The 144,179-nt window shown below is 46.8% G+C and overlaps 1 long non-coding RNA gene across 1 annotated transcript; it reads right to left on the minus strand.

The window, feature by feature from the left end:
* Window positions 1-8,217: 8,217 nt before the first annotated feature.
* Window positions 8,218-55,231, minus strand: LOC147103212 (uncharacterized). The gene is made up of 2 exons (XR_015072992.1): window positions 55,139-55,231; window positions 8,218-8,572 (listed from the first exon to the last, which is right to left on the minus strand). It is a non-coding gene; the product is annotated as an uncharacterized LOC147103212 (long non-coding RNA).
* Window positions 55,232-144,179: the final 88,948 nt, after the last annotated feature.

Consider the following 144,179-nt stretch of genomic DNA (forward strand, 5'->3'; position numbering starts at 1 on the left):
AACAATTCTGCACAAATGTTGACACAACATTCTATAATCTTTCTCTTCCACTACTACAACTCTTTTGAAAGCAACATTATGGTAGCTCAGGTGTCCCATTAATTGTCAAGCAAAACTGGAGCCAAGCAAGATTGGTTATAAGATGTTACACAACTGAGTGGGACTCAGACTGTAATGGACACTAAAGAATTTCATAATTCAGAAGCGTGTCATCTTAAAAAATTAAGATTACTGCAAAAAATGTGTACTTGCTGTATGCATTGCTTATGCAAACATATTATTAAAGTGAGCTCTAGTAGGTATGTAGACAAGCGGTCATATTTTCCAGGCACAACGTCTACCTGATGATTATATTGCTCATGCTTCATGTGATGCATTATGGGATTAAACCAGAGGTAATTATGATGCAAACTGATAGAGGTTGCAACATGACTCAAAAGTGCTCAATACAGGAAACTCTTTCTTATCCGGCACCGACAGGGCCGGCGTGGTGCCGGTTGATCAAAAAGTCCGGATTACAGAGAGGTATACTTACCAAGGTACGAGAGCCCCAGATCCAGGCGTCCCTGTTGCACGGCCACAGGTCCAGGAACCCTGGTTACACGGCCACAGATCCAGGAACCCCGGTTACACGGCCACAGATCCAGGAACCCCGGTTACACGGCCACAGGTGCAGGAACCCCAGTTACACGGCCACAGGTCCAGGAACCCCGGTTACACAGCCACAGATCCAGGAACCCCGGTTACACGGCCACAGGTCCAGGAACCCCGGTTACACGGCCACAGGTGCAGGAACCCCGGTTACACGGCCACAGATCCAGGAACCCCGGTTACACGGCCACAGGTCCAGGAACCCTGATTACACGGCCACTAATATATAGTAAAACTTACCTGAACCTACTCCTGAATTTTGCCAGTTAAGAGAGATTTCCGGATATTTAGGCGCCGGTTAAAAGAGAATTTCCTGTACTAGAAAGCAGAGGCTAACTGGCCGAAGTTCGGTACTTGTGATAAGAAAGGAAGAACTTGCATTTATATAGCACCTTTCACGATCTCAAGATGTCCCAAAACTCTATTTACAGCCAATGAAGTACTTTTTGAAGTGTAGTCACTGTTGCAATGTAGGAAACGCAGCAGCCAATTTGTATATAGCAAGCTCCCACAAACAGCAATGTGATAATGACCAGATAATCTGCTTTCAGTGATGTTGATTGAGGGATAAATAGTGGCCAGGACACCGGGGAGAACTCCCTTGCTCTTCTTCGAAATAGTGCCATGGGATCTTTTACATCTTTCTGAGAGGGCAGAATGAGCCTTGGTTTAATGCCTCATCTGAAAAACAGCACCTCCAACTGGAGTGCTAGCCTAGATGTTTAATGCTCAAGTCTCTGGTGTGGGACAGTGAACCCACAACCTTCTGACTCAGAGGCAAGAGTGCTACCCACTGAGCCACATCTTCCTAGGACAAATTGGGTCAGAAGACGTAAATACTAATTTTCATAAATACAATACACTCCTCATACCAATTCTGCAATGCCCATAACCCTGGAATTATTACTTTAACTTTGATCTTTGTAAGGATCTTCCTGTGAATATTAAACTACATGAACAACTGAAGTTGAATTTAAATTTATTTTTTATTGCTATCGGGGACCTACAGGTTCTCTCAACTCACATGCTTTCTACTATCTCAGACAGATATTGGAATTTATCTTAATCTATTATCTCCCACGTTCTAAACATTCCCTCGGTATGTGATGTATAATAGTTACAGATCAAGAACAACATTGCAGCCTTCTTAAGCAACAATTAGTAGATTGTTTCTAATCAATAAAACATCAAGCATTCACTTGGATATCATTGTAACTGGAGGTAGTGTTGTCGACAGGGCTTGATGCAAAGTCTGGCCAGATTATTCTGGCATCAGGAGACTTGACGATATTAGGACTCAGTGAGGATTCTGGATCTGGACTATCCTTTTGGTAGGCTGCAGCTTAACCTCTCAGTAACTCCGACTGGTTGGGTGGATTTTCCATCAGGCGGGAAACACACAGAGAGATGGGGATCCTTTATGTTCATCCAATTCACACAGTGGCCAGTCTTCCAGCTGGCCTTAGAGGTCAGCATAAAATATTCTCACACAGAATATGCAAGAGCTTAATTTAAATAAGTTTGAAGAATGTAAATATGGTACAGTATGTCTTCCAGAGCATTTAAGGTTGGATAGTGCTGTGTGCTCTGGAGTGGGTGTAAAGGAAGCTACATGTGTGACAGAACTCTTAAAAGGACAGACACTTTTGGACTTCTTTTTTAATTGTCAGTTTTAGTACCTTTTCAGTACTTTTTTTAGTTCCTGTCCCATCTCTGCCACCCCAATTTTTTCTTCCTCAATTGTGCACTGTGACTCACCAGATACCATCTCCTCAAGCTCATTTACTGCTTTCTGCAGAAATAAAGGTAACTGTGCTGGTGCTTGCAACCACTTGAGGAGAGATTCAGGGTGCTTTGTGTTGTTTAGGGCCACTGGCAGTGCTGGCAGAGTGTCCGAAAAAAAGTAAATGTTAGAATAGTAGCTTCAAGGTACATGCTTAAATAGAACTAAAAACAGAAAACGCTGAAAATACTCAGCAGGTCAGGCAGCATCTGTAGAGAGAGAAAGGAAGTTAATGTTTCCAGTCGATGACCCCTTCGTCAGAACTGGAAAAAGTTAGAGATGTAACTGTAGGGGCAAGGAAAGGGGGGGAGGGGAGGAAAGAACAAAAGGGAAGGTCTCTGATAGGATGGAAGGCAGGAGAAATTTAGAGACAAAAGGGATGATGGTGCAAGGCAAAAGGAGATGGTAATGGGACAAGTTAAGAAACAAAAGATGACTCTAGATGAAGTGTAAATGGCAATGGCAGAATGATCGACAGCTGCCATGTGAGAGAAAAAAAAAATGATAGAGGCAGAAGTTATGGTCTGAAATTGTTGAACTCGATGTTGAGTCCAGAAGGCTGTAAAGTGCCTAATCGAAAGATGAGGTGCTGTTCCTCGAGCTTACGTTGAGCTTCACTGGAACAGTGTAAGAGGCCGAGGATGGAGAGGTCAGAGTGGGAGTGGAGCGGAGAATTAAAGTGACAGGCGACCGGAAGCTCGGGGTCACCCTTGCAGACTGAACGGAGGTGTTCCGCAAAGCAATCACCCAATCGGCGTTTGATCTCCCCAATGTAGAGGAGACCGCATCATGAGCAGCGAATACAGTATAGTAAATTGCAAGAAGTACAAGTAAATCGCTGTTTCACCTGGAAAGAGTGTTTGGGGCCCTGGACAGTGTGAAGGGAGGAGGTAAAAGGGAAGGTGTTGCATCTCCTGCGCTTGCATGGGAGGGTGCCGGGTGAAGGGGAAGGGGTGTTGGGGGTGATATAGGAGTGGACCAGGGTGTCGCGGAGGGAGCGGTCCCTTCGGAATGCTGAAAGGGGAGGTATGGGGAAGGTGTGTTTGGTGGTGGGATCACGCTGGAGGTGGCGGACATGGCAGAGGATGATCCGTTGAATGTGGAGGCTGGTGGGGTGAAAGGTGAGGACAAGGGGAACCCTATCGTGGTTCTGGGAGGGAGGGGAAGGGGCGAGAGCAGAAGTGCGGGAGATAGAACGGACATGGTCATGGGCCGTGTCAACCACGGTAGAGGGGAATCCTTGGTTGAGGAAAAAGGAAGACATGTCGGAAGCATTAGTATGAAAGATGGCATCGTCAGAGCAGCTGCGATGGAGACGGAGAAACTGGGAGAATGGAATAAAGTATTTACAGGAAGCGGGGTGGGAGTAAGTGTAGTCAAGGTAGCTGTGGGAATCAGTGGGCTTATAGTGAATGTTTGTCAATATCCTATCCCTAGAGATGGAGACAGAGAAGTTGAGGAAGGGAAGGGAAGAGTCAGAGATGGATCATGTGAAAGTCAGGGAAGGGTGGAAATTGGAAGCAAAGTTAATGAATGTTATAAATCTCATCATCAAGAAACTACTCATGAAATAACGTTGGACGGCCAGCTGGTGGCGCCGTCCAAGGAGTATAAATACTCAGGCGTGGGCCCAGCTTTCCAGGGACATTTTGTAAGACAAGGAGCTAGTGAAGTACAACTAGACTTCCATGTTCTGAAACAAGTTGATTAAAGCCTCGCTTTATGCTCAAACCAAGTGCGTAGTGAGTTTTATTACATCAATGAAATTTTCTAGTTCAGGGCGAGAGCAGGAAACGGCACTGATACAGTCATCAATGTACTGGAAAAAGAGGTGAGGCAGGGGACCCAAGTAGGACTGGATGTTCCCGATGGTCGGGAGTCCAGAACCAGGGGTCACAGTCTAAGGATAAGGGGTAAGCCATTTAGGACTGAGATGAGAAGGAATTTCTTCACCCAGAGAGTGGTGAACCTGTGGAATTCTCTACCACAGAAGGCAGTAGAGGCCAATTCATTAAATATATTCAAGGAGTTGGATATATTTCTTAAGGCTAAAGGGATCAAGGGATATGGGGAGAAAGCAGGGACAGGGTACTGAATTTGGATGATCAGCCATGATCGCATTGAATGGCGGAGCAGGCTCGAAGGGCCGAATGGCCTACTCCTGCTCCTATCTTCTATGTTTCTATGGAACAAAGACTATTCCACATATCCCACAAAAAGGCAGGCATTGCTAGGACCCATGTGGGTTCCCATAGCAACAACTTTAATTTGGAGGGAGTGAGTGGAGTCAAAGGAGAAGTTGTTCAATGTGAGAACATGTTCAGCCAGGCGGAGGAGGGTGATGGTGGATGGAGACTGGTTGGGCCTCTGTTCAAGGAAGAAGCGGAGTGCTCTCAGGCCATCCTGGTGGGGGATGGAGGTTGTTGTGTCCGTGTGTTAATAGAGACACTGAAGGCAGGAGTTGGTTTCATAGGTGTTTACTGAACAAAGTCTGGAGGTGAACTGATACAACACAATATACAGACTTATATAGCCCCAGTGGCCATTACCGGCATTATAGTACACAAGGGGCTCTTAAAGGCACATACACTACAGAGGGATTGTACGTCTATAGTGAAAAGGAGATGGTTGGGGCCAGGAAACTGGAATGTTAAAGTGGCGGAGGGCGTCAGAAGAGTTGCGGATGTAGGTGGGAAGAGACTGGACAAGGGGAGAAAAATTAGAGTCGAGATAGGAAGAGATAAGTTCCGTTGGGCAAGAACAGGCTGAAACGATGGGTCTACCAGGGCAGTCCTGTTTGTGGATCTTGGGAAGGAGGTAGAAGCGGGCTGTGCGGGGTTGGGGGGACTATGAGGTTGACTGCCGTGGAGGGCAGATCTCCAGAGGAGATGAGGTCAGTGACAGTCTTGGAAATGGTGACCCCTGATTTTGGGATTTTAACCCCCCACACGCCTCCAGTCCCGACTCCACGGCCCAATGAAAATCCTGCCCTATGTGTGAAGTTTCTGTAGTTGTGCAAAATCTCGTGAGTGATGAGGGGGACTGACTTAAGAGCAGGTGCTACCGGAGTTTGAGGGAGGACTGCAGCTTCACACTCCCTTATTCTCTCCATGTTTTTATATGCAAGAATACCCAAGGGAGTCAAGGGCTTGACGTTTTATCTTGCAAGCAGAGACATAGCGTTGACATGCTGAAGTGATACATGTACAGCCCATCCTCTGTGACAGCAAGTAACCATACGGCTATGATTTTATATGTGAAGCCCTTTGAAGATGTCTGTGTGCCAAGATTTTTCATTGAACATTGTAGCTGGAATGTGTGCCTTGCTAGTTTATTGGTAGGCATGGTAAGCAACAAAAGAGCTGTAGTTATGAATGAATGCGCAGCATAGGCGGGCAGTAGATGCGGAACAGGTTGACAGGCAACACCTTTTGCCGTGCGTATTTCGCTATCTACCTATCCACATCTGCTCCTTGGTCCTATACAGCACTGTCACATGCTGCCACCTCCTGTCAGACATGCTGCACTGCTGCCCTCTGGGAAAAGTACCCTGGGGTGCCAAACAAGGCAACTCATCCTCACACCCATCTCATACAGCAGCGCCTCCTCATTGCCAGCATCAAGCAGGGCATTTGGGCATTTGGGCTCTGTCACCATCCCGTAGCCTCCATTTCCTGCCTCCTAAACTGTTTTGCCATCGATTGGTTTTTGCCAGCCACTTTTTTTTTGCTCATTAAAGCCTTTGGAAAGGCTGAAATGCATTGAAGCCTTTAGTAAGGCTGAAAAATAATTTTGCCCCCCCAACATGTTGCCATTTGCCCTCAAGTGGGCACACATAGAAACATAGAAGATAGGAGCAGGAGTAGGCCATTCGGCCCTTCGAGCCTGCTCCACCATTCAATGAGATCATGGCTGATCATCCAAATTCAGTACCCTGTCCCTGCCTTCTCCCCATATCCCTTGATCCCTTTAGCCTTAAGAAGTATATCCAACTCCTTCTTGAATATATTTAATGAACTCGCCTCCACCGCCCTCTGTGGCAGAGAATTCCACAGGTTCACCACTCTCTGGGTGAAGAAATTCCTCCTCATTTCAGTCCTAAATGGCTTACCCCTTATCCTTAGACTATGACCCCTGGTTCTGGACTCCCCGGCCATCAGAAACATCCTTCCTGCATCTAGTCTGTCCAGGCCTGACAGAATTTTATAGGTTTCGATGAGATCCCCTCTCAATCTTCTAAACTCCAGTGAGTACAAGCCCAATCAACACAATATCTCCTCATACGTCATTCCTGCCATCCCCGGTATCAGCCTGATGAATCTTCGCTGCACTCCTTCCATGGCAAGAACGTCCTTCCTCAGGTAAGGCGACCAAAACTGCACACAATACTCAAGGTGCGGTCTCACCAAGGCCCTGTACAACTGCAGCAAGACATCCTTGTTCCTGTACTCAAACCCTCTTGCTACGAAGGCCAACATACCATTTGCCTTCTTAACCGCCTGCTGCACCTGCATGCTTACCTTCAGCGACTGGTGCACAAGAACACCCAGGTCTCTTTGCACTTCCCCTTCTCCCAATCTATTGCCAGTCAAAATATAATCTGCCTTCCTGTTTTTGCCACCAAAGTGGATAACCTCACATTTATCCACATTATAGTGCATTTGCCATGTTTCTGCCCAATCACCCAACCTGTCCAAATCGTACTGGAGTTTCACGACATCCTCCTCACAGCATACCCTCCCACCCAGCTTTATGTCGTCTGCAAATTTGGAGATATTACATCCAATTCCCTCGTCCAGATCATTAATATATATTGTGAACAGCTGAGGTCCTAGGACCGATCCTTGCGGTACCCCACTAGTCACTGCCTGCCACTCGGAAAACGACCCGTTTATTCCAACTCTTTGCTTTCTGTCCGCCAACCAGTTCTCTATCCAAGTCAATACCTTGCCCCCAATCCCATGTGCCTTAATTTTGCACGCTAATCTCTTATGTGGGACCTTATCGAAAGCCTTCTGAAAGTCCCCATAGCCCCTAATTGTGTTCTTCTTGCTTTCCTTCACTTTGTAATTCTCAGTTTTCCATTTGATTTTTCTGATTCTGTCTATTTCTTTCCACAGTGCGGAAGTTGTTGTTGGTGCGTTACTCCAAGGTGTGGCTTACTCAAAGTTTCTGGGAGATGTTATTCCTGCTGGTTTACTCCCGATTTTGCTATTTTTACGCTGCGGGTTATATCTTCCATACGGTAGACCACCCAATTGGAAAGGAGAAGCACTAATCACCTTAATCAGCGATAAACTGTAATTGGGAGGTAGTCAAGCACCTCAAGTAGCACTGGAAAAGGAAAGCCAGGTTTTTGTTTCATAAAATTGTTGAAGAATTGGGGGTTAGCGGGCAGGAAGCTAGTTTTACAGGCCAGACACTGCAACCCCTACTGCAAGTGCTCAGGGAGACGGGGCAATCAATTATGGAACTGATGCCACCCCTATTTGATGCACCAGCCATGCGAAGACATGATTGAAAATAGACAGCATCAGTCAGCCACCACGGTCCGCGACTTTGCTGACTCGTCTGTAGCGCCACACAATGCACGGTCCACGGATGTCCAGCGCCACCAGAGTCTCATCAGGCAGTCGGTGAAACCTTGTAGCGATCCGACACACTGACTCCTTCCCTAAGGGAATTCGTAAGTTTGGTCCCACGCACCTGAAACAAACTGAAAGCATCAAGGGGCAGCACTCTGCCAACTCAAAGCTGCCAACATTCACACACTACAAAATAGAAGAAATTAATACCCTGCGTTTAATTTGAACACTGTGCTAAGTTTGTTATTGATTACAAATATCGTGGGATACCAGCGTGAAATGGTATTTGAAGATCAAGACATGAAAGTGAAGGACAAGGTGGTTAGGATCTGATCACTTGGCAAATGTGGTTTGCCCTGCATGCTGTGGCTCCTTTTCAGGATGAGGTTATGCCGGATGCAGCAGATGGCAATTCTTCAGGAAGCTCTGGGGGTGAAGTACTGCGTGGCTGCCTCGGATTAGTCCAGGCATGTGAAGTACTGCTTCGAGATAACAATGATACTTTGACATATAAACAGAAAATGCTGGAAATGCTCAGCAGGTCAGGCAGCACCTGTGGAGAGAGAAACAGAGTTAGTGTTTCAGGTCGATGGCCTTTCCAGTTAGAGATGTAACAGGTTTTAAGCAAGTACCGAGGCAGTGAAAGGGGGGAGGGGAGGAAAGAACAAAAAGGAAGGTCTGTGATAGGGTGGAAGGCAGGAGAGATTAAGTGACAAAAGGGATGATGGTGCGAGGCAAAAGGGGATGGCAAGTAAAGAAACAAAAGATGGGTCTAGAGGAGCTGTAAATGGCAACAGCAGAATCATTACCTGCATCTACTGTCTGAACAAATGGGAGCAGTGGTTATAATCACTTCTTGCTAAACCTCTGCCTCCTTAGGCACACCTCTACTGTTATGGTATTAAATAATAATAATTCTGTTTTAGCACCTGTGTTCTCTTTTTGTCTGTGCTTGGTACATAGCACACCCATACTGAGAATTTTTAAATCCCTTTTGGTCGATAAAGGGCACACCCGTAATACAGTGCAATAATGGCAACATGGGCCCACTGAATGGCCCTCTAGGCTCTGGCTAAACCAGCAGCAGTTGTGTAGAATTGTGTTGCCCTTCCACATTGCAGCTCAGTCAGTAGCAAAAGTGATGAAGTAATTGGCCTTGCTAGTAATGCATTTCTGGCCTCTTTCATGCATCTGTGGGCTGAAACTGCCAACGTCCCTAATACTAGCCTGGAATAAGCCTAATACATAAAAATTGAGGACCATGCAATTGAGTTTAATGATCACTGGCAGTGCTGTATGGATGTTACCTTATTGTAGAGAGTTCTTCCTGAAGGAGATGGTACAGGTCTATCAATGCCTTCTTGCTAAACCTCTGCCTCCTTAGGCAAACCTCCACTGTTATTGGCAGGTGCCTGGTACAGGAGATACTGTGTAGCACAGCAGCAGGAATCGACAATATACCATGCATGCCACCTGAGGTCACAGTCAGGCATTTATTGCTCATGCTGTTTGTCCAGTGCAAGTCTAGCACCAAATGCAGTTCCTTCAGTGGACAAAAGCCGAGACCTTCAAATGAAGACACTAGCTACCTCTACGCAGTCTGTCCATTAACGCCTGTTCCATTTGGGCAAGATTAATTACGTCACACCAGTGATGCATAACTGCAGCAATAAGGGGCAAGTCCCCCTTAAGTACCCAATCTGCCGCGTTTATTTCTATTCCACATAATATAAGGGTATTAGAGCTCACACATCATTTTCTCCCTACAGCAAATATTCTCAACACTGCTGATCCCATTGCTGCTGGTGTAAACCCCTCCGTCAACAGCAACATCTACACTCTAGTCCATTAGTTGCCTCTCTTGCCTTATGTTCTTGCGTCCTGCTTTTATTATTGCTGCTTTCCCCTTCCCGCAGTCAACTCCTCTCTGTCTGTCTCTCTCACTTTCTTCCCCCTCAACTTTTCCTTTTTGTTTCTATGCACCAGGTTTCAGTCCCTTCTTCCTCTTGCCATACCTGCTCTGAGTTCCTACATTGAGTGCTTACGCTTTTTGTTATCAATGTGGAATGCGCTTAATCTTTCCAGCTCTTCGGGGGTCTGCTACAGCCTGGCAGCCATTTACTGAACCCCGCGTGTTGCCTGAAGAAGCTCCCTTTACCCTGACACATTGGTGAGTGCACCCTGTTGATTATTACTTTTATTTTAGCAGGTGAGGCGTTCTCACAAACGATTCATGGCGTAATTACATCTTACCTTGTTTGCACACCTCAGCAAGTCTAACCCAGCTGGGTGTTAGTGTGACTCTGTGCAGTTATATATACATGAGACAATAGAAAACAACATGACAAAATATGCATAAATATCAATTATATTTTCCCATTTTATGGATACTGTCTACTGCACTTAAACATACAGATTGTTTTAGTGCCAAACTACTCTCCATAAATTTCTATGAAAGGCTGTTCTATTAAGTGTGTTGTTTTGTAGTCTGCATGCACAATGCACCTTTATTCTGCAGATTAATGATTAATTCTCACCTTTTCAAATGCTAATCCTTTCATTGATCCTCTAAATTCATTAATTTAACACTTCACAGTTCATTAAGCATAGGTCTAGCCACTAGTGTACATATCAAGCTTTGTACCATTTACTTATGCTGCCCTGAACTATCTCACTGTAAATAAAATGGTTTATCTCCAACTGATTTTACGAGTGTTGATTAAACAAATAAGGAATCATATTGTAATTGGATTGTGTGACAGGGGTGTAAAATGTAACTGCTCACCCCAAAAAATTGCTACGAAATGATCTAATGAGGAGGAGGAAAGGGGAGTCGCAGTGGAGTGACGGTAATCACAACTCAGGAGGGAATTTACCTGCAGTCAAACTTGTACTTCACATTTTTATGGAAATATCATGCAAAGGTAAAAGTGAAATGTCAGACTACAGTGCAGGTTATGTTTGTCAGTGGAATATAGCGATGATCATAGAAGTGCTCAATAATGAATTGAATTATCTTCTGCAATTTACAACCACCATATTTGATCAGAAGCCGTGTGGTGACGCTGGTGGTTTGGGTAGCCACTTCTTGCCAAACCCAAAACTGAACAAGGACAGGATACAAGTGAAACCAAAGTTTTGAGATGTGAATCTAGAAATTGGTGTTTCTGAACACGGTTTTTATGTTATTCCTGTCTCAGCAGTCATACATCAATATTGCAAACAGTAACTTCTAGGCACTGGCGTTTTCCTCAATGATGCAGATTCAATGAAAAGTTCAGTGTAATCTTATTAACTAATGTCTTGGCATCATAAATCACACAGAGGTAAGTGGGAAACATTGATTTACTATTTCAAACCACACTTTAGAACCTAGATCTTCCACTCAGCCGTAGTCAACAGAAGTGCATTGACTGTGGCGAGGTTGCGCCCCTGACTGCAGCCGATTTTCCGGGGCCGGGGTTATTTCGGTTATCTTGGCTGGCTTTCTGGCATCCACCCATGGGCCCACTGGAGAGCCATTGGGGAACAGCTGCGGCAGGCCTCAAAGCCCTGTCACAGTGTAGTATGGCTGATGGCCTCAGTGCTGTGGGTTGAATGACTAAACAGTTGCACGTTTTCCAGAATGGTGCCCTAAACCTTTTGGCCATTTAAGTTTTAACGGATCCCTTCACTGCACATAGCAACCCTGGGCACCAGAGACAAACGAGCCATCTTTGCGCCCAGCATTGCTAAGGCGCAAATGACATCCAATGTCACTTTTGGCGGGATGTGTCAGAGGACATGGCAGGGGACAAGGTGGGAAATTCCCGGGAGCTGGGGGCTCTTTTCAAAATTTCCTGTCTGTTCAGAAGGATAGCTGTGCTACAAAACTGTACTTTGTTTAATGTCTAATTCAGGAAAATCTCCAGCTCTGTCATCACCCTATCTCAGATATAGATATACCGTACTACGACAGTAACTGCAAGAGAAAACTGGCATTGGACATACTTACACATAACCTGTGCCAGCACGACAAAACAAAAAAAGTAGTTTGTTTGAAGTTGTCATTGGCAACACTCCTAACAGAAGCACCCGTGAGTGCCCACAAACAATTAATACTGTCACTCACCTGGCGGGAATTGCCAATTAGGTTGTCTGTGCTGGTGAGAAATGTCTGAAATGTAAGTGTGAATGAGCCAAGCCTGTGGTGCTACATGTCTCGTCTATCTACAACAGAGTTGCAAAGATATCCTTTAAAGTGCAGAGAGACCTGGTGTAATAACCTGGTGTAATACACACACATAGAAGGATGAAAACAAAATGTATTTTGTTTTTACTTAAAGCTATATTGTCCCTATTTAGTATTTTTAATTGTTTTCTTTCAAGTAGTTTTGATGGAGTTTAATGAGTTATTTGCAAAATGTTGGGGCCAGCAGGTTCCAAGGAACCTGTCTTTTGATTGCCCAAGTGGGTGGGGTGCCCAGAAATAAAGATGGTTACAACTCTGTACCATGGTGGAAATGTTAGCAAATTGCTTTCTTTAAATGAGCATTGCATTACTTTGCTTAAAATTCTCCATAGGGGCTCATCACAGGTAAAGTGGCCATTGAGTAAATAATACATTTCATTAAATGGTGCTGGAGTTTGACTACTAGTACAAATCACAAAGAAAATCTCTGAAAACCAATTGTGTTTAAGAACATAAGAAATAGGAGCAGCAGTAGGCCATATGGCCTCTCTAGCTTGCTCTGTCATTCCATGAAATCATGGCTGAACTTTTACATCAACTCCATTTTCCCACCATATCCCTTGATTCTTAGTGCCCAAACAAACTATCGCTCTCAGTCTTGAAACAGGATTTTGACAAGTGCCATATTTTACTAACAATGATCTTTAAGAATATAGGGGGCGAAATTCCCATTGTTAGTGTTGTGTATGTCCCTTTAAGGGAATAACTGGTCTCAGACTGCAGTACCGGCAGTGACCACCCCTGTATAAAAGGCCCTAGCAGGCTTCTGTAGTTTCAGTTTCCAGATTGTCTCCATTCAGTAAAGACTTGTTAAACCAACTCCTGCATTCCGTGTCTCCATTAACACACGGATTTAATACTGGCGACAAGTAAGAAACGAACTTACCTGCAACTCGGCAGCACCTCAGACGACGTTATTGAAGGTCGAAGCCAGAAGAAAGAAAAAAAATATAATCCAAAGAAACTCGAGAAACGGGCGTCGACCGTGGGCAACCGCCCTCCAAATCATCGGATTGAAAACTTGCAGGAGAGACTGTCAAGAGCCAGGCTTGGTTCCCCAGTCTGTGGTTTCCCAGCGAATCGGCCTGGTGGCAGGGAGTGCACTGGTCCTTCCTGGGCTGCGGCGGACTAGAGCTCGATTGGGTGGCTCTGCAACGGGGCTGGGCAGCGAGTCGGGAAGCAAAGAGAGAGAGAAAGGGTGGAGCACACAGGGCGCGGCCGGTGCTTCGCAGCCAGGCAGCGATCGGACCTAAGAAGAGGGAGGGAAGTGTCCCAGAGGGTCCACTCCACGACGGGAACGGTTAAAAATAAAAATACCACGGAGAGCGGCGTTGACAGCAGCGGGAAAGCGCAGGAGGCGCCATCTTAACTCGGCGGGGAAGAAGGAAAAGCGCGGGAGGCGCCATTTTGATCCATCGGGGATGAAGGAAAAGCACGGGAGATGCCATCTTAGATTTTCAAGATGCCAAAGACTGGCGATATCACTGCCTTCGATAATGCAATAGAAGACTGGACCACGTATGTGTAAAGAGTCGAGGTATATTGCGAGGCAAACGAAATAGCCGAGGAGAAAAAGGCATCGGTATTGCTAAATTTAATGGGCGCAAGAACATATGGCCTATTGCGGGACCTGATTACTCCAGCCAAACCGAAGGCGAAGAGTTTTAACGAAATTGTTGCTATCCTACAGGAACATTTAAATCCTACACCGCTGCTGATAGCAGAAAGATTTAAATTCCACAGGAGAAATCAGCATAAAAATGAGAGCAATGCTGATTACCTTACGGAACTACGCAAGCTATCAAAGCACTGCCAGTTCGGAGCAGGACTGGCAGATACCTTATGGGACAAATTTGTCTGTGGACTCCTGAGTGAAGGAACCCAGAAGAGGTTACTCTCAGAGAAAGAGCTTACGCTAGATAAGGCTTTCAGCGTGGCAGTATCATACGAAGCAGCAGCAAGGGGAGCTGCGGAAATACAACAAAAGCCACAGGAATACGGCACCCACGAAATGACACGGGGATTTGCAAAATGTTATCACTGCGGCAGAACAAACCATGGCCAGAAGGACTGCTGGTCCAAGGACAAAATATGCAGGCAATGCGGAAAGATGGGACACATTGCACAAGTTTGCAGGTCTGAGAAGAAGACCAACGACAATAAAAAGGCTACTAAGGAACCGTACAGGAAAGTACAAAAGATGACGGACAGTAGTTCCGAAGACCAGATGAGCGATAGTGAATCCGGGAACAAGAGACTAAGCTGTCTCAAACTTCACAACGTAATCGCAAAAGAGGATCACCGAACCATTTGGGTCACCCTCACGATAGCAGGGTCCCAAGTCAAAATGGAATTGGATACAGGATCAGCTCTAACCGTCATGAATCGACGAGACTACGAGCGGCTATTCTCACACATACCCTTGAGAGAGACATCCATTGTCTTGAGGACGTATACGGGGCAAAAAGTATACCCCAGAGGAAAAATAAGGGTGCCTGTCGAATACAACGGCAAGAAAATACGGAAATTGTATCTCTACATTCTGCAAGATGGTGGACCACCGTTATTGGGACGTGAATGGATCAGAAAGATAAGTTTAGACTGGCACTCCATTCAGGCACTGACGGTGGCTGGTAAAAAGGATGACGACGACACTCCTGGACGATTGACAACAATCTTAGCTGACGCCAAAGAGGTATTTCAACAAGAACTGGACACTCTTAAAGGCGTAACCGCCTCGATAAAAATAGAGGAGAATGCAATTCCCAAGTTTTTCAAAGCAAGACCGGTACCATATGCAATTCGCCCAGCCGTTGAGGCAGAGCTGGAGAATCTGGAGAATGCAGGCGTGTTATCTAAGGTAGACTGGAGCGAGTGGGCGACACCCATCGTTCCTGTCATGAAGAAAACGTTAAACAATAAGTCTGAGGAGCCAAGGAAGGTTCGCATCTGTGGGGACTTCAAGGTGACAGTGAACCCAGTCCTTCACACAGTACAATATCCTCTTCCAAGGATAGAAGATATCTTCGCCTCACTATCTGGAGGGAAGCGTTTTACAAAAATTGACCTAGCACAAGCATATTTGCAGATGGAGGTTGAAGAATCCTCTAGGAAGTATCTCACGATAAACACTCACAAAGGTCTTTACCAGTATAATCGACTGGTATTCGGAGTAGCATCAGCTCCGGCGATATGGCAAAGAGTGATGGAACAAGTCCTGCAAGGGATTCCGAGGACTCAGTGTTACTTGGACGACATCCTAGTGACAGGTGAAGATGACAGTGAACACCTTGCCAACCTAGAGCAGGCGCTCACTAGACTACGTGAACATGGGCTACGAGCCAATCGCCCCAAGTGCGAGTTTTTTAAGAAACAGATATCGTATTGTGGCCACGTGATTGATGAAGAGGGGTTGCATAAGTCCCCTGACAAAATTGAAGCGGTAGTTAAGGCTCCAGCGCCTGAAAATGTGTCACAACTGAGGTCATTCCTCGGATTGGTGAATTACTACCATAAGTTTTTGCCGAATTTGTCCACAATTCTGTATCCACTGAACGCCCTACTACGAACGGGAGTAGCATGGAAATGGAGCGATGAATGTAAGCGGGCCTTTCACATGTGTAAGGACCTAATCACTTCAAGAGAAGTATTGGCTCACTACAACCCATGACTACCGATAAGACTGGCATGTGATGCGTCTCCCTACGGCATTGGGGCGGTACTGTCACATAAATTCCTTGATGGTTCTGAGAGGCCGATAGCTTTTGCGTCACGCTCGTTAACTTCAGCCGAGCGTAACTACGCCCAGATTGACAGAGAGGCCCTCAGCCTGGTGTGGGGGGTGAAGAAGTTCAATCACTACCTGCACGGTCAGAAATTTACTCTACTAATTGAACATCAACCTCTCATCTCCATTTTCAACCCTCAGAAGGGCGTACCGATAATGACGGCACAACGGCTACAGAGGTGGTCCCTTTTCCTAGGGGCACACCAATATGACATCGAGTACAAAGGAACTAAACAGCATGGGAATGCTGATGGATTGTCGCGCCTACTGTTGCCGACGGTGGAAGAAGAACTGGCAGTGGATCCAGTGGAGTTATTCCACTCAACTATTGTCGAATGTCTCCCTGTGACGAATGCAAACATAGAAAAGGAAACACGAAATGACCCGACACTCTCCTGGGTCTATGATTTAACGGTGAAGGGATGGCCAGCACATGGCGAACCACTGCTGCCAGCATTCTCGCCGAGAAGAGAACAGCTGTCAGTGTGCAGAGGAACCTTGATCTGTGGATCCAGAGTAGTAATTCCACCCAAATTGAAGGATAGAGTGCTCAATGAGCTTCATGAGGGTCATCTGGGAGGGGTAAAAATGAAGAACTTAGCCAGAGCGTTTGTGTGGTGGCCGGGAATCGATAGAGAAATCGAAGAGATGACCAAGAGTTGTACAGGATGCCAGAAGGTCCAAAACACCCCACCACAAGCCCCTCTACATCCATGGGAGTGGCCCTCATCTCCATGGCAAAGGGTGCACATTGATTTTGCTGGTCCCTTTATGGACTCGATGTTTTTAATTGCGGTGGATGCACATTCAAAGTGGCCAGAGGTAATAAAAATGTCCTCAACCATCACAGAAAAAACTATCACAGTCTTACGAACCATATTCGCCAGGAATGGGCTGCCTGAACAGATTTGCTCTGACAATGGACCACAGTTTGTGTCTGAAGAGTTCCGGAGGTTCTTAAAGAACAATGGTGTTAAGCATTACACATCCGCCCCATATCATCCAGCCACTAATGGATTGGCCGAGAGGTTTGTTCAAACATTCAAGAAGGCTATCAAGGCAATGTGTAATGAAGATATACCCCTACAACACAAGGTGGATAACTTCTTGTTTGCCTACCGGAATGCGACACATGCGGTTACCAACCAAACTCCAGCCATGATGTTCTTCAATCGAAGACTACGATGCCGCTTGGATTTGGTTAAGCCAAACGTCAGAAGAGATGTGGAGAACAGGCAGTTTCAGAATATGAATGAAAGGCCGACCAGGAGTTTTAAGATAGGTCAACCAGTTTTGGCCCGGGACTACCGCACAGAGAAATGGCAGCCAGGAACGATCTGTACACGGCAAGGACCTCTAATGTATACCGTGGACGTTGGAGAGAGCATTGTAAGACGCCATGCTGACCAGATTCTAGAGTCACTGGAAAACCTCAACTCCACACCACGATCTGATACACCTGGCGATGAAACCGAAGTACCAATTGCATCTACCGCAAAATCGGTGATATTGGAAGCAAACGAACCAAACAACGACATTGATCCCAACTCAACCTTGCCAGAAGAACCTGATATCCCAAAGAGGCGTTATCCTGACAGAATCAGGAAGCCTCCTCAAAGACTGAACTTATAATTGCTTAACTTCAACTAATGTATCTAGCAACCGTAATTGTAATTGTAATTAGTTATTATTTAGTTGTTAAATGAATGTTATGTACTGTTTATCTAAAAGGGGAGGAATTGTTGTGTATGTCCCTTTAAGGGAATAACTGGTCTCAGACTGCAGTACCGGCAGTGACCACCCCTGTATAAAAGGCCCTAGCAGGCTTCTGTAGTTTCAGTTTCCAGATTGTCTCCATTCAGTAAAGACTTGTTAAACCAACTCCTGCAATCCGTGTCTCCATTAACACACGGATTTAATAGTTAGCACCTCCGGTGGGACTCAAATGGCTTTTCATCTCCCCGAGGTGCTAACTGCACCTCCCGCGAAATTCCGCAGGAGGTTAGTGGCAGCGCTACTGGGTATCGCCCTGATCTTCTGTGCCCAGAGATCATGACGTCATCTCCAGGCGCAGCGCCCCGGTAGCGCCTCGGGAGAAAAATTTCCCCTTGCGCCCCGCAGCAGCGCTGGGCAATGTTACCGACTGCTGCAGGGGTCGCGAACAGTGAGGCCGGCCGACATGAAAACATTTGACGGCACGGTGGCCGGCCGACATGAAAAAAAAATCACTGAGTGCCGCAATCGGTCAGCCCGGCTGATTGCGCGGCAGTCCCGCACCCCGGTGCTCCAGCAGATGCCAAAAAATAAATGCAGAGCTCGCAGTGGGGAGCCCTTCCCTTTAATTGAGGGAAGAGCCCCTGCAACGTGGCAGTGCCATGCGTGGCCACACGTGGCGCTTCTGAGCACATCGCCCCGGATCGGGACATTCCCCGGATCGGGACATTCCCCGCCTCTTGCGCTCCAATAGGGAAGTGGAGCGCTCCACTTCCCTCTTGGAGCAAAAAATGGGGATTTCTCAAATGTTTGAAAAGGCTAGCGCCTGGCGCTAACTTTTCAAACATTTTTGACTTAACGCCCCAAATGGCCCTCTAGGGGGATTTCTCCCCCATAGTATTTGGTAGTGGGGCACTGTGACTTTAAATAAGCTAACCTTGTGACAAAATTATAGTTTTACACATAGTGCTTACTAGTGCCATTGGCGCACACAATTATAGGCTTAACATGAGTACATGTCCAAAGCTGCTAGCCCACAACGTTAGAATGGGCTGAATGTAGAGTATTCATAAATTATACTCATTTTGCCAAACAAAATCACATCAGATTGAATGTAACCAGTATGCAGTGCAATGTGCTGCTAAACATTTTTAACAGTGGCAGCTTGTATTGCACAAAGGTTAGTTTCGAATTCGGAAACCTTTTGCAATTTAGAATAATACACGTGCACAGAGGAATATCATTTGTAACTTTGCCTGGACCTTCCCCAGATTTTTCTTCAATGTTGAGGTTTTATTATTTGACACTAAACATCATTTGGAAAAATTCCAAAAAATAGGAAATATGTTTTATTAAATGTCACTATCGGACTGGTTAGGCATTGCTGAATGCCACACCTGATGACTAGATCAGGCCAGGTTTCTGCCACATGGTAAATGTACCACGGTGTGAGTGTGGTGTCAAATTCTGTTGTCTTAAAATACTCCTGTGCAGCACCTTGGGACGTTTTACTACGTTAAAGGCGCTATATAAATACAAGTTGTTGTTGTTAACTAAGGCTGGTGCTGAACCCCTCCTTGGGCAACCAACAATAGTTATATTGCTTTTGAAGATCATATTAGCTCATACTGGTCACTCCCATCCTTGATACTGGTTGCTCTTTTGCTAGGTTGAATTTTGGGAAGCAGGCATTTTAATTCATTTTTACTTTGGTTTTTAATGTACTTTTTCTGCCCCTCTTTAGCTTGCCTGGCACATACCAAACGGCAGACATCGTGATGCCAACTTGCCACATTTAACAGGGGATCTCAATTTTTCAGTCATTTCTGGCTGTCAAAATTACTGCTGTTTCTCACAGTTTTTGGAAATTGGGAGATACCTAAGGGAGGATATACTTGCCATAGAGGGAGTGCAACAAAGGTTCACCAGACTGATTCCTGGGATGGGGGGGATTGTCCTACGAGGAGAGATTGAGTAGACTAGGCCTATATTCTCTAGAGTTTAGAAGAATGAGAGGTGATCTCATTGAAACAGGCAGGGTAGATGCTGGGAGGATGTTTCCCCTGGCTGGGGAGTCTAGAACCAGGGGTCACAGTCTCAGAATAAGGAGCCGGCCATTTAGGAATGAGATGAGGAGGAATTTCTTCACTCAGAGGGTGGTGAATCTTTGGAATTCTCTACCCCAGAGGGCTGTGGAGGCTCAGTCGTTGAGTATATTCAAGGCTGATATCGATAAATTTTTGGATACTAAGGGAATCGAGGGATATGGGGATAGTGCGGGAAAGTGGAGTTGAGGTAGAAGATCAGCCATGATCTTATTGAATGGTGGAACAGGCTCGAGGGGCCGAATGGCCGACTCCTGCTCCTATTCTGTTATGTCTTATGTTTGTGTAAGAGTGGCTGTAACTGAGTTTCCTGCTGATTTTCCTTCTGCCTGAAGACAGAGGAGAGCTCAGAGCCTCGCCAATGCCCTGCACCACTGCCCCACCTAGCAGAAACTGGCAGGTCAGCAATACTGAACACAACCACTTCTTCGATGAGGCAGATACTACCTTTTAATTCAAGTGCATAGATCAGACCTTAAACCAAAGTCCTGTTTTCCTGTTCAGGTGGAGTTTGAGAACTGCAACGGGGAAACAGTATACTGGGCGAACAGATCAAATAAACTGAAGCGCCTTCTTCATCCAAATCTATTCTGTGTGATTTTATAAGTACACTCAGTGCCACATAAAGAGTCTTATTCCAGTTGTGTTCCCTTTTAGTGCCACTTACCACTTGAAGGTTAAGCCTCCATGTTGGTGACAGATAATAATCTCAGTAGTGTTTATGGATCTGTATCATTTGAAAATTGTGTAGGTGGTTCAGAGCATGTCAGTTGATGTATTCTATGTAATTAGTCAGAATTATTTTGTTTACTAAAAAACTGTAAATATGGCACCAAGATCACAGTACCATTAAGTTGTTTAAGTAATTAATTTGTTCATAGCTCAAAGCTTAAACAAGCAAATTCATTTGTTTCATATATTTCCTCTTCTGTCTGTGATTTTGCTTGAAATGTTATGATTCCACTTGACATTTTTCTCATTTTCACCAGCATTCTTTCATGTTTCTCCAAATAATCTGGTCTGACATTAAACAAGCTCTTTTCTTCCCCTCCACTACCTGCAATATTGAGAGGTAGCTTGAGCATGGGGCTGGCACGTATTGGCCCCGATATTAACTCGGAGGCAGGGAGGGGCAGGACCTGGTTAGCATTTTTGGAATCTGTTTCCTGGCCACAGATAGCCAGATTGAGAGGCTGGCTGGCTGTTGGGTGGGTAGGCCTTCAACACCAGGCCACAGCCAGGGAGCAGAGAGGAGAGAGGGAAAGGTCAGGGGTCGGGGGGATCATCGATGGGGGGCCGGAGAGAACGGGGATGGGGGGGAGAAGATTGTGGCGGGCTGGGAGAGATCAGGAGAGGAGGGGAGAAGCTTGCGAGGGGCCCATGGACAATGTTCCCTCTAAATTGCCTTTGCTGTGCATGGCCTGTTTATTTCAATGCACGGTCCCTTTAAATTTCTGCGCATGTGCGGTATTTCAAATGGAAAAGCTTGTGAGCGGCCTGCACGGGACCTTGCAGATTACTGCACGGCTGTGCACACACACATCTTAGAGGGAACACTGCCCGTGGAGTACATGGGGTGGGGGTGAGGGCGGGAAGGGATCGCGGGCCGTGGAGGACATCGGATGGCGGGCGGTGGTGGGGGTCCGAGCACTGGGAAGGTTAACAGGTTTGCTTGGGGTGCCGGGGGGAAGCACTCCTGCTCCTCCTAGTCCACAAGCAGTACTGTAAAGGCACTTGCCTGTTCTACGCAGCAGTCTTTGCCTCCCTTTAGCTGCCAGGTTTCCTGAGGCCAGGGAAACCCAGCCATTCAGCGTTAAAGCTGCAATAGAGAAAAAAATTCGGAGGCACGCAGCCTCATTAAAATATTTAAATGAGCGACCCAGCTAAAACCGGACGTGGGCAGGTTCAAAGCGGGTTAGGGTCAGGTTTGAGATTTTTTTACATTTTTACTTCCCACTCGACCCAAACCCACATGGTTTTGGGGGTTAAAATTGCCCTATAGTATCTGGGCTCTCCTCTAGATGATGCACATTTCCCCTATTAAAATCGAACACGTTAATGTTAGGTTACACTTCTTATTCTTCCCACATTCTTTGAAACTGAAGTTAGGCCTGGAATTTGTGTCAGATTTAACTAACGACTTGTTGACACTGGCATTAAGCCGGAGTAGTGGGGAACATATTAGTGTATTCTCTCCAAGTAGTATAACTGTTCCATTATTCCAGACAGGAGCGTGTTGTTACCTATAGCTAAGTACGTAGCATAACTCTTGCACAGTACAAGGGAACACATTATTCAACCTAGGTAATGTAGTCAAGTGAAATGTTCCCCTCACTTTTCACAATTTTCTCCAACTAACTTCAAGGGGTTGAGGGAAAATGAATTGCCTCTAGTGCAGGTTTAGTTAGTGGCCCCATCTCAGATTAAGCAGGGTAGAAAGAGGTGCTTATTCTTTCCAGATAAAGTTCACATGAAGACCCAAAATATCACCAAGATCGCTGTCATTTATAGGGTAAATTCAGCTGTGCTCAAAAGGAGCTTGAGCCAGTGTCAGGACTACAGCACTGTAAGGCCAGTTCTCTGACTTGCATTCCTTTCTGTTCCTTGCTCAGATTCACCCTTAGATAGTGCATGGCTGAGTCAATCATGACGTTTAAGATAAAGATTTGAAAACAATAAATATTAAAAGGACAGGGAATGAGCAGAGAAATGGGATCCAGGCAGATAGCTGAAATGTAGAGCTAGCATTAACACAGGCCTGGTGGGCTGAATGGTCTGTGCTGAAATTTCTACACTAGCACAGAGACCATCATGTCCCATGGATTATTTGATCACCTGAATGCGTTGTTATCCCTATAAGCCATAATTCCATTCCTAAACAGTGGAGTCAATTGCTTTAGCTAAGAATCTCTGCCACACATTCATTCTCTGTGGGGCTAAATTCTAACTTCTAGTATCATTGGCAACCTCTTCATTTGAAACCTGCATCCTCTAGCTCTGAGCTCCTAGTCAAAGTCAAATGGCCTGCTTACATCTATATGATTGGTGCTTCCTAGAATTATATAGACCCAGATTATGTCACCATTCAATCTTTAGCAATCCTTACTAGGAAGTCTGGAAAAGGTAACTTATTTGTAGATTTTTAAGGCCAATTATTGCAACACAGAATTAGAAATTCCAATAAGCTATGCTACATTTTTCAACTAACAGTATCTTTGAATAAATAAATTTGTTGTTACAGTAAATACAGTTCCATTTTCAAACAATTATATTTGCCTCAAAGAATGATCTTCACAAAAAACAATGGATTGCATAATACCTGCATAATTACCTGTATACAGCCTCATCGACAATGAGAAACTGTCTTTCAATTGAAACTTGATAAATGTATGGCTAAATTGCTATGATATATGGGTCAGAATCATCCTGTGTACAATAATGTTATTGTGCACTTACTGCAAAAGGCGATATGATATGACTGTCAGGAACCCCACACTTAAGAGTAATTACTCCAAGGCCGTATTTCTCAGATGCAATTAAACCCAGCTGTAATGGATTAACACAGTCTAACTAAAACATAAATTAAGCCAATTAATAGAGAACAATTGTGACTAAAATAAGCCAAACTACTATTTTGCATACTTCCCATCTTCTACGTTAGAGTTGAAGTAGATGCTAATACTGATCCAAGGACTCAATATTCTGACCACCAAGAGCAGGTCAGAAGCTGAGTATTCTGCGGTAAGTGTCTCACCTCCTGACTCCCCAAAGCCTTTCCACCATCTGTAAAGTGCAAGTCAGGAGTGTGATGGAATACTCTCGACTTGCCTGGATGAGTGCAGTTCCAACAACACTCAAGGAGCTCGACACCATCCAGGACAAAGCAGCCTGCTTGATTGGCACCCCATGCGCCACCTTAAACATTCACTCCCTCCACCGCCAGCGCACTGTGGCTGCAGTGTGTACCATCTACAAGATGCACTGCAGCAACTCACCAAGGCTTCTTCAGCAGCACCTCCCAAACCCGCGACCGCTGCCACCTAGAAGGACAAGGGCAGCAGGCGCATGGGAACACCACCACCTGCAAGTTCCCCTCCAAGTCACACACCATCCTGACTTGGAAATAGATCGCCGTTCCTTCATCGTCACGGGGTCAAAGTCCTGGAACTCCCTTCCTAACAGCACTGTGGGAGCACCTTCACCACACGGACTGCAGCATTTCAAGAAGGCAACTCACCACCACCTTCTCAAGGGCAATTAGGGACGGGCAATAAATGCTGGCCTTGCCAGTGATGCCCACATCTCATAAACAAATTTAAAAAACAGGAGTGGCTGTATCAGCTCCATCTCACCGTAACTGAGTTAATAGCAACTGTGGCTATAAAGGTAGCTTCAGATATGAATATTTATGCTGTAGGGTTGTTCCAGGCACCAGTAGCAATTCTTCTGGCATCTCACAGACAACAAAGTCTAACTACAACCAGGGGGATAACTGAGGCTCTCTTCTTCTGGGCTTCTTGCAAAGCTTGCGATGTTGGTAGCCACACAGCAAGTGCTACTAAACTGTGATCTCTATGGCTTCTGGCACTTAATCATAGTACCATAGCAGACATTGGCAAAAGAGCTATCCTTTCACCCTATAATACAAAACCAAGGAAACGACCTGAAATTATTTAAAGCTGAATCAAGAAATTGGCCAAACCCATTGTAATGGCTAAGATAGGTTATAAGTTGACAAGAAATGTAATACTTCAAAGTGTTACGGCTTACAAATTGTTTGAAGTTAATTTGCTGGGAAAAGATAATTAATTTCTTTCCAAAGAAATGGCACAAATAATAGAAGTAGAAAGACAGAAGAGAAAAGATTTGTAGCCAACAGTGGCTGGTGGGAAGTCTAGTGGCTCCAAGTTGCTTGTGGCTCCAACCTGTCTTGGCAATTTCCAAATGGAATTGCTGGAGTGCTAACAATAGGGATAGTAAATTCTGATAATGATTTTTGCAGGAACTTATTAGCATGTAATGGTATGAGAGAAATTTCCCTGTTTGCTGTGTATTGTGTCAGGTGTAGCCATGATTAAACACCGTAGAAAATGCAGCTTAGATTACATCTACATGCTATGGGCAGTTTGTCAAGTTTCTATTTGTGATATCTCATGCCATCTGTAACCAAACAAGAGCTGCTTCTCTCCAACTTGGGCCAAAATTGAAAACATGCATAGATATAAGCCTCATGTAACCCTGTGCAGAAACACCAATGATGAGGTTATAATTATGGACTCCTTTGAAGAGCAGTGAATTGCTGAACATGTGTTTCTTCAGTCTCTGCAGTAAATACTTCATTTTCCACAAATGTGGGTTGTTTATGTTGCTGCAGGGTAAGTTATATGGATGAAGAACCTCATTTTTGACTGGTTAAACCAACTATTGAAAACATGTTTCCATTTGACTGTTTACCAAGCCATTGGTGGTAAACTGCAAGGGAGCTTACAGAAAATATCCTTCGTATGGTACAGTGGTAAATGTGCACAATTTGCACATACTTCCTGTGATCTGAGCCTCTAGACCCATGAAGAAGATGATTCTGCTCATTATGTTTGTTTCAGAACTGTATTTGGATCAGAATTGTACAAGATGGTGGTGAATTGGGTTGTGCATCTGCCATGAAGTTTTCTCATCAGAGATTTGCTGCAGAGATTTTATCAGCCTACTTGAGGCTACCAACTCCTTGTAACAGGGATTTGTAATCTCTGTGTAGGCATTTTTTTCTGTAAATAGGAATTAGTAGTAATGAAGGCTAAAATGCTTTGTATTTTCACTTCATATATTTAAGTACTTCTGTGCAATTTCCCCAGCAAAGGGACTGGTTAATTATTAAACTCATTGCATGGTTAATTATTGATGTTATTATATATTTAATAACAATGCTGTTAGATGAGTGGCCAGATCAAAGTTAAGAGCTTTTGTTACATTAAAAACTCTGGGCAGTTAGAAATCTCTTTCCATTTCTTTGATGGATCATACTTCTTACCAATTACGGTGTCACCATTACCTCCCAATGGCCCACAACTTACATTTTCTTCGCTCTTTAATTACGTAAATCACATTAAAAAGTACTTGATCCTATGCTTGAAGTTTCCTAAAAATGTGAATATTTTTACTACAAAGCAGGGTGCTGTAGCAATCTGTTGGCTACAGTTAGGAACAAAGGTGGTTCTAGGGTCAATCCGATAAAGGACACACACAGGGCGACAGTTTTGAAGTTGGGCTTCCCTCACGGAGGACTTGTACGGGAAAAAATGTTTCTCCTCGAGCTGAATGAAATAGAATGGTGACCGATATCCTAAACATTGCAGATTATGAGCAAAATGTTATTCACACAACAGCAATGTGCATTTATGAAGCATCTTTAGTGTAGTAGACCACCAAAGACACTTTATATGGGGAAGTTAGGGAGATGACCAAAGGCATGGTCAAAACAATAGTTTTGAGGAACCTCAAATGTTTTTGAGGAAAGGTAGCATAGGGGGATTTGATTTGGGGTTTTTTGTCTGGTCAGTCAGTCGTGTGCCTGAGCTGCCCCAGCCCTGTGCAGTTTGAACCGCTTCCCCCTTTTTAGTTCTGAGCAACGGACTTATTTACGAGTAGCGATATAGACAAACGAGACCAGTGGTTCGGTGCAAAGAAAATCAATGTTTATTAAAATAGAGAAATAATTATTATACAGAGAAAATCACTATGGATGCAACACAATTACACTTAGCGGGGGAGGAGAAACAGACACATCGAGGGAAAATGACTAAAATGACAATTTTAGCAATTCCCCTTAATCCCCACCCTTTACACCTATCTAGGTCATCTTGTGATGGGCCAGAAAATTGATGCTCACCAGTCTAGGATGTTGGAACGCCTGCTCCATGCCCCATTGCCTGTCGATGTTTTTAGGTTTTCACCGCCCCAGAGCAGAGATACCCCAGTAATTCAAACGTAACTGCGGGTGTCCTACTTCCCTGGATGGGCTCTTCGTTGACGATCCTCTCGCTGGGTTGATGATATGGCAGGGCACTGGAGGCGAGGTGAGAGAGAGAGAGAGAGATGGCTTCCCGAGGGATTCATTATACCCTTCCTGGTAGCCCTTATCTCTCGCCAGATCAGCTTACTTCTTTGTCTGACCTGAATGTGTTGAAGCTTATACAAAGGAAACTGATCTGGGCCCATCGACCTGGATGGCCGGTTAATCGGTTTTAAACGTCTCATCAGTGTTCCCCTTTGTCCAACTGGTTTCGTGATGGGGCCATTCCAGTTTGAATGCCCCGTTGATCGTTTGCAAACAGCGTTGATGTTCTCTAACGAAGGTCTGAATGCAGCTATTACATATTGACTGTCTGTGCAAACGACCTTGATGGGTTTTAATCAGAGGCCCGAATGCCACTGGGTTTGCTTCTCATGCATAAATGCAGAAGGTCTGTCTGCATTGTAATTTCCTTCTTTGTCAGCCCAAAACTGAAACTTACAGGCCTTGGCCATGAGGTTGACCGCAGCCATCTTGCTGAGCCCTGGAGCCCTGGATTTTAAACTCAGTCCAACCAGGGTTTCTTCAATAAGCCAAAAGTAAATCTTCGGGGGAGACATGAAATTTGCGAATCCTTTCAGTAGCAAGACAGAGGAGTTTAGGGAGGGAGTTCCAGAGATTATGGCTGGGACAGCTGAAAACTCTACTCCTAAATAGGGAGCAGATGGAGGTGAGTGGGGAGGGGTGGGGTTGCGGGGGGGCGGGGGATGGGGGGTGATACGCTGGAAGCCAAAGTTGGAAGACCAGAGACCACGAGTTGAGACATAGGACTGGAGGAGGATGGAGAGGTTGGGTGGAGTGAGGCCATGGATGGATTTGTAAACAAAGACAAGGGCCGCGATTTTGCTGACCTCTGGGGGTCTGTGGCTGGCGACGTCGATGGTGGGTCCCGACCCCGCTGCTGTCTCCATCCCGCTGTCTGAAATGGCTTTACCGTGAAGGGGCTTGTTAAGCCCGCCCAGCGCGTTTTCCGGCCAATTAGAGGAAGCGGGTCTGGTGATGTCATTTGATGACGCGTCATCAGCTGGTTTCCTTAAAGGGACAATGGCCAACTTTATTTTAACATTTGTGCTGTCAGTGTTTTACAGCATTGAAATGCTGCAAACACTGACGAGCACTGCACAGAGGTGCACGGCTGCACCCAGGCTCTCCCATGACTCCCTCCAGACTGCTTATGGAGGGAGTCACAGCACGCAGGGAGGTCCTCGTCCCTTCCCCTGGGTGGAAGAGACCTCCCCAGGAGAACAATGCAGCCTGGTTGCACATTGCAGAGGAGGGCACAAGCAGGGATGTGGTCAGGAGGACCTGGGTGCAGTGGCGCAAACGTTTCAATGATCTCAATAGATCACGAAACATTAGTAAAAAGCCACATTCAACCTCATCCTGCTGTGCCTATCATCATAACCCCGTCACTCTGCCTTCCCTACCCTACTCCTGCACATCCTTACTCACACCAACTTACCTTGCACCTCCACCCATCCCTCTCTATCTACATTATCACATTCCCATCTCACTAGTCACCCCTCACACTCACCCTCATCCTAGTGCAATCATACCAATTAACAACACACAAGGGTTGGAAATTGGGTGTTTTAGCCAATGTTCATGTAAAGTTTTTGTTAATGTGGTGTCAACCATTGAAACCTTTACTTTCAACATTGAGTTCTTGGACAGATTTGTGTGCACCTTTGGAAGTGGCTTAGTGAGTTGCAGTGAATGGTGAGACATAATGGCACCTCCTGCAATGGTGATGAGTGTGAAAGGAATGGCTTGGGCATTGTAGGGATGCTTTATGGTGTTGGTGTGTGGTGGTGCCAACCTGGTGCATCATGTGGCAGCCAGGGTGTACAGCGTCAAGTGAAGTAAATGTGGCCATGGTGAGGTCATCCCTGTCCTCCCGGCAGCAATGTGGTCAGGTGCTGATGCTCTCTGTCCTGTGCAGCATCAGGTGATTGCGGAGGAGGTTGCTGGTGTTTTTGTTGGTGCTGTTGTGCTGCTGGGGCTGATCATGGTAGGATTCTAAGGACCAAGGTGAGAGAGTATAAAGGGCACCCATGCTGATGGAATAGATGGCAGGTGAAGTAGAGATGACAGAAGTGATCTGTCAATGGTGAGAGAGGTAATGAGGTCAGACTGGATGTAGACTTAAGTAAAGACTTGCAGCATAGTGAATCTGTTGTGGAAATGCAGTGAGGAAGAGATTGTGGCTAAGGGAAGATATCTCTGTAAGGTGGGAGATTTTACTGTACATTTGAAGCTATCAACTCAGCAGCTGATTCAATGGCCACTGAACTCTCGCCTCAGCTTGAGAGACGTGGTCCGCGACCAGCGTGGACCCCGTGGGCGAGCTGTCAAATGCAGAAGGTGAGCTGAAACTCATTGTTAAGTGGCTCTAAACAAGCCACGAATTACATGAATTGGGTCCCCCGCTGTGAACCCACCGCTGCGTGTCAGGTCTGCTCAGTGCTGACAGACCCAACATCGGGTAAAAACACGTGGCGGCGGGTTGACATCGGGGTTCCGACCCATTGGAGGAAAAAAACACTTTCCCACCCGACCCGCCACAGATCACGCCCGCTGACCCCCCGGAAAATCCAGCCTGTGGATTTTGAATTCGATGGCTGTGACATTTTCAATGGAGGTGGGTTGGGTGCGGGTCAGGTGGTTTCCGGCTTCCAGTCCCGCCCCTAACTGCATCCAGCCCACAGATGTGATTTTACATTGATTGACCTCGTTAAGCCCGCCCTGCAGGCTTACCGGCCAATTAAGACGAAGCCGGTCAGATGACATCATTTGATGACGTGTCATCTGCCGGTTTTCTTAAAGGGACCATGCACAATTTTTTTTGACAGCTGATTTCTCAGTGTTTGACAGCATTGAGGTACTGCAAACACTGACAATCAATGTACAAAGGTGAGCTCTTGCATCCAGGCTCTCAAATGACTCCCTCCATAGGCTGGAATAGATGTCAGCTGCAGGTGAGGTGACAGAAGCGATCTGTAACTGGTGAGAGAGGTTCTCCCAATGAGATGGCACTGGACATGGATTTCAAAACTTGTAACCTAAAGAAATGTGTAAATGCATTAAAAATGCATTTCCCAACATTTCCTTACCTCTGAGACTCACCAGAGCACCATTGGATCATTCACACCACTTCTGCAGCTGTCATCAATCCAGAAACACTACAGCAGACTCACAACACGCCACACTTACCTGGCGTGGTGTCCGGATGTTGGGAAACCCGAGGCAGAAGCGGCAAAATTCAAAAATAGCCTGTCAACTACTAGCAACTACCTGTTAATAGGCAGGTAATTGGTTTTAATCCTCTTCCCGCCGCTAGGTGTCGGGTCCATGCGCAAATCGGGGACCTGACACTTGGGAAAATTGTTTGGAGGCGGGTTGACGGCGCGATCGCAACCCGCTGTCAATCAAAACGATTTTACCCTTTGACCTGCCTTCAAACCTGCCCTCTGAGTGCTGACAAAATCCAGCCCAATGTGTTGGAGGATGGTGAGCAAGTGGAGATCAGCAAGGACTTAGGTGATGGATATGTGGGATAGAATGTCGACAGCGTCAACATCGCTGTATAGTTTTAGCCATGTGATGTGCAGCACTTGAACATATTAAACACCATTTTAAAATCACCAGGATTTTAATGCTAAGCTGCTAAGTCTTGGACAGCAGATTTCCTGTGATGCAGCGTAGCCACCAGAACCATGAAAATTTCAACTTTTGGGGCATTGCCAGTAACAGCTCATTGGGAAAGAGTTTCAAACATTATTTTCTTTTTTCAGATGTTTCATCACTTCAACCAACAACGAGTGAAATGGCTGCTTTTTTATATTCCAGAACTATCATAGCGGGAAAATTGCGGTGGTGGTGTTGATGGTGTGGGAAGGCACTTCAGAAGTACCTATAAAAGATGATTTAAATATTTATCTGCTGGCACGTAATGCCGTATTTCATTGCTGAATAAATTAAGATTTTTAGCATCTCACAAATTTAGGCCTAGAAATTCAGTTGCGTTCGCCAGCCATTAGCGCCCTAGGAGGAGTACATCTCGAGCGCTAGGCACTTAGCGGCCGGGTGCAGAACGATCTGCGCCTACGCCCAACTTCAATAGACATTTAGCGCTGGCGCAAAGTGTTTGCGCGCGCTCAGCTGCACGCGCAACTTATGATGTCATTTCGTCATGCAACGCCCTTTGTGCGCCCCAAACCGGAACTTCAGTCGCGCCCGCCCAATGTGGGCGTGGCGGTGTTAAGAACTGTGAAGTGGAACGCAGCAGAGGCCCTGCGGGCCTCGGGGAGCGCTAATTAAAGGGCACTTAGACTGAACTATAAAGGCCAGCCATTTTGCTGCAATGACTTTTGTGCAACGGATTTCTGGACAGAGACCAAGGAAGAGACCTTACTGATTTGGCCCAACATAGGAGAGGTATTTTTGGCTTCTGGCCAGAGCTTGGAAATTTGACTCATTGTGATTTCATTGTTTGCAAGTATATTATGGGGGCTGCATGGGGTTCCAACCCTCAGTTCCAGCATTATGTGCGAAGGGCTCGCAGACGCTGTGTGAGAGGGGCAGCCATGCCTAGACGCAGAGGGGGCATTAGGCGTCGGCAACGTAGGCCTTACCCACTCAGGGAATACCGCCAGCAGGTGTCCTATCTCACCATGACTGCCGCGCAGTGTGTTAAGAGGCTGCGCTTCAGAAGGGAGGTGGTTGCAGAGATCTGCCAGCTGCTTCACAGAGATCTGCGTCCACAGCTGATGTGCAGGACGTCTCTGTCGGTGGAAGTGAAGGTCACGGTGGCTCTGAACTTTTATGCAAGCGGCTCCTTCCAAGCCGCTGCTGGGGACATAGCTAACATCTCCCAGTTCGCCGTGCATCGCTGCATCCGGCAGGTCACTGATGCCCTTTTCACAAGGAGACACCAATTCATCTCCTTCCCCATGACCCTAGAGAGGCAGGAGCAGCGTGCAGTCGGATTTGCGAGGATCGCCGACTTCCCCATGGTGCAGGGCGCCATTGACTGCACGCATGTGGCTTTGCGGGCACCTATCGACAATGCCGAGGATTACCGCAACCGGAAGGGCTACCATTCCCTCAATGTACAGCTGGTGTGTGACCACAGGCAGCGCATCCTAGCTGTCAATGCCCGCTTTGCAGGCAGCAGCCACGATGCATTTATCCTGCGCCAGACTACTGTGGCTGACATGTTCCAGGCACAGCCTCCCCCAAGAGGATGGCTTATCGGGGACAAAGGCTATCCTTTGTGTACATGGCTCATGACCCCGCTCCGCGCGCCCAGGACCCCTGCTGAGGAGGCATACAACGAAAGCCATCAAGCCACAAGGAACATCATAGAGCAAACGATTGGCGTCCTCAAGCAACGGTTCCGCTGCCTGGATCGCTCCGGCGGATCTCTGCAGTATTCGCCGGATAGAGTCTCCCAGTTCGTCGTCGTTTGCTGCATGCTGCACAACCTGGCTATCCGCAGGACTCAGGCACTGCCACCTCATGTTGGACCACCACCTCAGGAGGAGGAGCAGGAGGACCATGAGGAGGAGGAGGAGGAGGAGGAGGAGTACCAGCCCAGGAGGGAGCCACAAGGTCCAAGGGCCGTCCGTCGCCGGCTTATTGAACGACACTTCTAGGCCCCCTGTCAGGGAATGGCTTGTGGCAATGAAGGGACATGAATGCAGCCGCTCCGCAAGCCCTCAGCCGGTTAACGCAACAACCACTTCAAACATCACACATGGACAAGCTGAATAAAGAAAAAGCTTTATTGAACAAACTCAGGGCCCTTCCCACATGAAACCCAAAAACAGACAACACCCCCAAAAAACAGTTAAACACATAACTCACTCCCACAACCTGGGGAGGAATAACAAAAGTTTTCCATCCAAATGGCCTTCATCCTCGGCCTTACCAAAACAACCCCCCCCATAGACAACACAACCACCCCCATATAAAAAAACATTTGGCAACACACTCTACTTTGTGTGCCGAGAGGGCGAGTCCTTGTCCAGCCTTTTCCGGCCCCTGGCCGACCTGCTGCTCCGCCTCAACCTGGGCCCTGTGGGTGCTGCAAGGCTGGGGGAAGGCTCCTGAGGGGCACATTGCGTGACGGCAGATGCCCTTGGGGGTCGGCCTAGATGAGCTCTGGCCCTCGAGGGGCCGGCTGCTGACTGCTGCAGCTGTGGCTGGCCAGCATTAGTCTCTCCAGCAGCTCGTGGCAGCTTCGCTGGGGGAGTGGCAGTGGCGGCTGCAGCAATGGGGGCAAGCTGGCTGATGCCAGGCGCTCGCTGCTCGCCTGAGACAGTGGCACTCGGCCGGGCTGGCACTGCAGCAAGCGCAGCAACCTGCTGAAGGCCAGACCGCTGTGCTGCTGCAGCGCGGCGGGTGCTGTGGCGATGCCTGCCTGACACAGCGAGTGTGGCAGCAGTGAGTGCCCGTACTGCCCTGGTCTGTGCCCGCATCAGACCAGCCAGTGACTGCACGGCACCACTGATCAACTGTCCACTCGCTGCCTGTGCTGCCCTGAAGTCGTCCCGACTCGCGTCCTGTGCTGCCCTGAATTCGGCCCGACTCGCGTCCTGGGCTGCCCCGAATTGTTCGAGACCCCTGGCCTGTGATGCCGCGAGTTGTTCGAAACCCCTGGCCTGAGAGGCCCTGAAATCGGACACACTATGAGCCAGGGACTCGATGGCCTCAGGCAACCGTCCCACAACCCCCATGAACTCGGTGTGCCGACGATCCGAGTCCGCGGACATTTGATCAAGGAGCCGCACCTCCTGGGCGAGGACCGTCTCCGGACTGGAGGCCGGACTTTCCCTCTGGGGAGAAGGCCGCCGAGCTGGCCGACCCTTCCCGCGTGGCTGGACGCCACTGGGCCCAGCAACTACACTCCCCTGCAACACTTCCCCCCTCTGGGGAGAAGGCAGCCGAGCTGCCCGACCCTTCCCGCGTGGCTAGACGCCACTGGGCACAGGAGCTACACTCCCCTGCAACACTTCCCCCCTCTGGGGAGAAGGCAGCCGAGCTGACCGACCCTTCCCGCGTGGCTGGACGCCACTGGGCACAGGAGCTACACTCCCCTGCAACACTTCCCCCCTCTGGGGAGAAGGCAGCCGAGCTGACCGACCCTTCCTGCGTGGCTCGACGCCACTGGGCACAGGAGCTACACCCCCCTGCAACACTTCCCCCTGGCTCTCCTCCAGGGAAGACGTGTCCCCTGCATTGCCATCCCCTGGCGCGGATGAGGGTTCCCCCGATGGGCCGCCTTCCTCTTGCTCCTCCTCGTCCTCCTCTTCCGAGGGACTGTCAGTCGCAGCTTCAGGGACCTCCTCCTCACCAGCTGAAAGCAGGAAGGCACAAGAGTAGCTTTAGAGTGAGGACAGGGCATCAGCGAGGGAGGCATGAGTGGTGGCATTCTGCGCATTGGTCGGACAGTGGCAAAGGATGTAGATCTGAAGCGCAAGGGGAACGAGAGAGGTCCAAAAGGTCATGTCCTTACCATTGGGGCCCAGCACAGGGTCGGCATCTCCACATGCCACGGGGCCAATCAGTCGGCCACCCATGAGTCGACCCACGCGCTCCTCCAGGTCACTGAGCTGCTGGAACTCGGGACGGCCTCCCCCGGTGACAGTCCGGCTCTTCAGATTCTGGGCCAGCTTGGCCTGCAAGAGAAAGGACGGCCTCTAAGTACAGTGTGGTGCCCTGTTGTTGTGTGCACCGCCTCCCATGGTCGAATAGCTTGGCCAGTGTGTAAAGTGCAGAAAGTGCAATTGATGTTCATGCCAGTGCCATAGCTGCTGGATGAGGGCTGGCCATTAGGGCTTTGAGGTCCCTTTGCCCATAATGTGAGGTGTACATGCAAGGATGAGGAGGACACTGGAAAGGGTACTCACCCTGACAATCCGAGTGAGGTCGTTAAACTTTTTCCGGCATTGGACACCAGTCCTGGGGACATCGCAGGTGGCTGTGACCCTCTGGGCGATATCCCTCCAGGCTCTCCTGTACACCCTGGTGGCAGGCTTCTTGCCACTGTCCGGGAACAAGATATGGCTTCTCCTCTCCAAAGCCCTCACCAGCACCTTTAAATCATGGGCAGAGAAGCGCTGCGCTCGCTCACGGGCCCTCTGCATCCTTCCTGGCGCTATTTCTCTCCAGCAGCAGTGTTTAGGCCTAGCTGGAGGGCTGCAGTATCCAGGGCGTGGCAGCAGACCAAGTCGACCCTTCCCCCTTTAAGAGCTGGCCGGCGCCAGGGTGTCTGCTGTCAATCAAAACATGACCGCACCTGCGCTGCGCCCGGCCTCGGCGGTATCAGTCTGCACCGCCGGCTTAGCGCCTAAAGATAGCCGTGCAACGCCAGTTTTAGCGCTCGAGCAAACTCCTTGCCCAAACCTACTGAATTTCGGCGAAGTGGCCTCCACTTTCCAGCGGGCGCAAACTTTAGCGGCCGCCCGACTTTACCGCCCCAAAAGTGGCTATACTGAATTTCTAGGCCATAGTCTGAAAAGCCATAAACAGGATCTCCACTGATTCTGTGGGTTATATTTTCAGCATATTTTCTGATCCTCTAATCACGAGGTGCATGACAACCACTACCACCATCATCGGTTTGAAAGTCATGCATAGCAAGTCAGAAAACATGCTGATAGCAGATGCATGCACAGCCACACCCAATGAATATACGTGACTGCAACGTGCACCCTCGCCCCTCACCCAACGCATTACGTCATAATTATGACCCTGGCGTGTTATGCAATAATTGCAGTTTGTAGGCACTCATCTTTTTCACGGGCCCAAACAAATGTTGGAATGTATTAGTCACCATTTTGTTTTTCCACCTCCGTATTCATTACCTAATTAATCATAATGCCTGTATAATTCCCTTGGTCTAGGGCACGTTTGGCCCATGCTGTTAGAAATTTAACTTTACAAAATAGGTGTGAACTAAACTTAGATATATGTGCAAGTTTTTTTTAAATTCATTCACGGGATGTGGGCGTCGCTGGCAAGGCCAGCATTTATTGCCCACCCCTAATTGCCCCGAGTGGCTTGCTAGGCCTTTTTCAGAAGGCTGTTAAGAGTCAACCACATTGAAAGAAAGAAAGACTTGCATTTATATAGCGCCTTTCACGACCACTGAACGTCTCAAAGCATTTTACAGCCAATGAAGTACTTTTGGAGTGTAGTCACTGTTGTAATGTGGGAAACGCAGCAGCTTATTTGCGCACAGTAAGGTCCCAAAACAGTAATGTGATAATGACCAGATAATCTGTTTTTTGTTATGTTGGTTGAGGGATAAATATTGGCCAGGACACCGGGGATAACTCCCCTGCTCTTCTTCAAAATAGTGCCACAAGATCTTTTACATCCACCTGAGAGAGCAAACGGGGCCTCGGTTTAACATCTCATCTGAAAGACGGCACCTCTGACAGTACTGCCCTGGAGTGTCAGCCTTGATTTTATGTGCACAAGTTCCTGGAGTGGGACTTGAACCCACAACCTTCTTGACTCAGAGGCGAGAGTGCTACCAACTGAGCCACAGCTGGCACATTGCTGTGGGTCTGGAGTCACATATCGGCCAGACCAGGTAAGGACAGCCACAGAACCATATTTCATGGGCGCTCCTGCGCTGGGGCATCCAACCGATGCTCAATGCCCGTGCCGACTCTTTGGTCAAAAAATAAGGGAGGAGGTCAGGAATATCGCCTCCCACCTCATTTAAATGTCTTTGATGGGCCTGCGCCTACTACAGATGCAGGCCAAGCTCTGCCTCCTGCAAATCCCGGGGCAGTGTGAAAAGGACGGAGATCATCCGAACCATCGCTCTACCCATTTTTCCTGACCTTTGCAACCAGGTAACTTGCCGATCAAGAAAATTAGTCCTTATATTATTTCATTGTTTTATATAGTTCAAACCATTAACTAAAAATTCTGAGCCAGTGGTGTTGTTTGGGAAGAAGGATTTTTTTGTGTTGCTGAGGGAGATTAATATTTCTAATGGGATTAGAAGTAATGTCTATAAGACACTTAGATGCTGAGCTCGGACACTGTCTACTGGCAAGTGAAGATGGCATAGACAGAGGTTGATGTGGAAATCATTTTGAATTAGAACCAGGACTTGCCACATAATCTAGGCTGACATTTGAGTGCAGTATTAATAGTAATTGTCAATGGTACCATCTTTCATCTGCGACATTAAGCTGAAACTCCAGCTACCTGTTCAAGTGAATGCAAAAGAATGGATGGCACTATTTCAAGAAGGGCAGTAAGTTCTCCCAGTGTCTTGGCCAACATTGATCCCTAAACCAACACCACCACCAGATCCTGGTCATTCATCTCATTGCAGTTTGTGGGATCCTGCTGTGTACAAATTGACTGCTGCTTTTGCCTACATAGCAGCAGTGACTGGGGCATCATGAGGAAGTGAAAGGTGCAACATAAATGCAATTTCTTTCTGTCCTATAAGAGCAAAAAGACAAAAGTTATCTTCCAAAATGGAGATCGGCAAATACTAGACATTCAGTGTGACTCAAGTCACTAATGGGTCAAATATAGGGAAAATCGGAGGGTCTGAGTTAATCTGAACTGAGCTGCAAAACTTCAAATAAAAATAGCAATAGAAATAGTCCATAGCAAATTGTTATGGGATCAAATTGTGAGAGTCCATCCACGAACCATGAAGAAAAGTCTGTGACTTCCCCAATAATTAGCTACAGAACAGTTCATCACCCTCAGAGTGAGTGTCGTCTGTCCCAGCGTATTTGAAAGCCTAATAGCAGGTACAACAAGCAATTAAGAAAGCAAATGGTATGTTGGCCTTTATTACAAGAGGATTTGAGTATAAGAGTAAAGACGTCTTACTGCAATTATATAGGGCGCTGATGAGACCACAGCTGGAGTACTGTGTACAGTTTTGGTCTCCTTACCTAAGCAAGGATATACTTGCCATTGAGAGAGTGATATACCTATCAATTCGTCCAATGAAAAGCGACGAGTTAGGAAAGTAACTATAGGTTTTTATTGACTAAATAACAGAGCCCACCCTCATGGGTGATCGGATCCAGCAAGGAGGAATACCAGCCAGTCGACTACCTTTATACCTGGGCAGGTAGGTGGAGCCATGGGCGGAGTCAGTGATGGTCAGCCCAGGTATAACAGTGTGACAAGAGGCGACCTCGTATAGTGATACAACAGTGAGAACAGTGAGAACAATATAACAGTGATAACTATAGTGTAACGATAGTGAACGATAAAAGTGGTTTACCACAGAGAGTGCAACAAAGGTTCAACAGACTGGTTATAGGGATGGGGGGATTGTCCTATGAGGAGAGATTGAGTAGACTAGACCTATATTCGCTTGAGTTTAGAAGAATGAGAGGTGATCTCATTAAAACATCCAAAATTCTTACAGGGCTAGACGGGGTAGATGCAGGGAGGATGTTCCCCCTGGCTGGGGAGTCTAGAACCAGGGGTCACCGTCTCAGAATAAGGGGTCAGCTATTTAGGACTGAGATGAGGAGAAATTTCTTCACTCAGAGGGTGGTGAACCTTTGGAATTCTCTACCCCAGAGGGCTGTGGATGCTCAGTCGTTGAGTATATTCAAGACAGAGATCGATAGATTTTTGAATATTAAGGGAATCAAGGGATATGGGGATAGTGCAGGAAAGTGGAGTTGAGGTAGAAGATCAGCCATGATCTTATTGAATGGCGGAGCAGGCTCGAGGGGCCGAATGGCCTACTCCAGCTCCTATTTCTTATGTTCTTATAACATTGTTCAGGTAAGGGGTCCAGCTATGAGCTCTAAAAAGGTTATGAACGGGAAAAATCATTATAGACACAGAACCTAAATTATTTTTGGTCTTCCCTGCCACCAGCACCATCTGTCGCTATGCATCAGAAGATAATTAATAAATAAACATATGCGCGTAGGTTATTTACTTAACAGGATAGTATAACTCACACAGAAGTACCCTGTATATACGTTTTTGCCTATGGGAGTAGTTGAAACAACTTAAGATTTATGTTTATTCACAACAGTAAATGAATTGAATTTCTGCTTTGAAAGAGAGTAATTGACAGCACATCAGCATGGATTTAAAAAAGTGTTTTACAACAACAGTTAAGGAAGGAATAATCAATAATGTAAAAGGTACTTCATGGACCCATTCAGTGATCAGTTAAGATTGCTTACTGCTGTCATAAACCTGAGTGAAACTGGACAAGACATTTTATCATTACATTGTATCTGTTGATCGCAAGACGTTTCTTCAAAGGATGAGGGAACTGTGCAAATACTATTTTCACCTTTAAATTAATTAATAGGGAAACCGTAAGACATTTTTTTAACCAATTTCTTCAAGAATGGAAGCAGTGCATTTTTAAGAGGCCACATCTGTTATTCCATTTGTACCGATGTCCAGATCCAGTCCAGATCCAAGATCGTCCCATTCTCTGTCGTCGAATTACAGTATGCAGACGACGCTTGCGTCTGCGCTCACTCGGAGGATGGACTCCAAACCATCGTCAACACCTTCACCGAAGCATACGAGAGCATGGGCCTTACACTAAACATCCGTAAGACAAAGGTCCTCTACCAACCTGCCCCCGCCACATAGTACTGCCCCCCGATTATCAAAATCCACGACAAGGCCTTGGACAACGTGGACCATTTTCCATACCTCGGGAGCCTACTGTCAACAAGGGCAGATGTCGATGACGAATTCCAACACCGCCTTCAGTGTGCCAGTGCAGCCTTCGGTCGCCTGAGGAAGAGAGTGTTTAAAGACCAGGACCTCAAACCCGGCACTAAGCTCATGGTCTACAGAGCAGCAGTGATACCCGCCCTGCTGTATGCCTCATAGACATGGACCATGTACAGCAGGCACCTCAAAGCACTGGAGAGGTACCACCAATGCTGCCTCCACAAGATCCTGCAAATCCATTGGCAGGATAGGCGCACCAACGTCAGTGTTCTCGCTCAGGCCAACATCCCCAGCATCGAAGCTTTGACCACGCTTGATTAGCTCCGATGGACGGGTCGCATCATCCACATGCCCGATACGAGACTCCCAAAACAAGCGCTCTACTCAGAGCTGTGACACAGCAAGAGAGCCCCACGTGGGCAGAGGAAACTCTTCAAGGACACCCTCAAAGCCTCCTTGAAAAAGTGCAACATCCCCACTGACACCTGGGAATCCCTGGCCCAAGATCGCACAAAGTGGAGGAGAAGCATTCGGGAAGGCACCGAACACCTCGAGTCTCCTCACCGGGAGCAAGCGGAAGCCAAGCGCAAACAGCGGAAGGAGCGCACATCAACCCAAGCACCCCACCCACCCGCCCCTTCAACCACCATCTGCCCCATCTGTGACAGAGACTGTAGGTCCCGCATTGGACTCATCAGTCACCTGAGAACTCATTTTTAATGTGGAAGCAAGTCATCCTCACTTCCGTGGAACTGCCTAAGAAGGAAGAAGACTGGTGAATGGAGTTGAACAGTTTATAGCGAAACCAACTATATCTCAATGCCTCTATCCAAATAACAGCATTCTGGATGGGGCAACCCAACGGTGAGTTGTATGCTCATGTAAGGACAGCCCCAAGTGCGAACATCAGTTAAGATCAAGATTTGACATTGGTTCTTGTAATTGAAGGAATTTAATTTGAAACTGCTGACCTGCCCAGTCACGATATTTCCAATGGCCCAATCATCAGAAAGGACAAAAATCTTATTTTAAGTATTCACCGCTTGATATTAAAGCTCTGCCTAGTTCCCCCTGTTTACCTTCCTCCCCATGATCCTGAAGGGATGTAACCTGTCACCCCTGATCCTCTCTAACTTTTACCGCTGCACTATAGAGAGCATCCTGACAAACTGTATCACAGTATGGTATGGCAGCTGTAGCTACTATGACTGGAAAGCCCTGCAGCGGGTAGTCAAAACTGCCCAATGCATTACCGGCACCCGGCTACCAACCATAGAGCACATATACCAGAAACGCTGTCTACGGAGGTCACGGTCCATCATCAAAGACCCTACCCACCCCAGCCACAGTCTGTTCGCCCTCCTGCCATCTGGGAGACGCTACAGATGCATTCGCACCCGTACGACCAGATTTAGGAACAGCTTCTTTCCCAGGGCTGTCATCCTACTGAACTCCACAAAGAAACTCTAAAGCCTGCACATCTGCCAATGCACTTTATTATGGTTATGTTTATGTTAATATACTACAAGCCAAATGTATGTTGAATGTTTAAATGTCTTAATCCAAATGTACACTCTCGGGAGCCGCAAGCCTACATTTCGTTGTACTGCACTTGTGCACTAACAATGACAATAAAAGTTGAATTGATTTGATTTGATTTGATCTCCACAATCTACAGGAAGCTCTTTGGTATCCGGCACCAACGGGACCGGGATGGTGCTGGTTCATTAAAAATTCCGAATGACGGAGAGGGTTATCTTCCAAGGCTATTTTTAACAAACAAAAATAAAATAATAAAGAAATGTGCGGTATACAGTAATTGGGTACTTCCGGCAGCGCGGGAGAGTCAGACTCCTGTTATTGAGGTGTTTGGACTTCCGACAGCGCCAAGAAGCCGAGTAGTGGCAGTTTGGAGAACTACCCCCACTGACTAACTCGGCCACCGCGGGAGACTCGAACTCGGACTCGGCAACATTTCCGGTTATTGAGGGGTTGTTTTCGGAGTATGAATTTTGCCGGTTAATAGAGAATTCCAGATATTTAGGTGCCGTTTAAATGGGAGTTTCCTGTACCCGGACTCAAAGCAGAATGTTATGTCATTGTGGAGATGGAAAGGGGGTATGTACGTACTGCTGTATCTATTTCATTGATTGCATATTGTTGAGGGGTTATTGGGGCAGGTATATGTGGTGCATGAAAGGGTTTATCAGGTGCAACTTATTTAGCATTTAAGAAGATTGGTAAGCTGCTATTAGGCAGTTATTGGTATGACCGGTGCTTATCATCCCAGATACAGCTCAAAATGGAAGAGGAAACAAGTTTGCAGATAACCCAAACACTGCTATTGTTTGAAAATCTGGCACACCTTTCCACATAATACAGGGAATTTTCCATTTTTCATAATACTGTCAGGAAACTGAAAATGATGTCTGATCACCAAACATTAGCACTGCAATAAGAATATAAGCTGATTAGGCCCATTCCTTCCACAGACCACATACAATCTGGCTTATTATAAACTCTACCCCAGTTATTTACTCTCCTAAAGGAACGTTCTGTACAAAACTCCCTGATTTCCCAAAGGTAATCAAATAAAATTCCAGAATATTAATTTCTAATATCTAACCGTGGCTAACTAATACCCTGGCCACAGCTGCAAAGGACCCACTGTGTCTGGTCAACTAAATCCAAACCCACGACTATTGTGGCAAAAGTACCAAGTTTCAAGATAATTTAGCAGTTTAGAGTTAGCGTACATATCCAAAATGTTCTGGATATACAGATTGATTCTAACAAAATAGCAGGGAAGCGTATGAGTTGAAGGTTTCTTCTGTTCTGTGAGAGATTTTCCATAAATATAGTATGGCTGACAGCGATTTAAGCATAGGATCTCAAAACAGTAAGGTTGAGGGCAGACTAAAAAAAATAGCTACTAGCCCTTCTGAAACTATTGGTGTGGACATTCAGTGGTAAAGCCCGCACGCGATTAACAGCCCATTGGGTAAGATACCAGAGGACATCTGGCAAGGGGCCACTGTCTTCAGGAGAGAAGAGGAAGAAATCAGTGAGGAAAGAAGGAAAGAAATGTTTCAAATGGAATTGGTTTTACAAATCCAGAAGCAGAATTATTGTTTTACTAATCAAAACATTGTGCATTCCTCTTGTACAGAATTTGTCAGATTCTGTGCAGGATGCTTTATGCAGCGATAATGCACTGGTGAGGTTATTAGAGTGTACAAGCAATAAATCAGTGAGATAAGTAATCAGCAGTTTTTGCCTCATTAATAGAAGTCTGCATGATGTATTCCCTTGTGTTTCTCTAAAAGGAATAAAATACAGGCAGCCCTGTCGTTTTGTTTGATTTTATGTTCTTGTCTGATTGGCTCAAACGACTTTAGTCATGGCCAAGTCCACTTGTTTACTTTCTTTCCTGACTCTCTATTCTTTTTGTGGCACTCAGAGTTTACTGACATTGTTTTGAGAAGGAGCTGCCAGCATTTCTTGCTATGTTGCTGGAGTGAATGATACTGGCGGCACATCCGTTCTCCCGAGCCCACATTATTCTCCCCTGGAGAGCTGATTAGATGGATATTACTTCCTCTCACAGAGCTTACAGATGAGCTTTTCAGAACTGCCTAGTGTATCAGGTGATCAATAGAGGTGTTGTTTGGGTCAAAGAAGCAAATAAATGCTTTGCTTTTTAACCCTCACAAGTGCCTAACTCCACAAACACGTTCAGTGCTCTCTTCCATGTGAATTAGCATCGCTCAGATTTACATTTTTGCAATAGGGGAGGTTTTGTATTTTCAAAGCTATGGCACTAGATGTGTTAAGGTATATAGGCTGGACTAAAAGGCCTGTCAGAAGATTAGTCTCGACACTAAAAGTGGCACGGATTCAGCTCTATGGACCGACGCCAGATTTCTCAGTCCCCCAGCACCTGTTGCATTCCTACACCACTGGACTTAGCAACCAGAAAATCTTCCTTGTTTCGTTTTATTTCCTGTCGGGCCCAGAGCTCACTGTGGTAATGCTCCTATCCTCGCGCGTGACCAATTGCACGGATATTTTCCCTACGTGAGATTTTGCGATACGCTGAGATCAACGGAAACGAGAAAGAGTCATTTAAATTCAGAAGAATGCATCATTTTTTTGTCTCCCTGGCTATTTTTTAAATAAAAATCTTATCCTTCCCAATAAAGCCCCCTCCCCAAAACTATTTAGTCCAATAGGTAAGAGGGTTCAGCTCCTGAATACTTCTGCAGATACAGTTAATGACATTGATCCACTCAACAAAGAGGTTCACTTGAGAATTACTGCAGCCCCTCTCCTCATCTCCTATTGCATATATTAAATTAACTCAAAACTTTGAATAATTGCAATTTATACATGGCCTATCAATCTGTATATGTTGCAAACTAGGAAGTCACTTTGATGCATATTTTATCTCAGAGTGGAATCTCCCATCGTTTAACCTTGGAGGTGTCTGGGGCTGTGAGGCAGGGGACTCACATCAGACTGGTATAAATATCTGGTGCACAAGTCGTGGTGATTTGAGTTGTAAATCAAAACTCAGCGCATGCATGAGGAATGTAATTTAATGCAATACCTATCAATCCATGAACCGACTCAGGGCAGCCCACAGGATAGACCCAGGGGGTTTGAATTCAATTCAGGTCATCCTGACCCAAGCCGAATACAAGTCTGTATGGGGCCAAAGGTACAAATAGGGTTGAGGTACAATTCCTTTTGATTTTGCAGGTGCAAAGGCCACAAGCTCATAAAGGGATCTATGGTATGACTGGTATTTCAATTAGCTTATTTCTGCACTTTCCTCAATTGACAAATTAACTGCTTTTAGGAAAACCAAAAATGAAAATATTGAAAAATATACTAAAAACTGTTGAACCGCAGATTTAAAAAAAGATCAAACGACTCGTCCCTTAAGGTACAGATTGCAAACCAAGGCCACCACATTTCCGTATATCCATCATCAGATTTCAGTCTTTTTCTGTATTTGTTGGTTCACTAGCTCTCTCGCTCTCTCTCTCTCGTTCTCTCGCTCCCTCCCTCTCTCCTCTCCGCAACCGTACCCCCGCCCCCCAACATTTCCTGCAATGAAATGACTGTTTGCCTTTGGTTAGCTGACACTGTTTTTTGGAAGTTAGGACAGGGGGTGCCTGGGAGTGGGTCAATATTTGCGGGGGCTCCCCCTACACAGACAATTTGAAAACCACTACCTTACAAGGACAGTCACCCACTTGTCTCATACTTAATTATTTTTTTAAATCTTTATAATTGTGAGCATTTTGTATCCTTAATGAATTTGTTCTGCTCGGTGAAATGGAGTTAAAAATTGACACAAGTTTATGGTTTTTCTTATAAGAAAAGTTATTTTTTTTAACGTGCTGTCCAAATAAGGAAATGTTATGCCAGGTGAAGCCAGTCCTGAGTGAATTCATTTACACAGTGGCACAGAGCAGGCAGTTTTATTAGTTAGGAAAGACTGTGTACAGCACATGTGCCAATGGTTTATTTTCTTTTCCCAAATTTAAACAGTAAATATCTCTTGGAGAGCTGGATGTGCTGTGTCAGATAGGCTCAGCCACTGAACGGCCCTTTTGTCCCTCTTGCCTCATTCCCAATAGCTTTGCCCCTCCTTATTAGGGCCAGGAAGGAAATTATTGTTGTCTTATGCCTGCGCTACTTCCCCTTGCACATCCGCAAGCTGTAAACCTTCCAAGAAATCAGCCCAGTGTTTGTGGTTCTATGCCCTGTAATTACGCTGTCCGCTTGCTTACTGTTTCATCCAGGCTGCCAACCTTAAAAGATCTCCCGAAACGGTTCAGACAAAGAAACTGCCGAATCTGTCACAGCTGTTGGCTTTCAGAGGCACCCCAGGTAAAACATGAGAATAAATGAATAGGGCCCTTTATTAAAACACAGTGCAACCTTTGCGAATTATATTGTGATTAGGTTTATTTGCAAGATTTGGTTACAAACACAATTATTTAACTAATAGCCTGTGACACTGTAGTAGGAAGGGCACAGATTATGTCCAGTGCGTCTGCAAATATGTGTCTGGGGGGCTGGGGGGTGAGACCATTGCAAGAGTCTTGCCAGTCCAGCTTTGCCACAGGGACCACCTGCCAATGAGCCTTGCTCAAGCACCGTCCTGATGTATTTATTGTAATGACCGGTCTATAGAAACCATCAGTCTGTAATCAGTCCCTTGGGTTGTCGCAGTAGAAAGGTTTTACTGTATTTAATTTTTTTTTAAATTGTGGAATTCGTGTAGGAAGACTTAACAGTTTTAAAGGGGCCCTTGAAAGGATTCTGTGTTTCAACATTTGAACAAGCCTCGGCTAGCAAAACGGAAGCAGGCTTCTTTAAAACAAACACGCTTCACACGTTCAAAAGTTGGTTTATTCTACAGTTGTTAATTGAAAGCAGTCATTAATCAAATTTGTTTTGAGTTATTCCAAGTTATGGGATTTTTGTGGGGGTGGGGTTTGGTTCTTCAAACAACGCAGCTTCAGCATTCATCCTCTCCACCAGCAGACCCTTTGACGCAGGGATTAGTTGAATTCTTTCCATAAAATGTCCACTCACTTCCTTCTTCTAGAGCGTTTTTTTTTCTTCTTCTCACTTAAAATCACTTCGCGCTTTTTAAAGCAGTTCGCCCCTCCGTTTTTCTCGCCCCGGCTGCCTTTGTGATCAGAGTCAGTTATAGTGGCAGACACAATAGTTCGGTTATTTTCTGGGGAAGGGGGGAGGATCTGTCCCTGTACCACAGCCTGTCACAGAAACAGGGCCAGGCAGCAGGGAGTAGGAAGGCTTATCACAGCAATCGGATCCAAAATAACACGGCTGCCAAGAGTGCCATTGAAAAGGCCAATCTTCTCAGATTAGCTATTTGTAAAATGCATTTTTAAAATAAATAAAAATACAATTTATTTTTACAGGCTGTTAGTGTCCATACCACTGACAGTTCAATCTTGGCAGGGTGCACCCCTTAAACTATTATTTTGCTTTTTAAAGCACGAATGTTGCCTGGTGAAGTATTTTGGAAGGCATTTCTCTATAATCAGAGTACATTATGATGTGACTGATGATGTGTTAATGTTATATGACCAATCATATCTTTCAGTACTGCAAAATGTAAAACTTTACGAGAAGACAGACAAAAAGAACTGGGGCTGGGGAACCACTGGAAAGTTTGTGTTGCAGTAGAGGCGGGGCCTTCCACGGTATAAGTCTACCGTAGCAACCAAAATGGTGGCACTGGCACTGAATTTTCACAGCAGGATATTCCTGGCTATTGTATTCCCAGGAACTTAACAGGCTCAAAACTTTCTGGTATTTTGTTTTTGGTGGAGGGAAACAGGATAAAGCTTTAAAATGGTTCAAACAACAATTTGATTATTACCTTGATATAAAAACTAGGAATCCCCCAAATACATGTTTACATGGCAGCTCTTTTTAAATGTTATTTACCAACGTGCAGCATGAAACTGAACATTAAAGGAATTAATTTATCTCTTGGTTTCATACTTTTGTTAGTCGGTTGTCTCTGGGAAACATAATTATTTTGGGGTTAGAGTTGAAATAGTGCACTGATATATAAATATCCTGTGCCAGAGAGCAGTTGAACATGGATTCACACTTGGAGTCTCCCACACATAAAAACACATAATTTCAGCCAATCCATTAATTCTACTCAGCACCTCTAACAGAAGACTTCGACTCATCCCTCTATCCCTCAGTTCCACCATCGACGGCCAGTTATTCAATCATTACACTTCTGCCCCTGAAATTCTCAACAAAAGCTGACAAAAGTTCTGACGAAAGGTCATTGATCTGAAACGTTGGGCTGAATTTTGCCAGCGCTCAGAGGGCGGGTTCAGAGGCGGGCCTGCTGTCAAAATCACCAAGATTGACAGCGGGTCGGTATCCCGCTGTAAACCCGCCTCCTTGTCAGTTTCCCAAGTGTCGGGTCTGTCATCCCTGAACAGACCCGACACCAAGCGGCGGGTCAGCCAATTTAGATACTTAAAAGCTTATTAAAAGGTAGTTAAGAACCATTTCCCCATATACTTACCATTTTACTAGGTTTTCAACAAGGTTCCCGGAGAGCGGCTATCACGTCAGGTAAGTATGTTGACTTCTCAATGACTGGATTGCTGTGAATAGGTGACAGCTGCAAAAGTGGTATAAAACCTACCATTTCACAGCTGTTTACTTCCCAATCTTAGAAGCTGGAGCATTAATGATTTGGAACCCAGTTTTGAGCTTTATGCACTTTTGAAGTGTTTGGAGTAATCTCTCTATCCACTGCCACCTCCTTGGAACAACCTATCTCAACATTGACAGATTACTTCTGTCATCTCAACCTCACCTGCCATCTATTCCATCAGCATCGGTGCCCTTGAAAAAATCTCACCTTGGTCCTCAGAATCCCAACACGATCAGCCCCAATACCAGCAGCACCGGGCACACCAGCAGCACTAACATCCACACCAACCTTCTCCGCAATCAACTGATGCTGCCCTGGACACAGGGCACCATCACCCATACACATTGCTGCCCGGGATGCCAGTGATGGCCTCACCATGTCCAGATTTGCTTCACTTAAAACGGTACACCCTGGCTGCCACATGATGCCCCAGGTTGGCACCACCCCACACCAGCACCATAAAGCATCGCTACAATGTCCAAGCCATTCCTTTCACACTCATCACCATTGGGGGGGGGGGAGGGGGGGGACATTATGTCTCACCATTCACTGCAACTCACTAAGCCACTTCCAAAGGTGCACATGAACCTGTCCAAGAAGGCAAAGGCCAGAATTTTGCTGACGCTCAGAGTGTGGGTTTGGAGATGGGACCGCTGTCAAAATCACAAAGATTGACAGCTGGTAGGAAACCTGCTGTCAACCCACCTTCATGTGAGTCTCCCAGGTGTCAGGTCTGTCAGCGCAGAACTGACCCGACACCAAGCGGCGGGGGAGACATTTCTGGTTTAAATGGCTTGTTAACAGCCAATTTAAGAGTCTTTTGAGGCTTACTTGTAATTTTACCTTCTCCCCCACTGGTTACCCGCTGCTCAGGGAACACGCCAGCTCAACCTGGCGTGTTGTGAGTCTGGTCTGATGTTTGTGAAAAGATGACCGTTGCAGAAGTGGTGTAAAGGATTCCATGTTGCAGATGGTGAGCTTCAGAGCAAAGAAAATGTTGGTTACTGCATTTTTAATACATATAGAGATTTCTTTAGCTTACAAGTTTTTAGATCCAACTGTATGTCCAGTGCTACCTCATTGGAAGAACCTCTCTCACCAGTGACAGATCGCTTCTGTCATCTCACCTGCAGCTGCCATCTATTCCAGCAACATCGGAGCCAATGAAACAATCAGACCATGGTCCTCCGAATCCTTCTACAATCATCCCCAACACCAAAATCACCAACCTCATCACCAACCTTCTCCACCATCACCTGATGCTGCACTGGACACAGGGCATCAGTCCCTGACAAAATTGCTGGCCGGGAGGCCAGCGATGGCAACACCATGGCCAGACTTTCTTCACTTGATGCTGTAAACCCTGGCTGCCACATGATGCGCCAGGTTGACACCATCCCACACCAGCACCGTGAAGCATCCTTTTAATGTCCAAGCCATTCCATGCACACACATCACTATAGCGGGGCGGTGGCGGGGTAGGGGGTGCAGTTATGACTGAACAATCACTGGAACTCAGTACCACACTTCTCAATGTGTGCTCAGATCTGTCCAATAAGAGGCATTTTTTGAAGAAGAGATTTCACTGTATGACAACACATTACCAGAAACTTCACATGGACATTGGCTAAACCTCTCAAGTGCCCACCCTTGTGTGTTGTTAGTTGGTATGCTTGCAGTAGGATGAGGGTGAGTGTTAGGAGTGACTAGTGAGATGGGGAAGTGATAAAGTAGATAGAGAGGGTTGGGTGGAGGTGCAAGGTAAGTTGGTGTCCTGGTGAGGTCTCTTCCGTCCTTGGAAGGGAAGGGATCCTCCCTCCATACTGTGACTCCCTCCATAAGCATATGGAGGGAGTCATTGGAGAGCCTGGGTGCAAGCGTTCACCTTTGTGCAGTGGTTGTCAGTGTTTTCAGCACCTCAATGCTGTCAAACACTGAAAAATCAACTGTCAAAATAAAATTGTGCATGGTCCCTTTAAGGAAACCGGCAGATGACGTATCATCAAATGACATCATCAAACTTGCTTCCCGTTAATTGGCCGGTAAGCCTGCAGGGCGAGCTTAACAAGGCCAATCAAGGGAAAATCACATCTGCAGAGCGGAGGCAGTTGGGGGCGGGACTGGAACCCGGAAACCAGCTGACCCGCCCCATCCTGACACCACTGAGAATATCGCGGCCAAAGTATTCAAAATAAAGATTTCAATATTTGACAGCACATTACCAGGAACTTCACATGGACATTGGCTAAAACACACAAGTGCCTACCCTTGTGTGTTGTTAATTGGTATGATTAGGCTAGGATGAGGGTGAGTGTGAGGGGTGGCTAGTGAGATGGGGAAGTGATAATGTAGATAGAGAGGGATGGTTGGAGGTGCAAGGTAAGTTGGTGTAAGGATGTGCAGAAGTAGGGTAGGGAAGGCAGAGTGATGGGGATGTGATGAGAGGCACAGCAGGATGGATGAGGTTGAGTGTGGCTTGGCAGTAATGTTTCGTGATCTAGTGAGATCATTGAAAGGTTTGTACCACTGCAACCAGGGACTCCTGACGACATCCCTGCTTGTGCCCTCCTGTGCAATGTGCAACCAGGCTGCGTTGGTTTCCTGGGGAGGTGTCTTGCGCCCATTGGAAGGGAAGAGAACCTCCCTGCGTGCTGTGGCTCCCTCCATAAGCATATGGAGGGAGTCATGGGAGAGCTTGGGTGCAGCCGTGCACCTTTGTGCAGTGATTGTCAGTGTTTGCAGCACCTCAATGTTGCAGAACACTGAGAGCAGAACTGTCAAAATCAATTTGGACATGGCCCCTTTAAGGAAACCGGCTGATGACGCAACATCAAATGATGTCAACTGACCCGCTTCCTAATAATTGGCCGGGAACCTCGCTGGGCGGGCTTAAGAAGACCTATTAATGTAAAATTTTGTTGGAGGCCGGGATCGGGACAGATGCCAGGACCCCACACGCCACGGACGTCGCCCGCCACGGACCCGTCGAGGTTGTAAAAATCCAGTCCGTTAACTCTGTTTCTCTCCCCACAGATGCTACCCGACCTGCTGAGTATTTCTAGCATTTCCTGTTTTTATTCCTGAAATTCTCTACCTAGTTTCCTCCTTCCTTGCCACTTCCCTTTTTTTCAAAATCTTCCTCTTCAACTATATCTCTAGTTCCCTGACCCAGCCTCTCCATTCCCCACCCCTTTCCCCATGCTAAATGTCCAAAGTGCTCTGTAACATCTTGCTACATATGAGCAGCACTACATGAATGCAAGTTGTTGTTGGTAAAGGTAAAGGTGAGTTGCTTTACAATCACCTGATGCACCACATGACAACTGGGCATAGAGTGACATCAGCAGGAGCCTTGGAGAACTTCAAAGAGACACTTCTTTGGGAATAGGGAATGAAACAGGAGGACCTAAAGTGCGGAAGAATATTTTTAAACTGGGTGTAAAAGAATGAATTCAGTAAAAAAAAAGTACTATAGACCCCACTGCTTATAGCGACGACTTGGTGTCAACGCGATTTGCCCACTATACGTGGTGGACGCTGTAACCAAGAAAGCCACAGATGTCACAGAGGTTTCCCAGATTAAACTACCTGTATGTTCCATTTATCAACCTCGTTATTCCTCAACACTAAACATTTACCTCAAATATGAGGGAAAAAACAACTCAGATAATCTGAAGCAATTATAACATTTTTGAGAAGGATAAGAAAAAGAAAGTACAATGAAAAGAAGTTCCAGTTTAAACATCTAAGAAAAAAGATTCAAAATATATGAGGGAGAAACTGTGATCTGATTTTAGATACAAAATGATTTCAATCATCTGAATTTTGCGTCACTTCAGACTACTTGCAGTCAGACTCCATACCTTGAAGATAATGGTGGTGTCCATGTGCTTGTTGTAATCCTTTCTGCACCTGAATAGCATCATATTACTGGTAATTTGCTCCACTATGTTTTGCAGCTTTCTGCAGTCAACATCTACAAAGTAGCTCCTGTTAAGTTGTGCAATTGAGTGGCAAATAAATTCCAAACCAGCACATTTGAAAACCCACCAGTGATTTTGTGGTTCTCGGGCAGATGTCTCCAAATATTTGTGTCTTGGGGATCCCCTACCAATACTGATACCTCCCCAGATAGCCCCTATCTAGCTTCTAAAAGTCAGTGTCAGCTATGGGATCAGAAATAATTTGCAAGTAAGGTAGCAAATCTGATGACGTATGAACAGAAATCTGGTGATCTAATGGGTTTCCCAAGATCCCTTCACAGACACCTGGAGACACCAGTTTGAAAACCTATGCTCTAGGAGGTTATCGTCTTAGTGGTGTTCAAGTTCCCTGGCAATCCAGTGGGCCAATTCATCAGTGGTCATTGGCCACCTGGGGAGGTTCTCCCCGACTGTGCACCATTGTTTGCTAATGGATTTCGGATTTGCATAATATCAAAAGAAAAACAACTAGCAGGGAGCTGAGCTCAAAATGTAACTTTTATCCAAACATTCAACTCTAAACAGTGCTTTGCTCTGTTCTAATAATGGGTTGACGAGTTCCTGGGGGAAGAATTGGGTTGGTTTGCGCCTCTCGTTAGCGCCCCTGGGTCATCGGCGTGCACAGCGCCCGGCCTAAAACTTCCCTTGCGCCCCCTGACCTATCGCCAGACAATATGTCCGACAGGATCAGGGGGGTGTTTTTGCAGCAGTGGTGGCACTACTTAAAGGGCAGGTGTTGGGCGGCCATTTTAATTTTGGCCAACTGCCAGCACCTGCCCCCTTTCACTTTTGTATGCGGGGTGCCGGCTGCGATCGCTCAGCCCGGTGCTCCTCTTGAGTGCTGGGCTGTTTCCAAGGCACCCCGCTCCCCAGTGGTCCGGCAGGGCCCCGGTGCGCGCAGTTCTAGGCCCCTCCCCTTTAATCAGGGGAGGAGGCTTGCAATGATGTGGCACTATGTGCCGTCGCGCGTGGCAGCACATAGCGCCGTGAAATTCAGTAATAGTGCCCCAAGCAGGAGGGGGAGCGCCTTCCAGTAGCACCCCACCTCCGTCAGTTACGGCGGAGGGACGCTAACTTTTTCAACGTTAGCGCCCCAAAATGGGCACCACCCAATCTTTTCCCCCATATTTTGTACAATTCCAACTTCATTTTTCAAATATCCTTTGGCCACATCATTGGGGTGATTTTGCGATCCTGCGCTTCCTGACGGGAAAGCTCCTCACTGGGGGGTGAGGGATCAACGTTAGCGCCCTAAAATGGGCGCCACCCAATCCGAGGGATCATAGAATCCCCCCTTACATGCAAAGATATGCTATCCTCACAGGCTTTCCCCTTACTTTCAGGAATATCACACTGACTAGGTGCTACCTGATTGTTTCTATAAGGCCTCAAACTGTTTCCTCTCATGGGATTTTCTAATTGCCCCCGCTTTAAACAATACTGAACCAATTTTGGTCTCTCTACTGCCCCATTTCTCGGCTGGGAATGCGGACGGTAAGAAAGAATGAAAGAAAGACTTGCATTTATATAGCGCCTTTCATGACCTCAGGACGTCCCAAAACACTTTACGTGTAGTCACTGTTGTAATGCAGAAAACGTGGCAGCTAATTTACACACTGCAAGCTCCCACAAACAGCAATGTGATAATGACCAGATAATCTGTCTTAGTGAAATAACAGCAGAAAATGTTGGAAACACTCAGCTGGTCGGAGTCATCGACCTGAAAAGTTAACTCTGTTTTTCCTTCTCCACGATGCTGCCTGTTTTCAGCATTTTCTGCTGTTATTTCAGATATCTGCCATCCGCAGTATTTTGCTATTGTATCTGTTTTAGTGATGTTGGTTGAGGGATAAATATTGGCCAGGATACCAGGGAGAACTCCCCTGCTCTTCTTTGAAATAGCGCCGTAGGATCTTTTACATCCACCGGAGAGGGCAGATAGAGCCTTGGTGGTTAGCGTCTCATCCGAAAGACGGCACCTCTGACAGTGCTGCACTCATTCAGTACTGCATTGGAATGTCAGCCCAGATTTTGTGTTCATGTCTCATGGAGTGGGACTTGAACCCACAAACTGCTGGCTCAGAGGTGAGAGCGCTACCCACTGAGCCACAGCTGACACCTACAGAGAGACCAAAATCAATGTGAAGCACTTACTGCTCCCTTCTTGCCAATCTTCAGCCAGCCACAGGCCCCACGCACTGGGACACTGCTTAAAATGGCCAAACCATCGTCTGGAGGCCGCTCCTATACAACTATAGTGCAGTGTTGAATGCTATTCCTGAGTCTACACAAAAAATCTTCCTGCTCTCTGCCAGACCTTTGGTGCCACATCACCCCCGCCCGGCGCGCCCCCCTCACAGCCCCCCCGCACCCTCCCCCCACCCATTCACCTGGCCCTGTTCTTTAAATCGCAACTGTTCGCTCAGCTCCACAGACGATCCATCAGATTTCCCGCCACCTCCCCGATTGACAGGCTGTCCTTCAGCACTCGTTTAGCAGTGACAGCTCGCCTCATTTTAATGAGGCCCGACTATAAAAATGGTCTGGGCCTCCGGGGAACTTTATCAGATGGGCAACGGATTGGCTCTGCCTATTGCCAACCTGCTAAAAGGGGTCGCATGAAAATTGACTCCAACAGTTTGTTTTTTGAGTTACTGGGCCTTTCTAGATTTTGAATATCTGACCGTTCAAATTCAAAACGGAACAATCATCAAATAAAAATATAAACCAATCACACAGCATTTGTTTAAGTTTGAATTATTTTTCTCCAGACTATAACGAATGAAATCTTCAACATGGAATGAGTTGGGCATAAGCATCTGAACTGCAGTCAGTTATTTAAAAATTGCTGATCTTGTGTGAGTGGAGTTAAAGGGACAGCAACTAACCAAAATTAAACAAAAATACCTTGGGGGTGAATTCCCACGGGGATTCCCCCACTCGCCTTCCATTTACGCTGTTTTTCCGGGGTTTCAGCAGCTCTTCTGCCGAAGTTATGATGGATGAGCGGGAGAATCCCCGTGGAAATTCATCACCCCCATCTTTGTCACAGAGATCTTAGATTGCTTGGGTCGACAGCAGAAGGCAAGGCAAGGCATGCCAAGGAGGATTCTTAGGATAGAGACTGAGATATAAGAGGTAACCAGTCCAATATCTGAGGACTTGTTTTAAGGCAGGACAGAGAAGGGGGAAATTTAGCTTAATGGCCTGTAATTTCCGATAGGAGGCATCCGCACGCAGGAAGCCTCCTATCGGGAAAAAATCTACACCCTTACCTGAGGGTTCCCGAGGACCGGACACTTCCGATCCTGGGCCTGTCCACAGTCAAAATGCAGAGGGCCCATGTATCCCAGGGACGCAAGCAGTTCGCAAACGTCCCTGGGAGCACGTGGACCAGGCGAGCCAATGAAAGAAGGGAATCACACTTCATACTTTTGACAGATAGACCTGTCAAAAGTATGAATGAGGATCACTGAAAACAGACACTAAAACATTCAATACATTTTTTTTTAAATCACGTTTTTAAAATGTGTTAAAATTACATTAAATTAAATATTTTAAACAAAAATTTAATTTTTTGAAAAAAATAATTGAAGCTTTTTACGGGGCTGAAAATAAACACCTTTTTTTAAAGTATTTTAAAATTATAAATGAGTGAAAAAAATTTTTTTTTTTTTACTTTTTTAGAACTCTTATGCTGGTAAAAGCAGGCCTTACGCCTGTTTTTACCAGGCGTAAGATTTCTAAGGGTTTTCAGCGGGTGGAGATTCTGCAGAAAGCCGAACTCTCCACCCACATAGGCCCTTCTCCGGGGCAGGCGTCCGATCTGTCAAGAGCGTTCTTGACAGATCGGAAATGCCGGTTTTCAGCGCATGCATTTCGCATGCCTGAAGCCGGCATTTCCAATGTCCCTATGGGTGTGTGTATACAGCTCATACACACCCGTAGGCATCGGAAAATATGGGCCATTTAGATTATTTTTTCTATTTTGACCAAATCCTACAACAATTCTTAAAAAGGGCACAGGTCTTTTTTGTTGGACAAAAAAAAACTAAAAATGTGGGCCGTATTCTATTCAGCATTATGCTACTTATCAGTAATGGACTTTTTAAATGGTTAAACTCATAAAAATCAGAAATTTGCCAGTTGAACTACTGGTGCAGAGTGAAACAAAATATCAAATGACACAAGCATACAGCTTTCAGTCAGTTATCCTGAATTTTATTCTGGCGATGACGACATAAAAGAGGGCCAGAGTATTTCTGTTCCTTTTGGTATGGTTGTCAATTCATCAGCAAAAATGACGAAAGATTTCATTTCCTGCATCATGATGCAATAAGACCCCAAAACGTAAATATTTTTAGCCTTTTCCTTTAGCCTGTATTACTTTTCCCTTTAAACATAAAAATCGGACAGGTTTATCCCTCGCCCCCACCCCGGCACCAACCTCTCTCACACCGCGAGTGCATGGTGTTAACCTGAGAAACCCAGGTTTAAACTGTGAGTATGTGTATTTTCTGTTGTTGACAATTGTGGCATTGTTCTGCAATCATTGTTACAGGAGCTTCCAAACACTTATTTTACTAATGGTTTCCTGGGAGTTGCTCTTTAACCTCAAATGTGTTCACTACTAGAATTACTCTGTATTACTGAAGAGAAGAAAATAGCAAAATGACTTAGTCAATAATGTGTCCTTAACAGGGGATTGAAGCTCTCGTGGAAATCTTGCATCCTTGGATCGTGTGAGTGAAAAATGAGTTGGTGCAGTGTTTTTCCATGATTAAAATTTTGAAAGTCCATCTTGATTACCAGCTTGTTATCAGTCCCTTAGTCAGAGAAGATGCCGGTCCTTAATCCACCTTGGCTGAAGGAAGTCAGACTTCTGGAGCCAGCAGCTCTTCATTACAGTCCTAAAATAAATAGCAATTTCAAGGCTCAGCGTAGGAAATCATTTTTAGCCCATGCAGATTTTCTGTGTTTTGGCATTGAAGGGTTTTCTAGTACTGGATCATTAACAGCAGGTCCTTAGGTAACAAGACACATCTGCCACAAAGTATGAAGGAACAAAGAACTTGGGCTGTATCACATCCTTAGGATGTGTCAAAGCACTTCATGTCCAATGAATTACTTTTGATGTACCGTTAATGTTGTTATGTAAGCAAACACGGCAGTCAACTTGTACATAGCAAGATTCCGAAAACAACAACTGAGCTGAATAGCCAATTAAGCAGTTTTTGGTGGTGTTGGTTGAGGAATGAATGTTGGCCCGGACACAAGGAGATCTCTTGCTCTTCTTTGAACAGTGTCATGGGATCTTCTACACCCACCTGAGCTGGCGGACAAGGCTTCAGTTTAGCATCTCATCCAAAAGACAGTGAGGGTGAATTTCAACTTCGAAGGGTGCAGAAAATGGGCAGTAGCTCGTCGGCCGCCCGTTATACACCCCCACCCATCCCGGAAAATCGGCTGATCCACTACCTTTGCCTTCGCCAAAGTTGAATTTCACCCCCGGCTCCTCCAATAGCGCAGCACCTCCTCAGTACTGCACTGAAGTGACAGCCTAGACTGTGCCTGGTGTCATCCGCAGCTCAGTTGCCTCTGAGTCAGAAGGTTGTGGCTTCAAGTCTCACTCCAGAGACTTGAGCACAAAAATCAAGCCTGACACTCCAGTGCAGTGCTGAGGAAGGTGCCGTCTTTCGGAGAAGGCGTTAAACCAAGGCCCCGCCTGCTCTTTCAGGTGGACGTAAAAGATCCCATGGTACTATTCGAAGAAGAGCAGGGGAGCTATCCCTGCTGTCCTGGCCAATGTTTGTCCCTCAATCAAAAAAATAAAATATTACTGCAACAGATTATCTGGTCATTATCACATTGCCGTTTAAGAGCTTGCTGTGCACATATTGGGTGCTGCGATTCCTAAATTACAACAGTACTTCATTGGCTGTAAAGCACTTTGGGACGTCCTGAGGTCATGAAAAGCGCTATATAAATGCAAGTCTTTCTTTCTTTCTCTCAAGTCCTAGGGTGGGTCTTTGACATACAAGATTCTGAATCAGAGGTGACACTGCGACCAACTGAGCCAACCTGACACACAAAAACTGACCGGAATCAGACCAGGGCTGTAGTATGTACTGAAAGCAAAAGATAGATTAATACTTAATGCCCGACTCTTTTTACAGATTGGGTGGGATCTGATCGGGGGCCTGCAGTCACAGGGACAGGGTTTGGATCGGGTCAGTGGGCCCATAGTCACAGGGGTAGGGAGGAGCACTCCTGCTTCTCCCGTCTACATTTTCAGGTAAGTTACCCTCTTTGTTGCAGGCAATCCCTAGGGCTGGTTTCCCTGAGTGCAGCCCACAATGACGCAGAACAAACCAGTCTTGAAGAAGGGACCTCGAGCAAGTGTTAGGCCCTTTATTTGCATATGCAAAGGGACGAACGCCTCCTTCAAGTTTGCAAAAAGGACGCCTCTGATTTGTCCTTACCCAATATGATGAGCGGCAGACTTCCAGCCAGAAGTGTGCGTGCGCTTTCTGCCCGCCATTTTGGGGCCTTAGGTGTCCCCGCGGTGCCCAAAAAATGGGCACTGCACAATGCAATTCCTAAGCTCAGATCTTAATATATAAACAGCCATGTATTAGACTTTTTTTTTAAAAGAAAGACTTGCATTTATATAGCGTCCTTCACGACCACCAGACGTCCCAAAGTGCTTTAAAGCCAATGAAGTACTTTTTGAAGTGTAGTCACTGTTGTAATGTAGGAAACGGGGCAGCTAATTTGCACACAGCAAGCTCCCACAAACAGCAATGTGATAATGACCAGATTATCTGTTTTAGTGATGTTAATTGAGGGATAAGTATTGGCCAGGACACCGGGGATAACTCCCCTGCTCTTCTTCGAAATAGCGCCATGGGAGCTTTTACGTCCATCTGAGAGAGCAGACGGGGCCTCGGTTTAACGTCTCATCCCAAAGACAGTAATTTTGGTTGGAGGTAAAGTGTCATCCTACAGAAAGCTTTGGTGTGGTAAAAGTGATGATAAATGCAGGTTTGGTTACTTGTGCTCAATTTCCTTATTCATCTTTTTTTATGTTGACAATATGACCTGCTGCGATGTGCTTAACTTACTCCTAATGTGCCCTGTGCTCTTTTGGAAGAAAGCAAACCGAAGAACGGGAGACAAGCGCGCCTGAACTAAAACCTAGATAAGCAGACGCCTGCGAGGTCATTGTTGTCATTTGATTCTGAGTCTTGTGTGTCTATTGTTCTATTTCCATGTTGGGTTTTCTTTTTTTTCTCTTTGTGGTCTGAGGCACAAGTAAAAGGTTCTGAGGTGTAACCAAACTGTAATTTAGAATACATTACACTGCACTATTCGATAACTGGAGCAACATGCCCTTGTTGTCAGTTAAACTATATTAAGGAGGTCAGAGGTCAAAAACATTGTGTCAGGAGACTTTTCCCTGGATAATTGTGCCATCAAATTTAAGAGGAAATTGTGGAATGTTACAAATCATGCATAAAATAAAAAGGCTTATGAATAAAATTCTCATAGAACACTATTAATTATGTCCCGAGAACTAATGTATTACACTCTGTGTCATACCAGTAACTCAAATCCTGATTACAGTAATATCCCGTATCTGGTTTATAGGAATGTACAGAGATTAGTGGGGTAGAAAGTGCTATGCATTGCGCATGTTTTTTGGGTGTATAACGGATGCAAAGCATACTAAATTAGCAGTGGAGCAGTCTGCAACCACTCTGTGCAGGTATTAGTCCCATCGCTAAATCTTCTAACACTGCGGAAGCCTAAAACTGGCATTAGGTCCCTTAAATATGTAAATTAGGGGCCCAATGTCAGTTGAAGGACCCCCTTCCAGATCCAGATCCAGTGGGGCAGGTGTTGGACCTGCCCAGCTCAGGATTCTTCAGCAGCCCATACAGCCGCCAATGATTAACCTAAGTTAATTCTTTTCTTCTTTAAAAAAAAAAGCTCTAATTCCCCCCTGCTCCCAGGACTTACCTGAGGGCCACTGCCAGTGAGGCAGGTGGCCGGGCATTGATCTCTTCACTCGGGCGTGCTGCCTGTGGAGTCGGAACCAGCGCTGGCAGCTGGCACTGATTTGGAAATTGATCCTCGGGCCTCGTAAAAGATGTCTTTAAAATTAATACAGAGCTGGAAATATCTTCAAAACGTTAACTACTTCTCTTCGATGTATATATTTATTAGATTATATCGTCTGTGTGGTTGTGAAGGGTCAATAAACATGATTATTTTTACAAGAGAAATAGTGATATCCAATATAAGTGTCCTAAGTTGAAGCAATTTTGTAAATAGATCTAAAAAGGACTCATTGCTAAGGTGCCCTGGCTATCTTTATGTGCATCATTGCACCCATGGGTGGTGGAGGAAGGTCTTCTCATCAGTCCTCACTCCCATTCTAACACTGCGGTATACTGTAGCAACCTATCTCAGATCAGTAGCCGCCTTCTTTGTGCTGCTTGGCTGAAAATCCAACTCTCAGGTCCGAGAGAGAGTTCATTGCAAGCGGGTAAATTTAAATATGTCCTGAGAGCATGGGCAGGAGCATCCACATTCTCAAATCATTTCAGAAATCGGCTTGAGTTTAGAATGTACTCGCGATGTCTACCAGAACACTTGAGCACTTTTTGAATTAGACTTGACATCCCAGGTGACGTCAAGCCGAGATGGCCTCCTGCAGGCTGAAAGGAAACTTAGATCCAGGACAACAGCTTGGTGGCTGGGTGTGAGAACATACACTCATAAATCCCGGGTTCAATGCCCAACATCATTGGGTCGCAGAGTGGCAAATGGATATTGCTCCATATCTCCAATTGGTACTGTAAGGGGGGCATCTTTTAACTGGTTTATGGTAATTTACCTGGCCAGCAGCCTTTGCCTCTGAGCTCTGGCCAATTCCAACCTTTTACCTGGTTTACGGTAATTCACCTGGTCAGCAGCCTTTTGCTGCTGCACTCTAAACCAATTTACAAACAGCGATTTCGAATCGCTACCCCTCCTACACTTCTGAGTGGAGGAACTTATAATTAATGATATTAAAACAGACAAGTGGTTTAGATGAGAGAAAAATCAAGTTTTATTACCTAAATAAACTACAATCAAAAGAATAAACTATGCCACACGAACACAGTAATTCCAGTAAAACTATATAACAGGGGGTTGCAGACGGCGAAAACGAGGGATAAAATGGCTCCAATGTTACTTAAACAATCTTAGCAATTACCCTTAAATCACCACCCCTTAACTCTTGCTAGGTTGCCTTGCCGAGGAGTCAGAACACCCTGCTCACCTCTGGTCCCAGGAAGTAAAGAGGGAGAGATAGCTTCTCAGCAGCTATCTTATATAGCTGGTGAGCCCCCTGCCATTCTGCCTTGCAAGGGCTGTGTGCAAAATTCCCACCCAAAGGGTCCAATACACAAGAGAAAGCTGTGATTGGCTAACTCAGAGTGGTTGGACTGGGTTAATGTGTCTTCCGGAGCTCCCTGGGCTGAAACAAAAGGGAAATACAACTGCTCTATTGTCCAGAATGCTAGGTGATTTCAACACATTCAATGCTTAAACGGTTCCCATTCAAGATCCAAAAGTCTCTTCTGCAGTTTAGATGTATCCACTCGATATACAAACAAATGCTAATAGCATTCAATTGCTTTGTAAACAAAGCATTGTCCTGTGGTCATCTGGAACCACAATTGATTGACAGTCTTGAGTGCTTAGCAAACAAAGTTCCTTTGTTCATGCTGGCAGTTTCAAGCACTCGATCTTAGAGTCAACATTGTAGAACGTTTTGTAAACAGGCATCGATTGTCCTGCTGCAGGGGGGTGGGGACACCCCTTTGATTGGCAGCTCCATTGAACCTTACTTCCAGACACAGAAAGCTGCTTTCCAAGTCCTTTGTCTTCGGCCATGTGGTGTGACAGCCATTTTTATCCCTGGAAATTTAAAAGCACAACGCCCAGGGATTCTTTAATCAAAAAATTAATCTTCAGAACTGTAAATTATTGCGAATTCTTACAGTCCGCCCTTGGATACTTCCAGCTTGCTTGTAGTATCCTCTTGAAGAAATGAGCAATAATTTCTGACCCCTCACAAACAACCATCCCCTATATTTACCTAATAGCTATCTGCCACTGATCCCCTGAACCATCCTTTCCCCTAAAATTCGAGAAAACCGTGGTACGGTAGGCATCTTACAGATACATCAGTTTTACAATAAGGGGTCGCATACCCCTGCATCACTTATAAAATTATACAATGTAAACCAAATTTACAAACACCTTTTACATTATAACTTATTACGAAATGTAATCAAAATGATCCCAAGCACGGAGAGGGTCCTACGCCTCTGCTCAACTTGGAGTTGTCACAAAATGATCCCAAGCACGGAGAGGATCCTACGCCTCTGCTCAACTTGGGGCTGTAACACAAAATACAAAAAAACATTAAACATTTGAAACAACATGCTTAAATAAAACCCTGACCATCACGTGCCGATGATGGGTCACAAAATTCGAGTGGGTATTGCTCCTCCCACCCGGGCAGTAAAAGTACCTTCCACCCCCCTATGATTGTCTTAAACTTTAAAACAGGCAGAATGGATTTATAGACCAGCCTGCTCCGCCAGCCCCAAGCTGTTCCCTTGTCCTTTTGTGGAGGCGGGGTACCCCTCATGTATAAAATTACCTTGGCACAGACCGAGACCGGGGAGTATGGGATCATGACTCCCAGTCCCTCCCCCTCCCGTCTTCCCTCGACTGGCTGCAGAAAAATGATGGGTGCCTGTGTGGCGGCTCTCCCTAGCCCCACACAAACTTGGATCCCAGATCCGGCCACCCACTCATCCTCCCCAGCCACACTTACCCTCTTTGCCCGTGGGCCCCCGGGTGAGTTCCTCCCTCCCCCGAACGCACCCACGCAACTCTCGGGCCTCCCCCTCCTCTATACAATCTTTCCTGGACCATCACCACCCACCCCTGGGGAACGCATCCCTATGTGGCATCCCACCATGACTCCTCCCAGCGAGGTCTCCCGCCAGTGAACTTCGGTCAGGATAGTGCTGGGTTGGGGACCGTGCCCCACCCAGCTGGGGCCATCTCCTCCCCATAGGAGGAGTAGGCAAGTTCCTCTGGACCCTGTCCGGTTTTTCCTGAAGGTCACTGCGGGGTCTCCTGGATTCGTCCAGTGGCGAGGTGATCCCCAACATTCTGTATTCATATCTTCATTCGGTGCCCAGCTCGGGCTGGGCGAATGGGCCACTTCTTGGTCCAATCTCCTGCAAAACTTAAAAGGACATGCAGCCAGGTCTCACTGACCTGCTGCCTTAGGGGGAGACATGGTCGGGTCCCTTGACCTCAGTCCAAAATGCAAACATTTGGCACACATGTAAACTTAAACTCTTTAAACTTAAACTTAAGACTTTTGAAAACATTCTAAACTTAAAATACATCTTAAAAGCACACTACGATCAAAACGCAATCAATACAAAGCTATAATACAAATGCCGCCCGTCTCCGGGCAGCCAGGCTAATCTCTGGCCCCGTCGCAGATTGCTGCTGGCTGCAGCGAAGCTGGACTGCCTCCTGTATCTGGTCCCTCGCAGCTTATGGCTGTTGAGTGGGGGCCTCTGTTCTCTGGCTTCTCCCTGGCTCGGGAGACCGCCCTACTCCACTGTAAAGTGGGTGACCATGCTTTCTTAGGCTGGGGCACCCGCTGAGACCTTCTGAGGGGTGTCTCTATGGGGGAAACTTTGGCTGGCGGACCCTGAGCTTGGGTCATAGCCCCAGCTGGCTGGGAACCTTCTCCCCCATGTCCAAATAGCCCGCACTGTATAATGTACCTGGCAGCCTGCCGGTGCAAATCTCTCTCTGGGTTTGTCTGCTCTTCCCTGCCCACTCCTGTGCTGGGGGCAGGTATACTCTCACCACCCGCTGCTGGTGGCTGGAAATTTTCCACCCCATGTTTAAAACCTGGTGTCAGCTCCCTCCCTTTGTCTCCTGCAAGAGGGATTGCTATCCCTGCCCCCCCCCAGGGTCCCACATCATGGGGGGGACCACTCTAGAAGCGGGCTGGGAAGCTGGTCCCTTTAAACAGGCCACTGCACCTGCGTGAATCTGCTGTTCGGAAGACTGGGGGATTCCTGTCTCCAGACCAGCGCCTGCACATGCGCGGGCAGTTTCAGTGTATGAATGGGCAGCAGCCTGCTGATTTCTAATCCCAGGCTGCTGTTTCTTTGTTTCTGAGCCACCTAACTTGCTCAAATTTAAACTTTGGTTCGAATTTAAGCTTTTGCCAAAATTTAGGTCCCACTGGGGTGGGGAAGTGTCCCAATTTGTGGGCAGGACAACCTGTCCCTGGAAGCAAGCCACATTGCCTGTCTTTGTAGGCTATGAACTTGAACTTGCATGGACAGCAAACTCATGTTCCCTCACCCAGGTGGCTTTAAATGGGGAATTTTGGACCTGCCTTTCGTCTGGGGCCAAAACTATCCCCTGTGTGCCTCCCTTGTCCTGGATTTCTGCTACTGGACCTGCTCTACAGGGGTCCCAGAACTCTCCTTCCCTGTTCCCTGGCTTAAACAGCTTACTCTGAACATGAATGGCTCCTCCCCCCACACAAGCCACAGTGCTTGCCTGTGAACTCGAACTTGCTGTGGGCTGAGGATTCCTATTCTCAGGCTCACTCCTCACGGGCGGACTGTACCTCCGTTGTTGGAGGGGGTACACTGGTCCTGGTCCCCGCCTGCCTAACGGGACCTGCTGGTGTTCTCCTACCACCCCATTGTCCACCCCTCCTTGCTGCCAGAGCTCCTCAAGACTCGGAGCTGTGGGCTGCGGTCTTGGGGTCTCTAATTCCCAATCCAGCACCGTTCTGGGTGCTGCCTGTGGGGCGGTTTGATTTGGGCTGCCAGTAAAGTCCAGCTGACCTGCCTTCGGGCTGATCAGACAAATCATCCCCCTTGCTACCTTTAAAGCCATGTTAAGGCTTTCTATCTCTGCCCTACAGGGGCCATGATCTGCTTCCTCAAACCTTAGGGCGCAGGCCAGCTTATAAGCTGCCTTTACTTCCCTAAACTTCTCCTCCTGCTCTGTCTCTTCTGAGGTGAGGCGGGCATTCTCTTCCCGCAGTCTCATCTCGCTCCTCTTTACTTCTATAATTTAGTACTTTAGGAATTCTATCTCATTCCTTGCATGGCTTTTTCCCTCGCTAGCTTCTTGGGTGAGGTGTGCGATTTCCTCCTGTAGCCTCATCTCCCAGTCCCTCGCCTCTGTGACTTCCTGCACAAGGCGCTCTATAAATGCCTGGCATTTCGTGACCTCTAGTGTGAGGCGTGCATTCTCTTCCCGCACCCTCATTCCACTAGCTCTGGCCTCATACACCTCTCTGAGGCGTTCTACCTCCGCCTGGCATTTTTCAAGCCGGGACTCCCGATTCTTGGCATCTTTAACCTCCTCCTGCACCCTCTTCTCACCCTCCTTAACCCAGCCACCTATACCATGATAGGTCAGCCTACACGCTGCTGCTAACATCCGCAGGGCTACCCACATACTGAAAACAACGAGAGAAACTATAGCTGGTGCTTTCTCCAGATCCAGACCACTTATTAAATCAAAAACTGCCTCCACTCCTACCTGTCTTGCCATTTGTAAGGGGGGCATCTTTTAACTGGTTTATGGTAATTTACCTGGCCAGCAGCCTTTGCCTCTGAGCTCTGGCCAATTCCAACCTTTTACCTGGTTTACAGTAATTCACCTGGTCAGCAGCCTTTTGCTGCTGCACTCTAAACCAATTTACAAACAGCGGTTTCGAATCGCTACCCCTCCTTCAGTTCTGAGTGGAGGAACTTATAATTAATGATATTAAAACAGACAAGTGGTTTGGATGAGAGAAAAATCAAGTTTTGTTACCTAAATAAACTACAATCAAAAGAATAAACTATGGCCTAGAAATTGGGTTTTGGCGCAGCGACGGCTTTAGCGCCGGAAGTTAGTGCCGGAGCTAAGTCGCGCTGGGCGGGCCAAAAATTCAATAGTTCTGCGCCCAAACGGCTGCCGGCGCTGCTGAGAGCTGTTTGCGCCTGAAAACTGGCGCTACGCGCTGAATATCGGCGCTATTCCGGCGCTGCGGCGCCCGCTGCGGTGCGGCAGGTTCGGGAAGTGCAGGCCTCCTCCTTCCCTTAAGGAGGAGCTGCCTGCACCCGGCCGCGGCCCACGAAAATCGTTTTAAAAATGAGCCCGGCACCTCGGACAAGTGCCGGGCTTGCTTCTGTTCCGGGGGGGGTGGGGGGGGGAAGTCCGGGGAGGGAGCAGCGGCCAGGCGGCCGGCGGGAAAGCGGCCGGCCGCCGCGGGGCCTTTAATGCGCCGGCGCAAAGTCATGTAAGACTCTGTTGCCAGAGTCTTAGTTGCGGCTGCCACGGGCGAGGCGGCCGCAACTGAATTTCGGCGCTGGGGCCCGTCGGCATGGCAACCGGGACGCTGCGCACACCGATGACGTCATCGGTGCCGGCGCAGCGCTACCGGTCTACCGCGGCGGAAGGGCCCCAGGCAATTTCGGCGCCGGCGCCAATTGCAGCGCTAGGCCCTCTAGCGCCGCAAAATCGGCGCTAAGGGCACTGAATTTCTCGGCCTATGCCACACGAACACAGTAATTACAATAAAACTATATAACAGGGGGTTGCAGACGGCGAAAACGAGGGATAAAATGGCTCCAATGTTACTTAAACAATCTTAGCAATTACCCTTAAATCACCACCCCTTAACTCTTGCTAGGTTGCCTTGCCGAGGAGTCAGAACACCCTGCTCACCTCTGGTCCCAGGAAGTAAAGAGAGAGAGATAGCTTCTCAGCAGCTATCTTATATAGCTGGTGAGCCCCCTGCCGTTCTGCCTTGCAAGGGCTGTGTGCAAAATTCCCACCCAAAGGGTCCAATACACAAGAGAAAGCTGTGATTGGCTAACTCAGAGTGGTTGGACTGGGTTAATGTGTCTTCCGGAGCTCCCTGGGCTGAAACAAAAGGGAAATACAACTGCTCTATTGTCCACAATGCTAGGTGATTTGAACACATTCAATGCTTAAACGGTTCCCATTCAAGATCCAAAAGTCTCTTCTGCAGTTTAGATGTATCCACTCGATATACAAACAAATGCTAATAGCATTCAATTGCTTTGTAAACAAAGCATTGTCCTGTAGTCATCTGGAACCACAATTGATTGACAGTCTTGAGTGCTTAGCAAACAAAGTTCCTTTGTTCATGCTGGCAGTTTCAAGCACTCGATCTTAGAGTCAACATTGTAGAACGTTTTGTAAACAGGCATCGATTGTCCTGCTGCGGGGGGGTGGGGACACCCCTTTGATTGGCAGCTCCATTGAACTTTACTTCCAGACACAGAAAGCTGCTTTCCAAGTCCTTTGTCTTCGGCCATGTGGTGACAGCCATTTTTATCCCTGGAAATTTAAAAGCACAACACCCAGGGATTCTTTAATCAAAAAATTAATCTTCAGAACTGTAAATTATTGCGAATTCTTACAGGTACTATCACCATTTGATGGTGTATCATATCTGTGACCAGGAGAACGGTGATAATGCGCTCACACGTCTAATGTTGTGGGTTCACCTTGCTGCTCATGAGGAGCTCCTGATACCTGGTACCCAGCAATGTGCACTCCAAGTTCTACCCATGTGATATTCTCAGTAGCTTAGTTTGGAGTCTCTTAAATATGGTGATAGGTTTGTGTATGTCAGACACTCAACTGATCAAAAGAAGGTGGTTATTATTTGCATGCTGTGAGGTTTTATATAAAATAAAACATCCCTTGAAATTTTCAATAAAGAATCAAAATCCTATCTTGATCAGGGCAGAACACCAGTAAGTCAGTGATACAATCTTGGAAAGCCCAGCACCCAGATTAGGATGTTGCACAAAGCCATACTGAAAGTGAGCCCAAAAGTTTTACTCAAATGAACTATGTGGAAATCACTGATTAGAATAAGATTCTTGGGGCCTCACAGCCCATTCTCTCAGAGTCTACCCTGATTCCCTCCTCCAATATTTACGACTAAGTTTGGAAGGAGTGCTGGATACAGATGGGTAGACCAAAAGCAGTTTATTTAGACAAACAGTTTATCAATCTATATTGCAAGTCACATGTCATGCTGGAATCATCATACATATAATCTGGACTGGCCCTTACTCTGCATTCAGCAGAACAAAGCAATTTCAAATCAATTAAATACTTTTGTTTCATGCACAGTAAGGTAGTCATTAGGAATGGGTATAAATATCAGTGAAAATGTAACATTTTTGAGCCAATTTAACAGTATGATGTCTAATTTTTGTCTTGTGATCTGAAACATGTGCTTTTTAAGACACTTAGACCCCGATATTAACTCAGACGCACGTTGGGAGTGGGAGTGGTCGGAGGGGGTCGATATCGTCTGGGAAACCCAGAAGTAAGTTCAGCGCATCTGTCAGTGGCATTTTAACACAGCCAGCTCATTATCATTTTACTTCCGGGTTTGGTGTCGATTGCGTGGCAGTGGGCGTGATGAGGACCCTCATAACGCGATCTCAACTCCGGTATTTAAAGGGCCAATCCAAAGATGGAGTTTGGAGGAGCTTGGAGTTGGAAGCATGAGAGGAAGAACTTTGACAATGGATTCAGGACACTCAAAGGCCATGCCCCGCTTCACTGACGCCTCCATTGATGTACTGCTGGGGGCAGTGAGGAGCCAGAGAGAGATACTCTTCCCCAGCAATGGGAGGAAGAAACCTGCTGCCACAAAGAAGGCATGGCTGGAGGGGGCCCAGGAGGTCAGCAGCAGGAGCATTGTGCCACGCTCCTGGGTTCAGTGCAGGAAGTGCTTTAATGATCTAACTAGGTTGGGAAAGGGAAGTACAGTTGCACATCCTGCAGTGCACATCACCCCACCCCCTTACTCTGCCTTGTCAAGCCTACTCCATCACATCACTTCTCACACCCACTTACCTTGCAAGCACGCCCATCCTTGTCTTTCTATGCACTTCCTCACATCCTATCTATCCATCCACCACTGCCACTCACCCTCGTCCTTATGCAACTTCATGCCTCTCCCTGACCCTCACACTCACCCTCACCAAATGCACTGCATCCATCAGGTGAACGCTCGCCATTACAGTCGCTCATAGGTCTATTCTTTACCCCATTGCAGGAGAAGAGAGCACAGAACACCAGGGAGAGGGAGAGAACCGGTGGTCCTCCACAAATTTCACAGCTAACAACTGCAGGGGAGGAAGCGCTGGAGATCAGTGGTGTTTCAGAGTCCCTGGCCATCGGAGATGGGGAGACGGGGACTCCCCAGCTACCCGGTGACACAATTAAATATCAGCGACCCACATGTTATACAACACTCAGTCATGTTGACTTGATTTCAACAGCAAGTTAAATATGATCATCTTCATAATGACAAGTTACAACGTTCTTACCTTGCTAGTACTAATTCACATGTTTTCTCTCTGCCAGGGCCTTCATGCGTGCAGCAGGAGTCCGTGGACATCACGGGCGATGAATCCTCAGAGGAGCTGATTCCTTCGGAGGGTGTACGGTCAACGGACTCATGCTTACCATGACCCAGCTCAGATACTCGCACTTCGGTGGGATCAGTCAGACGGATGGTTGGGTTTTCACCTGGTGACTCACAGAGCAGGTGGTGGAGACAGGGACAGCTGTGGAGAGTCCACGTCAGAGGGTGCAGCCCTTTCCAAGTTCTGTTCGGCTGGACACAGATGCTGTACCCCCGGGGGCAGTCGATGTAAAGGAGAATCATTGAGCGGCAGCAGAGAATGTGCGATGCACTGAATGGCCTTCCAAACACACTGACCATGATTGCAGAGACAATGGAGGAGTCCACCTCAAGCATGAGTGGGTTGATGTTTTGCGATGATGTCTTCTTGCATGGATAGAGTGGCCAACTCCGTGGAACATCAAACGCGACAATCCAATGAGTCAATGCACGCCTTGACCACCGTCATGCAGACTCTGGATGTCAACATGTCTGCCACCTTAAATAGAATGACAGATACTTTAGCCTTGGCCACACTGATTTTGCACCAAGTTGCTTTCCAGCACAGCGGTAGCAGTGAAATGCGTCTGGCCATGAGAGGGATGAGAGCGAAAGGGGACATGGAAGCGGGGACTCCATTCAAAGCCCTTCCACTTCTCACCCGTTTCCCCCGCCCCCCCCACCAGCCCACCTCCCTCAGTCAGTACCCAACATGCTGCCTCATCTCCTGATAGCTGAATCTACTCCTGCACAGGTGGAGCAATCTTTGGTGGGGCCCTCACAAGCTCCAAAACCCAGAGGTCATCGGCCAAGCGTATCTCAGCAGTCAGAGCAGGGATCTGAGCAGCCAGCCTTTACCTCTGCTGAAGCCACAGGGGTTGCACCACATAGGAGCGGTTGGAAAAGGAAGAGTAAAGCTTTGTAGTTACACAAGGGTATGCATGTGGATGTATGAGAAAATGTTATGTTGTGAAGTTGCCGTTCTTTAGTAGAATTCAACTTTATGTCCCAGTGTTCCTCCAACACTGAACTATTGCTTCATTGTTGCCTCCTCTCTCTGCACCTTCTGTAACTACTCCTCTGCTCTTTGGAACTCTCTCCCAGAACCTCACTTGCTCTTTCACCTACTTCAAAAAGCCTCTTAAAAACTTATTTCTTCAACCCCAACTTTACCCATGTCTTGCTTGCCATCCTCTTTATCCTATTATAAAATGCCCTGACTTATTCTCTTAAATGAGCTTAAATGGTGCTATTAAAATAAAGGATATTGTTGCTTCTCAATGAAAAGACTAATGCTTGCACAAAACGGAAGTTTAACGGTTTGCATGTTGGTGCTTTTGCAGTGTTAAGGGCTGTTTGTCATGTAACAACACTGACATTCATTGCCCAAAGCAAAGTTTAGGAATCTGAATAAATGTGCACAGTTACATTTTATTTTTGGTGATGGATCTGTAGCAATTATACAGTACCAAGTAGAGTCAGATGTGCACGGTAGAAAAAGCTAGGTATACATTTGCTCCCAACCTGAGATGTGCATCCCTCCAAATAAATAAACATAAACAGTACAAAGGCAGTCTGGATGTCAAGGCAACAGCACAAAAGCACAGTTTCAGAATCCTACAGCAAGTTTAGACAGCTGACAGACACTGTGGTGATTAACATTTGGCATGCATTGTTTGAGGCCTGGGCTTTGCCTAGTTAAGAAACAGCTAGAGGCTATAGCGGGAAGTTGGCAAAGTTAACAATCTAGGAAGCTGGAATCAAATAGGCTGAAGAGTGTTCTCCACCTGAACGAATGCCGCAGTCTTGTCAGTGTCAGCTTTGTTGGAGTTAGAGGCTGAGGCCACATACTTTTTACAATACTAGCTGATTCTCCATGGTGTTTTTTCACAGTGAGTCTGAGGATACACTGTTGTAAGAGGGACGTGCTGTATGGTGAAAGCAAGGGGGGAGTGCGCACCTCCACTAAAAGAATATGGAAAGAAGTTTATAAGAGATCTACCCAGAGAACACAAAATAAGTGTTTTTATTTATTCGTTCATGGGATGTGGGCATTGCCAGCAAGGCCTGCATTTATTGCCCAACCCTAATTGCCCTTGAGAAGGTGGTGGTGAGCCGCCTTCTTGAACCACTGTTCTTTGTAGCAGTTTGTTACAACTGAGTGGCTTGCTAGGCCATTTCAGAGGGCAGTTAAGAGTCAACCACATTGCTGTGGGTCTGGAGTCACATATAGGCCAGACCGGGTAAGTGTGGTAAACCACTTTTATCGTTCACTATCGTTACACTATGGTTGTCACTGTTTATATCGTTACACTATGGTTATCACTGTTTACACTGTTGTATCACTACACAAGGTCACCTCTTGCCACGCTGTTATACCTGGGCTGACCACAGCTGACTCCGCCCATGGCTCCGCCTGCTTGCCCAGGTATAAAGGTGGTCGACTGGCTGGTATTCCTCCTTGTTGGATCCGATCACCCACGAGGGTGGGCTCTGTTATTTAGCCAATAAAAACCTATAGTTACTAACTTAACTCGTCGCTTTTCATGAACTGAATTGATAGGTATATCAATTTTACTGGCTAAATTTTGAAATGTCTACAACGGAGCAGCCAAACGACCAGTCAGACGTACAGCCTCAGCCAAACGGCCATCTACAACAGCCCCAGCAGCCGGCCTGGCTACGAGCCCTCCGGCCGCCATACCTGGATCTAAACCCACAGGCTGCGAATTCAGCCCTCGACTTCGAACACTGGCTGAGCTGCTTCGAAGCCTACCTGGGAGAATCCGGCGTGCCTCTGGCATCCAAACTAAGAGTTCTGACCGCTCAGGTGAGCCCTAAAGTATTTGCACTCATCCGGGACATTGCCACATACGAGGGCGCCCTCAACCTGCTAAAAGAACAGTATCGGAGCCCTGTAAACTCAATGTACGCCAGGCATCTCCTAAGATCCCGCTCGCAACAGCCAGGAGAGTCGGTTGATGATTTCTTACGGGCGCTGCAAATACTCGGCAGGGACTGTGACTTTAAAGCCGTAACAGCTGCAGAACATACAGATGGAAACATCCGAGATGCCTTCGTGAAAGGCCTTCGGTCAGACTACTCACAGCAAAGACTGCTGGAATCAAAGGACCTCGACCTGAAAACAGCTGCTATCCTCGCTCGCTCCTTGGAAGTGGCCCATCGGGACCTCGAGGCGTACTCCAGGTGCTGTGCTGCGCGACCCTGGGACTCGGGCCCGACCCCGGCCGCAATACCCCTCGCACCGCCGCCTCTGGGACCTACCACAGCGTCGGTGTCCCGGAACCGATCGGGACCGCCACCCCCGGTACCGGTTGCGACATCGGAGCCCCGCGATCGGGCCGCCGGCTGCTTCTTCTGTGGCCAGGCGAAACACCCGAGGGCGCGCTGCCCTGCAAGAAACGCGACCTGCACCGACTGCCACAAGAAAGGCCACTTCGCGAAGGCCTGCAGGGGGAAAGCCACAGACGCCAGCAGTGCCTCATGCGAGTTGTGGGGGCGGCCATGTTTCATCAAGGCCACAGATGCCAGTATCCCCTCGTGTGAGTCATGGGGGCGGCCATCTTTGATCAAGGCCACCGATGCCGGCAGTGCCTCATGTGAGTTGTGGGGGCGGCCATCTTCTCCGCCATTTTATTCAACGTCGTGGGCGCCGCCATTTTGTTCACCACACTCGACCGCCACCTTGTCTCCAGACCTGACCACCGCCTCACCCGCAGACTACAGCAGCTCGCTCAGCCATACACTAGCCTCCGTCACACTTGACCAAGCTCGCCCGCATCACCTGTCCAAGTCCATGATGGACATCAAAGTAAACGGCCACGCCACGACCTGCCTGTTCGACAGCGGAAGCACGGAGAGTTTCATCCATCCAGACACGGTGAGCCACTACTCCCTCACTGTCCGGCCAACGCGCAACCGGATCTCGATGGCGTCGAGGTCCCATTCTACAGACATCAGCGGCTACTGTGTTGTGACCCTGTCGGTTAGGGGCACGGAGTATAAAAAATTTAAACTTCTCGTCCTGCCCCAGCTCTGCGCTGCCGTCCTACTAGGGCTGGATTTCCAATCCCACCTTCAAAGTGTCACTTTGGCATACGGTGGACCCCTCCCCCCACTCACAGTCTACAACCAGCAGTTTTTAAACCGCCCACCGCGTACCACCTGCGGCCTATCCACCCTCAAGGTCCCGCCCCCCTCCCTGTTCACTAACCTCACCCGCGACTGTAAACCCGTCGCTACCAAGAGCAGGCGGTACAGCGCCGGGGACAGAGCTTTTATTAGCTCCGAGGTGCAGCGACTCCTGAAGGAGGGCATCATCGAGAGAAGCAACAGCCCCTGGCGTGCCCAGGTTGTAGTCGTTAAGACCGGCGATAAACACCGCCTGGTCATCGACTACAGCCAAACCATAAACCGGTACACCCAGCTGGACGCATACCCCCTTCCCCGCATATCTGATATGGTCAATCAGATTGCACAGTACCGGGTATTCTCTACCATCGACCTTAAGTCGGTCTATCACCAACTCCCTATCCGCCCTGAGGACCGCCAGTATACCGCCTTCGAGGTGAATGGCCGCCTCTACCACTTCCTTAGGGTTCCCTTCGGCGTCACCAACGGGGTTTCGGTCTTCCAAAGGGAGATGGACCGGATGGTTGACCAGAACGGGCTGCATGCCACGTTCCCTTATCTAGATAACGTCACCATCTGCGGCCGCGACCGGCAGTACCATGATGTTAATCTGGAGAGATTCCTCCGTACGGCCCAACGGCTGAACCTCACCTACAATAAGGAGAAATGTGTGTTTAACACCTCGCGCCTTGCCATCCTCGGCTGCGTAGTAGAGAATGGAGTCATCGGCCCCGACCCCGAAAGAATGCGACCCCTCATGGAGCTTCCCCTCCCCCACTGTCCAAAGGCGCTGAAGAGAACCCTGGGGCTCTTCGCCTACTATGCCCAATGGGTGCCCAATTATGCGGACAAAGCCAGACCCCTCATGAAGTCCACCTCCTTCCCCCTGACGGCAGAAGCATGCGCAGCCTTCTCCCTCATAAAGGGAGACATTGCTAAGGCCACAATGCACGCGGTGGATGAGTCTATCCCTTTCCAAGTGGAGAGCGATGCATCCGACTTCGCCCTAGCTGCAACCCTTAACCAGGCGGGGAGACCTGTGGCCTTCTTCTCAAGGACCCTCCAGGGCCCTGAGATCCGACACTCTTCGGTCGAGAAGGAGGCCCAGGCGATCGTGGAGGCAGTACGACGCTGGAGGCATTACCTGGCAAGCAAACGATTTACCCTCCTCACCGACCAGCGCTCGGTCGCTTTTATGTTTAATAACAAGCTGAGGGGCAAAATCAAGAACGACAAGATCTTGAGGTGGAGAATCGAGCTCTCCACCTACGATTATGATATCTTGTACCGGCCTGGTAAACTGAACGAACCCCCAGATGCTCTATCATGAAGTACATGCGCCAACGCGCAAATTGATAGACTGCAGACCCTCCACAACGACCTCTGCCACCCCGGGGTCACCAGACTTTACCACTTCATTAAGGCCCACAACCTGCCCTACTCCATCGAGGAGGTCAGGACCATAACCAGGAACTGCCAAACCTGTGCCGAATGCAAACCGCATTTCTTTAGGCCGGACAGGGCAAGCCTGATCAAGGCCACCCGCCCCTTCGAGCGCTTGAGCATCGATTTTAAGGGGCCCCTCCCGTCCTCTGACCGTAATGTGTACTTCCTCAACATTATTGATGAGTACCCCCGTTTCCCCTTTGCCTTCCCCTGCCCAGACATGACCAGTACCACGGTCATCAAATGCCTGAACGACCTCTTCGCCTTGTTCGGGTTCCCGAACTATATACATAGCGACCGGGGCTCATCCTTCATGAGCGAGGAACTTCGTCAGTTCCTACTAGCGAGAGGTATTGCTGCAAGCAGGACCACCAGCTACAACCCCCGAGGGAACGGCCAGGTGGAAAGAGAGAACGCGACTGTCTGGAAGGCCGTTCTCTTAGCCTTAAAGTCTAAGGGCCTCCCAACCTCTCGCTGGCAGGAAGTCCTCCCGGCAGCGCTGCATTCCATCCGGTCACTGCTTTGCACTGCCATTAACGCCACCCCCCATGAACGAATGTTTGTTTTCCCCAGGAAGTCGACTACGGGAACCTCGCTACCAACATGGCTGACTTCCCCGGGGCCCGTCTTGCTGCGAAAGCACGTGAGGGCCCATAAAACGGACCCCCTGGTCGAGAGGGTGGACCTCCTGCACGCCAACCCCCAGTACGCCTATGTGGCATACCCAGACGGGCGGGAGGACACAGTCTCCTTACGAGACCTCGCACCCTCGGGCACCCCTGAGACACCACCGTTACCCCCCACCACCCCCCCAAATCCAGCCAAGGTAGACGGCATGCCGGAACCCCACGAGCCTTCGCCGACCACGCAGACACCAGCATTAACATCGGATACTGCACCACCGCCGCCGCTGCTGCGCCGATCAGAAAGGCTTACGAGGCCTCCGGACAGACTGACATACCCAAACTGGTAGTACACTTCACCCCGCCGGACTCAAATTTAAACAAGGGGTGAATGTGGTAAACCACTTTTACCGTTCACTATCGTTACACTATGGTTATCACTGTTTATATCGTTACACTATGGTTATCACTGTTTACACTGTTGTATCACTACACAAGGTCACCTCTTGCCACGCTGTTATACCTGGGCTGACCACAGCTGACTCCGCCCATGGCTCCGCCTGCTTGCCCAGGTATAAAGGTGGTCGACTGGCTGGTATTCCTCCTTGTTGGATCCGATCACCCACGAGGGTGGGCTCTGTTATTTAGCCAATAAAAACCTATAGTTACTAACTTAACTCGTCGCTTTTCATGAACTGAATTGATAGGTATATCAGTAAGGACGGCAGATTTCCATCCCTAAAGGACATACAGTGAACCAGATGCGTTTTTACGATAATCCGGTACCCCATTACTGACACCAGCTTTTTATTCCAGATTTATTTAATTAACTGAATTTAAATTCCCCAGCTGCTGTGGTGGGATTTGAACTCACATCTCTGGATTATTAGTCCAGGCCTCTGGATTACTAGTCCAGTAACAGAACCACAATGCTACTGTTCCCAATGTTTTTGTTTAGTTTTTAGAAAAGAAATAGTATTCCCCTTATGCATGGTACAGGAAACTTTCTGGTATCCGGCACGGACGGAACCGACGTGGTGCCGGTTCAGCAACAATTCCGGATAACCGAACGCTATAGTGAAAGATACGGACCTTAGAGCTCCGTATGAAGCAACAAACCCTGTTGCTTGCTTCAGAACAACGTCCACAAGTTGCAAGCGTCTCTGTAGCTTAGCAACAGCTGTAGCCAAACCCTTGCCTTCCTCAATTTGTTGCTGTGCAAGTAATAAAAGTTATAAAAGTTAGCTGAAACCGACTCCTGAATTTTGCCGGTTAACCGACATTTCCGGTTATTTAGGGGCCGGTTAATCGAAAGTTTCCTGTAGTTAAATAAATTAGTTCCTACATGTAGCACACTTACATGATAAATAAATGCATTTCTGCATTCAATATAGGAGATGAGCTCTTTACTTTTATTGTCCATCTGTTTAAGATGTTGCCTTTCATAGTAATGGACAAAAAATATATAAAACTTTAAAAAAAACTTTACCAATCATCTCTGCAACAGTATTTAACATCACCAAAATAAACTGAAGTAAATGTTTAAAATCGAGGACTTTTATTCAGAACCTCCCTCCAATCTTGAACAATATACAATCCTTCTAGAACTTTATCAGAACATAAAAACAACTGTTGTTCATATAAATATAAAGAAAAGAAAATGCAACTGCTGTAAATATTTTAAATATATTACAAAATATAAAGATCTGCTCCAAGAAGTTCCCACCTGAGTCCTTTCCCACTCAGTTTTCTTCAGAGCTGTCACTGTGTTAGGCTCTCTTACTGTGGCTGCTGACTGTAGTCACAGAATTCACACATTTCACATTTTTCTCAGAAACAGCTGAAGGTTTACATTGTTCTAATGTTTTATACAAAAAAGTCCAATTACTCCTAAAAATGGTTTCTCTGCAGGCTCTTGCTGTCAATCACGAAAGTTTTCACAGGTTGTGGGCACAAGGGTATGCAAGCAATTGTAGCTTGCTGTCCTGTTTACTCTCTTCAGCTGACTGTCTCAGGACCTGCATGGGCTCGAGGCTCAGACTTGCCACATAGGGCTCCAATGGGAAATATTGTTACAGGCATTTCAAACATAGAAACTGCTGTTGCATGGGTGCTTTTAATCAATCTCTTCCAAGCTGTGTGAATTTTAATGTCTTTGTTATGTTGCCATGGAGGGAGTACAGTCTTGCCATGGAGGGAGTGCAGTCTTGCCATGGAGGGAATGCAGCAAAGATTCACCAGACTGATACCTGGGATGGCAGGAATGACGTATGAGGAGAGGTTGGGTCGATTGGGCTTATACTCGCTGGAGTTTAGAAGAATGAGAGGGGATCTCATTGAAACTTATAAAATTCTAACAGGACTAGACAGACTAGATGCAGGAAGGATGTTCCCGATGGCAGGGGAGTCCAGACCCAGGGGTCACAGTCTAAGGATAAGGAGTAAGCCATTTAGGACTGAGATGAGGAGGAATTGCTTCACCCAGAGAGTGGTGAACCTGTGGCATTCTCTACCACAGAAGGCAGTTGAGGCAAATTCATTAAATATATTCAAGAAGGAGTTAGATATATATCTTAAGGCTAAAGGGATCAAGGGATATGGGGAGAAGGCAGGGACAGGGTACTGAGTTTGGATGATCAGCCATGATCTCATTGAATAGCGGAGCAGACTCAAGAGGCCGAATGGCCTACTCCTGCTCCTATCTTCTATGTTTCTATGTTATAAACCATATTTTCACTAGTATGTGCCCCAGTTTAGTGAAGAACCCAAAATGGCAGCCAAAAAGATTTTCAAAGATTATTTGGAACAATTTGACTTGTTTGGTTTGTCTTTTTTTATTGGTTACTGCTGCTAACTGCTCATTTTTGATTGGTAACTCTTTTGAGCTTCGTAACTGATGTTTTCATTCCCGCTTGCTGCTTCTCATCCTGTTGTTTTGTGATTTGATGCTGTTTTGTGAATATAAAATTTGTGTCAGCCAGTTGCAAGTCTGATTCTAAATCTGCACATAGACAGATGTGATGTCCGAGTGTGAAATTCAAATCACGGTCATATTATTTGTGTTGATTGGTGAATATTCCGCAGCATTGCTCATCGTGAGGTAGATTTTCAACTTGCCACCTGGGTGCAAAACAGCCATTGTGGATCAGCTGGCCATTGTAGAAACTGCCCAAGTTTCATTTCCATTGGACCCACAGTGCCAGTTTTAGGCCTAGGCAGCAAGTTGAAAATTTATTCCATTGTTTTCCAAGAACAGGGTTGTTATCACATGTAAAGCACGGTGTGTAATCATGGCCATTGATTTATTTGAAGACTTGCATTTAGAAGAAGAAAAAGAAGACTTGCATTTATATAGCGCCTTTCATGACCACCAGATGTCTCAAAATGCTTTACAGCCAATGAAGTACTTTTGAAGTGGAGTCATTGCTGTAATGTGGGAAATTTGGACTGAATAAGTCAAATGATGTTTTTTATCATCTGGTATTTTGCAATTATGCCTGTATTTTTGGAATTCTCCGATCATATTCATTTTCCTGTGAAAACTGTAAATCAGTGGCCGTGATTATTATTATTATGGTCCTTTTCACATGCGCCGAATTTTATTTCTTATCTTTTATAAATCCTAGAATACACAAGATGTGCTAGGCTGGAGATAGGTACCTGGTGATCATCAGTTCTGTGGAGGTGAAAGGTCATGGGGTTTAATGCCACTGGGTGGGTCGTAGACATTGGTAGCACGGGAGTGGGTTTGGGAGCACGGGAGTGGGTTTGGGAGCACGGGACTGGGTTTGGGATCACAGGAGTGGGTTTGGGAACATGGGAGTGGGTTTGGGAGCACGGGAGTGGGTTTGGGAGCACGGGAGTGGGTTTGGGAGCAGGGGGGTGGGTTTGGGGAGCACAGGAGTGGGTTTGGGAGCACAGGAGTGGGTTTGGGAGCACTGGAGTGGGTTTGGGAACACGGGAGTGGGTTTGGGAACACAGGAGTGGGTTTGGGAACACGGGAGTGGGTTTGGGAACACGGGAGTGGGTTTGGGAGCACGGGAGTGGGTTTGCGAGCTCGGGAGTGAGTTTGGGAGCACGGGAGTGGGTTTGGGGGCACTGGAGTGGGTTTGGGAACACGGGAGTGGGTTTGGGAACACAGGAGTGGGTTTGGGAACACGGGAGTGGGTTTGGGGGCACGGGAGTGGGTTTGGGAGCACAGGAGTGGGTTTGGGAGCACGGGAGTGAGTTTGGGAGCACGGGAGTGGGTTTGGGAACACGGGAGTGGGTTTGCGAGCACGGGAGTGGGTTTGGGAACACGGGAGTGGGTTTGGGAGCACTGGAGTGGGTTTGGGAACACGGGAGTGGGTTTGGGAACACAGGAGTGGGTTTGGGAACACGGGAGTGGGTTTGGGAGCACGGGAGTGGGTTTGGGAGCATGGGAGTGAGTTTGGGGGCACGGGAGTGGGTTTGAGAGCGCTGGAGTTTAGCAGCACACTGGCAGGAGCCAATAATAGTTTTCAGCTGCAATATCTTTGCTCAAAAAAGGTCAAAAAACCCATTTCCTAGTTTTCCTCTACCACACAGCAGCAATAGTTTGAATGTTGTCAATCGGAAAGTATAAACAAATCACAGCTGCCCATAATTTGTGCAACACTTTACCTGAAAAGAATTCAGAATTCAATTTCAACTCTGTCTGGTTTCCTAAAAAACCCTCCGAAATCAGTTTATGGAATGAGGAAAGACACGGTGAAAAAATAAGACAGACTAAAATATTCTATTAACAGTCATTATTTTCCAATTCTTTATACATCTGTCTGTAAGGAATTTGAATTTTAACAAAATAAAGCACAGGTGGCGGTAAAGCCACTCTCTCTGTCTCTCGATAGCTGTCAAACATACTTCCTCTGAAGTAAAACTTAAGCAGTTGTTACAAATTAAGCATGTGAAACTTTAATCAAAATTTTTTTTTAAATTTACTAAAAGATACCCTTTGTGTGTTAGAAATCCCTGCACCAGCTTTGCCTCATATATGCCTGGCCCTTTCTCTGCTGCATGAAGCTTGAGTTCTGCTCTGTTTCTGGAGCTAGCAATCCTCGTCTCCAACTCCTAACCAGTATGTCCCAGGCTCTGGTGCATGTGTGAATTCTTGGCCCTGCAAAGCCTCTTTTGGGGCCTCTGTGTATGGGTGGGCCATCAGTGGCCCTCAATGCATGTGCAACTCTGATCCAAGGCTTTTCTACTCTTTTAAGGCCTGTCTTTTGCTTTGTTTTATTTTCTCTCTCTCTCTCAGTCAGCCTGCCCACGCTCTACAAGCCTCTCAACCTCTCTCCCAGCCAACGCTAGACTCACCTCTTGCCTGAGGCAGCCCCTCTGCTCTCAGTCTTCCTAGATAGCAGCAGCCTCCCCGATCCACATCCCCAGACCCAACTCCAGCTTCACCACACCTGCACCCATTGAATTTCCCATCTCACACTCTCCCAGCTCACTCTCTACTGGGGTAGTGATGTTACATCCACATAACTGCGCCTTTCCTCAGCCTGTACGCTACATTGAACGTGAGCAATGCCACAAGAGATCTACTAGTGTTTTATAAGCAATATGCAGGGTCGTGTAGCTTGATTGCTATACTTTCACTATTGGCACTATCCAACCAAGTCCTAAGCAATAATAATTCTTTTGTCACTTTAGGGTAGTTAAACCTGAAGGTGATGAAGGTATGTCTGAGACTTTTAGCGGCAGACTGATTGAGGTGAGGTGTATGAAGGCTGTGGTGCAGATGTACACGGAATGTGGGGTTTAAGGCTCAGCTCGGGGTCGAACAGGATGCTAGGGTTATGAACCATCCAGTTTAGCTTGAGGGGAATAGAATCAGTAATAAGGGGTCAGACTTTGTGGCAGGACCCGAAGGTGATAGCTTCAGTGTTGCTGATGTTGAGCTGGGAGAAGTTGTGACTTATCCGGAGCTGGATAGCGAAGATGCCGCCGGACACCCAAGGAGGTAGTCGAGGGGGTTGAGTGAAGCGGTAGAGTTGGGTATCGTCGACGTACATGTGAAAGCTGACTCATTTCTGTGGATGATTTGCCAAGGGATAGCACGTAGAGAAGGAAAAGGAGGTAGTTGATTGCTCCTTGGGGACCTCTACTAATGGGAAGCTGCAAATACATGACGTTTTTTGCATTTGACCAGATAGCCTTAACATCAGGGAGCAAAAATTGGTCTCATAACTCCTTTTATGGTGGGAGTGGGGTGATAGTGAGACCAAAGTCATTGTGCAGTACTTACTGCCCCACTCCTGCCAAGGCCCAGCCTGCAATGGTTTGGGGATGGTTTGGGAACTGGCCATCCAGTGGTCCCACCAGAACAGTTGGGAGCCTCATTAATTAAGCAAATTGAGACCCTACGACATATAAAAGACCCTGGTCGAATTTTAGTGTTGCAAGAAGTGACACGCTACACAAGCAGTGGAAATCAACATAGTGACTTAGCCAGCAGTCCTTAAAGGGACCACTGGAGGTTGCTCCGACAACACTCCAGGTACGTTTTTAACAATTTTTGAATGTTCCTCTTGGCCTCCCAAAAATCATCCCACCTGCTGCCAAGAAGGGTTGGATTTTGCCAATGGGGAGCTTTTGGAGGCGGGACTCCCACTTGTCGGGTTTCAGTCCCGCCTCCATCAACTTCTGGCCAACCCACGCTATTTTCCCTTGATTGACCTTGTTAAGCCCGCCCAGCGGGTTTAGCAGGCCAATTAATGGAAAGCCGGTTACAGAGAATGTCAATGTATGATGTTTCATCTGTCAAAAATTTTTGTCAGATGAATTGTCATCATTTGACAGCTCTGTGAAGCTGTCAAACACTGACATTCTCTGTAGTTTGATGAGTTCTTCAATTCAAGACTCATCAAACCTCTTTCTTTTGCAGAAATTAGATGGTTGTTGCATTGGAGAATGCAACGGCCATCTGTCATCTCTGCCGCGGAGGTGTGAGACTCTCCGCATCCCCAACTCTTGAAGCCTGCAGGAAGAAACAAAGGTAAGTAAACTTTTTCTAACACTTTCCACTTACCTCACATAATCACCTCTCCACACTTGCACCCATCAATTACCTTCACAGCACATTTTTGTACCCCCCCCGACCCCTGCAGACCCACTGCTCGCCTCAGTGACCCTGGCGGGGTTTGGAGCCTTCAGCAAGCCTGCACTTGTGTGGGTAAAATGGGGATAATCCTCTTATCTGCCTGTTAACTACCTGGCAAGATCGCACCAATGGTTACTTCTACGTCTGTTTAATGATTGGGAAACTTTTTATCAGCCTTTGTTGTGTATTCACTGGGCGCGCAATCTTGCCAGCCCTGGGGAGGCGGGTATGGAGGTGGGACTGCCAGGAAAATGGCAGAATTTGGGGGCGGGTGCCCAACCCGCCCCCAACCCATCTCCGTGCCATCTTGCCAGGAGGCGGGTAGCCGACCCGCGACGGGTCCCGCCTCCTTGGATGACGGAACAGGCTCGAAGGGCTAAATGGCCTACTCCTGTTCCTATGTTCCTAACTGCTAATTCAGCTCCATAATACAGTCAGAGTTAGAATCACATCTGAGCCAATTCTCTCAATTATGTCATCAGTCTACCAATTAGTAGCAGGATTTCCTCAGTGCACCACTATGGGGAGGGAGGGGGAGGGTGCAGGTGAATCCCCATTAATGGGCACAAGCAGCAGCAATGAGATTATTTTTACCTGTTTAACAGGAGAGCATGTGGCTGAAGTCCATCCAAGATTTGCCCACAGTCCAGTGTACAATGATAACATCTTAAAAATGGTTGTTGGCTTCAGAAAAACATAACATTCAGTATTATGCTTCTTTTTAAATAATTCAACTGTTTGAAACTCTTCCAGATTTCATTGATGTGTGAAATTATAGTGGTAATCGATTTTAATTATAGGCAAAAGGTTATGAATAAAAGGATGAGATTCTGAGTTCTCACTATGCAGATAAGTGAGCAGTTATGCACATAGCTGTGCAGAATTCAGGTACAGAGTATCAAACGAGTGGATGTATGTTAAAGATGACAGGAAGGGAGAGAGACTTGTGAGTAGTCATTGACTGCTCCCTAAAGGTTCAAGAGCAGCATCAGATGGATGTGGTCAAATGAACAGAACCTGGGCTGTATTTCCCAAGTTCTTCAATATGAAACTAGGGCCATGATAATAGAGTTATATAAAGCTTGGAGAAGGTACAGAGAAGGAAAACAAAAACGATTCCTGGCCTAAGTGCATTGAACTATGGAGATAAGACTTCATGCCTTGAGTTTGAATTCGCTGGAGAGGCATAGACTTAAAGGGGATTGTCGTGTATTGAGTGCAAGTTTGACACCAGCAATATTCGGTGTATCTTCAGCTAGTGAGCAATATCAGCACGAGATAGCTAATGCCTTAGCTGGAATAGAGGGTGTTGAAAACATCTCAGAAGACATTATCGTGCATGCACACGACCAGGAAACGCATGACAGACACCTGCACGCTGTCATGACCAGACTAATGGAAAGTGGACTGACACTAAACTCAGAGAAGTGCCAATTCAACATGGACCGATTGATTTTCATGGGAATCCTGTTGTCTGAAAAGGGCATCGGACCAACAGCAGAGAGAGTGCGAGCGGTGGCAGAAGCTCGGGAACCAGAGAATGCTACAGAGGTGAGGAGTTTCTTGGGACTCGTTGGGTACAGTAGCAGATTCATCCCGCAGTTTGCAAAGCTATCAGAGCCACTGCGACGCCTGACGAGAAAAGACACACCATTTAAATTTGGATCACAACAGAGATAGTCATTCAGTGCACTCAAGGAAGAGTTGGCCAGAGCCGGCACTTTAGCATATTTTGATAAGGACGCACCAACCAAGGTGATAGCAGATGCCAGTCCTGTAGGTTTAGGCGCAGTACTAGTTCAGGACCAACAGGGACAAGAGGTGCCAATATGCTATGTAAGTTGTAGTTTAACAGACTGTGAGAGGAAATACTCTCAAACAGAGAGGCCTTAGCTCTTGTATGGGCTTGTGAGAGGCTGCATCCATATGTGTATGGCCAAAAATTTAACTTGGTGACTGACCATAAGCCATTACAATTGATATACGGCCCACACTCTAAACCCTGTGCCCGTATAGAGAGATGGGTACTTAGATTACAGCCGTACGATTTTAAGGTGATACACATTCCAGGCAAGCAAAACATTGCAGACCCACTGTCACGATTGCTGGGGGAGACAGCAAAACAGGAGAGACATTCTCATGGCTCAGATGAATACGTGAGATTTGTAGCTGTGAGTGCGACACCAAAAGCACTCACTACTAGAGAGGTGGAGGAAGCCTCTGCTACCAAACCCAGAGCTGATTGAGGTACGGAAGGCAATCACAAACGGACATTTTGAGAACTGTAAAGCTTATGCAGCAATTGCAAATGAGCTGTGCGTAGTGGGGTACCTAGTTCTTCAGGGAACACGCATCGTGCTACCCACAGTGTTACATGCACGAGCCCTGGTGTTAGCACATGAAGGACACTTGGGAATAGTTGGAACAAAGCAACATCTCAGAACCAAGGTTTGGTGGCCTGGCATGGACAAGGCAGCTGAAAAACACTGAAAAGTGTGCCACGGCTGTCAGATAGTAGCCAGACCCAACCCACCTGAACCGTTGAGACCAACACCATTACCGGAGGGCCCCTGGCAGGATGTAGCTATAGACTTACTGGGACCCTTGCCATCCAACCACTCCATTCTTGTGGTAGTTGATTATTATAGTCGCTACTATGAATACGACATCATGACCTCCACAACAACAGAGAAGGTTATTGATAGTTTAGAGTCAATCTTCAGCTGTCATGGTTTGCCAATCACCTGCAAATCTGATAATGGTCCCCAATTCAGATCTGAATTATTCAAAGAATACTGTGAAAACAACGGGATCAAACACCTGAAAACGACAGCAAAATGGGCTCAGGCTAACGGAGAAGTCGAGCGCCAGAATGCATCGCTGATGAAGAGAATCAGAATTGCTCAGTCAGAAGGATTAGATTGGAAACGTGAACTTAGAAAATATGTGACTGTGTACAGGAGCATTGACCATGCCATGACAGGAAAGAGCCCGACAGAGCTGCTCTTTAAACAGAAAATGAGAGGAAAGCTGCCAGTCATCACAGAGTCATGTGCAGACATGGAAGTACGTGACCGGGACGCAGAACAAAAAGGCAAGTCCAAACTGTACGCAGATGAACAGCGGAGAACACAGTACTCAGAGGTGGAAGTTGGCGACACGGTGCTGGTACGGCAGGACAAAGTGGACAAGTTCACCACTCCTTTTAATGCCACACTCCACAAAGTTTTGAGTAAAACAGGGAGTCAAGTAGTAGTAGAATCTCCAGACGGAGCACGCTACTCGAGAAACACTACGTTTGTGAAGAAATACAGAACCAATGGATCAAAGGAGACACTCCATGAGCAGGAGGAAACACAAGGGACTGAGGACAGTATAGTAGACCCTGACACACATACCACTGTGACACAGGCAATACCCACTGACACCAACATGTCAGACATACCCAATACAGCCAGACCTCAAAGGGTTAAAAGAAAACCCCAAAGGCTGTCTGATTATGTCACAACATAAACTGTGCGAGAACTGCATGGGTGATGTTAAATGTTTAAACCTGGGAATTATTTAGATGTGTGGTAAGACACAAGTTTGTAAAAAGTTTATAAACCAAGTAAGTTATGCAGTGTTATTGTAAGCAACTGTTTGTAAATTGCAAGTTTGTTTCCAAGGAAAAGGGGGATGTCGTGTATTGATTGCGAGTTTGACATCAGTCAATACGGTAATGTAATGTGCAAGTTTAACACCAGTTAATACGGTAATGTAATGTGCATTGCATTATGGGAATTACCCAGGAAAACGGCCGTCAGCCATTTTACACAATAAAGTGAACATCGCAGTTGTAAGCCTGTCTGCCTGGCTCTATGCTTTAATGCGTTCATACAACAGGGATCTAATTCAGGTCTTTAAGATTATTAAGATAACATACCAGGTGGATAGTTTTTTGAGGTGTTGGAACTGGATAGAATTAGGGGGTCATCCGTTTTAAGTTAGAAAGCAGGGAGTGAAGTTGGTTGTGTGGAAGTTTTATTTTTCTCAGAGGATGATTGATCTGTGGAACGGTATTCCGAAAGTGATAGTGAGGAATGACTCCCTGTCGTCCTTCAAGGAAGCATTAGACACATTTTTGGAAACCTATGAGATCACAGCTGAAGAAAGGTATGAATTTGGGTAATAGCCAGTGGATTAGCGCCTTGTGATTGTGGGGTCAGTGGAGGAATTTTTGACAGAGGTATCCTGACTTGGCTGTGGGCCTCTGTGGTTTTTTTGCCAGTCCCAGGAGTTGGGGGGTAGATAAAGGAAGGATAGGGCATAGGGGTGTGGGCCTTACGGCCTATTCTTTTCCTCAGTACCTAACAAAAGTAGATTTGAAATATTCTTAATCACCAAAACGAATGGCCATTACAGGAAATTTTTGCAAACATGACGGATGAGTAAAGGACACATTATCCATGCTGCAGAAATGTTCCAAACATCCTACAAGAAGAGTGTTGTGTGCTTGATGCACGCTTTTTACTTAAAATAGTGTAGGTGATGACGATCTGGCTGTCATAACATGTTTGCATACAAAAATAAGAAACACCCAACCCATTATATCGAGACTGTCTGTCTGGTATGGTAATTTTCTCCGTTTTATTTTTTGATTGAGCCACAGTCCTCGAGTCATGTCGACCCAGTGCCTCAGCTAGACTGTCAATGCCACCTATTGTTTCCAGTTTGTTTAGAGAGAAAAAACCTTCTTTTTCTCAGCACGGTGTCTCTTGGAGCTGCGCATTAGCCCCTGTGCAAATATTATGGAACAGAAATCCAACCCCAGTGCTTTCACCAACATGAACAAATAAATTAACTGTGTACAAGAAAGGTCACCCCTTGCAGCAGGAAGTGGGCTCCTCCCCGGTGACCATCTGCTGTGTACACAAAATACACAGAACATCATTTCTTCATCAGCTTCCAGGAGAGGGAGAGCTACTGCTTGACTCCGTTTGGCATGACAAGTCCCGATTACCTGATCCAGCCACTTTTTTAAGATCGTTTTACCTCACACCAGACTCTGAGCCACTTTTAATCCCAGTCACTCTGGAAATAGCACTGGGGAATTGCTTCTTATTTACTGCGGGTTCGAATTTTAATAAAATGAAGAACACTTTGTGCAGATCTGCTCATTTTTTAATGTTAGCTTGAAGCAAAAATCCCTTTGCTTCCGTTCCTGGTTTAATGTAGCATTCCTGCGTCAATCTCAATTGGTTACCAATGGACAGATAGGCAAATACTGATAATCACCACTAAAAACTACCAACCTCACTTGAAAATGAGTTCACAATTTCACAAAAACTCCACAGTGAGCGTGTGGGGCAGAATACTGCTCCCTGCCTGGGCCACCATTTTGGGACCACATCAGCTCAGTTAGGTAGAGTTTCAGATTGCCATCCATCTGCCCTTTGACCCGACACTTCTAACTGTACCTGACCATGGTCAACGGTGGATGCCAGTGAGATTGGCCAAACTGTGGTTGTACTGCGCTATTTAAAATACTTTAAAAAAAAGATACCTTCTAGAGTGAAATTTAAAAGATGCCTAAAATCTGAAATAAAAACGGCAAATACAGTACTGGAAATATGCAGCACGCCAGGAACCAGGCAGCCGGGCAGTTATAAACGATCAGGTTACTTACACCAGCTCAGTGGCAGGGAGGGGGTTATGAGAGGGTCTTGCAGAAGGGAAGTGGGGGAGGTCCGGGGTGGGGGAGGCCATGACTTTTCTTGTGGGGCCTGGAGGAACACACCTGCTCCTCCCAGCCCCACAAAGGGAAGTCTTAGACTTACCAGAGGGGCCTGTTCTGTCGTCAGACCAGCTGCCAACCTGCTTAGGCCCCAGTTAAAATTGCGTCGGGGTTCTATTGTCTTAATAGGACTGTGATTTGCATAAATTTACGAGCCTCCCGCCTGCTTTAGACGCCAGGGACGCCTAAGAAAAAGGGCCCACGAATTTAGCAGTGGGACCAATGTCTGCCCAGATTGGGCACAGACTGTCCCGCTGCTACATTGGTATTCTTTGCACCCATCTTGCGTCCAGAAAATGGACGCAACGCATACCAATAGTCATTTATAAGTTCAGTCTTTGAGGAGGCTTCCTGATCCGGACTGGATAGCGCCTTTCTCGAGTATCCTGTTCTGGCGGTGGAGTCAATTCTGGCTCATTGTCATTGGTTGGTTCGTCAGCTTCCAATACCCCTGCTTCTGAGGTAGACGCAATCTGTACTTCGGGCTCATTACCAGGTGCACATGCTTGTGGTACAGGTTTGGCTTGTTCCTGTGACTCTAGAATCTGGTCAGCATGGCGTCGCACGATGCTCTCTCCAACGTCCACTGTGTACATTAGTGGTCCCTGCTGTGTGCATATCGTGCCTGGCTGCCATTTTTGTGTTCGGTAGTCGCGGGCCAAGACTGGTTGCCTTATCTTGAAGCTCCTGGTTGGCTTCTCATTTATGTGCTGGAACTGCTTATCCTCAACATCTCGTCTTATGTTTGGTTTGAGCAAATCCAAGCGACATCTTAGTCTCCGGTTGAAAAACAGTACGGCTGGAGTTTGGTTGGTTACTGCATGTGTCGCATTCCGGTAAGCAAACAGGAAGTTATCCACCTTGTGTTGCAGTGGTATGTCGTCATTATACATTGCCTTTATGGCCTTTTTAAAGGTCTGAACAAACCTCTCAGCCAATCCATTTGTGGCTGGATGATATGGGGCAGATGTGTAATGTTTCACCCCATTATTCTTCAGGAACCTCCGGAAATCCTCAGACACAAACTGTGGGCCATTGTCGGAACAGATCTGTTCTGGCAACCCATTCCTGGCGAAGATGGTCCTTAGGACTGCAATAGTTTTCTCCGTGGTGGTGGAGGATATTTTAATGACCTCTGGCCATTTCGAATGGGCATCCACAGCGATTAGAAACATTGAGTCCATAAATGGACCAGCGAAATCAATGTGTACCCGTTGCCATGGAGATGAGGGCCACTCCCATGGATGTAGCGGGGCCTGTGGTGGAGCGTTTTGGACCTTCTGGCATCCTGTGCATCTCTTGGTCATATCCTCGATTTCTTTATCGATTCCCGGCCACCACACAAATGCCCTGGCTAGGCTCTTCATTTTTACCCCTCCCAGATGACCCTCGTGAAGCTCATTGAGTACTCTATCTCTCAATTTGGGTGGAATTACCACTCGGGATCCACACATCAAGGTTCCCCGGCACACTGACAGCTGTTCCCTCCTTGGCGAGAATGCTGGCAACAGTGAGTCGCCATATGCTGGCCATCCCTTCACCGTCAAATCATAGACCAGAGAGAGTGTCGGGTCATTTCGGGTTTCCTTCTCAATACTTGCGTTTGTAACAGGCAAACATTCGACTATGGTCGCATGGAATATCTCCACCGGGTCCACTGCAGGTGCTTCTTCCGCCATAGGCAACGGTAGGCGCGACAGCCCATCAGCGTTTCCATGTTGTTTCGTACCTTTGTACTCTATGTCATACTGATGTGCCCCTAGAAAAAGTGACCATCTTTGCAGCCGTTGCGCCGTCATCACTGGAACGCCCTTCTTTGGGTTAAAAATTGAGACCAGGGGTTGATGATCAGTCAGTAGGGTGAATTTCTGCCCGTGCAGATAGTGATTGAACTTCTTCACCCCCCACACCAGGCTGAGGGCCTCCCTGTCAATCTGGGCGTAGTTACGCTCGGCTGAGGTTAGCGAGCGCGATGCAAAGGCTATTGGCCTCTCTGAACCGTCACAGAATTTGTGTGACAGCACCGCTCCAATGCCGTAAGGTGACGCATCACATGCCAACCAAATCGGTAGTGTTGGGTTGTAGTGGGCCAATACTTCTTTTGAAGTGATTTGGCATTTACATTCCTGAAAGGCACGCTTACACTCATCACTCCATTTCCATGTTACACCAGTTTGAAGGAGGGCGTTCAGTGGGTGCAGAATTGTAGATAAATTCGGCAAGAACTTATGGTAGTAGTTCACCAACCCGAGGAACGACCTCAGTTGTGACACATTTTCTGGTGCTGGAGCCTTGACTACAGCCTCAATCTTGTCCGGCAAATTATGCAACCCTTCCTCATCAATCATGTGGCCACAATACGAGATTTGTCTCCTGAAGAAGTCGCATTTGGGACGGTTGGCTCGTAGCCCATATTCCTGCAATCTCGTGAGCCCCTGTTCCAGGTTGGCAAGGTGTTCATTGTCATTTTTGCCCGTAACCAGGATGTCGTCCAAATAACACTGGGTCCCCGGGATCCCTTGCAGGACTTGTTCCATTGCCCTCTGCCACATAGCCGGGGCCGATGCTACCCCAAATACCAGTCGATTGTACTGGTAAAGGCCTTTGTGAGTGTTTATCGTGAGGTATTTCCTAGATGCTTCTTCCACCTCCATTTGTAGATACGCTTGAGCCAGGTCAATCTTTGTAAAACGTTTCCCTCCAGATAGTGAGGCGAAAATATCTTCTATCCGCGGAAGCAGATACTGTACTGTGTGCAGGACTGGGTTCACAGTCACCTTGAAAACCCCACAGATGCGAACCTTCCTTGGCTCCCCAGGCGTGCTGCTCAATGCTTTCTTCATTACAGGAATGATGAGTGTGGCCCACTCATTCCAGTCCACCTTAGACAGCACCCCCGAACGCTCCAGACTCTCCAGTTCAGCTTCCACAGCTGGGCGTATCGCGTATGGCACTGGTCTGGCCTTGAAAAATTTTGGGGTTGCGTTATCCTCAATCTTTATGGTTGCCTTTACTCCTTTTAGAGTCCCAAGTCCTTGTTGGAACACCTCTTCCGCGTCAGATAGAATTTGTGACAGACGTCCAGGTGCGACGTCATCATCTTTTTTGTCAGTCACAGTTTGTGCCAGAATGGAATGCCAATCCAATTGTAGTCTTCGGATCCATTCACGTCCCAATAATGGTGGTCCTCCATCTCGTAGTATATACATGTATAGTTTCTGTGTTTCCTTTCCGTTATATTCAACTGGCATCCTTATTTTTCCTCTGGGGTAGATCTTTTGCCCCGTGTATGTCTTCAATACAATGGACGTGTCCTTTAAGGGTATGTGTGAGAATAGCCGCTCATAGTCTCGTCGATTCATGACAGTTAGGGCTGATCCTGTGTCCAATTCCATCTTCACTGGGGACCCTGCTATCATGAGGGTGACCCAAATGGTTCGGTAATCTTCTTTTGCGATCACGTTGTGTAACTTTAAACAACTTAGTCGCCTGCTCCCGGAGTCCTTATCACTCTCCTGATCTTCTGAACTACTATCTGTCAGTTTCTTTACTTACCTGTACTGTTCCTTAGTAGTTCTTGTCGTGTTGGTCTTCTTTCCCGACCTGCAGACTCTTGCTATATGTCCCATTTTCCCGCATTGCCTGCATACTTTGTCTTTAAACCAGCAGTCCTTCTGCTCATGGGTTGTTCTGCTGCAGCGATAGCACTTTTCGGCTCCATATGCTATTTCATTAGCGCTGTATTCTTGTGGTTTCTGTTGTATTTCCGCAGCTCCCCGTGCTGCTGCTTCGTTGGATACTGCCACGCTGAAAGCCTGTTCTAGCATCAGGTCCTTTTTTGAAAGTAGTCGTTTCTGGGTTCCTTCACTCTGGAGCCCGCAGACAAACTTATCCCGTAAGGTGTCTGCCAGTCCTGCTCCGAACTGGCAGTGCTTCGATAACTTGCGTAGTTCCGTAAGATAGTCAGCATTGCTCTCATCTTTGTGCTGGTTTCTTTTATGGAACTTGAATCTTTCTGCTATCAGCAGTGGTGTAGGGCTTAGATGTTCCTGTAAGATATGAACAATCTCCTCAAAACTTTTCTCCATTGGTTTAGCTGGGGTAATTAAATTCCGCAATAGGCCGTACGTACTCGCACCCATCAGATTTAATAATACCGACGCCCTCTTTCCATCAGCCACCTCATTTGCCTTGCAGTACACTTCAATTCTTTCCACATACGTGGTCCAGTCTTCTACCTCATTGTCGAAAGCAGTGATACTGCCACTTTTCGGCAGCTTGGGCGATTTAAAATGGCGCCTCCCGCGCTTTTGCTTCTTCCCCAATGGAATAAAATGGCACCTCCCACACTTTTGCTTCTTCCCCAACGGGATAAAATGGCGCCTCCCACACTTTTGCTTCTTCCCCTTACTGCCACGCTGCTCCTAGCGTTCTACGGGGTAATGGCGGCGACCCGCAGCTTCGGCGCATCTCGCTTTCCTTCCCCCCCGTTTAGTTTCTCTCCACTGTCCTGTTCTCGAGCACCGACCGTGCCCTGTGCGCTCCACCCTCCCTCTCTTGTTTCCTTTTCCCGGCGACGCTGCGCGGCCCGATTTGTAGAGCCGCTCGATTGAGCTTGAGCCCGCCGCAGTCCGGAAGGGTCAGCGCGCTACCTGCTACCAGCACGATTCGCTGGAACCAGTCTCTCCCGCAATTCTCCAAACACCGATGGATTCTTTGGGCGGTTGCCCTCGGTCGACGCCCGTTGCTCAGACTACGACCTTCCAGGACATTCCTTTCAGGCGAGATCCCCGTGAGATGATGCCACACTGCAGGTGAGTTCGAACTTACTCGTCGCCACTGTAAAGTCCGCGCCTCAATAATACACGGACTTCAGGAGAACAGTTTAACAGGTACTTTACTGAACAAGAGGCAGCTTGAAACTGAAACTACAGAAGCCTGCTAGGGCCTTTTATATAGGGGTGGTCACTGCCGGTACTGCAGTCTAAGACCAGTTATTCCCTTAAAGGTACATACACAACAAGGTCGACTCAGGCGATCAAACAAACGATGTTTAATGTAAAACTAACTGAGTTTAACGAACAAATGCACGAGAACTACGAATACAGGTCTAGTCAGTTTGGAGGCTCCACGAGGACTGCTTGGGCGGTCCCGTGGCTGGCGTCATGACGTCATGATGTTTTTCCCGCCGGTGGGGGATCACGTGATGAACAGCGTGACGTCATCGCGTTTGCCCGCACTCTTAAAGGGACCGCGCTCTGTACATGCAAACAGTATATACAAAGATACAGACTCAGGCTGTAGCTAACATAATGTTAAAAGGAATTATATACAGTTGATCGGAGTCCCTTAGTGGCTCCGCCACAATACCACACATAGAGGAGTAACACGATGAACCTGTGGCCCACTGATTCTAAAATGATTTCTGTATGTTTATTTTCTGTTAAGCAGGATAGAGTTGGGTGGGGGGTGAAATAAGGGTCTGTCTCCATTTGGTCACTTTTAATTTGCTCTTTTTTGTGCATTTACAAACTATCAGAAGGATGAATTTCAGTCTCCTGGACCCAACTAATCACTATCCAATCATCTTCACCATGTTCCATATTGAAGCTCTGTACGAGGTTTGACAAGTAGACAGAAGTGATGTTTCCTTTGGATTTTTAGTGGAAAACATAGGCATTCATTATCCACATTTTAAATTGTTCCTGCATAATAATTGTGAAGCTCACACAGTCTGAACCATCTCCATTCTCAGGGAGGCTTACCTATTAATTGTAGGGAAAAGGTAATTCACATTAACCTCTCGCCAACAGAGCCTTGTTCCTATTTAGCTAATCCAGTCTTTAACTACAGTTTGTACCTCAGTATTGTTTCCCCTCATTTGAGTGGATCTGGCTCAATACTGATTACTGTGATTGGAAAGGCAGCCAGTCGCCAGTGCAGACGCAACAACGTTTCAGTCAAGCTAACCATTTAGATTATCGCTTCATCCTCTTTGCTTATGGCACGGGAGGGATTTATCCCTCCCACAGGCTGAGACAGTCCATCACACTATTCCGCAAGGAGGCTGCAAAGTTATTTCTAAAGGGGAACAGGGCACCATTCTGTTCTGCATCTCCATCATCTTTATAGTTCGGCTCATCAATAACAACACACATTGACTCCTAAAGGTTTCACCTAACTGGTGAGCCACTTTTGCTATTTTATATACGTGGATAAACCGGACAAAATTTCACAATGGGAACAATGTAATTATTTAAATGCCCCAATGTTTCATAGTGACCATTCCCAACATTAATGACGAACCAGGTAGAAATCAATGTAATAAATTCAGAGTCGAGAGTGCATGGGTGTTCTATGAGCGAACAGTCTGGGATCTTGAACCAAGTTTGGTTTGGAATAGGTTTCATTGTGGGTTTTTTTGGGCTAATTTTTTATTTCCTTTAGGTTCCACCCTTGCCCCGAACCAATTCCTCTTCTTCTCTAGCCAATAGAAGCAGGGAGTCAGTTTCCACATTCAGACATCTGTGCAATAAGCCTCCGGGTTTCATTCTCTAATCCTTAACTATCATTTTTGTATCCCCCTTAAAAATTGTAAAATTACAGTTTCTCTGTCTGATTGGATATATGTTGCTTCTTTGCAACTTTTCGGTTGTATTTCATCATGATTCAAAATAAGATGGATTATTTATATTTAGCTGTTCATAGATAGATTACAATATACACCATAAATATCTGGATATATTATACATATATAATCACACATATCTGGAATATAGCACACATAGAGGAAGATATTCAGCTCACCGCTACCCGTTTCACCCCTAAACGCACGCAGTCATGAGTTAAAAATTATAGGGGGGTGGGGCCATCTCAGGTGGACCTGTTAATGGGTGGGCAGCTGCTGCACTATGCAAATTGGAGTCCTATGCTGGTTGTAGGACGCCGATGCAAGATTTAGGTACAAGTCGCTGATACGCTTATCAATTACTTCATAAAAGGTGATGAGTCGAAGAAGAGATGATGAGTCGAAAGAAGAGATGAATAAGGCTTTTATTAGCTAAGAAGAGACCATGCTTCTTCGTGAGTGACTGAACAAGTCTGAACGAAACCCACACAGTGGTGGGTGGAGTCAGCTGAGGCATGCCTCCATACACAGCGCCACCCAGAGGTGGCAATATACAATACAGTGGTTTACCACATTCACCCCTTGTTTAATGTGAAGTCCGGCGGGGTGAAGGGTACTACAAGTTAAGTCTATCAGGAGGCCTTGTCTGACGTCCTGATCGTCGTGGTGGCGGCGGTGGTGTTGCAGCATCCGACGTCGGGTCTGGTGTCTGGGTGGTTGGCGAAGATTCCTGGGGCTTTGGCATGCCGTCTGCAGGGGTTGGGTTGGGAGGGGTGGTGGGGGATAACAGTGGTAAGGGGGATAACGGTGGTAAGGGGGATAACGGTGGTAATTCAGGGGTACCCGAGGGTGCGAGATCTCGTATGGAGACCGTGTCCTCCTGCCCGTCTGGGTATGTCACCCAGGCATACTGGGGGTTGGCGTGTAGGAGGTGCACCCGCTCGACCAGGGGGTCCGTTTTATGCGTCCTCACGTGCCTCCGCAGTAGGACGGGCCCAGGAGAAGTCAACCATGCCGGTAGCGAGGTTCCCGATGTAGACTTCCGGGGGAAAACGAACATTTTCTCATGAGGGGTCGCATTAGTGGCAGTACAAAGCAGTGACCGAATGGAGTGAAGCGCTGCAGGGAGGACCTCCTGCCAGCGGGAGGTCGGAAGGCCCTTAGATTTTAGTGCTAAGAGGACTGCCTTCCAAACCGTCGCGTTCTCCCTTTCCACCTGGCCGTTCCCCCGGGGGTTGTAACTGGTGGTCCTGCTCGTGGCGATACCTCTTGTTAGCAGGTACTGCCGAAGTTCGTCGCTCATGAACGATGAGCCCCTGTCGCTATGTATATAGCTGGGGAACCCGAACAGAGCGAAGATGTCATTCAGACACTTGATGACCGTGGTACTGGTCATGTCTGGGCAAGGGATGGCAAAGGGGAAACGGGAGTACTCATCAACTATGTTGAGGAAGTACACATTGCGGTCAGCGGAGGGGAGGGGCCCTTTAAAATCGACGCTCAGGCGTTCGAAGGGGCGGGTGGCCTTGATCAGGCTTGCTCTGTCCGGCCTATAGAAGTGCGGTTTGCACTCGGCGCAGATTTGGCAGCTCTTGGTCATGGTCCTGACCTCCTCGATGGAGTAGGGCAGGTTACGGGATTTGATAAAATGGAAAAACCTGGTGACCCCCGGGTGGCAGAGGTCATTGTGGAGGGACTGCAGCCTATCACTCTGCGCGTTGGCGCATGTACCACGTGATAGGGCATCTGGGGGCTCATTGAGTTTCCCTGGCCGATACAAGATATCATAATTGTAGGTGGAGAGTTCGATTCTCCACCTCAAGATCTTGTCGTTCTTGATTTTACCCCTCTGCTTATTATTAAACATAAAAGCTACTGAACGCTGGTCAGTGAGCAGGGTAAATCGTTTCCCGGCCAGGTAATGCCTCCAGTGACGCACCGCTTCTACAATAGCCTGGGCCTCCTTTTCGACGGAGGAGTGTCTCGTCTCGGGGCCCTGGAGGGTCCTTGAGAAAAAGGCCACGGGTCTGCCCGCCTGGTTAAGGGTCGCGGCTAGGGCGAAGTCGGAGGCATCGCTCTCCACTTGGAAGGGGATGGACTCATCCACCGCGTGCATTGCGGCCTTCGCGATATCGTTCTTGATAAGAGTGAAGGCTGCACACGCCTCTGGTGTCAGGGGGAAGGAGGTGGCTTTGATGAGGGGCCTGGCTTTGTCTGCATAGAGGGGCACCCACTGGGCGTAGTAGGAGAAAAACCCCAGGCATCTCTTCAGTGCTTTTTGGCAGTGGGGAAGGGGTAGCTCCATTAGGGGGCGCATTCTGTCGGGGTCGGGCCCGATGACTCCGTTCTCCACCACGCAGCCGAGGATGGCCAGGCGCTTGGTGTGAAACATACATTTTTCCTTATTGTACGTTAGGTTCAGCCGTTGGGCCGTACGGAGGAAATTTGCTAGATTAACATCGTGGTCCTGCTGGTCGTGGCCGCAGATGGTGACGTTATCCAAATAGGGGAAGGTTGCCCGCAGCGCGTTCTGGTCAACCATTCGGTCCATCTCCCTTTGGAAGACCGAAACCCCGTTGGTGACGCCGAAGGGGACCCTAAGGAAGTGGTAGAGGCGGCCGTTTGCCTCGAAGGCAGTATACTGGCGGTCCTCATGGCGGATGGGCAGCTGGTGGTACGCTGACTTAAGGTCGATGGTGGAGAATACTTTGTATTGCGCAATCTGATTGACCATATCAGATATGCGAGGGAGGGGGTACGCGTCCAGCTGGGTGTACCGGTTTATGGTTTGGCTGTAGTCGATTACCATGCGGCGTTTTGCAGTGGTTTTAACGACTACAACCTGGGCTCGCCAGGGGCTAGTGCTACCTTCGATAATGCCCTCCTTCAAGAGCCGCTCCACCTCAGAGCTGATAAAAGCTCTGTCCCCGGCACTGTACCGCCTGCTTTTGGTAGCGATGGGTTTACAGTCGCGGGTGAGGTTAGCGAACAGGGGAGGGGGGGGGACTTTTAATGTGGAAAGGCTGCAGGTGGTTTGCAGCGGGCGATTTAAAAGTTGTTGGTTGCAGACTGTGAGTGGGGGGAGGGGTCCACCGTATGCTAGTGTGACACTCTTAAGGTGGCACTGAAAATCCAACCCTAGCAGGACGGCAGCGCAAAGACGGGGCAGGACTAGCAGTTTAAATTTTTGATATTCAGTGCCCCCTACTGACAGGGTCACCACACAGTAGCCGCTGATGTCCATTGACTGGGACTTGGACGCCATAGAAATGCGATGGTGCGTTGGCAGAATCGTGAGGGAGTGGCTACGTACCGTGTCGGGGTGGACGAAACTCTCTGTGCTCCCGCTGTCGATCAGGCAACTGGTGGCGCGGCCGTTTACCGCGATATCCATCATGGAGCTGGATAGATGGTGAGGGTGGCCTTGATCCAGCGTCACGGAGGCCAGTATGTGGCTTAGTGAGTCACTATAGTCATCCGCCGAGACGGTGGTCGGTTCCGGTGACGAAATGGCGGTTGAGTGCGTTGGATACGATGGCGGCGGATGCCATGCGGCCGGGGGTACACAAAATGGCGGATAAGATGGCTGCTCCCACGGCCCGCACGCTGCGCTGCTGGCTGGCTTCCCCTTGCAGGCGTTAGCGTAATGGCCTTTCTTCCCGCAGCCCGAGCAGGTAGCTGTCTTAGCTGAGCAGTGCGCTCTGGGATGTTTTAACTGGCCACAGAAATAGCATTTTTGGGCCTGGTTACTGGGCATCGAAGCAGTTCTTACCGGAGGCTGCTGTCTCGGTTGGGTCGCTGCAGCGGTTGGTGCCGGGGGCGGCGGTCCCGTGTCCCACGGTTTCGATTGCCATGTCTCGGCGCCGTTACGGGGGTATGCCTCGAGGTTTCGGTGGGCCTCCTCTAACGAGAGCGCAAGGGCAATGGCCGTCTTCAGGTCGGGTTCCTTGCTTTCTAGCAGTCTCTGCCGGGTGTGGTCTGACTGGAGGCCCCTGACGAAGGCATCACAGGCGAGTCCCTGCGCGTGCTCCACAGCCGTTACCGCTTTACAATCGCAGTCTCTGCAGAGTGCCAGTAGCGCCCGTGCAAATGCCCCTACCGATTCTCCCGGTTGCTGCCTGCGGGATCCCAAGAGGTGTCGGGCGTAAATTGTGTTCACTGGGCGCGTATATTGCCCTTTTAGTAGCTCGAGGGCTGCCACGTACGTATTAGAGTCCCGGATTAGCATATATACTTGATGGCTCACCTGGGCGGTCAAAATTTTCAATTTGTGATCCTCCTCTGTAACCTGTGAGATTGCGAGGAAGGATTCAAAGCAGCTCAGCCAGTGTTCAAACTTGGCTGATGCACCCACATCTTGAGGGTCGAGGTCCAGGCGTGGTGGTCTGAGGGCTCTCAGCAATGTCTGCTGTATCCGTTGCTGTTGTTGCTCCTCAGGTGTCGCCATTTAACTTTTAGCTAATAAAATTGATACGCTTATCAATTACTTCATAAAAGGTGATGAGTCGAAGAAGAGATGATGAGTCGAAAGAAGAGATGAATAAGGCTTTTATTAGCTAAGAAGAGACCATGCTTCTTCGTGAGTGACTGAACAAGTCTGAACGAAACCCACACAGTGGTGGGTGGAGTCAGCTGAGGCATGCCTCCATACACAGCGCCACCCAGAGGTGGCAATATACAATACAGTGGTTTACCACAATCGCCAGAGCTTGTGCCATGCAAGCTCCACCTAGATGTACCAGCTCTTGAGCGGCCTACCAGTGGTGCTTAAAGGGGCCGCCAGTGGCTGCTCAAACAGTGGTCACTAAACTGTGTCAAAGTTATATTTTTGTGGAGCCAGAAGGAGCAGTAGATCTCCTAGTTTTACAAAAATACTGTGGACCGCTGCTGGCCCAGGCTCCCCTACTCCCTCTCGGCTTCACTTCCAGCCCCTCCCAGGACCTTCAGGCTTGAGGTCTGGTTGGACCAGAGCAGGCCAGAATTCATCAGTCTCCAACAGGCGAGCTGCATCAGGATGCTATCTGGTGCCCACAGCTCACCGCTTCCATTAAAATGAGGCCCGATGCCAAGTTTAGCTCGGGCCTCAGGCCGGCACGGACCAGCGCGCGGAACGGTTTCACCACCGTCTTGCCACCCGTTTTGGGCACAAGCCGTATTTCTCCCTCATATATATTGTAGTTCTCTGGGGTCTAATAAAAATGAATATCACAGGTAACTGGCTATATCATGCATGCACGTCAGAGACAAACCTGGCACGTGATTGGCCTTTCATTACACCGTGCAGAACTTTTACTAAACATTGAAAGTTTTTTTGAACTTACTACATTCTCAGTCCAAACAAGTTATCTACCCGAGGTATTAATAACATCACTTCATTCAAACAATTAGATTATCATAATATTGAAAGGCCCACAATATCACATATGACTGTGCGCCTCCGAATAAGTGCTCCTTAATGTTACTGTATCTGCAATAGGTGATTACATTTTTTCTCAATTATAATTTTTAAAATCATATTAAAAATGTATTTGTTATCTAATTTATTGTGCAGATTCATTTGATTGTCCTTTATTTGATGTAGGATTCTATGCAATTTAATGCACTCTATTTTATACTAACATTCTATAAGCCATACTTTGATATATATTGGTGAATAGTTCTAAGCAGCAGTATTTAAAAATAATAATAACAATTTCCAGTTATTAACAAATTCCTCCCACTGTTCAATGGAATCCTGCCTTGTGTCGCTTTATTGGGAACAGGGAGTAAGATTCCACTGCCTATGTGATGCTGAATGAAATGATTCAATGTTAAAATGATGCATGTCGCTGCAATTTAAGGAGGCACATGTCCTTCCATCTCATACACACACAAAGTCATTTCATCAGCTACCTATAGGTGGTATATTACCAAAAATTAGAGAGAAAATATAAGAACTTGGCCACTCGCACAGACCTGGATCATGAAGGGGCCTGGATTCCCAATGGTATGAGTAAAGTTTCCACTTGTGGCCGTCTGGTGATCAGGGTAGGGAATAACCACTTTAAGCCTTCTTCAAGTTGCAGAAGACACAATTTTCACTGGCACTCAGTTGGCGATTGTCCTAGAAACTTAATGTAAATAAGACAATGAGTGATGCATGATGATGCTTCATGCCACAGAGCCAAATGGCAGTTTTCCAGCTACAATGCACAAAGGTGCACAATGTGCCAACATTGTGCTTTAACCAAAAATAGAACTCAGTCTGGACTATGCTTTCCTTTGCTGTAATTTTGCTTCCTTGCCCTCAGAGATGATCTGATTTTTCAAATGAGAGTCTAATGATGCTCATGGGCAGTATTTTTATCTACTTTTTTCAATAGTTCAAAAGAATAATGCACCTTCACACAAAGCAATAACAACCTGGCAAATGAATCAAAAAGCTTCTCAGTAGAAAAATAGCTCAACATTAAAAATTCAACAAAGAGTTCAAAGAATTCACATCAGACCCACCCATTAGAAGGGTAAATTAGAATTGAGCTCTCTCCTCCTCATTCTCTGATTTATCACTTAAAAGAAAAACTGTTCTTTTAAAACTTTGAAACAGAACGGCTTGTCTGATCGATAACCATACGAAACATGAAGACTAATCCTAACTCTGCACTCCGCAGAGTGGCCACCACTCTAAAACTAGAACTGTGAGACTCGGAGTTGAAAGGGTTCAATGCTAATTAGTTAAACTATGCCCCTCTTGCTATTTTTCAAGACTTGTTAGCTTGTTAAATGTTAAACCAGACTCATTAAGGTCAGGATGTTTAAGACGTGTGTAGGTGGAAAGGAATGCAAGCCAATGGCTTCTAAAATTAATAAAAACTACTAATGCATTTAAGCTTTCTCAACCATTTTATATCCTGTGTAAAAGATAAAGCAGTTGTCTATGACTTCATCTGACATAAAGAAAAAAGAAAGACTTACATTTATATAGCGCCTTTCACGATCACCGGACGTCTCAAAGCGTTTTACAGCCATTGAAGTACTGATTTGGAGTGTAGTCACTGTTGTAATATATAATTATGAGACTGTTTTAAAGAGACAGTGTCCCTTTGAAAATATATAAAGGCTGCTAATAGAATACTTTCAGGCTCCACTAGCATTGTATATACTCTAATAGGACATGTAACAAGACTCAAACATTTCAGCTTACTCAATATCATTATTTTGTAAATCATCTTTGTCTTCCAAATGCCATCTCTTTCCCCAAATCATTCTTTATTTCTTGACTAACAGGCCTCCTCCCAGAACATATATGATTCTGAAGGGGGATTGACAGGCTAGATGCTGAGAGGTTGTTTCCCCTGGCTGGAGAGTCTAGAACTAGGGGGCATAGTCTCAGGATAAGGGGTCGGCCATTTAAGACTGAGATGAGGAGGAATTTTTTCACTCAGAGGGTTGTGACTCTTTGGAATTCTCTGCTCCAAAGGGCTGTGGCTGCTGAATCATTGAGTATATTCAAGAATGAGTAGATAGATTTTTGGACTGTAGGGGAATCAAGGGAAAATGGAGTTAAGGTAGGAGATCAGCCATGATCTGCAGGCTCGAGGAGCTGTATGGCCTGCTCCTGCTCCTAATTCTTATGTTCCTATGTTCTAACTCTGATTGCTAGGAACATGCAATAGAGCCTCGAGGTGTCTTATTATCCAGTTTCTCCCTTCCTGTGCAAAGGTGCCCATGCCCCACTCAGCAACTCTTCCCTATGGCTAGGCTAAGAGAAATGAACTTCCACTGGAGGGAAAACCCGGGAATCATTTAAGAAACAATTAGATACTGAAATGTGGGGACTGTAGGGTCTTTCCCGATAAAGTTAGGTGAATTGTCTTCCTCGTCCATAATTATCTTGTGAATTATTGGCTCAATTTTGGGCCCTACAATGGCTGCAGAAAAGGTGCTATATTAAACATTTTGCCCTGGATGAATGTTCCCCCCAAAAGCTCTGGGTGAATAATAATTCACCTGAATCATCAATCTGAGTTTCAATAATGCAGCAAGTGCCAATGTGCTGGGGGAATCCACACTGTATTGCTGGAAGATCCTATTTGAAATCCAATGGGCATATCTACCCCATTTTATACTCAACTTCTTTACTCACCTTAGTGACTGGACTCTTTCCTGCTGGATTAGGCCATGTATCAGAAATGCAGGTGCTACTGTATTACAGTTTGAAAAGAGCCCTGTTTTCCTCAACATTTGCACTCTGAAAGTTGTTTTAAAAATAAATGCCTAAATATTTCACAAATATGGGATTGTGGAAACCAAAATAAAGTGATTGATTAGATCCTCTCAACTCTTGACTCAAGCTGAAAAGTTCAAGTTTGTTAAGTGTACTGTTAGCAATGTTGCTAATGTCTTATACAAAGGGAGTGTAGTTCCCCTGTAAGATTTAGTGCAATGACAGCGAGTATCACAGCATTTCAAGTGATACAATATATACCACTTCAGTTCAAATTATATGTTTATGGTGTGATCTGAGCCTTTCAAAGTGTTACCTGTTGCTTCCGGCCTGCATGTGATTCGCCACTCTTCCAAATTGCAATTTGACAGAATATGCTTAATAAATTTTTGATGTGACTAAAATGTTATGTGGTGCGCTGTGATGCCTCCCGAATGCTAATAGTGAGTAAACTGCAGTTTGTGTACATTCTGATGAAATGTTTCCCTTTCAGATGCAGACTGACCTGCTGTGTACTTCCGGCATGTTCTGTTACTTTATTACAGTTCACACTGTAGTAAATCAGCAGGGAATTTCCCATGTTTTTTCTTGAAACTCCCAACAGGTTTTTTCTAACTCTTTTATTGCCTCCCCCAGGAATTAGCTTTGCCAGCGGTTGGGGAGGGCGGTGCACGAGGTTGCGCCATCTAGTGGAGAGAGTGAGCACTGATGGACCAAACCATCTTTTCTCACCCTGCTTTTCATGTGTTCCTAAAGACAACAATCTGTTTCCACCAGCACATTATAGCAACCCTTCAAAAAAACAGAATGGCAGCTCTCGCGAACTCGTCTTTCTTTTTGCACCAGATCAGAAAGGATGTGGGGCCAAGTTCAGTTCCTTGCAACTCAGACCCACTGATTGTCATGTGAATGCCATGTAAATCTCGAACCTAATACTGTAGCAGAATTTATAAATATAGGCAGCTAATGAATTCTTTATTAAAATGTTCAAAAGAGATTGTGTCTTGAAGATGCATCTTAAGTTTCACACCAACGCTGTATTGTGCCTCTGCTCTCAATATTACTCTACTTATGACATCATATAACGTGCAGGTTGTTGGAGGGAACATGACTGACACTGTTATAGGCTGAAAGTGACAGCGTTTCAAGAGAAACAATAACAGGCTAGACAGGATAATGGGATTGAGAAAGGCCTCCAGTGCATCAGCTGTAGCTCTTTTGTGGAGGTTTTAATGGACGACTTAATGAGCTTTGCTATTGCTGTGTGAAAAGGTGTGAATCCCCAGAAGTAGCATTTCATGCTTCATTTATAAAACTGAGAAAAGCAAAACTGTATCAGCTTAGCATTAAACATTAAAAGGTGATGAGCATGAGATTGAAAGACCTGAGTAGGTTTGTTGCACTGCATTCACATTTACATTTGGAACTGCAGAATGCACATCAAACTCCTAGTATAAAGCAATGATATTCTGTAACAGATGATATACATTTCTTACTACTGTGTATCTTTTTAAGGCAGAGCCAAGGGGAAAATAAGGATACAATATTAATCTTGAAAAAAATTGGCAATGAGAAAACTACATTGAAAACAAAATCATTTCTCTCTCTTTGCTGGCTGTAATGTCCCTAACTGTAATGGGTTTAGGCTGTTTCAATCCAATTTTTAGTGGTTTCAACTCCACTGCACAACCTGGCTCTCAATTTAGTATAAATTTGCACTAATTTGGCAATCATAAAGATAGCTAGTGTGCAGAATAGAAATATCACAGAGGTGGAGTTTTACTGTAACTGATTTCCTGTGTTCTTCATATTTGTCATTATGATTTCACTACAACTGCCAGAGGACATCTTCCCTCATTTTTGAGCCAATGTAGAAGGAGCTTTACTTCACACTTGTTTTGAGATTGTTTGATGCTAACATTGAGTGCATAACTGTTCTATTCCCCAGCACTTACATCCGTCAACTTGAGAGGTGATCTTATTGAAACATATAAGATTCTGATGGGTCTTGACAGGGTAGATGCAGAGAGGATGTTTCCCCTTGTGGGGGAATCTAGAACTAGGGGGCATAGTTTCAGAATAAGGGGGCACCCTTTTAAATCGGAAATGAGGAAGAATTTCTTCTCTCAGAGGGTCATGAATCTTTGGAATTCTCTTCCCCAGGGAGTTGTGGAGGCTGAGTCATTGAATATATTTAAGGTGGAGATAGACAGATTTTTGAACGATAGGGGAGTGATAGGTTATGGGGAGCGGGCAGGGAAGTGGAGTTGAGGCCAAGATCAGATCAGCCATGATCTTATTGAATGGCGGAGCAGGCTCGAGAGGCCAAATGACCTACTCCTGATCCTACGTCTTATGTATGTTCTTATGAGCACAGAAATCCCCTCCCTCCCAGAAGTAAAATGACAAAACTCTGCAACCGTATAGTTTTGTTAAAACAAATGTAGCATTTTTATAATATCTTAAAATGGAATGTGAGAAAATAGAACAGTTGGGGGACATTGTCACTAATTTTAGTTGAAGTATTAAAGGCTTGGAAAATTCAGGATGAGGCAAGAAAGCTCAATTAACTAATCCAAAAATACTATGCAAATACATGCTAATAAGGTAGGCCTTCCATTTCCAGAACAAATATAGCAAACCTCTGTGCAAATCAGTTTTAAAAATATCCAAGGAACAAGGAAAACATATACAAAGTAGGCTTCAAAGGATATTGCAAAATATACTGCTGAAAATAAGCAAAACCGTACCGGGTCATATTTTAACCCTAGTTTCTAATGGCGTTAATCAGCAGTAGGGTAATCATCACTCTCCTGTTGGTGCTGCACATCCAAGCAAACAGTGGAGAGGGCAACTTTATAGTCAGTTTAGCTTCAGACCTCGCCAAGCAACCTCATGTTTTTAACTGAATTTATATTGCTGTCTCCAAACAAGAAATTCATCAATGCGGACAAAAATTACAATGCTGCTGTGCTTGATAACTCTTTCGGATTTGATTGCCTATATCCGCTGTACAGCCATCAGGCGGGCTGTTGGCTCTGATCAAGTCTAATTGGATCACATGTCTCATCTGATGTGCTGCCATTTGCAATTCTGATTTATCATGGGGCGCATTACTGTAGGGGCAAAGACTCCGCACTTCCACCAGTCACTACAGTATGTTGGCATTTTCTCCTCTTCGCTGGTATTACTGTCAGACACACACACAGCAGATCATAGGGGAAGCATGATTGTGTGCGTTAGGGGAGCAGCTCGCCTCCATCTGAATAACAGGAGCTGTGTAAATTGTATTACAGCAATACTGCAGCAGAAATTCTTACTATCAATGAAAATATGATAAATCTGTGAAGGTGTTTGTGATTACTATCATACACTGGAAAAACTAGAGCAAATAATGTTGTCTGATCTCTGCAAGCTGCAAATTAAATTTGTCTTCATAACATATGGGGGTGGAAAAGCACCAGATTTATAAGTGCACACCCTCTCCTCACCCCTGGGAGATCTGAAAATAATGTTTACCCCGATTTACTTGTTATTGCACAACAACTGCTTTCATGGCCTTGCAGAAGTTTTGAAGCAGGAGAGTGGGGCTTTCGGAACAATAACAGAGGTCAAACATGGTGTAAACTGCACAGTTCCTTGTCGATGGTGTGGACGTTGACGTAAGAAAACTACTAGGCACTTGGTGTAAGCGTTAAACAAAGCTTTAATCAACTGTTTTACAACATGGAGGTCTAGCTGTGTCCTTCACTAGTTCCTGTTAAGAATATCCCGCGCAAGCTGGGCCCGTGCCTGAGTATTTATACTCATCCTGGACAGCGCCACCCGTAGGTCGCTCAGTATTATTTCATAAGTCTTTCTTTCATGAATGACTGATTCATGTCAGACGTGTTCATTGATATTATCAAAGAAAGATCTTCAAACTCTGCCAGTGTTGTTTTTTGCCTATTAGATTGAAGTCAGGAGTAGTCAAATTGCCTTTTTTTCTGAAAGAAATGGCGATTTCTACAGTCTCGCTGGGTGACCTACAAACAATGTTGTCAATACGCAAGACTGTTCCAGTTTGGGGTTAACCATTAGCATCCATAAAAACCCAATGCCTTTTACCGACTAAACCACAACCTCCCAAGCGAGATGGGGCCGTGAGCATCAGAGGTCAACCTATCAAAGTTTTCCTTCGGTTTAGGTATTTGGACAGTCTCATATTTAAAGGTTTCCCTACTGAAGAAGAAATTTTGAACAGAATACATTATCCTAAAGCTGTGTTCCTTGTGCTAAATTCCAGAACTGTACATCAGTTCTAGCCTGCCAGCTGTACAGCTTTGGAACACAATGATCTGTATGGATTTGGAGTGTTTCGCGGTTGATCTTTAAGGAGATAATACAGTGCTGCTCCTGATAGACAACTTCCCTTCTTTGTACCTCATGGAATTTTGTAAATTGGCCCCAGTCGGTAGCATCACTTAGATCACATGGGTCATGCAAACTAGTTAATGTAGCTCAGTTTGATGAGAGTAGACTGCCAAAGAAAATGTTATTTCAGTGAATGTTGGTCATCTTAAGGCTTCCAAAGTTTAGATAGCCTGACTGCAAGGCCTGAGCTGCAGCTATTTCACCTTAGGAATTGGTTCCCAATTGTCTAAGATCGACAGCAGTGGAAAATAACAATCCACTGTGGTTTTGTGTCTAACAGTCCCGGTGCCGAAAACAGAATGTGGTTTCGGGCAGTAGTAGCAGGATTTCAAATAATGCAAAGTCACCAAGCAGTTCTTAAATTGCAGCATTCCCAAAATGCGCTGGAAAATGAACCTTAGAGTTTTTATTTTGGTTAAAAAAAAAATACTGCTAAAATATTCAACAAGTTTACATCACCCGCTAAACTCTGCTAAAAATTAAAGAGGGAAATACAACTTCTTTACTAATTTTACAGATTACAGCAGCTCATGGTAGACGCTCTCGTTGTGGTCTTCTTCCTTAGTTCACATTCTGTCTGATTCAATGATTACAGAGATTTGCTACTCACTGTAATACGGATATTGCTTTCAGGGCTAAAGTTCTTCATAAATATTTAATGGCAATAAAAATGTATTTTCAAAGTATAAGGTAACAGTGTGAGCATGAAAATGGTTCTGATATTGCAGGGACTGGGCAGAAATGGCAAACACTGTGGTATTTAAAATGCTTAATTTTGGATACTTTATCCTTTTTTGCTTTCAGACAAAACCAAAGGTGCATCCTGAGCAACAGTAAATCATGTGACCATTTCCTTGCACATTCCCGTTGAAAGTGGAGCCGTCATATTCCTTGCACTTTGAGGAACCTGAAGGATTAGAGGGGGAGGTAACCCGAGTCTAAGGCATTAAGAATTTGGAGCAGGAAGTTTGCCCATAATGCCGAGTGCTTGTGACTTCGATGGGCTGTTACTGTCACATCTTGTCACACCAAATTGTTTTGATGCTTATCAAGGTGAAGGATGACAGTGGCGGAGAAACGAACATTCTCTTTTTGTTTTTCATTCTTCTTCCTAAAGCGTCCTCTTTATTGCTCCCTTAAGGCCTCCTCCTATTTTTCATCATCCAAGACAGCCAACTGGGTGTGGTGGATGAGATCACAGATTTCTCCACAACCACTGTCACCATGTTTATCCTTCAATCTGAAGCAGGAAAGATCAGAGTTTTTCTGCTTCATGGTAAAATGCGTTACCGAACCTACTCTGGAAATGTCTCCAAAATCTAACAAAGCACACTAATTTGGGGCAAACCGTGCCCAGCACCTGCGTAGGTTATTATAGAACCGGAACACTAGAAAGCTGTTAGCTTACGAGTTTATTCCAATAGTCTGGAAATTACTGTTGACAATATTAGTGAATGGACATTTAATGCATTTATATATTATTTGCTTATTTCTTATTTATTTTACATTGGTTAATGCTCTGCTAAAATACCAAAGCAGTATCATCCCAATGCACTGAGAGTTGGTCCAATAATATAACCACCAGTATTTTAGAGGCTTATATAATCATCCAACATACCTCCTCTCATTCAGTCCTGTTCTCTGCCCAACAGCAAACTGAAACACAGTGCAGTTTTTATAAAATGCAACAGGGTAATGATCTACTTCTGCATTCGTTATGACCCATGCAGGATTGTTTTACCAATAAGGACCTGTTATATTTTTTGCAGAATGGTTGTAGCTCTGGTTTTCTTATTTTGTACCTTTTACTCTGTTTTGTGTACATCTTTCAGCCTCTGTTTATCTACCTTTCTATATTTATGTGCTTTTGTGTCTCCATCTTTTTAATATCTTGTCCTTTTTTTCAGTTTCTCCTTTTTTTTCCATCCTCTGCCACCTCCACTTCGAAGTTTACAAGTTATTTTCCATTTCGGAGGAGGGAGAAAGCGCGTCATGAACTCTTCCCTTTGTGTGACTGGCACTACTTAGGAACATCACCCATTTTAAAGCACAGCATTGACTTTGGTTTGCTCTGTGTTGCTGACTCTATTTGAATGAGTATTGATACTGGGTACCAATGTTCCCCCTAAGCTGCGCAGGCTTGCAGCCACACATCGATCGGGGGGGGGTCCCGCTCAGGCCTCTCACCAGCTGTTCCGCTGGAAAAGCAAATTTAAAGGGACCACGCACGAGAAAAAAAATTAGAGGAACATCGCTGGGTACGTGATCAGGATGTGCAACAAACTTTTTTTAAGTTCATCCTCGGGATGTGCTCGTTCCTGGCTGCCCTTTGAGATCATCACAACAGGATGGCAGCATCGCCTTCTCAACCATCTGACACCGCACCACCACCAAACTATCATTAAAAAAAATCACATTGAAAGTCTGTAAAATAATCAGCAACGGCTGTGAGTTGTTAAGTTTACAGAAAGAGGGCCACATAACTGTACTTTTTAAAATAATCAATTGTCAGTTTTATGTAATAAAGATATATCATTCTTATGTAAGAGTAGATCAGCAGTGCTCACTGCACTAGACTCATGTACTATCTTCTTAAAATGATTTTTAAAAAGCCTGGATTATTTAAGGTTAGGAGCAAAGGCCAAACCCTGTCACACTCCTGAAAGGACACCCAAAAACTGAAGTATCTTCCATGTGCCTAGAATTGTTTCCACCTAGATGCAGACAGTCAGGCTTTTATAAAAGCACGTAATGCATCGTACCGTTACATTACAAGGGAGAAAGAATGTCATTGGTAAAGTCATTCCTTTTATTACGCACTCCGGCAACCATTTAATGACTGTTTTTATTTTGCGCTTACTAATTCAGAACCCTCGAGTTACCGTGACATTTTTCTGACTAAGAATTATGGGTAAGTCCTACAACTGATGATGCCTGCTTTAATGTAACACCTACAGCATCAGCTTTACTGTGGAAATAAAAACAATGTCATAGTGGGTCAACTTTAAACACTGACATCGTTTACAGAAGAATATCCATTTTTAGGGAAAGAAAAAGCTCTTTAGGACCAACGAGTCCCTCCCTTTATCACAGATTAATATTGCCTACCCACCTTCTCACCGTGTTCCTCGGTCCCTTCTCTCTGAAGACATGCACTAGATTGTCTCTCGAGCCTATTTATACTGCCTGCTCCAATGGCTTTTTCTCGTAACTTATTCCATGATTTTATTACACCTTGAGGTTAAAGGTTCGAACCTCTCCTCTCCCTCATAGCCTCTTCAATTTTTAACTTGGAGGGTGGCTACAATTTACTTTTGCAAAATAAAATCTTACTTAAAATCAACGTCAACTAGCCAACCTCAATAAGTGAGTACGGAGTGCCCTGGCCAAAGGAATAAAAAACACTTAAATAGGAAAATGCAGTGTGATGAAAGGAAGTGAAGCTTGTTTTTAATTGAGGCTTTTGTAATTAAGTATCTGGAGCACTAAACAGCTGTCACCTCCCATGGAATTGCCCTGACTACAAACTACAGTAAGTGCCCCAATTCTGTTTTCATAACATTACCTTTGTATTAGCAAGATTGGCAAAATCAGTACCATGGTCAAATTCATCGATCTAATTTATTTGTAAGGATCCTTGGCCTAGAAATTCAGTTGGGCGCCGTTTGGGGCGCCAAGCTCGCCTGGGCGCCGGAATTACCGCTGCGAGCGGAGCCACTTGCGCCATCCCGATATTCAGTTTCTGCGCCCCAAACGGAAGCGGGCCGCTGCTCGAGGCTCCCCGCGCCCTGCTTGGGGCGCTCACCCTGAATATCGCCGCGCTAAGGGCCACAGCGCCACACGCTGCGGCACGGCACGCTGCGGTACTGCAGGCCTTCCTCCCACTGTTAAGGGGGAGGTGCCTGCAACAGCGCGATCCCCGCTCGCGAGTGCCGGCAAATGAGCCTGGCACCAAGGAGAAGTGCCGGGCTCTCGGGAAACAGCCGGCAATGCCGCGGGGGGGGGGGGGTGGTTAGGAGGCCAGGGACGGAGGTGCTGGCAGGCGGCCGCCAAAAAAGCGGCCGCCCCGCACCTCCACCTTAACTTGCGCCACTACCGCCACAGGTAGGCCCTGTGAACCGGTCGCGATTTGCGACCGGCGTTAAAGAGGCGGGCGCGACCAAATATGGTGATCGGGGCGGGAGCGGGGCGCTGCGTACACCGATGATGTCATCGGTGGCGGCGCAGCGCTACAGGCTAATGCCGCCATTAGCGCCCCGCTAAATATCGCGGGAGGTGTGGCCAGTGGCGCTAAAGCCACTGAGTGCCCTCTTTGGGCGCTAACTGGTGGCGCAGCCCACTGAATTTCTAGGCCCTTATCTGTAATGTCCAGCATATTGGGAATGTTACTTTAAGAATGTTCAGATCATTATATCCTATCTAGCTGCCACATAGGCAAGCTACAAGCTTTGCTTAAATGCATAACCAAAGTGACTAGGTTAAAATCTGTTCGACAGAGAGCGTACAAGAGCAAAGACTAAAGGATCCACTCTCCGCAACTTAAAAAAATCTTCTTTGTTAATATATCTCCATAAAATACACCATCCTGTTTGGCTATGATGTCATGCTGTTGCAGTTTCGGTCTTAACTATGGATGCCAATTCTGGTTGGAGGCATTCCTGGAGGTCTGATCACATGACGTCTGATGATGTGACATCTGATCACATGACATCTGATCCCATGACATCTACAAGTGTTATTGCAATATAACGGTTGGGTCCCCTGTAGTTGAGTATCTTTGCTCGTGGTTTCACATCAGCAGCTGTTGTGCGAGAAGTTCCAAGAACCAGGAGACTATCCGTGAGCAGGCAAAGAAAAGAAACCGAGGGCAGGGAATCCAAAGGTGGAGAGTGATTCGCAGAGGGGAAACCAGAAATGGGAGGAACTTTGATTCCACCAATAACTAATGGTACTCACTGAAATTGCACTGATAATTAATACTAATACTGCTAACACTCAGGGGGGAATTTTCCCAGCCCTGAGGAGGTGGGTTTGGAGGCGGGACTGCTGGGAAAATGGGAGAGGGTACCAACCCCGCTCCAAACCCACCTCCATGCCATCTTCCCAGGAGGCGGGTCCCCGAGTCGCACAGGGATCCATCTCCGCAAGGCAGGAAGGGGATTAGAGCAAATTAACTGCCTGCTAACAGGCAGTTGTGAGGCTTTTCCCCATTTTACGTCTGCAATTGCAGGCTTCCCGACGGCTGCGAACCTCGCCAGGGTCAGCGAGGCGAGCAGTGGGTCTGCGGGGGGTCGACATGTCAGCTGTAGAGGCGAGTGATGGGTGCAAGTGTGGACAGGTAAGTATGAGAGGTGAGTGTAAAGTTTAAAAAAAAGTTTCCTTACCTTTGCTTCTTTCTGCAGGCTTCAACCGTTGAGGATCCGGAGGTTCCTCATCTCAATGGCAGAGATGACAGAATGGCTGCTGCATTCTCAGATGCAGCAGCCATCTGCTTTCTGCTGAGGAGAGAGGTTTTGGTGAGCCTTTGTGCAAGGGCTCACCTTAGAACAGAGATTGTCAGTGTTTGACAGCTTCTCAAAGCTGTCAAATGCTGACAATTCATCTGTCAAAAAAATTTCAACAGATGAAGCGTCATACGCTGACGTCATCTGTCACCGGTTTTCCCTTAATTGGCCGGTTAAGCCCGCAAGGCCAATCAAGGGAAAATAGCGTGGATTCGTCATACGACGCTGGGGGCGAGACTAAAACCCAGAAGGCAGCAGTCCCGCCCCCAACTCGTCTCGGCAGGTAAAATCCAGCCCTCAGATTCCCCTCAGAACAAGCAGTAATGCACTAACTCACTGGCAGTCTATGAAACTGGTAGTAATAGATGTAATGCCCTGATATCCTTACTGTAACTAGTATCATAGAATCATAGAATAGTACAGCACAGAAGGAGGCCATTCGTCCCATCGAATCTGCACCAGCTCTTTCGAAGAACAATCCAGTTAGTCCCACTCCCCCGCTCTGTTCCCATATCCCTGCAATTTTTTCTCCTTCAAGTATTTATATGATTCCCTTTTGAAGGCTGCTATTGAATTTATATCCACCACCCTATCAGGCAGTGTATTCCAAATCCTAACCACTCATCGCGTAAAAAAGTTTTTCATGTCGCCCCTGGTTCTTTTGTCAATCACCTTAAATCTGTGCCCTCTGGTTATCGACAATCCAGCCATTGGAAACAGTTTCTCTTTATTTACTCTATCTAAACCCTTCACGATTTTAAACACCTCTATCAAATATCCTCTTAGCCATCTCTACTCAAGGAGAAGAACCCCAGCATCTCCAGTCTATCCACGTAATTGTAATCCCTCATCACTGGAACCATTCTAGTAAATCTCTTCTGCACCCTCTCTAAAGCCTTCAGGTCCTTCCTAAAGTGTGGTACCCAGAACTGGACACAATACTCCAGCTGGGGCTGAAATAGTATTTTATGTAGGTTTAGCATAACTTCCTGGCTTTTGTACTCTATGGGCTCGATTTTAGCAGGCCCGAGGAGGCGGGTTTGGAGGCGTGTGAGTTGTCAAAATCGCAAAAAATGGCGGCTGGGCCCAATCCCGCCTCCGAGCATTTTTCCCACATTCGTGTTTTCAGACCCCGTTTCCATCCCGCCTCCAAGAGGTGGGATAGGCCCTTAAGGCCCTTAACAACCACTTAGTTGCCTCTATAATCCCATTTTGAGAGGCCTTTCTGATTTTTAGACATTTCCGTCATCCTACACGCCTCCTCTGGAACACGCCAGTTAATCCTGGCGGCCTCACAATTGGATTACTTACTAACAGCTGCAGCTCCACCATTAAAAAGGAATTTTCACCAATGATCACTTGCAGGTGACAGAACTTTGTTGTCTCAGGTCTGGGGGAGCTTTTAGCAGACATATTCATTGTTGTGGAAGTTTGGAGCCTGACACCCATCTCCAGTGTGACCTGCTGGGAAACCCTTCTCCCCACCTTGACTGAGCGCTTCCTCAACTGAGGCATATACCAGAAGCATGACGAACATTTATTTCCTTTCCTCTTGGACATCAGATTCGGACGAAGACCAGCCGCGGCAACAGCAGACCAATGAGCAACAGCAGCAGCAACAACAGGAGTGCCAAGCTGCAGCTCACCCACCTGAAGCTGCACAGGCCAGAAGGCGCCAGCGCGCGACCACATTGCTGGCCGGGATGCAAGGGACACACTCATCTTTGCCTGATTTGCTTAGCCCGCACAATCAGAGACTTTTGCCTCGCACCTTCTTACCAGACCATCGACAATGGACAAGAACCTGTGGATTCCTATTGCTCTGACCACCATACTGACAATTGCAAGTCGCCCTAAGCACTTAATGTGGAAGTCCCATTTGTGAAATGACACAGGCCACAACTTCAACAGTTTGCCAGCAAATCTCTTTATGATACCATGACAAGGGTGGCTGGTCAAAAAACAATACATCACAACACCCAAGTGACTACCCTTGTGACTACTTGAGCTTTATCTTCCTCTTATGCGTGCTCCTACGTGGTGCTTCCCCTGTGGCTTCAGCAGATGTGATGGCCCCTTGCTCAGTTTCTTGCTGTTCCCGTCTTGACACCTTTGGCGGGCGTCCTCTGGGGTTGTGAATCTGTGAGGGCTCGGCATCAGTCTGCTGCTCCTGCATCTGTGCAGGGGCTGAGATGCCCATCTCAGTTGGGTGAGGACTCTGGTGGGGCTCTGACCAAGGGCTTTGCAGTGGCATAGTCATGTGAGAGCTTGGAGAGGAGCCCCCACTTCCTTGTTGTCTGCCACCAACATCCCTCTCATGGGTCAGCCCCACTTCAGAGCTAGCAAGTGGCTTGACAGCACCTTGCTGCACTGCAGGGGGGCCACGAGGACCCGTTTCTGCACTGGAAGTCCTACTCCAGAGGACTTCCATGAAGCTCTGGTTTGTATGCTCAATAGCTGACCATCGCTCCTCAAGAGATGTCATTCTATTCTGAACAATGACCATGTTTTCAAGAGCCTGGCGACTTGGCTCCTCCATGGCCGTAGCCATCCTCTCCTCTACCGTAGCCATCCTCTCCTCTACGGTAGCCAGCCTTACCACAGAGGTAGCCATCCATTCCACGGAGGTTGCCATCCTATCCGCGGTGATGCGTTCATGCGCCAATGCCTCCACAAAGGCTCTGCTCATGTTCGCGATGGACTCCTCCATTCGCTCCATACTCGTAGCGACCCTGGAGACAAAACCTGCCAGAGACTCCTGCACTTGTTCCTGGAGTTCCAGCACTGCTCTCCTTCTGGATGGACCCGGAGGCACAGGGTTGACATGCAGCTGAGCCAAGCTGGCAGAGTCTTGCACCCTCTGACGAGGACTCTCCACTGCTGTCCCTGTCTCCACAATCTGCTGATGCTCACTTGTGAGCTGTGATACACCAGGTGACAACACTACTCTATCTCGCGAAGGTCCCACCGATGTGTGAGTGTCTGCGCTGGTGCTGGGTGTGCTGAATTCTGCTGATGCTGCACCCTCAGAGGTTGCAGCTTCCTCTGAGGAGTCTGGAGGCTCAGGCTCTTCCTCCTGGACAGTGGGGATGGGGGCTTTCGATGGTCCTGTGGGGGAGTAAAGGAAAGAGTTAGAGATGTGAGGTCAAGGTTACATGAACATTGAAAAGTGCAGATGATCATAAGTCAATCTGTTAGAGCATCAGAATCATTATCAGTTACTCATGCAATGTCAATGAGAGAGATGCCAAACTATTCTGTCACCAGCTTGCTGTGATGTGCCCGTCTGTCTGTCCCCCACTTGGGAATCGTTGTCGATCCCGGCGATTTCCAGGGCTGCCTCCTCCCAGGCGGTGAGCTGGGCTACTGAGGGTGGCCCTCATCCTGTCCTTGCTCTTTCCCTCTTATTGTGGGCTCTCTTTTCCTGCAATGAGGGACACAAGTGGAGTTTGAGTGAGAATGAAGGAGTGAGTGTAGAGATTCCATAGCATAGATGCTTAGAAGGAGACAAAGGGCCCTCCCTGTGTGTTGTGAGTTGTTGTCATTGCAGCACAGTGATAGGGAGTGTGAGGGCTGCATGGTCGAATAGTTAAATGAATGCGACCATAGAGAAAGAGGGAATGGGTAAGGGTGTAGGGATGTAAGTGTCAAGTGGGATGTAGAGGAAGAGGTTGGCAAAGCAGAGTGCTGGTGAGGAGAGGCAATGGGGATCAGATTGAGGGTGATGGGAAAGTCATACTCACTTTTCCTGTGCGGAGAAGGTCATGAAACCTCTTCCTGCACTGCAGCCAGGTTCTGCGGCTCATCAAGATGGAGTTGACCTCCTGGGCCACTTGCAGCCACACAGCTTTAGTCTGCTGGGGTGGCTTTTTTCTCCCTGAGGAAGGGAAGAGCACCTCCTTATTGGATCTTGCTCCCTCCACCAGAGCTTGGAGGGAGGGCTCATCGAAGCGTGGAGCACACTTTGACCTACTGGTGGACAGAGTCGATCAATGAAGTGCTTACTACAATGGCCATAAAGGTTGCAGTCTCCAGAAGAAGCAAGGCTGCTTGCAGGCCTTAAATCGAGCAGCACTGATGACGTCATCGGAGGTGACTTTCAGGATGGAAAGACTAATTGGGCCAGGCGTTCCCACACGCTGGAAATCAATTGCCCAATTAGGGGAAAATCGCACTTTTTCCCCACTTCACTTCGGAGTCGGGATCCTGACACGAATGCCACCTGACACACCCCAGCCCGCCCACAATGACAAAATCCAGCCCTATGCCTCTATTTATAAAGCCCAGGATCCCATATGCTTTACTATCAGTTTTGTTAACCTGTCCTGCCACCTTCAAAGATTAGTGCACAAACACCCCTGGGTCTCTCCCTTCTTGCACCCCCTTTAGTATTGTACCATTTAGTGTGTATTGTCTCTTCTCATTCTTCCTACCAAAATGTATCACCTCACACTTTTCTGCGTTGAATTTCATCAGCCACGTGTCCGCCCATTCCACCAGCCTGTCTATGCTACTACTACCCCTTAATCCGATGGGCTTCAATTTTGCTAACAAGCCTAATATGTGGTACTTTATCAAGTGCCTTTTGGAAGTCCATATACACAACATCAACTGCACTGCCCTCATCCACCCTCTCTGTTACCTCATCAGAAACTCAATCAAGTTATTCAAACATGATTTGCCCTTAACAAATCCATGCTGGCTCTCTTTTAATAGTCCATGCTTGTCCAAGTGGCTGCTAATTTTCTTTCAGATTATTATTTCTGAAAGCTTCCCCACCACTGACGTTAAACTGACTGGCCTGTAATTGCCAGGGTTAGTAGTAATCCTATGAACCACTGATATTCCCCCTGTGACTACAGCCAGAAGCCCCCTGCGCTGCACAAGATGCAGTCGATGCCACTTTTAATAGGCTCCATCTCCTTGGACTCTGGTTTGAACACATGTTCTGTGTGAAGCTGACAACTCTGAACTGGGAGCCTCAGTCAGAGATGATCTGTACTTGGACTTCACACATCATAACCATGTGACACAGACACTATCTTATATATCTTCAATTATTCACCTTTCTGAGTCGTATGTTCAGAGCTCTGCTCTTCTGGTGCCAATCACCTCACATGAAATTGTTGTTACCTTTGATTACTTCCAAATCAATGAAGCGCCAGCATTTAAACATGCCAGGTCTCCCATTTACTCCCTAGCTTCTCAGGCCTTTGCTAAAAAAAAGGGTCACACACAGGTCCAGGTAAGTCAGGACATCTTTATAGACCCATTAACAAGCCATCTGTGGGTCTGTGGTTGTGATAGCTTGTTTTCTATCCCTGGTAGAGAATGTTTTGTTTATATATGCCTTCATGGTTTAATTAGCATTTCCTAGCATTCAGTCTGACTACTGGCTCTATTTTGGGGTGTATAGGGTTATCCTACCTTGCCAAAGGGTGCCATTAGATTGCTTTATTTTCTAATTCTCTTTAAGGAAGTCTGTCAAATCCGAACCTTGTAGTTCAACTCTAATTGATAAGATACTCTTTAAGCAGAAGTAAGGAACCCTACAGAAAACCATACTGTCTACCTTACTGATCCAATTTATTTCTTCAACTTAATGATGTCCTCCATCAAAGGTACAGGCTTAGCTGGTCATTCTTTGTTTTCATTCCCAACCCTGAGCCTTGAGGTAGGGCTAGTTATTCAGGAGAGTTGTGTATACAGAGACATTCCTGGCTCCACTTCTAATGTTTTGAGAATTTAAAAATAACATGTAAGTCTCTTGATAGTAGAGATCACAAATGTGGCTCTTCATGAAAAATAGATGTAAACATTTGGTTTCGAACAATTCCTTTCTAAATTCAACACTGAAATGGTTTCAGAAGACAACACTTTTTTTGTAATATTTGGCATGAAGGCTTGGTTATAAATTTATGATGTGGGATCTCTGTAGTAACTCGGCCTGCAGCAGTGGCTACACACAAACCAGAAGAGGATCAGCAGATCTATAAAGGTTAAGACTGAGAAAAACCCAACAAGCTAGACTGCTTTTCTATATTTTTACTACTTTAGGCTCTTCTGACATGACATCATCTCCAGTAGAAGTAATGGTGGAATTTAAGCTGGTGAATGTGGTATAAAAGGCTGATTAACAAATTTGCCACCATAATAAAATGACTTTTCTCTGCCAAGAAATAAGCTGCTGAAATGAACTACGAATGCAAGATTTCAGACTGGAGCTCAAAATAATTTTTATTCTTAGCCAAAAGGAGAAAGCACTGGCGGAGCTCAGTTTTATATGGATTTAATACATTCACAGTTTATTTTGAGCTGATGTAAGGAGAAAAACGAAAGCAGGATCAGATCTTCCAAACATTTACCAGCTCACCCACACAAGCCCAAACGGTGGTTTCCTCTTAACATTAGTTGAAGGAGAAAACCTGGCATTAGCACCTTCTGTACTTTAATGTATGTAGAATCTCTCCTTTACCCTATTTATGCTACAATGAGGGAAATGGATCCAGTATAAACAGGTAGCACAGCAGCAGTTGAACAAGGCTCCATGTAATACTAGCAGAGGCAGGTTTTGTATTCTGCAGGTCTTGTACATCTGTAGTAATGCAGTCCCTAGAAGAATGAGAGGGGATCTTATTGAAACATATAAGATTCTGAAGGGGCTTGACAGGGTAGATGCAGAGAGGATGTTTCCCCTCGTGGGGGAATCTAGAACTAGGGGGCATAGTTTCAGAATAAGGGGGCACCCATTTAAATTGGAAATGAGGGGAAATTTCTTCTCTCAGAGGGTTGTGAATCTTTGGAATTCTCTTTCCCAGCGAGCTGTGGAGGCTGGGTCATTGAATATATTTAAGGTGGAGATAGACAGATTTTTGAAAGGTAAGGGAATCGAGGATTATGAGGAGCGGGCAGGGAAGTGGAGTTGAGGCCAAGATCAGATCAGCCATGATCTTATTGAATGGCGGAGCAGGCTCGAGGAACCAAATGACCACCTACTGCTCCTACGTCTTATGTTCTTATGTTATTTAACACATATAATTTATTGGTCCCTCTTTAAAAGGAGGTACTTTATTTGCTATAATTTCATTTAAAAATAATACTGCAATTAGAAAGTAACACAATGTTTTAACCACTAGCTTATTATTTTACCTACTAGCAATGCAGAAGAAATAAAACAATGTGGAGAGCTCACATAAATGCATGTCACATTTACCATTTTTAATTTACAGATCAGTGGGAGGGGTCTGACTTATGTGAATGTATCATCCCCTCCTCCTGGCAAGCAGCCTAAAGTATTCTAAACAAGGTGAACTATAGAGCTGAAAATGTGTATAATAGAACTGGGCAACCTACCATACTGCTAAATAATGGCTTCCCACAGGTTCTATGCTGATACAGAAAATAGGGGTGAAATTCAACTTGCGCGATAACACAAAACAGGCGATAGTGAATCAGCAGCTTGTTTTACACTCCCCACCATTTTCTTTTCCAGAGTGTAAAATGGGCAGTCAATTCGCTAGCGCCTACTTTGCACAACTGCCCACGACCAAGATTTTCTACAAATCCTAACTTGGGAAACTATTTTTCTCCATCTCTGCTCAGGAACGTATGCTTTCAGGCTGCACTAATACAACTCTCCCAGCAACTTCAGCTCTGCACGTTCAAATCATGCCAATGCCATGCAAGCCTGCAGGTGGAAGGGTGCTAGCTTCAAGGAGCCTACCTACCCAGCATGAAAGGTGTCATAATGTTGCAGCAAGTAAACATTTTGGCCTAGAAATTTGGTTGGTAGCGCCAGCGATTAGCGCCTAAAGAGCCCGAGAATTGGGGCGTTACCCAATTTTCGGGCGGGCGCAGTGAATATAGCGCCACCTCCCATATTGAGTATCCTTTTAGCGCCGGCGCTGCAGTGGTTACAGGACCACTCAGACGTCCTCCAAGAATCTGGTGGACTCTCTCCTCGCGATCTGTGAGAGTGACCACTTGTGGAGGTCCTCCACCGGTGCGAAGCTGGTCTTTGCCAATCCTCGCCAGCTTGGACTGCAGGGGAAAGGAGGGGAAGTTATGTTACCTGATGCCCTGAGTGATCATCTCATGCCTCCCATGGTGCAAGAGCCCTTACATGACGCCTTGAGTCAAATGTGCATGTGTGTGCCCAGAAAGGGCCATGGGTGCTTGCTGGCAGATGGCCAATGGGGCACAGGCCACCCTGTAGCCATAAAGTCAGGTGCAAATGAAGGGATGCAGAAGTTTACAGAAACAACACCCACCCTCACGACCCGAGTGAGGTCGTTGAATTTCTTTCTGCATTGGGCAGGGCTCCTGGTCACCATGCTGCTGGAGTTGACCCTCTGGCATACATCCCTCCAAGCTCGTCGGTAGTCCTTATGATTCGGCCTCCTGCCATTGTCTGGGTAGAGAACATCTTGCCGGCGCTCCACTGCGGCCACCAATTGCTCCAGAGCCTCATTGGTGAAGCGCTCTGCTCTCTGTCTCACCTTCTCCATCTGGTCCAAGTTTTTAGTGCCAGAGAAGGGCCTGCGCCGATTCCGAGGCCTGCAAGGTGCAGAGTGTGGATGCTGAAGCTGACTGACCCACCCCTTTAAGAGCTGGTCGGCGCCTGGAAGTCACGTGGTCATCGGTAATTGAGAGCACCTGCGCTGCGCCCGTCTGCTCCGATATTGGGTTGCGCTGGAAGTTTAGCGCCTTAGGAGTCCCGTGTAACGCCTGAATTCGCGCCTCAATCACCTTTAGGGGCAATGCAACCCAATATCGCGGCAGGTGGCGATAAGTTGCGTCTGGCTATAAACTTTGCGCTGCGCCAATGCTAACGCCCCAAGCGGGGCTATACCCAATTTCTAGGCCTTTTACTTTTAAAAATTGAGGACGATAAAGATTAAAATTGGAGCCTGCTGCTGCAAACCCCATAAGAGTATTTACTCCAGCTCCCATTACTTTGGCTAAGATACCCTAACGCCAAATTTATTGCATTTAGCTCTTTTAATAGATGAAAGCAAACAAAACACAAGTCCTATGAACAGGGCTATTCCATAGAACATACCTTTGGTGTCATTTCCAGATATAATGCTACGCGGAGGGATCTAATACACCAGGATCTCCTGGTCAAAGATATATTCTCGCCCGCACCCCCACCTCCACAGGTGCTTCAGTAAACAGCTGGGAAGAAAATCCCAGAAATGAAAAGGGAAAGTGAAAGCAGACAACTTACAATTCGCGGCAATGTCACAGTATCAGAGGCACAGGGACATAATAAATGACATGAATCAGTCATTCATGAAAGAAAGACTTATAAAATAATACTGAGCGGCCTGCGGGTGGCGCTGTCCAGGGAGAGTATAAATACTCGGGCACGGGCCCAGCTTGCGCAGGACATTCTTAACAGGAACTAGTGAAGGACACAACTAGACCTCCATGTTGTAAAACAGTTGATTAAAGCTTTGTTTAACGCTTAGACCAAGTGCCTAGTAGTTTTCTTACATCAATAACCATCCTAAGAAATAATACAACCAGAAAAAAACCTTGTTATATTGGCATTTACAAATGTCTCCTGTTCAAATAAAGATATTTTAAAACCCTACATATGCTTCTTCATTATCTGAAAAATCGGCAGTGGCATATAACAATACGTGGTCCTGTTTTTAAGTTAATTATTTGAGGCACATTTACCAAACGATTCTGCAGGTTTTCAGATCAGTTGATCTCAACAATTATAAACATAATTTGAATCTGAAATTATCCTTAAAATGGGTAGCTCTTCCTTTCATAATATCCAGCGAATATCACCTTAATTTTGCCTATTGCTGCCATTCACCGGAAATCTCTAATAAGTCTCCAGAAGCCTTTCGACCTGTAGCAGTAAAAGACCTTTAACTGAAGAACCTATGTAAAAAAATTCTAAGGGGTTTCATAGTTTTAGATGCATCAGGCGCAATCTCATCATGAGGACAGATTATTGCCCAGAAATCCACATTTTTACTGTGGTACTTGAGCAGTAAATAGGTAATTGAGGGATTTCTTGTTCCACATCAGATGACTTCTACTCATCACAGACTGCCTCAAGATTGTGCTGGAGTACAGATGATGTTTCATAAGCTTTTCCGTCATGAACTGATGCTGAAGACACGGCTTTCTGTTCGGTGATGGAGAGGAACAGCTGAGGAGACTGTGAATGTTGAGGGATCTTCCTTTACCATCTCGTACAATCAATTTTTTTTGTCTTTTTAAGTTTTAACGAAGAATTTTGCAGTAGCCTCCCTTGTAGTCACTTCTACACAAATTGCCCTCTTTATTAAAAAAAAATGAAAAGCCTACTGTCAGGATTCTGAGACTCCCTGGTATTCTGTTAATTGTGTAGCTTATCAACTATATTGATGTTATTGATACTAAATGCATTTTTTATATTTTAGACCAATTAATGACTTTCCGTTAACTAAGTGAAAATGCTTGTATTAATTTGCACAGGACAATAAACAACTACCAAAAGGTGCAAATACATAATGGCCTAGATTTTGCGATCAGCAGCGAACAAACAGCACTGGCCATTCATTACTCTTACAGCTTTCCAGACTTTTTGTGGGCTTTTGAGCGGCAACATATGGTCATCGGGAGTCTGGTACAGCACGGCGCCCTCTACAGAGGATCTGGGATCTGTGTGAACACGGCAAGTAACAGCGTGTCTCTTCAACCAATCAGATTGAAGAATCCCTGCTGAGGAATGCAGAGTCTAAACGAGGAAGTGTAAGTTAGAATATTTAATTCAATGTCAAATCTTTTGTACAGAAAGCAAAATAAAGAGAGGGAAAGACAGATGGGATTAAGAGAGAGAGATAAAAGAGGCAGAAAGAAAAAGTTAAAACAAAGTTTCATTGTTTTTAAATCTCCAACAATAATTAAAATCTGAAGTAATGAGACTCCACACTTGTAAAATTAAATTTTCAATGCCAGAGAGGTTGTTTGGCAGTAGTTATCATGCCTTAAAAATTCAACAATACTTGAATGGACAAGCCCTAACATTTTCTGCCGTGTTTCGTAGGTATCTAGTGAGTAAGTACTGCAAATTCACGCCCTTTCATGTACGTGAATGCTGAGTCTCTAGGCGAGATACTGTTAAAGCAAAGCTTGTGGAAGAGCAGGGTAAATCGGACAACAACTTCCAGAATTTCGCGTTTTACTGCGCATGTGCGGACGTCAGAAGTTGCTGTCCGATTTACTCCTTAATAACAGTGCTTAATAAAAGATAGCCTCATCATCATTCTTACTGCAAAATCTGGGCCAATAAATCAAGCTCATCATGTTTTGCTTTATTTTAAAACATTTATTAAGTTTTTCTTCCTTTACTTCCCACATTACAGATGCAAAGGCCTGTTGTACCTTTAAGGTTACACTTATACTATAACTGTAATGTCAAATGAAGTGGTTTTGCTTTGCACTGATGTTAATTGTAGTGTGAGTTCAGAGTCAGGGCCCAGTCTGACACTGGAGCAAAACTGAAGGAGGGAACCTCACATCATTTTGCTCTGGAGTTAGGTTGTCTTCACTCCAGCTTTATACTATAATGTAGGAATGGAGGTTCCTATCTGAATAACGGTATTCGACTCGATGAATCAAATCAACAGGTTTTAATGAACAACGAAGTTAACAGGGAAACTACAGGAGAAACGGTACACAGGTCTAATCAGCTTGCTGGGCACTCGACGACTGCTGGGAGATTCTGGAAGCTGACGTCATGACGCCATCGCGCTCTTCGCGCCACTGGCGGTCACGTGATCGGCGTCATGACGTCATCACGTGGAGTGCAGGAAAGTACAATACAGTACAGTTAACAGGCAGTTTAAAGGTGCAGTCCGCGGCTGGACTACACTATAGTTAAAGGGATTATTACTAATTGTTCTGAGACCCTTGGTGGCTCCGCCACAGGCACCCCCCCAGAATCCACTTTAACGGACATTGTCAACCGAGCAGGAGGTTTAATGATCCTGGCCGAACGGCGACGAAATTCAGGCAGCGGAAACGGAGCGTTAGTAAACGAACCAGTGCTGGGTTGCGGCAGAAGCGGCGTCTCGGGCAAGGCAGAAATGGTAGTCAGAGGTGCAGGTGCGTCTGAGGCCGAACCGGGCTGTTCGACGGTGGGCTGGTGCACGGCTGGTCTGGCGGTCAACGGCGGTCGGCCGCGGCGAGGCGGTTGGGCAGCCACGACAGGCTCACTCCGATCTAGGTGTGCTGGTTTAAGCCGGTCGATAGAGATGGTATCGGACTTTCCACCGACTTCGACTGTGAAAAACTTTTCCCCTGATGAGATGACACGAAACGGTCCGGTATACGGCGGCTTGAGCGGGTCTCTGTGACCGTCCTGCCTAATAAAGACATAGTCCGAACTCATGAGTTCTGTCGGGACATGCGGCCTCTGCAGGTCATGATGCGAGGTTGGGATGGGCAGGAAATTCCTGGCCGCCTCCTGATGTAGCAGGAGCTGTTGAGCTGCAGACCATGGTTCGTTGTGTGGAGGGAGAAAGTCACCTGGCACTCTGAGTGTCTGGCCATAAACCAGCTCAGCCGATGAAGACTGAAGATCCTCCTTTGGGGCTGTCCGGAGGCCTAGCATCACCCATGGGAGCCTGTCCACCCAGTTGGGTCCCCTCAAGCTAGCACGGAGGGACGCTTTGAGAGACCGATGGAACCTTTCGCACAGACCATTCGCCTGCGGATGGTACGTGGTGGTACGGTGCAGCTTGGTACCCAGGCCTTGTGCCACTGCGTTCCACAGCTCTGATGTGAATTGCGGACCGCGGTCCGAGGAGATGTCCGATGGCACCCCGAACCGAGCCACCCATGACGAAAGAAACGCCCTGGCGACGTCTGCTGCGGTGGTAGCGGCCAAAGGAATCGCCTCTGGCCACCTGGTGGTCCGGTCTACCACCGTCAGGAGGTGTGTGAATCCACGTGACCCGGGAAGGGGGCCTACTAAGTCCACGTGAACGTGGTCGAAACGGCGCTCAGGTTGACCACCGGAGCCTTGACGTGACGGTGGACTTTGGATTTTTGACATTCAACGCAATTGTTTGTCCAGTCCCGGACGTCCAAATGCATGCCTTTCCAAACAAATTTGCGGGACATGAGCCGTTGAGAAGCCCGCATCCCCGGGTGAGATAACCCGTGGATTGCCTGGAATACTTTCTTGCGCCATTCGACCAGCACAATGGGCCAGGGCACTCCCATGGATGTGTCGCACAAGAGCGTGGTTCCTGCCGCTTGAAACGGCACGTCTGCAACCTGCCAACTGGAAGGCGTGGTCCTAAACGCTTGTACCTCTGGGTCTGCCAGTTGATCCTCTGCCAGTCCGACGAATCGATGCCCAGGTGGACTGCCTGGACTGGAACCCGGGAAAGGCAATCCGCCACGAGATTATCCTTGCCTGACACGTGCCGCAAATCCGTTGTGAATTCGGATATAAACGTGAGGTGGCGCTGCTGCCGAGCTGACCAAGGTTCCGCCGTTTTGGCTATGGCGAAGGTGAGCGGCTTGTGGTCCACGAATGCAGTGAACGGACGGCCTTCTAGAAGGAAACGGAAATGCCGGATGGCCAAAAACAGGGCTAGCAACTCTCTGTCAAAAGTGCTATACTTTTGCTCGTTCTTGCGCAGTTGGCGGCTGAAAAAGGCTAACGGCTGCCAACTCCCGTCGACCCACTGCTCTTGAACTGCTCTGATGGTGTAGTCGGAGGCATCCGTAGTGAGGGCAATAGTCGCGCCCGGGAGTGGGTGTGCTAGCATAGTTGCATCTGCCAACGCCGCCTTGGTATCGCGGAACGCCTGGTCCATTTGCGGTGTCCAAGTGAGAGCATCCTTGCCCGACTTTCCTTTTAGTGCTTCGCCTTGGGGACGAAACGATGGTAAAAATTTACCATCCCCAAGAACTCTTGCAGAGGTTTGACTGTGTGAGGCCGTGGGAATGCGGTAACTGCCTCTACCTTGGTGGCTAGCAGGACGGCGCCTTCTGGGGTAATCCTGTGTCCCAGGAAATCAATACTGCATACTCCAAACGTGCATTTGGCCGGATTGACAATAAGGCCATGTTGGCTGAGCCGGGCGAAAAGTGTACATAAATGGGCCATGTGAGCTGTCGTATCCTTGCTGGCTATTAGGATGTCGTCCAAATATACAAAAATGAAGGGCAGATCCCGTAAGACAGAGTCCATCAACCGCTGGAATGCTTGAGCTCCGTTTTTCAGACCGAACGGCATGCGGAGGAACTCAAAAAGGCCGAACGGAGTGATGACCGCCGTTTTGGGGACGTCTGGAGGGTGCACCGGAACTTGGTGATATCCACGAACAAGATCCACCTTAGAAAATATAGAGTTGCCCGCCAGATGTGCCGAAAAATCTTGGATGTGGGGAATAGGATACCTGTCCGGTGTCGTGGCGTCGTTTAAGCGTCTGTAATCCCCGCAAGGTCGCCATCCGCCGCCTGGTTTGGGTACTATATGCAGTGGGGAGGACCAAGGGCTGTCCGAGTGCCGGATGATCCCGAGGTGCTCCATGGTTTGGAACTCAGCCTTTGCGGCTGCCAGCTTGCCAGCTTCCAATCGCCGCGCCCGAGCGTAAACGGGTGCTCCGGTCGTGGAGATATGGTGCTCCACCCCGTGCCGTGTGACTGCAGCCGAAAAAGTAGGCCTGGTGAGCTCCGGGAATTCGCCGAGCAGGCGCGTAAACCCGTCTTGCGACGGAACCGCACAGGCCACCGACCAGGACACGGCGGTGCTGCGGTGGCAGGGCACTGCGTGGAAAGTGGACGCATTAATGAGTCGGCAGTGTTGGACATCGACCAGCAGACCGTTGGCACAGAAAAAAATCAGCTCCCAGGATGGCCTGTGAGACCTTAGCTGTAATAAAGTCGCAGACAAAACGCTGACCGGCAAAGGTTAAGTTAACCGTCCGTTTACCGAACGTACGCATGGCAGCGCCGTTTATTGTCACGAGGGAAGGCCCCTGGCTGCCGGATAGTAGGTCCAGCTTGGAAGCTGGCAGGATGCTGCACTGTGAACCAGTGTCGCACAGGAATCGTCGGCCCGTAACGGAATCCGTAACGTAAATGAGTTTGCCCGCTGAGCCCACCGCCATAGCTAACTTGCCGTGTTTTTCAGATCTTGTCGTCCGTCCGGGAGGGCGCGGGCTTGTTGGAGTTTTTTTTTTGTCTTGAGGGAAACTGCAAGGCGGCCGGCAGCCTCGAGCTTTGGCGCCAAAACGGGCGTGGTACGCGCACCATCCTGCTGGGGGAGGGCTGGGCTTCGCTCGCGTGGGGGAAAGGCGCCTCGTGGCTGCACAACATTGCTGAGTAACAGTAAATATCTTGTCTGCCTCTGCAGTGAGTTCAGCACCGTCTGTGATGGCAGTGTTGGCCAAGGCCGCCTGAACCGGATCGGGTAGCTGGCAGAGGAAAAGCTCACGGAATAAAAAACATTGGGGTTCCGCACCCAACAGCGTGAGCATTTGACTCATCAGTTCTGATGGTTTTGAATCCCCGAGGCCGGGCATGGAAATAAGCTTGCGTGCACGCTCCGACTTATTAAGATCAAATACCTGTAGCAAACGGGCTTTAAGCGCTTCGTACTTGCCCTCCTCCGGTGGGCTGCAAAGAAGGCTGACGACCCGCGAGGCCGTGGCACTGTCGAGAGCGGAAACCACATAATAATAACGGGTCGAATCCGCTGTGACCTCCCGGAGAGCGAACTGTGCTTCTGCCTGGAAAAACCATGCTGCTGGCTGCTGTTCCCAGAACTGCGGCAGTTTAAGGGCGACGGCATTCGTGTTCATCCTCGACGAAAGTTGTCCAACGAGATCGGGGTCACCAATGTAGGAACGGAGGTTCCTATCTGAATAACGGTATTTGACTCGATGAATCAAATCAACAGGTTTTAATGAACAACGAAGTTAACAGGGAAACTACAGGAGAAACGGTACACAGGTCTAATCAGCTTGCTGGGCACTCGACAACTGCTGGAAGATTCTGGAAGCTGACGTCATGACGTCATCGCGCTCTTTGCGCCACTGGCGGTCACGTGATCGGCGTCATGACGTCATCACGTGGAGTGCAGGAAAGTACAATACAGTACAGTTAACAGGCAGTTTAAAGGTGCAGTCCGCGGCTGCACTACACTGTAGTTAAAGGGATTATTACCAATTGTTCTGAGACCCTTGGTGGCTCCGCCACAATAACTTCTTAACGCCAATGCTACAGTTGTAATATAAATGCATCCTTGGCGTGTCAAGACCATTTTTTATGTTTCATTAGTAAATAATATTTTGGCTATCACAATATTAAAGAGAAACACGAATGCGCACATTTTTATTTTTGACACTCTCAGTGCAGAGCTTCAGGTCGAGATCGCACATCAGGAACTCGGGTGCATGTCTGATTCATGGGCCTACTATTTTCTGTCCATTAAAATTATGCAATGCCAGTGTATGAAGCATTGCACTGAGAGTGTTAAAGACAAAGCTTTAACCCATAATGTTTTTATAGATCACAATTGTCAATAGAACTCTTCAGCCTCAGTTTTTCAGAATCTGGCAACCAGTTCCTTTCACGCAGCTGTCAAGCATCATAGTTACTCCCAAACATTCAATCAAATTATTCTTGAGACAGCTGCTGGAAGTATTCAACACCACCCTACCCCAGGGATGAGCCTCCTGAAGATTTCCCCTCTCACTCCCCAGGGGTGTTCCTGGCCTCAGTTCCTTATTTCTCCACAAAACACAGCTAAGGTCAAGAGCCCAGTAGTGTCGGAGACTCAAATCTGTCTGCCATTACACGTCAATCTTCCGGCACGCTGCTCTCCCGTATCCTCGATTCTGGTGCGATATTCAGATTAATTGTGGGCCTTGAATAACTTTCTTTCATGAAGTGTTTTTAAATGTGTTTCCTCAATTTGCATTCATATTTAAAATGAATGGGATTTTGCCTATCTTGCCTCACACGCTGAGTAACAGGAACATTGCTGTGTTTATTTTAATGTCCTAGAGTTTCCATTGAACAGACTGTTGCCACATGTCTTCTGTGCCTCTTTTAAGTAATAATAATGGCAGAGCTGTAAGTGAGGACAGGCAGGACAAGACCACAAATTTCTTCAACCAGCTTGCAGCTCTGAATTACAATTAACTGCTGTAAGCTCATCACTTGATTATACTCTTTTTGGATGATATATTTAAATAAACTTTTTTCCCCAGTGCATGTTTCCCAACAGCTGTGTGTTCCAGTGGGGTCTGAAGTAGTTTAGTGGGAGTCCAGGCAAAATCATCAGGAAGTCAGAGCCAGCTCAGTAGGCTCCAAAGTGACAATGTACAATTGTCATTCTTTTAATGCTGCCCATAACTATGTATTTATATTTTTTTAATACAACTGTGGGAATAAAACCAACAGCAATGTTACTGGTGGCATGTGCTAGCTTACTGTTTCGGATTGCTGTCTCAGACTCCACTCTGTAACAGATAGTCCATCGGAGATCAATGTATTACAAATTTCTTCAGTCAGAAATGGAGGACAACTGTTTGACTAATCAAGGAGATGTGTCTCTGTGTAGACAAGCAAATATAAATGGACAACAATGGCGGGGGTACAGTAGCATAGTGGTTATGTTACTGGACAAATAATCCAGAGATGATGATGGTACCAATCGACTGCAACAGGACATAGAAAGGCTAGCAGAATGGGCAGACAAGTGGCAAATGGAATTTAATACAGAGAAGTGTGAGGTGATGCATTTTGGCAGAAGGAACAGGGAGAGGCAATATACACTTAATGACACAGTTTTAAAGAGTGTGCAGGGGCAGAGGGACCTGGGAGTTAATGTGCATAGGTCTCTCTCAGGACATATTGAGAGAGTGGTTAGCAAAGCATATGGGATCTTGGGTTTCATAAATAGAGGTATTGAGTACAAAAGTAGAGAAGTTATGCTGAATCTTTATAAAGCACTGGTTAGGGCACAACTGGAGTATTGCATCCAGTTCTGGTCACCACACTTTAGGAAAGATGTGAAGGCACTTGAGCGGGTGCAGAGGAGATTTACCAGAACGGTTCCAGCGATGGGGGATCTTAGCTACAAGGACAGGTTGGAGAAGCTGGATTTGCTTTCATTAGAGCAAAGGAGGTTGCAGGGTGATTTGATGGAGGTGTACAAGATTAGGATAGGCTAGACGGGGAACGGCTGTTCCCACTAGCTGATGGTACAAGGACTAGGGGTCACAGATTTAAGGTTTTGGGCAAGAGATACAGGGAGGATGTGAGGGAAAACTTTTTTACGCAGTGAGTGGTGAGGACCTGGAACTCGCTGCCGACGGAAGTGGTGGAAGAGGACACACTCAATGTTTTCAAGGGGAGACTGGATAGGCACTTGAGGGAAATAAACTTCCAGGGCTACAGGGATAGAGCGGGGGAATGGGACTGACTTGATTGCTCTACAGAGAGCCGGCACTGTTTGCCACACCCCCAAGTTTGGTGTCATCGGCAAATTTAGAAATTTTACTTTGTATTCCAATATCCAGTTCATTTATATATATCAAAAAAAGCCGTGGCCCCAGCACTGACCCTTGGAGAACACACCACTGTCTGCCATCCTCCAGTCTGAAAAACAGCCATTTGCCACAACTCGCTGTTTTCTGTCCTTAAGCCAATTCCTTATCCAACCCACCTATTCCATGAGCCTCAATTTTGTTAACCAGCCTTCTATGTGGTACTTTGTCAAACGCCCTCCATTGCATTCCTTTCATCAATCCTCTGTTACTTCATCAAAAAATTCAATTAGATTAGTTAAACACGATCTGCCTTTTACAAATCCGTGTTGGCTCTCCTTAATTAGCTTAAACATCCTGTAACAAACCAGACCTAACTGTCCTGAGGCAAGTTTGAATCTATAGCATTCAGTCACCTGATCAGAATACTATTTTCAAACACTAGGATCAAACTCTCAATATGTTATCATTCCAGAGTTGTAGAGATTGAGGCTTGGAAATTCCGGGGGCCTCGCTCTGCCAGTGTGCATAAGGCAGAGTGGAACTTGTGAAATGAGAGCAGCTGGTCTCATCAGAAATTCTGGATCTGCTAATTTAAATATTGCTGTCAGGGAAACCCGCCAGCAGGGAACCAGAAACACCAGAGGAGCCCCATAAAATTCAAGGGGGCAGAGCAAAGGCGTAACTTCAGTATTTAAAGGGCTGCATGCAGTTAAAAGGCTGAGAAAACTCTTAGAAGAAGGATTGAAATGGCTGGTGCTAAAGAAGGAAAAAGGCGAGCTTCTAACTCCTCTGAGGCTTAGGTGGAAGTGCTGCTGGCACAAATTAGAATAAGGAGGGTGTACCAGGGAAGAAACCATCATCTGCAGCAGCATGGGTCATGTGGAAGGAGGTGTCTGTGGCTGTGAGTGGCACCTCCACAACCCCAAGGACCCACTTGCAGTGTGAGAGAATGTTTAATGACCTCGCTATGTCAGCAAAGGTGACAGTGTTTACAAAGGAATAACAAGGCAGATAACTGAATCACATGGATATTCCCTAGAACAATAGTGTTGCCTGTTAGGCTATCACATGATACCATGGCCTAGAAATTCAGTTGTTTGCGCCAGCCGCTAGCGCCTTAGGAGGAGGAGAAGTGGGGTGCTAAGCGGCTAGCGCCCGGGCGCAGCGCGATCTGCGCCTGTCGCGAACTTCAGTTAAGATTTAGCGGTGACGCAAAACCTTTGCGCGCGCTCAGCTGCGCGCGCAGATCCTGACGTCATTTCATGGTGCAACGCCCTTTGTGCGCCCCAAACCGGAAATTCAGTGGTGCCAGCCTATTGTGCACCTGGCGCCCCTAGCGACTGGTAGAGGGGAACGGTTCCCAGTCGCTGCGAGGCGCGGGGGGCGCTAATTAAAGGGCACTCCTCCTGCAGTATAAATGGCGGCCATTTTGCACCACTCCTTCTTTGTGAGAGACGGATCTTTGGAGAGAGACAAAGGTAGAGAGCTTTCTGGTTTGGCTTAACACTCGCACAGGTACTTGTGGCTTCAGGCCACAGCTTTGCACTTGTCTTTAACTTCAGAGTCATAGCATTGATTGGAAACATATAATGGGGGCTGCAATGGGTGGAAACGTTGGGCTTCTCCATTGCATTCAAAGGGCTCAGAGACGCCGTGAGAGAGTGCCAGCCATGGCCAGATGGAGAAGGGGCAACAGGCGTCGGCAAAGGAGGCCTTACCCACCCAGGGTATATCACCAGCAGTTCTCATATCTGAACATGTCTGAGGAGCAGTGTGTTCGGAGGCTGCGATTCAGAAGGGCGGTGGTCACTGAGATCTGCCACCTGCTTTGCGGAGATCTGCAGCCACAGCTGAGGAGCAGGACGTCTCTGTCGGTGGCAGTGAAGGTGACGGTGGCTCTCAACTTCTATGCCACCGGCTCCTTCCAATCCGCTACTGGGGACATTTCCAACATCTCCCAGTTTGTGGTACATTGCTGCATCCGCCAGGTGACCAATGCCCTTTTCAGAAGGAGACGTCAGTTCATCTCCTTCCCCATGACCGTTGACAAGCAGCAACAGCGTGCAATGGGCTTTGCAGCATTAGCGGGCTTCCCCATGGTGCAGGGCGCCATTGACTGCACGCATGTGGCTTTGCGGGCACCTCCAGAGAATGCCGAGGATTACCGCAACCGGAAGGGCTACCATTCGCTCAACGTGCAGTTGGTGTGTGACTCATCCTAGCTGTCAATGCCCGCTTTCCAGGCAGCAGCCACGATGCCTTCATCCTGCGCCAGACTTCTGTGGCAGACATGTTCGAAGCCCAGCCTCACCCACGAGGATGGCTTCTCGGGGACAAAGGCTATCCTTTGTGCACCTGGCTGATGACCCCACTCCGTGCGCCCAGCACCCCTGCTGAAGAGCGATACAATGACAGCCATCAAGCAACCAGGAACATCATTGAGCAAACAATCGGCATGCTGAAGCAACGGTTCCGCTGTCTGGATCGTTCCGGGGGAGCCCTACAGTACTCGCCTGAGCGAGTCTCCCATTTCGTTGTCGTGTGCTGCATGCTGCACAACCTGGCTATCCTCAGGACTCAGCCACTGCCAGCAGACATTGGAGGACCACCAGAGGAGGAGGAGGAGGAGGAGGAGGCGGAGGAGGACCAGCACAGGAGGGAGGCAGAAAGTGCAAGGGCCACCCGTCGGCGGCTTATTGCAAGTCGGCTCTAGGCCCCCCCTCAGGGAATGGCTTGTGCCAATGGCAGAAGATGAATGTAGCCGCTGCACAAGCCCTCAGCCGAGCAGGGCAACCAGGACTTCCAAAAGAAAGCATGGACAGTGCGATTTAAGAATTTTTTTTACTATGATACCTCTGTGCCCTTCCCACATGACAAACTAATGGAGAGAAACCCCCCCAAAAACACAAATACACCAGTCTCGGCCTTTACAATTAAAACAAATATACCAGTCTCGGCCTTTAAATATGAAACAAATACACCAGTCTCGGCCTTTAAATATGAAACAAATACACCAGTCTCAGCTTTTATAAGTAAAACAAAACATTTGGCCACACCTTCTACTTTTTCCCCTGCGAGGGTGATCCGTTTCGCTTCCGTGACTGGCCCCTACCTGCCCTGCAGCTCCTCCTCAATGGGACCCCAGTGGCTGCAGCAAGGCTGGGGGAAGGCTGCTGAGGGTCAGATGGTGAGACGGCAGATGCCCTTGGGGGTCGGCCTGGACCAGCTCTGGGCCTGGAGGGGCCGGCTGCTGACTGCTCCAACTCTGCTTGGGCGGCAGCATTCTGTCCAACAGCTGGTGGCAGCTGCAATGGAGGAGTGACAGTGTTAGCTGCAGGAATGCTGCCAACCTGACAGATCACAGGCACTCCCTGGTCGGTTGATACATTGGCACGCGCACGGGCCAGCACTGCAGCATGCGCAGCAATCTGCTGAGGCACAGACTGCTGGGCTGCTGCGGCACAGCAAGTGCCCCGGCGATGCCTGGCCGATCCAGCGAGTGTGGCAGCAGTTAGTGCCTGTGTGGCCCTGGTCTGTGTCTGCATGACAGCAGCCAGTGAATACACGGCACGACTGAGCACTTGGCTAGAAGCCGCCTGTGAAGCAGCGAAGCCCTGCTGACTCCTAGCCTGTGCTGCCGCGATGTCCTGCAGACTCCTGGCCTGTGCTGCACTGAATTGTTGCAGACTCCTGGCCTGTGCTGCGCTGAATTGTTGCAGACTCCTGGCCTGTGCTGCCCCGAATTCCTGCACACTCCTTGCCAGTGACTCTATGGAGTCAGGCATCCTTGCCACTGCAGCCATGAGCTCAGTGTGCCTGCGCTCAGCCTGGGCGCCCATTTCCGCTAGGAGCCGCACCTCCTCTGCGCTCACCGTAGCAGGACTGGAGGTCGCACTCACCCTCCGGGGAGAAGGCCGCCGAGCTTCCCCACCCCTCCCGCGTTGCTGCAGCCCGCTGGTCCCCGGAGCTTCACTATCCTCCGACCCTTCCCCCCTGCACCCCTCCAGGGAAGACGTGTCACCATCATGGCCATGGGCTGCCTCGGCTGAGGGTGTCCCTGATGGTCTGGCTTCCTCTTCCTCCTCCTCTATGTCTGACTCGGACACAGTGCCAGCTTGAGGGGCCGCCTCCTCACCTGGCGAGTCACCATCTGAAAGCAGGGAGGCACAAGAGTTGCTTTAGAGTGAGGACAGGGCGGCAGCGAGGGAGGCATGAGTGCTGCTGTGCACTGCATTGGTTCGATAGTGGCAAAGGATGCTGGTGTGAGGCGCAAGTGGAAAGGGAGAGGTCAAAAAGGTGATGACCTTACCATTGGTGCCCAGAACAGGGTCAGCATCTCCAGTGGCGACGGGGCCACTCAGCCGGCCTGCCATGATCCGCTCCACTCGCTACTCGAGGTCGCTCAGCTGTTTCAGGTCAGGACGGCCTCCCCCGGTCTGTCGCTGCTGTCTTCTGTTATGTGCCAGCTTGGCCTGCAAGAGAAAGGACCGCCTCTAAGTACAGTGTCAAGCCCTGATCTTGCCCGCACTGCCTCCCATGTTCGATTAGCCCTGACAGTGTCAAGCCCTGATCTTGCCCGCACTGCCTCCCATGTTCGATTAGCCCTGACAGTGTCAAGCCCTGATCTTGCCCGCACTGCCTCCCATGGTCGAATAGCCCTGACAGTGTCTAAAGTCCTGATCTTGCCCGCACTGCCTCCCATGGTCGAATAGCCCTGACAGTGTCGAAAGTCCTGATTGCGCAAGTGCTTTTCATGACAGTCCCATAGCTGCTGGATGAGGGCTGGCCATTAGGGCTTTCAGACCTGTTTGGCCATAAAGTGAGGTGCACATGCAGGGATGAGGAGGATACTGGAAAGGGTACTCACCCTGACAACCCGAGTGAGGTCGTTGAACTTTTTCCGGCACTGGGTTGGTGTCCTGCCAACCACGCTGTTGGACGTGACCCAATTTGCCACATCCCTCCATGCTTTCCGATATTCGGCGGGCAGCGTCCTCCTGCCACCCTCAGGGAAGAGGATATGGTGCCTGCGGTCCACTGCGCCAACCAGCAGCCTCAGGTCACCCTCGCCGAAGCGCTGCGCTCTCTCCCTGGCCTTCTCCATTCTCCTGGGCGTGGAGCTGTTCCAGAAGCAGTGTTCAGGCCTTGCCTTAGGGCTGCAGTGTGCAGGGCGTGGCAGCCAAGCAATTCCACCCTCCCCCTTTAAGTGCTGACCGGCGCCTGACTGTCTGCCCTCAATGAGCAACTCGCCGCACCTGCGCTGCACCCGCCTTTGGTGTTTGCGCCCCGGATCGCCGGCTTAGCGCCTAATGATAGTCGTGCATCGCCTGTTTTAGCGCAGCAGCAACCTCTTGGGGCGATGCAACTGAATATCGGCGAAGGTGGTGCTAAGTTGCGCCGGGCGCAAAAGTTAGCGAACGCCATGCTGTAGCGCCCCAAACGTGGCTATACTGAATTTCTAGGCCCATGTTCCTTGTCCCAGAAGCAAAGTCGCTTGGCAACATTTATGTCAAGCATCTCACATCCTGTAATGCATGCGAGCACGTTAAAGTCTCACCCTAGGAGCTTACTCTTTTACACCTACCTTTACTACAATCCATTCCACAAATCCTGACTGATTGTGACTGCAGCACCTGGGGTTAGAAATTCATCTCAGGCAATAGCGCAAATGGGTGATAGTGAATGGGCAGCTCGTTACGCACTGCCTGATTTCCTTTTCCGTTAAAGTCAATGGAGAAGAAAATTGGGCGGTGTATAAAATCGGCTGCCGATTCACAATCGCCCGTTTTTGCAATGCCGCCCAAGATGAATTTCTACTCTTTGGAGACGTCAGCAGTTGATTAACACTCTGCATTCCTCCTGCAGGAGGAGAAGACAACACACAATGTGAGGGAATGGCAGGCCATTGGAGGAAGATGTGCTCACACCTGGTATGTAGCAGCACATGAAGAGGAAGTAATGGCAATAATTGGCTTCCGCTCTGGCCTGGCAGTTGGGGATGGTGTTTTGGGAGTTTCTGTGCCCCTAGTGGGTTTGTGAGAATGTCTACCTTTTCTTATTTAATGCTTCCATGTATTCTTCAATCTCTTCACCAGCCACCAGTTTTCAAAGAGGTTCGCTAAACACCTGATTAAGTTAGAATGTTGCTTCAGCAGACCACAGTGAACAGCACTGTTTTTTTGTGGAGCCATTGAATGAAGGACTGCAGACTTGAGGGTTACTGGCTTTAAAGGGCCTCAGTCTTTCTGATGCTTACTATACAGCATTAAATCAAGTTGCAACTTACAGACTACAGCATCACGTCCAAAATAGCGGTTACGACTAACGAGACACAGTTGTTTTCTACTGAGCAACCTACAAGTGCCGTGACCCAAACTGTCCAAGTGCATCCTAACTGTGGCAGAGACTTGAGTGACAGGCAGCCTCCAAGTCACAGCCACTACCACTTTCAGTAAAATATAGTGAGCCGAGATAAACTGAAAGAGAACATCGACAGGATGTAAAAGTTGTGAAGTGCTTCATGATGAGATCTTGGATGTTTTACAAATGGTGCTCATACCTTATAGGAACCTACTTTTACACACAGCAGTCAGCTTTGCTTTTCAAAAAGAGATAATATAATTAACTAAAAAATTATTTCAGCTGTGTGATGAATAATCTGATTTAACAGGATTAGTATCTGTATTTTTCGGTTTTCCCATTTAGTTGAAATTCAAACCCATCCAAGAACTAATTTTTTGTCCTAACGAGATTGATTTTTGCTATCAGCAGTTTCTCATTTTCTACAGAGCAAGGCGGTAACCAGGTTAATTTTTCTTTAAGTACATTACTCTGCCTTCTTTCCCTTTCCTTTGCAATGATTATGTGTCTAAACTGAAGGATTGTAATTGCTAGTAAATAAGACAATCATATCCAGTGATTTAAGCAGGTACTAAAGACTCCACTCTACAGGCTTTCACTAATACGGCAATTGTCAACTACTTTTTTTATTTTTTTAAAAACCTTGCCCATGGGTTTCTTTGGACGCTAACCCTTTCCAGACCAACATTTCACCCAGAATCAGGTACAATCAGAGCATACATGGCTTTTTGATCGGACATCCCCTTTAATGTGAGGGGGGGTGGGGGGAGGTCACATTTCTACCCAGAAATTTGAATCCTGCTAACAACCATTTGAAGGAATAATGGTGCAAGGGGTTTAAAAGAAAAGAAAGACTTCATTTCTATAGCGTCTTTCATGACCTCAGGACATCCCAAATCGCTTTACAGCCAATGAAGTACTTTTGACATGTAGTCATTGTTGTAATGTAAGATTACCAAAGCTACAGCCTGAGTTTTGTTGTAACTTATCTTATTACCAGATAAACTACCATATTTTTCAATCTCAAGACTTGACGCAGCATAACTGATCGCCACAGATGTCCTGCGCTGGAATAAAGCAGGATGATCCAGTGGAGAAATGAAGCTTGTTCTTATCAATGGTCCTTTTTAAAAAGTTCCGCTCAACTCCATTGAACACTTTTGCATGATCCAAGAACAGAACCAAAGGAGGACCAGGAGCTTTCATTGTATTTTAATGAGAGTGTGAATTGCAATCGATCACCTGTATGCTCACCGTAGCAGGAGCGATGGACAAAATATAGGATGAGCTCACTCTGCCTCAATACGGACGCTAACTGTGGTCATTCTTTCATTTCTTTAATGGAGAGTTATCTGTTAAAGGTAAATCCCATATGCACGGAATGAGTTACAAGAATGTATAAATTCAGGAATTTTGGACTGGCTGCATTTGTAGCACTTTATCTACTCACCAACATAATAGCAAAGGCATAAACAATTACTGTACCAATCCAGTAACCATATCATAGATAGACTCTCAGAAAGGATGTACAGTTTATTACTGCATACGCTGACTCTGCTAATCCCACTTTAACCAGAAGATTTAATTACTGGGGAGCACATCCACACAGACAGCTCCAAGCTGCTTTTAATTATGGGTACACTGAATGCTCAGTGACCATCAGCAAGAGCTTGTATTGTCTCCAGCTGATGAGAGTGCTGGTCTCATTATCTGGAGGTCAGTACGAAGCCACATCGGTTCATTTCAAAGATCAAAACTTAGAAAATAACAATGGCTTTGCAATGATGGCCTGGGATACTAACATCTGAAATTCTTCTCTCCGCTATTTTAGCAGAGACATTAACCCATTCACAAAATAATTGGTTAATGCCTTCACTAAAACAGCTGAGAGGAATTTCAGGCAAACACTCAAGGGGATCACACAATAATATCCCATCGTGTAATTTCAGAAACAATGTGAATCTCGTGACAAAATAAAGATCCTTCGAGATTAAATGGGATTGTACATGTCACAGATCACATCATGGGTCCAATTTTTCTGTCAATATTAATGTACATCAAAAATAAGTAATTCATACATTAAATACTCCAAAAATAAACTCAGTGCCTGTTAACACAGTACCGATTTGTGTAGCTGTATGATGTTTACTTCAAGGTAGACCAGTTTAGTTTGATCCTACTACAATTCTTAAAGGCTGATTCATCACCTGGTTAGATACCCTTTTGATTTAAAAAGTGTTTTTAAAAGTCAATTGAATTAAATGCTGTTTACACAGTTTAACCTTTTGTTGAGAGAAACAGGAAGTGGAGTGTCCTCTACATCATAAATACCACAATTTCCAGGCACGCGCCTGAGCTGCCATAGTGTGCAGACAAAAGTTTTGAAGCTTCAGACAACTTCAGACAAAAGAGTTCAGTTTATTGATACAGAAGTGACTTTGGCAAAATCTTTCAATAAGTGCTGATCTCATCCATAGAAGATGGAGTTACATTTTCCTTCCGGTGCACTACTGTAATTAGCCCAACCCATGGCACCAACACTATTTAACAATGCAAAAGATTTTTAAAATAGTCTGATTAACTGCTTTAAAAAGGTGCTGGATAATTATCTGACTAAGAATGGATTGAAAGTTCTACAGATAAATACAGGCACGGATAATCAAACGCTCCATGGAACATAGTGGTCCGTTTGTTTCTTTCAGTACTTGATGTTGGTTTTTGTAATTATTTTACTCTCTGCTTCACAACTCTGTGGCTCATCAGGTTAAACCATTATACCGTAGTAAGTATACACCAAGTTTCTTCATTATACCTTTCTGTTGCACGAGGATATTCCTGCTGGGGAAGCAAATTATTTCTTAATAGTATAAAGGATGGTAGTGAACACATTGGGGTCGATTTTCACTACCTTCGCCTGGCATTAATGGGGCGGTTAAGTCTCGAAATGAGGTTAGTCTGCTTACCACCCCATTAATACCGGCGACACGGCCAGCTCCATTTTGAAAGGAACCTACCGCCAGGTGTCCACAGCGCCCGCCTATTTCAGGCGATAAGCCCCTTTTAATATGGAAATCCGGGTCCTTAGTCGGAACTGGTTGGAGCCTGTGCTGTGCGGTACAGGCTTCGCTCGGTCCCATGGGCAATGGAACTGAAGATGCCCGCCAAAGGTAAGTGTCTAATTATTTTTGCTCCTCCGGGACCCACAAAAATATTCTGGGTCATTGCAGCCCCAGGACCCCCAACTTCTGTGATCACGGCAAACCTCGCCCCCAGACTTACCTTCCTGCAGCCTGATCGCCAGACTTCAATGCGGCAATCTGCATCAGGACTACATAGAAACATAGAAAATAGGAGCAGGAGTAGGCCATTTGGCCCCTCGAGCCTGTTCCACCATTTAATGAGATCATGGCTGATCATCCAAAATCAGTACCCTGGCCCTGCTTTCTCCCCATATCCCTTGATCCCTTTAGCCTTAAGAAAAATATCTAACTCCTTCTTGAATATATTTAATAAGTTGGCCTCAACTGCCTTCTGTGGTAGAGAATTCCACAGGTTCACCACTCTCTGGGTGAGGAAATTCCTCCTCATCTCAGTCCTAAATGGCTTACCCCTTATCCATAGAGTGTGACTCCGGTTCTGGACTCCCCAGCCATCGGGAACATCCTTCCTGCATCTAGTATGTCTAGTCCTGTTAGAATTTTATAAGTTTCAATCAGATCCCTTCTCATTCTTCTAAAATCGAGCGAATTTAAGCCGAATCGACTCAATCTCTCCTCAAACGTCATTCCTGCCATCCCAGGTATCAGTCTGGTGAATCTTCGCTGCACTCCTTCCATGGCAAGAACATCCTTCCTCAGATAAGGCGACCAAAATTGCACACAATACTCAAGGTGTGGTCTCACCAAGGCCCTGTACAACTGCAGCAAGACATCCTTGCTCCTGTACTCAAATCCTCTCGCTATGAAGGCCAACATACCATTTGCCTTCTTAACTGCCTGCTGCACCTGCATGCTTACCTTCAGCGACTGGTGCACAAGGTTGCACTTCCCCTTTTCCCAATCTATTGCCATTCAGATAATAATCTGTCTTCCTCTTCTTGCCACCAAAGTGGATAACCTTGCATTTATCCACATTATACAGCATCTGCCATGCATCTGCCCAATCACCCAACCTGTCCAAATCATACTGGAGTTTCTCGGCATCCTCCTCACAGCACACACGCCCACCCAGCTTTGTGTTGTCTGCAAACTTGGAGATATTACATCTAGTTCCCTCGTCTAGATCATTAATATATATTGTGAATAGCTGAGGTCCTAGCACCGATCCCTGCGGTACCCCACTAGTCACTGCCTGCCACTCGGAAAAGGACCTGTTTATTCCAACTCTTTGCTTCCTGTCTGCCAACCAGTTCTCTATCTAAGTCAGTACCTTACCCCCAATCCCATGTGCTTTAACTTTGCACACCAAACTCTTATGCGGGACCTTATCGAAAGCCTGCTGAAAGTCCAAATACACCACATCCACTGGTTCTCCCTTATCTATTCTACCAGTTACATCCTCAAAAAATTCCAGTAGACTAGTCAAGCATGATTTACCTTTTGTAAATCCATGTTGGCTTTGTCCGATCCTGTCACTGTTTCCCAAGTGCTCTGCTATTACATCTTTTATAATGGACTCTAGCATTTTCCCCACTACTGATGTCAGGCTTACCGGTCTATAATTCCCCGTTTTCTCTCTACCACCTTTTTTAAATAGTGGGGTTACATTAGCTACCCTCCAAATCCATGGGAACTATTCCAGAGTCTATAGAATTTTGGAAGATGACCAGCAATGCATCTTGTCATGAATCGCAACTTCTACAAGAAGTACTACTGAACGGCCAGCTGAGGGTGCCGCCCGAGGAGTATAAATTCTCGGGCGTGGGCCCACCTTGGCCAGAGACAGTCTGGAACCAGGAAGCTAGTGACTACTAACTACACCTCCATGTTTTGTTACAAGTCGATTAAAGCCTTGCTTTATGTACAACCAAGTGCGTAGTGAGTCTTTATTACATCACATCTACTATTTCTAGGGCCACTTCCTTAAGTACCCTAGGATGTAGATTACCAGGACCTGGGGATTTATCAGCCTTCAATCCCATCAATTTCCCGAACACCATTTCCCTACAAATACTGATTTCATTCAATACCTGCCTCTCATTAGACCCTATGTTCCCCAAAATCGCTGGAAGGTTATTTGTGTCCTCCTTTGTGAAGACAGAACCAAAGTATGTATTTAATTGGTCTGCCATTTCTTTGTTCCCCATTATAAATTCCCCTGATTCTGACTGCACGGGACCTACGCTTGACTTCACCAATCTTTTTCTCTTCACATATCTATAGAAGCTTTTACAGTCAGTTTTTATGTTCCCTGGAAGCTTACACTCATATTCTATTTCCCCCTTCTTAATTAATCCCTTTGTCTTCCTTTGCTGAATCCTAAACTGCTCCCAATCCTCAGTTTTGCTGCTTTTTCTGGCCAATTTATATGTCCTCTCCTTGGATCTTATGCTATCCCTAATTTCCCTTGTTAGCCACGGTTGAGTCACCTTTTTTGTTTTATTTTTATGCCAAACAGGGATGAACAAATTCTGTAGTTCATCCATGCGATCTTTAAATGTTTGCCATTGTCTATCCACCGTCAACCCTTTAAGTAATGTTCCCCAATCCATCCTAGCCAACTCGCGCCTCATACCATCGTAGTTTCCTTTATTTAAATTCAGGACCCTAGTCTCGTGTGTCAACTACTTCACTCCATCTTAATGAAGAATTCTATCATATTATGATCGCCCCTCCCCAAGGGGCCACGCACAACAACATTGCTAATTAATCTTTTCTCATTACATAATACCCAGTCTAAGATGGCCTGATCGCTAGTTGGTTCCTCGACATATTGGTCCAGGAAACCATCCCATATACACTCTAGGAATTCCTCCTCCACAGTATTG

The sequence above is a fragment of the Somniosus microcephalus genome, chromosome 20 (assembly GCF_052327205.1).
Source record: "Somniosus microcephalus isolate GS21.2 chromosome 20, FLI_Smic_1.0, whole genome shotgun sequence".
NCBI classification, from domain to species: Eukaryota; Metazoa; Chordata; class Chondrichthyes; order Squaliformes; family Somniosidae; genus Somniosus; species Somniosus microcephalus.